At 43.3% G+C, this 117,416-nt stretch overlaps 1 protein-coding gene across 1 annotated transcript; it reads right to left on the bottom strand.

Annotated features, from left to right (window-relative positions):
- Positions 1–4,103: 4,103 nt before the first annotated feature.
- ZNF106 (zinc finger protein 106) lies at positions 4,104–104,859 on the bottom strand. Its single transcript, XM_068254014.1, has 22 exons — positions 104,755–104,859; positions 91,893–91,977; positions 89,052–89,113; positions 80,046–80,240; positions 60,829–62,856; positions 55,434–55,998; positions 54,639–54,708; positions 52,158–52,312; positions 47,948–48,008; positions 45,703–46,038; positions 41,225–41,951; positions 38,675–38,718; positions 34,344–34,489; positions 31,587–31,721; positions 25,907–26,023; positions 24,221–24,412; positions 21,125–21,187; positions 13,300–13,419; positions 10,933–11,004; positions 8,638–8,709; positions 6,213–6,359; positions 4,104–5,341 (listed from the first exon to the last, which is right to left on the bottom strand). The coding sequence occupies exons 2-22, from the start codon at positions 91,944–91,946 to the stop codon at positions 5,288–5,290; spliced, it is 5,415 nt and encodes a 1,804-aa protein (XP_068110115.1). The 5' UTR covers positions 91,947–91,977; positions 104,755–104,859; the 3' UTR covers positions 4,104–5,287.
- Between the last annotated feature and the right edge of the window lie 12,557 nt (positions 104,860–117,416).

Here is a 117,416-nt window from a genome sequence, read left to right as displayed (position 1 = left end):
ATGTGGACAAGAGAGAAAGGTTATAACTCCAGAAAACATATTCCATTAATGATTTCTTGAATATGTTTACTGATCCTAGGTAAAAACAACTTAGGCGAGGGTAACACTTGAGTTTGTAGAAAAATTAGTCTAGGCACACTTCGCTGACAGCAAGGGAGTTGCACGCGATGTGTGAAAAAAGCAACCAGGCAAGTACTTTTTTTCCCGCAGCAGGAAATCGCACATTGCCCCCACTTCTCCATAGGGAAGCATTATGTGCGTTTTTGCACTGGAGGAAACCGCACACTATTCTTGCAATTGTGACCCCTGCCTAAATTTCGTGAAATGTCAAAACCGCAAATGCTGTCAAGTGCTAAAAGGACATTGTCTGTAGTCATAACCGTCCTGAGGTCACAAAAAGTATACCAAAACAAAGGGGGAAAAACGCATCACACATACACAAACCAACACAACACACTTTAAATTGCTGTAATGTGTATCTGGTGGTTATATCATTCAAACGTAACTGGAAAACATTATTTGTGGGTTTTTCTTGTTTTTTGTTTTTTTTTTTCGTTTCACTTGCAGTTTTCCCACAACACACGTTCAACAAATGATTCACAGTAACTCCAAATCAACCATCACAGCAGACATGACACTTTTGTTGTATTTATAAAGCGCCAACATATTACGCAGCGCTGTATTGTATTGTAACGGTATGAGTAATGAAGTTATTTCTATCTGTCTCTATCACACTATAATGTAAAAGAAAAGAGCTGTGTTATGGGTGAGGACATTGTAACAGGCAAGTCAAACAATAAAATATAAATAAACTGCATACCTAAAGTTATGACAGGGCTTATTGCTCACTTTAAGGTACCCACAGATTATAACAGTGGCCATATGCTTATCCATTCTTTGCATCGATAGCCGGCAAATCGATCATTTGATCAAATCTGCTAGAAAATTGATGCCACAAACAATTCCCGATCAACTGGTTATCATCCGAAATCAACTGATTGTGCAGAACGGATCTCTGATCAGATAATGACTGGAGAGGGATCTATCTGTTGTCCATACACACCAGTGCATGGCCATCCTAATAGATTAGTGTTAGATCAGGTAAACTTTCGATACCTTCTAAATACTGATCATTTACCTACTACTTTGCACCATTAGATAATAACTAAAAGTATTGTCTATTCGTCGTTGCAGTACAAAGCTACGGCAAGAGATTCCAATCTATATACAAGCAATATTTTGATTGTAATGCCAATGGAAAGTGCTATAGTTCCAAAATGCCATAGTTTCTAATCTATTGAAACTATCGCACAGAGCAGAGGTGTAGCAAGAGATTATGGGGCCCTATAGCAGAATTTTGATTTGGCCAACAGACCTAGCCACTCGTGAACAATGCCACCTGCCCCTACACTATGAGATATCAATAAACTGGGCAATGTACATTCCAATGCATTGTACACTGCAAACAGTCTATGGGCACTGAGATAAAGCCAGAGGATGGAGAAATACAGGAAAATAAATAGTGAACAGATCAATTACCACTTGGGCCCCCTCTGCCGCAGGGCCCCCTAGCACTTGCTAGGGCTGCTATGGCTATTGCTACACCCTGGCACAGGCTATGGGTACGTTGAAAGCATCAATCAGCCCAGTTGAAACACTAACTTTCCGGATACAGATTGCATACAATGGCCATTTGTGGGGATGCTAAAATATAAACTTATGTGGCTAACAGACTGCCAAACACTCTCACACACAGAAACACTCAGTGCATGCGATCACTCCACACACCGCAACATCTCCACTCTAATACTCAATCTGCTGCGATGTGCTCACGCCATCAAAGAGCACATTTCTGAGAATTCCAAAACATACTTGTCAGGGTTTAATTTGGTGTACATTGTAGTAATAACCTTAACCAATTAATTTCATGAATAGGGTTGGTCAATGAGGTGAAAATAATTCTGAGCTAATGCAGGAATATGCATATTCTGCATACAAATGTGTGAAACTTGAAATGAACCAAATGGAGTTTCACCTTGACAGGACTCAATGGGTCCATTTTTAAGCTGCATACATTTGCATGATCTTGCATTGAATCTGAATTATTTGCATCTGATTGACCATTCCTATGGTAGTCATGAGACTGAAAGAGGTTGTTGCTGTTTATTACCAGGGAGGAGTCCATTGTCAACAGAATTGGGCAGATGATTCATTTTGTATTTTGGTTTCACCCCCTCCCTCCCACTCCCCCCCCCAAAAAAAACAAAGGATTAAAGGTGGTCATATGACTATACTGTAGATGGCCACAAGATTGACCATCACATAGATCCCTCTCCGATCGATTCTGATCAGAGAGGGATCTGTTGGCTGCCCATACACCGTGCACAGATTTTCAAAATATTTCAGTATGAAATTAATTTAAAATCTGTTAAAGCCACCTGCGTGGCTGCCCAGGTCCGCCCACCTGTCCTACCAACTAGCAGCCTCCCATGTCCGGTGTCTTTTCCTCATACCTCGTGGCTTCTCCTCCCTGTGTCATGTGACAAAAGATGTAGTTCAAACACTAGAGGTCCAGCAGCATACACGCCAGACCTCTAGTGTTTGAACTATAGCTTTTGTCACATGACAGGGAGAGAAGACAGAGGGAGGAGGAGCCCCGTGACATAAAGAAAAGGCACTGGGCATGGGAGGACACACGTCTGCTGCCAACACTTAGCTTCTGTTGTCACCAAATAAAATGCCACGCCGGTGATCAAGCAACATTTTCCATCCAGCGCGATTCATCGATCAATTTTGGACATAAATCGTTCGATCGGGCAATGTTTGCAGCATCGATTTCAAGCAGATTTGCAGTGATAGGTTAAATTGTCTAGTATATGGCCACCTTAAATGATAAAGTAAAACTTGGATTTGGTTCATTAATTTAAAAAAAGCATTGTTTATAATAATAAACTGCGACTCTAGCATCCAATAGCGCTATCCTAAACAGGAAAGGTTTGGTTGTAGTTCCAGTTTAAAAACTGAATCCAGCATGCAGGAGGATAAGCTGTTTAGCCCCTGTGACTAGTAGTGGTGTTTCCCATCACCCCTTGCTACTAGGAACAGGTGATTGATGTTAATAAGTAGGCCACTATCACTAATAGTCATCTAAATTCACTCCAGCCAACTGTTTGTCGTTTCCTCCTCCCTGCAGTACGTCATAAAATAAAACCCTTAAAGGGATACTGTAGGGGGGTCGGGGGGAAATGAGCTGAACTTACCCGGGGCTTCTAATGGTCCCCCGCAGACATCCTGTGCCCGCGCAGCCACTCACCGATGCTCCGGCCCCGCCTCCAGTTCACTTCTGGAATTTCTGACTTTAAAGTAAGAAAACCACTGCGCCTGCGTTGCCATGTCCTCACTCCCGCTGATGTCACCAGGAGTGTACTGCGCAGACACAGACCATACTGGGCCTGCGCTGTGCGCTCTTGATGACATCAGCGGGATCGAGGACACGGCAACGCAGGCGCAGTGGTTTTCAGACTTTAAAGTCAGAAATTCCAGAAGTGAACCATAGGCGGGGCCGGAGCATTGGGGAGTGGCTGCGCCAACACAGGATGTCTGCGGGGGACCGTTAGAAGCCCCGGGTAAGTTCAACTAATTTTCCCCTGACCCCCCTACAGTATCCCTTTAATGCGGCAGCATTGTAAAAGCATTAAAGAGAGACAAAGCCACGTCCATGTCACTCATTCATTAACAAATGGAGTACATAAAATATGAGATTCCTAAAACTACAACATGAAAATCAAACTGATCAGGTACTAATGTTTGTCCCAATGCCAAAAGAAAACCAGATGCTGCTTCTGAAAAAAATACTCAGATCTGAGTCAACAATAGCGAATAAATAGAAATAACATAAAATAATCATTTAAAAATCGCTGGGTGCTCATGACATCCAATAAGATGTGTTTCTTCATTTTGTAGCATATAGAAGTGTGGTGAAGTGGGCAACCCAGAACAATTGTAACACACTGTCCAGGAGGCGAATATTTGTGTATTTCACCAACAATTAACAGCGTTGCTTAGAAAATGCCAAGTTTACGTACACATCTTTCTGTTGGGAGTAAAGAAACGTGGAAAAGGCAGATGTTTCCTTTTTTTCGCCACTGAGAAACAAAATTACTTTTTGCCTCTAACATGACATTCCCATGAAAGAGGCCTCCTGCATAGACATTACTTTTCCATGAACAAAAACCCTTGTACTGACATCTTTCCTTCCACTAAAGGGGATGTAAAGTTTTTTTGGGGTTGTTTTGTTTTTTTATGTTTAGCTGTAACATTTGTTTCTTAAATCAAGTACTACAGTAAATGTCACAAACAAATCTTTTCCCTCTTGCAGCTCCAACATCTGGTTTCACTGGCAAGATTTTGAAGTGTCCAAAAAGATCTTGTTTTACTGTGCAATAGTTGAGCTAAAGGTTACATAGCGCGATAAAGCCTAGTTACAGGTCACCAAGTCTGGGGACTTTGCTTTACCAATGTTACAGACTTGCTTACTGCAACAGTAAATCTAAAATCTGTTCTGTTCACATTTTACCCGCAGGTTCAGCTGATAAAAATCTTATTTGTAATATTTTTATCTGTAGTTCTGAATGCAATAAAGTCAAAAAATTCACACTTCTTAAGGTCAAGAAGCTCATATTTTATACTAAAACGTGTCATTGGACAGATCCTTTAAAAAAAAGGTCATCAAGTTTAATTTAAGGTGAATTCAAGTAATATTGAAACAAAGAAAACTATTGCCAAACGAAAAGAGAATATTATATCTGCTTGTTGGGTGTTGGGTTAGAGAGAAAAAAAACATTTTAACCTTTTCTAGAAATTATTAATGCAAGTGCAATTTATAAAGGTTGTTTTCTCTCCATATAAAAATGTAAAAGTGTCTTTTTAGGATCCCTAAAGGCATTTTACAATTATTGAGGAAATGTAGCAGAATCAGCTTCTTCATGCTGTGCCCATGAAGAAAAGGCTGGAAATGGCAAAAAAAAATCTAAACAACACTGACAATTAACACTGAAAAAAACACCATTTAAAATAACAGACGATGTAGGACACTGAGCGATAAATAGAATGGCTCCTGTAGCCATCCTGACTGTTGCTTAGTGCAGTCAGTCATAGTAAGAGAAACAAGGCAGCTCTGGACTCACATCCCCACAGTGTGGAGTGAACAAGCGGCTTAGAGCTGCTGGGTAATCTCTGGGTGTTGCTCAGAAAGGAACTTCCCAATATGGGAGGTAATGTGCTTTTCTCATGTGTTCACTTGACTGTCTTCAGCATGTTGTTCCATGTGTTCTATTGCATCCTGTGAAAACAGACAAAAGCATTAACTTTGAAATATCACCAAAGAAGCCAATGGCTTTGATTTACAGTCTTAGCACACTAAAAATAAAATACTGAAGGTGTGTACACATGCACTTTCAGTGTTGCCTGTAAGGAGCAAGCTCGATCCTTAGGGTGACACTGAAGGGAACAAGCACAGTACATATATGTTGCTCGGGTATATCCAAGCAGTCTTTACTCTTTCTATGGAAAGGGGAAGCGGTACAATGGCTTGGATGAATCAGATCAAGCAAACTTAATCTGGGTTTCTTAAAAACGTTAGTAAATATGGAGTTGTGTCGCGTAAAAATGTGCACACCTACTTCAAGGACTTTTTATTATAAACCTAAGCTATTCTGGATTTAAAGGGTACCCAAGATGAGTTAAGAAAAAAGTTTTATACATACCTGGGGCCTCCTCCAGCCCCCTTTAGGCTGATTGGTCCTTCTCCACCACCTGGAGTCTCCGCTATGCGTTGCAGTAATTTCCCTAGACCACACCAGTCTACACTGTGCAGCTGCGCGCTACTGGGCAGCACATGCACAATATGCCCCGACTTGGGTAATTACCAGGACCCATTGCAGAGGAATGAGATGGTGCTGGAGGATGGCAAAAAACCGTTCAGCCTGAAGAAGGCTGGAGGAAGCCCCAGGTATGCATAAAACTTTTTTTTTTTTTTTACTTATCTCAACTTTACTTTAAGGCCATCATGCACTAAGATATTTTACATTGTGGAGGGCCAGACAGGAAGAGGTGGTGGTGCTAGAATATATTTTATTCTGAATCTACTGGAAATCTGTCTGCAGTGGTCCAGAGAGCACGATGATCAGAATAACCGTCCTTGTGTCACATACCTGCTTGGATCCTCGCCGAGCTGTGAAGAATGCGTCACAGTTTTTCCATCTGCATTTCAGTGTTTGAAAGTTGGGATTTGTGTGATCGTTCAGCAGATGTTGCTTTAGATGGTCCATGACACCAAATATAAGCGAGCATCCATGCCACTGGAACAAAATCATTCAAAAGGAGCTTGCTTTAGCATTAGAAGTGCAAAACAGTCGTTATTTCCTACAATGCAACAAGGTTCACAGAGAGGAAACCATGGTCCTGACATCACACTGTGGGAGGGTTTCACCACAATATCAGCCATACATACCCTCCTGAGGATCAATTTGAGGAAAAGTAATGATTTCTTATGGGAAAGGGGGTATCAGCTACTGATTGGGATGAAGTTCAATCCTTGGTTAAAGTTCCTCTTTAACGGTAAACTTTACTTGTAGTGTAAAATAGGTATAACCCTAAATCTGTGCTGAGCAAACCTTTTTATTTTCTGATGTTATTAAAAATGATCACTCCATTTACATTTGCAGCTGCCAAAAATTGCCAAAATGATTATACTTCTTTGAAATCATGACCAGGGCTGTTGAGACGGAGTTGGAGTTGGGACAATTTTGGGTACCTGGAGTCGGAGTTAGAGGTTTTATAAACGGAGGAGTCGGAGTCGGAAGCCCTGGTAAGCATTAGACTAAAGAGTCGGAGCCATTTTGGGTACCTGGAGTCGGAGTCGGTGGTTTCATAAACTGGGGGTTGGATGATGTTTGTACCGACTCCACAGCCTTGATCATGACAACAGGAATAGTAATCTGTTTTGAGTACAAACTATGGGTCTCACCTAACAGGAGCCACTGCTCAATGCATAGGCTAATAAAATGACTGGCAGCAAATTTGGCACTCCTATTTGCCATTCCTGTTCGACACATGGGGCTTGATGCACTACACTGCGGTAACGTTGCCGAGCGGCAATTTTACCATTATGAACGCAGAGGGATCACCGCACATTAACCCTTTAGCACCATGGGCGTTACCGGGTTAAAAAAAAATATTTCATTATTGCTGTAAAAAAAAATACTTTAAAACCCAAAGTGAAAAAAAAAAATATATAGCAAGATGTTGTATTCAACAAACCTTGTGCTTCTGCCAGGCATAAAACTTAAAAATGGTTATTTAGAAGGAAAGAAAAGTACGGGTTGGAATGCTCAGGCCTCCTCTCTCTGCCAGGCACCTGGCTATCTTCAGCACTAGGACCACGGTGACATTATCAAGTTCCAGCAGTCCTAAATAGGAGTCCAAGAACTGATAAGTCAAGCACAAAGGAATAGATGCACAGTGACAAGGCTGCCCATAGTGACATTATCAGACTGTTACATGATTACGGCCGCCAAGACAACTTTGATCATGGAGCTGCTACAGCACCCTGACTGCAATGCAGAAACAGCAGCAAAAATAGCAACAGCTGTGTGATAATTGCAGAAAGAAGTAGATTAGGGGCCTCCCAGAGCAGGGACCTTACTGGGGGAACTATTACGCTATATTTGGCCATCAAAAAGGGTTAACATGGATACCAATGTGACTGAAATGTGTCCACCTTTACTTGCACTCCTAATATTACTTTAGTTCCACTTCAAGTTATTGTCCCTGTTTTTATTTTTACTTATGTAGAAGGAATATAATGGTTCCATTATGTAACACTATCCAGCTGTTAAAGAAAACCTGTACTGAAAAAAGTTTCCCTGGAGGGTACTTACCTCAGTAGGGGGAAGCTTCTGGACCCTATCAAGGCTTCCCCCCATCCTCCCGTGTCCCACGGCGGTCTCGCTGCAGCCCCCGGAAGGCGACAAATGTGACAGCCTGTTCAATATTTACCTTTCCAAGCTCCAGGGGGGGGGTGCTGTTGCGGGTCTTCTGACAGAGATAAGCGACGGGGGAAGCCTCAATAGGATCCGGAGGCTTCCCCCACCCGAGGTGAGTACTCCCCAGGGGAGTTTTTTCCATTACAGATTTTCTTTAAGTTGTTACTATATAATTTTCTACTTCGGTCATAATATGTTAGCAAAATACCAAGTTGGAAAAACCAAAGTCAGTTTACTTGAAGACCAGGGACCATACGCAATTAACTTTTTCTCCTGAGTTTTCACCTAGGTGATATTTTCACAACCTATCAATAAAATGCATTTTAAACCACCAGCAAGGAAGAAAAATCTCAAAATTTTGAGAGGACCTTTTCACCTACTTTTTGCTATTCAATTGCAAATTTCTGAAAAGTTATTTTAAAGAGAAAATGAAAAATTATCTCCTAGGAGAAAACTTAGGAGAAATAATGATTTGCATATGGGCCCAGGAGTAGGCCGACTCACAAGCTGGTTTCTGAAATCACACAGGAAGGCAAGAATGAGTCTCATGCCACTATTGTGTAGTGTACAAGTAATATAGGAGTATTCTTACCCAGCAACGATAATTTTGCATAAGGTTTAGACGCACAGCTTGAACACTACCATCATAACAGCCAGTGTAAATCTGCAAAGCAAAGGCACAAAGCAAACTTAATAGGGGTGAACCTGCGTGCTTTACTTATTTAAAAAAATATATATATATATTTTTGCTAAGGTCAACGGCATAAGAGGACTAGGACTTTGAAGGCCAATTCCAAACAAAAATTGTTGGGAGATTGGATCATATTGCTATGGACCTTCAGGAAGCTTAAAGGAGAACTGTAAGCTATAAATAATAAAAAAAAGTGTTTAACTTACCTGGGGCTTCTACGGCTTGCGCAGGATGCTCCTGGCGACGTGAGCGCTAGCAAGGACGTGTGCGGACGGAGGCTTGCAGTGGCTAGCAACCTTAAAGTTGCAAAAAATGGAAGTGAGCCGTGATGGGGGACCGGGAGAGGAATTTGTCCCAGCGCAGGCACATGACATCTGCAGTGAGAGGGGGAGGGGGGGGGGAGGCTGGAGAGGGGGGGTGTTAGAAGCCCCAGGTAAGTTAAACACTTTTTTTATAGCATGCAATTCTCCTGTAAAGAGAACCCGAGGCGGGGTTCTGACAATGCAATCCACATACAGAGGCTGGGTCTGCCTATACTGCCCAGCCTCTGTTGCTATGTCAATCCCCCCTAAGTTCCCCCTGCGCTCTGCTATCCCCCATAAATCACAGCCGCGCTGTACGGGCTGTGTTTACATCTGTACTGTCACTCTGCGTGCTCCCCCGCCTCCTGCATAGCTCCGGTCCCGCCAGCGACCCTTCCCGTCAATCAGCGGAGAGGGAAGGGATGCGGGCTGGGACCGGAGCTATGCAGGAGGCGGGGGGAGCGGCAGACTGACAGTACAGAGATAAACACAGCCCGCTGCGACACGCTGTGTGTCAACGACGCGCCTGTGATTTATGGGGGATAGCAGAGCGCAGGGGGGGGGGGGGCTTAGGGGGGGATTTAAATAGCAACAGAGGCTGGGCAGTATAGGCAGACCCAGCCTCTCTATGTGGATTGCATTGTCAGAACCACACCTCGGGTTCTCTTTAAAAAGTCCTCACCGTTACAAATAAGTGCACTCCCAACAGGTAAAGAAAACACCAAACAAACAATTCCTCAAGTCTAATGGTCCTGTAGGATGGCCCCCAACTTTGCAGAGGATTCCAGGGGTTTGGGGGCGGTCTTGTACACCAGAGGATACGGTACTTTCTCCTTCCCTGAAGGCAGCTCTCCATTCTCCCTTTGGTCTTTCTCTTTTCTTATTTATTTCTATGTAAAATTTAATTTTGATTGGCAAATTCTGATTGGCAAACATGATGAGACTTTATAACCAACACCAAGAGCGTGGTGATGAAGCCTATCAATATGGTTGGGCCTTCATAAACTGTGGCTAGACTCTGGGATAATCAGAACAAAAAAAAAAAGTCTAAGGGTCCTTTCACAATGCACTGATTGCGTTCTGTCACAACAGACGATATCGCACCCCAATGTGATGAAATTATATTTCTATGGTGCGTTCACACTGGGTGAGCCGGGTTACGCTGGAGTAAGGCTTGGTTCGCTCATAAAAGGTGTCCTGTCCTGTCAGTTTTCACTGTTGGCATCAGTTTTGTATGAGTTTTCTATGGCTAGGTTCACACACATAAAAAGTGTACAGTTCCAAACCTGTCAGAAAAAACTGATAGACGTTTGATGCAAAACTGACAAGACTGGAAATGTTCACATTTATGCCTAACACTACCAGACACTATGTGCATTTGCTGTGGCCAATGGGGATCAAGAGGAACAAGCACCAAGAAGAAGGTTAGGAACAGGTTAATTAGCCCCCCCCCCCATGGGCTTAATCCACAAATAGATTATTTAAAGGGTACTGCAATAATCAAGCAGTCAGCTGGTATTGCTGGTATTCTGTCTATAAAAGAGTAGCCAGCACGGATCTAAACTCTGTGGAGCTTGTAAGGGAATAGCTTGCCCAAACGTAAGTAAGAAGAATAAGCAGAGCCCATCCACGAGAGTGAGATGCTTCAGGCAGCATGAGGTAAAATCTGATTACCTCAGCAGACTGACAACTAGAACGCACAAGTGCAGCACGGCTGTAATTGCTGCATATGGAAGTCTGAGAATCCTTTCAGGAAGTCAAAAGTTGGAACAATTATTATTTTAATGCAAGTCATTTTTTTTTTACTTTCCTATTCATTTCGCTATATTTCCTGTATGTTTTCATGTTAACAATGAAATAAAGTATTGTGCCTTTATTGGCATTTACAGCTTACCATGCTTTTGTAAATTGACATACACATGATCATGTCTGAATGTCCTCCATAAACTTGCAAGCGGTCATGTGACTAGCAAAGAGAAAACAAAGATACATTTATAAGTAAACAATCAAATGTGTGCGCTATATGAATGTATTTTCAGTGGAAGACATAAACAGAGCTGTTCATTATACATGCTCGTTCTGCTCTCTTCCACCTGCCTCTCCCTCATAGCTATGAGAGTAATCGCATGCCATTAAATGTAAACCTTCCTTGGGTAAAATAAAGAAAGATTCATGCTTCACATGGCATACTTATCACAGATGTGTCTAAATATTTGTAGATACATAATCTTTCCTGCCATTCTGAAAATGTTTTGTCGATCAAATGTTGATCTGTGAGGTAAAGGTCTTGTCATCTCGGCCCTCAGTTTCCAGTGGCTACTCAGCTATCATGTGACTATCCTTACAGCTGCTGCAAGCACCAACCTGTCTGCTTTCAGGTTTGTGTTAACAATTTAGAAAATAAACACACACAAACTAAAATATGAATACACTAGCACAGTGTTCTCCCCAGGCTCTTTTAGCCAGGTCCTCCACCCATTTAACCGCTTGCCGACCGCGTCACGCCAATGGGCGTGGCCGAGGCGGCAGCCCCAGGACCAGCTAACGCCGATCGGCGTAAAGTCCTGGAGCAGCAGTGTGCAGGAGATCGCGCGCACGTTGCGCGCGCATCTCCTGCTTGGTGGGCAAAGCTGAGATCCACCTTCAGTCTCCGAGTCTCCTGCTTGGTGGGCGGAGCTGAGATCCGCCTTCAGTCTCCGAGTCTTCGCCGCTCAGAAGACTGTTACACGGCGAAACCGCCGTGTATTTACATGTACAGCGCTGCGATCAGCAGAAGCGTTGTACTGGGGACAGCCGTGTGACACGTCTGTCTCCCTGGGGGACAAGAGAGCGATCGGCTCTCATAGGCAGAAGCTGGGGTGAGGGAGGGAGGGAATTTAAAGCAACAGGCATACAAAAATATTTGTATAAAAAAAAAATAAACATGGGGGGAGCGATCAGACCCCACCAACAGAAAGCTCTGTTGGTGGGGAGAAAAGGGGGGGGGGGAATCACTTGTGTGCTGTGTTGTGCGGCCCTGCAGCTTGGCCTTAAAGCTGCAGTGGCCTATTTAACTAAAAATGGCCTAGTCACTAGGGGGGTTTAGCACTGCGGTCCTCAAGAGGTTAATTTTGGTGAGCACCCGACTATCATTGGCTCACCTCCTCTTATGCTGTAAGCAGAGTTGCACCGGCCCTGCATTCCCCCCTTGCACCCCACCCGGCTACTTTTACATGCCACCTGGCTGGAAAAAACTTCTAGGGAGAATACTGTAGCAGGACCTAATTTCTAAGGCAGGTGTGTGTGGAAAACTGGTGCTCAGGCAACTGGCAAGCACGTATCCAGAATCAGGCAATCCGGGGTCTTGCTGTATTCAGCTATGCAACCAGCCCACTACAGTGTCTCTCACTTATAAGGAATAAAAGCTTTCCTGGCAGAGAACTGGGCATCTGAGAGCAAGAAATAGATAAAAAGGCCAATAGTTCATATATTTTAGCACTCTGAGACCCGGGAAAGACTGTTTAATTGAGAAAAAACAATAAATCTACTTTTTTATGTTCATAAACATAATATAAAACTGTGGGATAGCGAAAATTCATTTTTTAGGAGTAGGATGATAAATACAATAGTTTATCTCATCAGCTTATTTTCACTTGAAGGAATCTCAGCAGCAAATTCCAAATATCTTAATGGCAATCTGCAGCAGTGCCCTAGATTAATTCATCTTTATTTCCAGCAGTTTCTCATGGTTTAAAATAGCTGTAGGAGCAGCCATATTGGAGATGTTATCACCCCCTCCCCCCTTCTCACTGCCCTTAGCCAGTGTCACTGTGTGAATCTCAGCTGGTGTGACTTCTCTTAACTGTCTGAAGCACAGTGTCCTGTCTCCATACCTGTTGATCTCAGCTACTGTGCAATAAACACTAATTACAACAGTTCTTATCTGCCTGCAATTTGTGCGGGCCCTGTTGACCATAGTAGAAGAATACAGCCTGTACAAACCTCTTAAATGTAAAAAGGTAAGGGTAAAATTGAAGTTGTTTTTTTTTTTAAATAAATAAGACAGTTAGCATCCATTTTTAATGTGCTTTTGGGCTGCCCTGGGCATTAAAAATGCTGCTTGGTACCCTTTAAGTTTCACTTTAAGGCGTTTTTCACACTACTGATACATGGGGCAGTCTCAATGAGGCATAATGTGTTGAAATAACAAGGGGTGCAAGTTGTATCTCAAATATAATGGTCTACTACAAAACAAAGATCATCAAGACAAGATAAATCTTACCTGCAGTTCATAGACACGGACAAATTTATCCAAGCAAGCTGTCACCATGACTTGGCCCAAGATGGAAACCACTGTAACAGCATGATTGTGACCTTTGTAAATGCGAACCAACTCCCCTGTCTAAAAAAGAAAATGAGAACGTCAGATGAGGTATTTTAGACTGACAGAAGCTAAAACAAATGTTCCTGCTACATTCTTACAATAACAAATAGAACATATCTAAAGTCTGTTTCCTCAGTGCTCTAGCAGTCTTACCACCTCTGGTGGATGCAAAGGTTGATGTAGGTTCCGGTGGTCTCTGAGCAGTATACAAGTCCCACAGTACCTTCAGGGAAACAACCGGTTAACGGCACCCTCAGTTCAAAGTGGCAACCGAAATGTTTCAAGTGGCATACTGTGAGAGTATCAGTCTCCTGGACATCATGCAGCCATGTGGTTCTATGCGCAAGCGTTACTCTGTCTTCCCTGTGAGAGTTCTCCAAGAACAGGCCTGCAACACTTCCTAGATGCGGAGTAATAGAGGAGACACAGCAGAGAAGATTGTGCCTAGTGTTGGATCCCGTGCAAGGAAATATGTACTTACTTGAATAAAAGCTTGTTTATTGCATATCGTAAAAAGTTACAATCCCAACCCAGGTTTTCATCCCCTGACAAGAGCAGAAACCTTGGGTTAAGACATTTTTTTGATAATCAATAAAACTTTTATTTCATATTTCCATGCATGGGTTCCAACACCAGGCGCAGGCTTCACTACTGTCTCTCTTCTATCAACCCATATCAGAAAGTGTTTTTGACCTATTCTTAGATTATGCACACTACCGCTGTAATGCTGGGCATACACGGCGTCGAGGGAGGCTTATCAATCGAGCCTGATATTGATAATATTCAAAGTGTCCGATCACAGCGGGGAACGATTCCGTGCCCGATACCCGTGGGCGGACAATAGCGGCGAATCGAGCGGAAGATAAGAAGCGTCGGCGGGGACGGGTGGGAATCGATCCGGCGGCTAATCGAGCTGCCGGATCGACTTGTGCATGCCCAGCATAATGCTGGCTTCCACCAACTAAAATGTGAGGTGCGGTGTCTAGGAAATATCAGCAACATGTATGCAGTATGAGGTCAATCTTGAGGAATCTGTAATCACTTTATACTACAAATCATATACTATATGGTTTGAGGAGAAAAATAACTGAAAAAGGCCTAAAGCTAAGCACACACCATAGTGCTTGTGATCATTTCTGGTGAAAATCTAGACACTGTGCAGTTCCCTCAACTTCTTGCCTGACCACTGTTGTATTTCTATTGTGCCCATGGCAGTGCATATCTGACATGTCCTCCCGTCAGAAGAACATGGCAAGCTGCTTGGCAAAGTCAAGCAGCATATCTGAATAGCGATCATTGGTGAACTGTCACCTAAAACTATCACAAATGATCAATTTGTGTGATAAAAATTAAAGCGCGTATGTAGAGATGGCCCGAACGGTTCGCCAGCAAACGGTTCCCGGCGAATTTCCGTGGTTCGTGTTCGCGGAAAACCGCAAACGTTTCCGGAAGTTCGATTCGCCCCCATAGTGCATCATTAGGATCAACTTTGACCCTCTACCTCACAGTCAGCAGGCACATTGTAGCCAATCAGGCTACACTCCCTCTTGGAGGCCCCCCCCCCCCCTTATAAAAGGCAGGCAGCATCAGGCTTTTCACTCACTCGTGTGCCTGCAGTAATTAGAGAAGGGGGAGCTGCTGTGCAGAGACCTATAGGGAAAGCTTAGTTAGGCTCTTGTAGGCTTGTTAGCTTGCTTTTTGCTGATTCTTATTGCTAAAAAAGCACCCCTCAACAGCTCTTTTGAGAGCTAATCTTGTTCTTATGGTCCATTTTTTTTTTTGTGTGGCCCACTTGCATTATATACAGCCCTGTCAGTCAGTCGCAGCTGGCCTTTGGACCACTGGTGGTATAATTACTACTGTGCCAGATGCACATTATAATACCCATCACTGCATATACCTACATGTTGTTCACTTCAGTGCACCCACGTACCCACCTACGTGAGCGCATGCAGTGTCACTGTGCCTGTCCGGTACTTGTCTGTGTGTGACAGGTGCACATTATAATACCCATCACTGCATATACCTACCTGTTGTTCACTTCAGTGCACCCACCTACCTACGTGAGCGCACGCAGTGCCACTGTGCCTGTCCGGTACCTGTCTGTGTGTGACGTGCACATTATAAAACCCATCACTGCATATACCTACCTGTTCAGTGCACCCACCTACCTACGTGAGCGCATGCAGTGTGATATACCACTCCGGGCATACCTGTTAACTGCATCTGTGTGACTGCACATTGTATTAGTCAAGTCAGTGTATACCTTTCACTTCTCCCCCCCCCCCAATATGGACAAAACAGGTAGAGGCAAAGGAAGACCCAGAGGAAGGCCACCCGGCAGGTCAGTTCGAGGTCGTGCTGATGTAATTTTGTGCGGCCCTGGACCAAAGTACAGTGCTCAGAAGAAGGCACGTCCCATCAACTCCCAAGATTATCAGGACGTGGTTGGCTATTTAACACAGAACACCTCATCTTCCGCAGCCACCAGCACTACTACTAGCACCACATCCGTTCCATTTGACAATTCACAGGAGTTATTTGGTGGGGAATTAACTGATTCATTAACTGATGAAGGCGCTAAGCAAGTTACACCACCTCACATGTCTAAGTGAGGCGACACTATGGACGTAGGGTATCTGGAGGAGGATGATGAAGTTCCTGCTGCTGGTGCAGTTGATGAGGTGTCTGAGGCAAGCAAAGCTGGGCAGGATGATTATGACGAGAACGATGATACTGATGCCACGTAGGTTCCCAATAGAGGAGATGAACAGGGGGACAGTTCAGAGGGGGAGTCAAAGAGGAGTAGGAGGAGCAGAGTTCCTGAAAGAAGCAGGGGGAGCTCGTCGTCAGAAACAGCTGGTGGCAGTGTCCGGCGCCATGTATCGCCACCTATGTACAACCAGCCAACATGCACTTCAACGTCAGCCGCTGATGCCACCATCGTGCCATCATATCAGGAGGGCTCAGCGGTTTGGACATTTTTTAATGTGTCTGCCTCAGATCAGAGCAATGCCATCTGTTCTCTCTGACTCCAAAAATTGAGCTGTGGAAAGGCCAACACCCACGTAGTGACAACTGCCTTATGAAGGCACATGCAGAAAAGGCACAAACTGCAATGGGAAGAGCACCTGAGCAAAAGCAGCACACAAAAGAAAAGCCACCATCCTTCTCCTCTTCCTCCTTCTCCTCTTCCTCCTTCAGGTGCAGCAACTTCAGCCGCTTTCTCCCTTGCACCTTCACAGCCACCCTCCTCCACTCAGTCTCTCACCTTGAGCGGTTCCTGCTCCTCTGCCCACAGCAGCCAGGTGTCTGTGAAGGAAATCTTTGAGTGGAAGATGCCAATTTCTGCCAGTCACCCCCATTGCCCGGCGTCTGACAGCTGGCTTGGCGGAACTGTTAGCTCGCCAGCTGTTACCATACCAGCTGGTGGACTCTGAGGCCTTTCCGTAAATTTGTGGCCATTGGGACACCGCAGTGGAAGATACCAGGCCGCAATTTCTCTATAAAGGCAATACCCAAACTGTACCGTGAAGTTGAGAGGCAAGTGGTGTCATCACTGGCACACAGTGTTGAGACAAGGGTTCAACTGACCACGGATGCCTGGTCTGCCAAGCACGGTCAGGGCAGTTACATTACTTACACAGCCCATTGGGTCAACCGTTGACAAGCAGGGAGTACGTGGCTGTGCAGCGGACCAACCTGTGACACCTCCATGGCTTGCAGGCAGGCAGGCCTCCTGCCACCTCCTCTCCTCCTGCTACATCCTCTTCGCTGTCATCATCCTCCTCCTTGGTCGAGTGGCAGTTCAACTCTGCTGGTGCTGTGATCTCCTCTCCAGCTACACAGCCCCAGCTCCCCAGGGACTATGCTGCATGCCAAGTACGACGGTGTCACGCCATCTTACACATGTCTTGCCTCAAAGCGGAGAGTCACACTGGAGCAGCTCTCTTGGCTGCTCTTAACAAACAGGTGGATCCGGGGCTGACCCCGCACCAGCTGGAGATCGGCAATGTGGTGTGTGACAACGGCAGCAATCTCATTTCCACTTTAAATTTGGGAAAGCTGACACATGTACCCTGCATGGCATATGTGCTGAATCTAGTCATTCAAAGATTTGTGTCAAAGTACGGCATTTCAAAGCCGTCTTACACGGCCATGGCACACTTTGCCGATATTCAGCGGAGAAACAAGTTGCCGGTGAGACTCCTGATTTGCGATAGCCCGACTTGCTGGAATTCGACCCTCCTTATTTTCTCTCGCCTGCTAGAACAGGAGAAAGCCGTCACCCAGTACCTCTTCAACTACAGTAGAAGGACACACTCTGGAGAGATGGAAATGTTCTGGCCCAACAACTGGACACTGATGCGAAATGCATGCAGGCTTATGTGGCCGTTTGAGGAGGTAACCAACCTGGTGAGTCGCAGTGAAGGCGCCATCATCGACTTGATCCTGTACGCTTACTTCCTGGAGCGTGCCGTGCGTAGAGTGGTGGATCAAGCTGTGGAGGAGCGTGAACAGGAACAGTTACAGGAGGAAGCGTTGTGGGATCAATTCTCATCAGAACCAGATGTTTCCTCAACACCTGCGGCAGCACAGAGGGGGGAGGAGGAGGAAGAGTCGTGTGGGGAAGAGGAGTCAGACTCAGATGATGAGGAAGGTGTTTCTTTGGAGGAGGAGGCAGAAGAACAACCGCAGCAGGCGTCGCAGGGGGCTTGTGCTGCTCAACGTTCCCATGGTATTGTTCGTGGCTGGGGGGAGGAGGACTTACCTGACTTCACTGAGGAAGAGCAAGAGGAGATGGATAATACGTCTGGATCCAACTTTGTGCAGATGGAGTCTTTCATGCTGTCTAGCCTGTTGAGGGACCCCCATATAAAAAAACCTTGCCGCGGTGAAGGGGCTTGCGTATCACAATGAAGCAATGACCGACGGCTATATGAGTGTCTCGGGGAGGGTGCACACTCAAGATAATAAGGTCATTGCTTCATTGTGGACAGACCAACTTTGATTAGCTGGACAGTCACTGTTGTTCTATCATTGAGCTACGACAGCCCGGCGACCATATGGGCTTGAAAATCGCCACGGCCTGCACTCTGGCCATGGTGCGCACCAGTCCAGCACGGCCCTTACTACACAAACAGCTGTTTGCGGTGCGTTACACAGTGAGTTTGGTGTGTCAGTGTGAAGCAGTACTCTAATTACACTCCCTGATTGATGTATACACATGCAAGATGTTTTAAGGGGAAGCAGTAGATTTGGGCGCATGAGACAAGTGGACAAAAAGGGCGCCCCATTCACTTCCATTATAAATATCGTTTAATGGGCGCTGAACGGGGAAAATAAGGCGCCGGAGATTTTTAAGGATTTATAACGGCGGCCGGAGATTTTTAAGGATTTATAACTATGTTTGTGATGATTTAAGTTTACAAAATGAGCCAGTGACGAATAACGTTTATGAAGATAATAAATCACTATTTCTAAAACATTTCTAACACATTATTATCCACCCAAAAAAATAATTTACATTTTTTTTCTTTACATTTTTTGATTATTAATGTCTGTAAAATATTATTATCCATAGGGGGTTTTAGGTTTAGGCACCAACTGGGGGGTCTTAGGTTTAGGCACCAACAGGGGGGTCTTAGGTTTAGGCACCAACAGGGGGGTCTTAGGTTTAGGCACCAACAGGGGGGTCTTAGGTTTAGGCACCAACAGGGGGGTCTTAGGTTTAGGCACCAACAGGGGGGTCTTAGGTTTAGGCACCAACAGGGGGGGTCTTAGGTTTAGGCACCAACAGGGGGGTCTTAGGTTTAGGCACCAACAGGGGGGTCTTAGGTTTAGGCACCAACAGGGGGTCTAGGGGTTAGGGATAGGTACAGGGAGGGTTTTTAATAAACGAAAATATAAGTTTCACTTTACAAACAGGGAAGATTAACGTTTTAAGAATTGCCGATCTCATACACATTATTTAGTGATTTATAAATTCTTAAAACACTATTTATAAACGAAATTCTACACAATAATTTCTATAAACGATATTTCCATTTATCGTTTATACCACGCGCCCTTTTTTCCCGACGCCCTTTTTGTACGTACGCGTTTTAAGGCACTTTAGGCCTGCAATTTAGCATCCAATGTGATTTCTGCCCTTAAACCGCTGCTTTGCGTAAAATCCGGATTTTCCCCCGGGACTTTTGGCGTGTATCTCATTCCGCCATGCCCCCCTCCAGGTGTTAGACCCCTTGAAACATCTTCTCCATCACTTTTCTGGCCAGCATAAGTGTCTGTAGTTTTCAAAGTTCGCCTCCCCATTGAAGTCTATTGCGGTTCGCGAAAGTGTGCATGAACCGAACTTTTGCGGAAGTTCGTGTTCAGAGTTCGCGAACCAAAAATCGGAGGTTCAGGCCATCTCTACGCGTATGTAGCTCTGTCTTTTCTATTACCCTCTGCCTATGTTTACCTCACATAAACTACAGTATGTGCAAGGAGACTGACGCAGTTAAATAGATTGCTTAGGAATGTTCTCATAATTATGGACTGTGAAATTATTACCAAGTCATAACAAGGAAAAAAACTCACAACCTCCCACTATCCCATATACACAATCACTTCAAGCATTACCGCGTATGGTAATGCAGAAAAAAGCTGACTTTATGGAGCATTTAGCAAAGTGTCAATTCATCCAGGCTGTTGCCGCATGAAAAGCTGAAATTACCGAGCAGTGAGGTAAATTACCAACTTGTTCGGTAAATACCTCAACAAATGTCAGTAAATGTCGATTCATCAAGGTTACAGCATGCGGTAAAGCCAAGTATCAGGTACGATCATTACCAACAGCTCTGAGGTGGCGAAAACCAGCTTTGAATGACTTCCGTGTGGATATCCCCATGACTGACGGTAGCTGAACCAATAGAAACAGCCCCTGTCTCCTGCAAGTTCCGATGATCAGATACTGATGGGACCCGCCTGCTTCTTTGGCAGGTCTAGCTTTTCTACCCCCCAGGCAGCGGAGCAGAGAGAACTGTTTGGCCACTGTTACTGCTACTGTTTGAAGATGCGGAGGAGCTAGTGAGGAAATCACCCAAGCATGCCATGTGTAATGTCTCCTGAAGTTTTTCTAAGTTTTGGCAATTAAATAAAATGTTAAGACTAATGGACAGATTCAAAGCGAGCAGAGGCAATATAACAACCATGTACATTTAACCATCAACAGGGATATGTGAGGGAGCAGGCTGGAGTTGTACTTTGTACTGGTTGAACTCGATGGACGTATGTCTTTTTTCAACCAAAATAACTATGTAACTATGTAAAGGGATGTCGGGATGCCTCTTACTATTGTAATGCCGCCACTGCATGGAAAACAGCATGTAACAACAGAGAGACTTCTGCTGTTGCAAACAGGTCTTTGTCAATGGGCTTCGGTAAGTTACCGAACTTCTACCGCATCTGTGAAAATCTTGATGAATTAGCCAAAAAAGTCTAAAATACCGAATGTGGTATTTTAAGGACTTCCTTTTGTTTTTTTTATCGAACAGCCTTAGATTAATTGAAGCCTAATTTAACATCATATTTACTATGCGGTAGCAGGTTGAAGCTGGTTGAAAACTGATAAATAGATTGCTTAGGAGCACTCATAATACATAAACTGAAATTCTTACCAATTCTGGATAAAAAGCTAACACCGTCAAAAGTAAAAATGTTTATTTTATCATAAACTTACATGTATGTTGTGTGCATGCACAGACTGGTCACTTGATCCACTGAAAACCAGATCATTGACAACCTGCAAAAAAGAAAAAAAAAAAAAGAAAAAGAAAACTATTTACCTTATCCACTGAATATTTCACACAGAAATGGTAAACACATTGTTTTCCATATGAAGAGGCGGGTAATGCCTCTCCTGAGGTGAGGTTCCAGATGTTTATCTTGCAATGCAGTTAGGAGGACAAAACACACACACGCTTTGCTACTGCCTTCCTAGAATTTTCCAGTAACTTTAAGGGTCCTTTCACACCAAGTACATTGCGCAACCTGGCCGAAAACTTGCACAGTGTGGTAGCATTTCGGTGCAACCATACAATGCAATGAAAGTATGCTCCACTCCCTCTGCAATCGCATATATTGCCTTGTTACCACACAGCATGTGCATGTTACTGTTTCACCGCACTATATGAAAGCTCCATGCAATATCACTGCATTGCAATTATATTGTCCACTTGGTGTAAAACGGGCCCTAATCCTTTCAAAGTACAAGCTGTAGAAGCCTCAAGATTTTTTTGTACGTCACAAAGTTTGGAGTACAACATCCGATTCAGGAAGATTTTAGAAGGATGTAATATATGATGGACTTAGCATCAACGTGAACAATTCTTTCAAGATTCAATTGTTTATTAGTTCCTATCTAGGAGAAATTTCCACCCTAATGGATCTTTTAAATGTGCTTTTAGGGACATTAGTTTATTTTATCTGTGCAGGAAAAAAAATAACACTGGGTGTCCTGTCAAGACAATCACTTCATATAAAAAAAAAATATCCATTAGGCAACCATATTGTTTTACGTGTGACCGACATCATTACAAGGTTTTCACCTTAAAGAGAACCTGAACTAAAAATAAAAAGTCAAATTAACCTTACCCAGGTCATACTTACCTCTTGTGTAGTCTACTACTCAATCGCTTTCTCCGTCCTCCATTTTGAAAATGGCCGATACCCCATAACAGCTTCCTGGTCAGCACACTGTTAAACTGTAATATCACCCACTTGAGCCGTAGGGAAGCATGGACATTACCTTGCAGATTCACTTAACTGACAGCTGCTGATATATAACTGACAGTAACGGGTATATTTCCGTTCTGACAAAATATTGTACCGTATACTGTATAAATACTGTAAGAAGAAAATGGTGAGCTTCTAAGAGGAACTGAAGGTGAGGTTAGTATGTAATATTCATTTGTAGGTATGTCATGTGTTTATTTCAAATAATTTTCCTCGCTTCAGGTTCTCTTTAAAGTGAACCCGAGGTGAAAATAAACTGATGTGATAAACAATTGGATCTGTCCTCTTCTATAAATTACTTTTTAGATACCCCATGGTTTTATTTTATATTTAAACATTTTCAAAGTAGATTAAATGTTTTATTGTCTCTGCTCAATGGCAGTGTATTAAAGTAGACTTCCTGTAATTCCCCCTCATTTGTGACTAATCACAACCGTAATTTGATCTCTCAGCTGCATGGGCACTGGAATCTCAGCAGTTCTCGACAGAGCAGCTAATTTGTAAACACAGGATGTTAACTCTATGTCTGCTTGCATGAAAGCAGGAAGTAGACACAATGCAGATTTATTGTAGGATTTCTATCAGCTGCAACAAATAAATGTTTTTCTGTAAAGGTTATTATGCTGTTGCTTATCTTTTAGAGCAAAGAGGAAATATGGAGTTCACTTCTGCTTTAGGTGTCCCAGAGTTAACCACCCTGGCGTTCTATTGAGATCGCCAGGGCGGCTGCGGGAGGTTTTTTTTTAATTAAAAAAAAAATATTTCATGCAGCCAACTGAAAGTTGGCTGCATGAAAGCCCACTAGAGGGCGCTCCGGCTGCGCAGGGCTCGGGCGGCTGGGGGGGACCCTCTTTCGCCGCTGCTCGCGGCGGATCCCCGCAGAGCGGCGGCGATCAGGCAGCACACGCGGCTGGCAAAGTGCCGGCCGCGTGTGCTGCTTTTTATTTCATCAAAATCGGCCCAGCAGGGCCTGAGCGGCACCCCCTGGCGGTAATGGACGAGCTGAGCTCGTCCATACCGCTAAGGTGGTTAAAATACATGAACTACTGACCTTTTTCTATCTCCCCTGCCCTCAGAAGTTGTATTCTGCCAGGAAAACGTTTATGGCTGAAATCTGCTTATCAGTGAGAACTACAATCACATGTAAGGATAGCAAATATGCAGAGAAAATGTGTTCATGTTCTTTCACCATTGTGTGCAGACAGAGAGAAAATAAGACTGCCTGCAATGCTACAGAGATGCTATTCAGAGACTGCAGAATTTGCCATTTCTCAGAGTACACCACAGCCAGCACTTTTTAAAGAGAATCTGTATTCACAAAATGAAGTATAAACAAACATCCCTGCCTGTTTGGGGTCATTTCCTAGCCCCCTCTGTAATAGTTTTGCTGCTCTCCGCTGCAATAAAGAGGGTAAAAAAACTGTTTTATAAACAGAAAAGATGGCCACCAAAACAGGAAGTACATCAGCAGAGCAGTGAACTCAGTTAATACACAGTGAGTACACAGAGAATTCAGTGAGTTACACATTGAATTCAGTCTCCAGAGGTTATGTGCAAGTTTTGAAAGAGCTCTGTGTCAATAAAGCATGACAAGCTGTGTCTTGACTCTGCACTCGTGTCAGCCTGACAGGCAGCTTTCTCCTCAGCCAGCTATTCTTTGTTCAATTTATCAGTCTGTGTTTATCAGCCTCACAGATAGCAGACAAGCTGACAGTGAGAGCAGGGACATTGTCTATGAGGAATAATCATCACAGGAGCACTGGAGGGGCTTGGAAGGAGTTAACTTGTTCACATTACTGAAGAGTTGGCAGCCTTTCAGACACAGCTGACAAATCCGACAGGGGAAAGATAAGTTGATTTATTACAGAGATCATGCAAGTAGAAAGTGCTGCAGTAAGCCAGAGCACAATGGAACAGCCTTAGGAACTTGTAGGATAGGAGAAATACTGCTGAAATTTTTGTTACGGAGTCTCTTTAAATGTCCTAAAAATAATATATATCCATAAGTAAGCTATTACAGCATTATAAACTGTATTCTCACCTTCATACAGAGAACTGTCTTTGTGTGGCCCTCTAAGGTCCGGAGCAGGAGGCCATTGCTGGCATCTCGGACGGTGATGGTGCAATCATAGGAGCCGACAAGCAGTAGTCGCCGGCCGCCTTCTTGTGCTGTTGCCAGGCAACTGACGGCTCGAGGTCCATGACACTCAAATGTATCAAGATACTTGTTGTTCTAAAAGAAAAGGAATTTAGTTTTTTTTTGCACACAATGTATGAATGCGTAAAAAAAAATTGCAAGACTTTCTATGTTAGTTTTGAAACACGAGAGAAACTGCAACATCTTTTGCCTTTTTATTGCTGTTATGCTTCCCTATTAGAGAGTCTTCCTACTGAACTATGTAGACAGGAAGCAAGAGCCGTAAATCTCTTAAACAAAGATTGAGATAACGATAAAATTGTGCAACATTAAATGGTCCCTGGGTCCAGATTCAGTTCACTTTTCTCTTAAGATTTCTCACAGAGGATGTTTGTGCACCTTATGAATAAAAGAGCATCGCAGCTCCTAAAACACAGAAATACTCAAAATAACTGTGGATACATAGCGGCGGCGTCTGGTGAGTTGGGTGCCAGGTGATGTCGACAGTGAAAATATCAGTAATCTGCTTTTATCCCTCTGTGTGTGTTATTTGTTCAGAGTTTACATAAAAGTGTTGTTCATTCAATTTTACTAATGCCTGCGTGTCTAGATATCTGGCAATGACCCATTCGCTACACAAGATAGTAGAATGCATGTCTGAGTTGATGCTGAGCATGCCATATGCCGTATGTATGAATTGCTTCCACTAGCCAAGTCCCGGCAGGAAATTATTACAATGTCAAAACACTGCAGGTATGCCTATGTAATGCCAATTGTTGAAATATGCAGTGTGGTCATCTAGTGAGGAATGTTCTTAGATGCCAAACAAGGAATACACTTTAACCTTCCTGGTAGTATGATTCTTTCCTGATTTTAGGGTCTAAAATCAGAACATTTTTTTCATTAGCTTTTAGACCCTAAAAGCAAGAGAAAAAAAAATCATACCCCCAGAGAGCCTGCCGCAGGCCCTCCACTAACAACTCCCTGGGATCCAGCACTGCAATTCTCCCTCTGTCCTCCGGGTGGCACTGTAACCCTATAAAATGGCAATCTCACTACAGTGATCCAGAGCCCCAGAGGACCAGAAGGAGAATACCTGCCAGCATCTGAATCCCAAGGGAGGCGAGTTACAAAGCCCGCTGTGCGCAATGCTCTGCATTAACCTGGCTACCACAAATCAGGCTCAGGCTTAACGCTCGGGGTTACTGCTAAGAAGGTTAAAGTAAACCCGAAGCATTTTTATTTCTTGTTGCAAAAGTTAGGCATTTATCTAGGTAGAGGGAAGCCTCTGGATGGCCAGTAGGCTTCCCATCTGCTCCTCGACCCCACCATTGCTGTGCCCTTACCCTCTGAGCATATCTGATAAGAGTTTGTCTGATATGTTCTCATGGTAGTGCTTTACACTGTGTAAGTGCGCGGCTGTACTGGGCCTCTTTGAGTACAGTCACATCTGTGCAGTAAGCCGAAGCCACTAGTCCACAATGATCCAGAGACTTCTCTCTTCTTAGGTAAGTATCCAATGTCTTACATTAAAACCTCCTTGGGTTTGCTTTGAAGCAGTAGTATGAAGTCTGTGAGAATCACACTAACCTTTTTAGAGAAACTGACTACATTTCCATTGGCGAGTCCAGCATATACAATCTTCCTTCCTATGTGCATACATAAGACCCGTTCTCCAACATCTATGGTGTCAAAGCATTCCTTGGTCTACAGTAACATAAGAAAACAAATAAACGTAATTAAAAACAACTGGCACTCTGTTACATAAAAAGAATAAATTTTCACAAAAATAATCACACTCTGTGGAATAGAACATCTTCCTCATCTCGGTTTTGGTAAAGGAGAGTTGAGCAAGATCTCTCCAATGAAAATTCTAGCTCAATTTTAAACAAACAGGATGAGAAGGCTGACAGTTCTTCCCTCTGTTTCTGCAAGTTGTTACCTGTTTGTTTCTAACTGTGTGTTGGCTGTGTGGCCTTACTGACCAGCATGCATTACACAGGTTCTGATTGGGAAAATACTGTAGCTAGCTGGACTCGCAGAGACTACTTGGACTATGCTTATTCCCAGATTTTTTTGTGTCTGTTTTGAAATGAGCCTGAATTTGCAAAATTGACTACTGTAGTTCTAACTCAACTCTAACTTACATCTACTACTAAAATAGCTTTATAAAATACTGCAACCCCAATGCAATTTCAGAGTCATAGGCGTCAATTCATCAAAGACTGTCGATAAAAAAATAAATAAGGTCGGAAAAATACCGCATTCAGTATTTCAGACTTTTATTTTGCTAATTCATCACTATTTTCACAGGTGCAGTAGAAGTTGGGTAATTTACCGAAGCCCATTCACAAAGTAACAGCAGAACAGTGTGAGTTGTCTCTCTTGTTACATGCTGTTTTCTGTGCAGAGACAGCATTAAAATAGTAAGAGGCATCCCCACATCCCTCCAGACGTACATGTTTGTTTTATGCCCTCTGCTCACTCTAAAGCTGTCTATTCGCTTTTCTTAACATTTTATTTAATTGCCACAGCTTAGAAAAACTTCCAGGAGACATTACACATGCCATGCTTAGGCGATTTCCCTACTAGCTACTCTGCATCTTCAAACAGGAACCTAAGGGGTTAAACGATCGAATGGCCACAGGGGAAGCCTATATCGTTCCGGTCTCTGTGCTCGCTGCCTGGGTGGTAGAAAAGCTGGACCCGCTAGAGAAGGCTTCGGATCCAATCACAGGGACTTGCAGAAGACAGAAGCTGTTCCAATTGGCTCTCTGCTCCTGTCAATCATGGGGATATCCACACGGAAGGCATTCAAAATTGTTTTTCGACAGAGGAGAGCAGCCGGTAAATATGGAGTAAGTTACTGTGTTTGATCACGTGCTCTGATCTTCTTGAACTGACATGTGCTGACATGTGTTGGAGGCGTTTACCGCACAAGTCAGTAATTTACCTCACTGCTCAGTAATTTCAGCTTGCCATGCGGTAACAACTTTGATGAATTGACATTTTATGAAATGCTCCGTAAACTCAGCTGTTTTCAGCATTACCGAATGCAGTAATGCTTGATGAATTGTCGCCATAGTCTCCTTTTGTGAGAAACATCTAAAAACCAGACCGGTATTATTATTGATTTATAAAGTGCCAACAAATTCTGTGGTGCTGTACAAACTAAAACACAAACGAGTTACATAACAACACAAACAATGGTGTACATCAATATACAAAATACAGAATTGGTACGAAATAAATAATTGGTAATTACAATGACAAAAGTGACACAATTAGGTAAGGAGTACAACTTGGCAAGAGGTCAAAGGGGAAATGGCCTAAGTTAGAGCATATGGTTGTCGGTAAAAGCGAGTTTTGAGGAAGCATTTAAAGATTTCAAAAGGTCGGAGAATTCCAGATGTGTCGGGGCAGGGGATTCCAAAGGAGGGGTGAAGCATGTGCAAAATTTTGTAAACATGAATGCGAGGAGGTGATTCTAGAGGAGGACAAAAGAAGGTTGTGTGCAGATCTGAGATTGCGGTTGGGTTGGTATCTGAAAACTAGTGAGGAGATGTACAGTAGAGAGAAATTGTGAAGAGCTTTGTAGGTAAGGGTTAAAAGTATGAAATGGATCCTCTCGTTAATTGGTACCCAGTGAAGAGTTTGACAGAGAGGAGCAGCAGAAGAAGAGCGAGATTAAAGATGAATCAAGCAGCCAAGCTCAGTACAGGTTGGAGGGTTGCTAGTCTGTTAGCTGATAGTCCACAAAGCAGTATACTACAAAAGTAATAGACAAGATATTATAAGAGCACGTACTAACATTCGGGTCGGATGCGAGATAGGTTTTTGAGTTGGAGATGACTGGAGCTGGTTAAAATGTGAATGTAGGTAATAAAAGAGAGGGTCAAACATTACCCCTAATCACAGCGCTTTGGGAACTGAAGTTATAGGGGTAGTATTTACATTTATTGTTAGGTCAGGCAGAGAGGTGGACAGAGACGGTGGAAAAATGATTAGTTCTGTTTTGCTCATGAAAGATAATATAGTAGACAAGCAGACAGGAACATGTGTAAGGAAAGCGTTAAGGTCTGGGGCTGAGAAGTACAGTTGTGTATCATCTGCATATAAATGGTATTGAAAACCAAATGAGTTGATTAAGTTGTCAGACCGTGCATGTAGATGGAAAAGAGGAGGGGACCAGGGACAGAGCCTTGAGGTACCCCAACAGACAAAGAATGTGGAGAGGAGATCTGATCAGAGCCGTGAGGTACCACCTGCAGACAAAGGATGTGGAAAAGAGATCTGATCCAAGTATGAGACTGTGAAAGACTTTAGTTAGAGCTGTTTCTGTGGAGTGGTTAGAGCGAAAGCCAGACTGGAACTGTTAAAGCAGGGAGTCAGCAGATAAATATCGGCTTAGTTCAGCATGTATATGACATTTGAGTAATTTGGATGCAAATGGGAGAAGTGACACAGGATGGTAGGTGGCGAGTGCTGTGGAGTCTAGAGATTTTTTAGTGGTGTCACAACAGCCCTTTTGAGTGAGGACGGAAAGATGCCAGTGGAGGGGGATAGGTAAAATAGTGATGTTAGCACAGGTATGAAGGATGAGGACAGCTGTGGAATGAGATAGAAGGGAATAGGATCCAAAGAAAAGGTGGTTAGATAGGATTTGCAGATTAGAGTGGAGTCAGAATGCTCAGAGAGTGGAGAGAATGTAGATAGAGAGCAATTGATGAGAGAGGTGAAAATGGAATTGAGGGCTGCAGGAAAAAACACTTCAGGATTTGTCAATTATATCAGTGAATTATATTGCAAATTCTTCAGCTGATAAGCAAGACAAAGAGGAATGGGATAGTGAAGGGAGTTAAAAGTGCTGAACAAGTGCTTTGGATTGTGGGAGTGGCAGGAAAGAAAAATAGGACTGTTTGGCGGAAAAGACAGCATTTCTTAAGTTGTTTAAGGCTTTTATGTATAAAGTCCTCACTTACAGTATGTTACGTATTCTCCAATGCCGTTCAGCTGCTCTAGAGCAGGGGTCCCCACTGCCGGCCCTCGCCCATCTGACTGCAGAGTGCACGGAAGCTGTGAGTAGCGTCACTGAACTACGAAGTATGCTGGAGATAAGCAAAGCCGTCTGCAACCATTCTTACTGCTGCCACCTTGTGTCTGTGATTTGTAATGCAGCATGCTTTCTGTCTGCACAGACACCGGGTGGCATCAGTGAGAATGACTGGGATGCTCTGGTCTCTTGTCAGGCACAGATTTCCATCTGCATGGATGTAAAGTGAGCATCTGGTGCTGGAAGCAGGGCCGGTTTAAGCAGCATGGGGGCCCTGGGGCAAATGTACCTTGGGGGCCCCCCTACCCCACCCAGCAAAGTCAGCCCACGGGCAGTACTTTCAGAGCATACATTTGAAAATGCAGCGTGTTAACTTGGGCACGGCATTAAACTAATAAAAAAAACCATAAATGAACATTTTATTTTATTAACTGTCCCGCTTTCGAAAGGCACTGACTGAACTTGACAGGTGCTGACTAGCACTTAATGGTGCTTTTGGCAAGTGCTAGTAATTTTCAAAGATGCTGACAGATATTTTCCATTCACTTATTCTGGGGACAAATCACTAGAAAACAATCAGTAATCTCTGCAGTTGGATGTTTAGCAAAGGCACACATGTGCTAGGCAAGAACAAATTGGAAGAAATATTGAGAGCAAAGTCCCCACAAACACAGAGCGGAACCCCTACTAAAGCCACTCACACAGGCGTCCATGCCAGAGTACTAGCTTGTCATAGCCGGGCTGCCAGAAATGCGGCTGCCGCTTCCTGAGAGATAATAGAGATGCAGCATAGAGAGACATGATCGCAGGCAAGTGCACAGGTGGTATTTCCCCGACATGACACAGGTATGTGACGTCATGTCGGGGAGAGTGCCACTGCGGTCCACCAGGCAGGAAGGGAAGCATGGTGCCGGCGGAAGTAGGTAAAGTATGTATCCCTGCCTCCCTCCCCTGCCTGCTTAGCAACCTCCACCGCACCACAGATTCATGCAGACGCAGTACCCAGCGGCATTGAAACACACACATTGAAATTTAAAGGGGCAAAACAAAAGATGCTTGGGGGCCCCTACAGACTCTGGGGCCCGGAGGCAATTGCCCTCTTTGCCTTCATTTTAGAGCCGGCCCTGGCTGTAAGAAGGCTAAAAGTGTAGGCAAGGGCAAAAGTGAATGTGGGGAGGCAGATTAGGGCAGGAAAGGCTGGAGGTGACTGTGCCAGTAGATGGGGAAGCCCAGGCAGTACCCCACCCCACCCCCCTTTTGCAAACGGTCACACCAAATGTATTTTGTGCAGACACATCTGTTTCAAATTGCTGAGTATGGTGGTTGGTTAGTGCTGGTGCTGCCAGGACTTATTTATGCACTGACCCTGCCTGTAGAACAACGCCCAAACCCCCCAACCCCCGCACCCACACACGCATCCCTCTGTGCTTTGAAAAATTGCCGGATACTGAAGCAGTCCTTGGGTCAAAAGAGGTTGGGGACCCCAGCTCTAGAGCACCTTTTCAACCTTTTAGCAGCTTTGGTCAGCCAGGGTTGGTGACTGACACGATGAGGGAGACATTGGTCAGAGGGGCGAAGGCACCCATGACTTTAGTGATTGAGCTGTGGTAGTGTGTAGCTAAGACTGGGTTAGTGAAGGATTGTGTGAGGAGAGGTGCTAGGGCATCAGACACAGATTGCAGGTCTAGGATGCAGTATTTTCTGCGCATAGGAGTGCGTACTTGTGCCAGTTTAGTAAGAAAAGAGGAGAACAGGGAGAAGTTGAGTACAATATGGAGCAGAGCATTAGTAAAATCAGTGATAGAACAGAGACAAGTAAATATAAGGATGAGCATATAGCCATCACTGTGAGTTGGAGCAGTAGACCGCTGAGATAAGCCATAGGAGGAAGTGAGTGACAGAAGTTTGGTGGTACCAGAATTGTTGGTGTCAACAGGAATGTTAAAATCACCAATGATAATAGGAATTTCAGAGGACAGGAACTGGAGTGGAGGAGCCATGCAGAGAAATGATCTAAGAAAATAGAAGCAGGGCCAGAAATGTGGTAGATAACAGCGATTTGGAGGTTAGAGGAAGAGTATAGTCGGACTGTATGGACTTAAAAGGTATGGATTCACAAGCATCAACGCCCAGTGCATATGCGGACCTATGCTAAGTATCTCTTTTGAAACATTTCCATGCACCGTTCCAGCGTGTGTATTGTAAGAAGTAACATACCAGGACATTAAAGCAGCGGATTGTGTGATCACTAGAGCCAGTAAACAGTACGACGTTATTGCCTTGGCAGTGACTGACAAGAAGACAGTTTACTTTTGATGTATGTCCTTCAAAAACACCTGTACATTTCCGAGTCTGGGGAAGAAAAAATAGGATTATTAATTCTTACATTAATATTAATAGCAGAAACAAAATTTATAAATTGGTTCAAAGCTGTGCAGAACGGTTTGAATAAGGACAACAACTTTTTATATTGGTATGGGGCTGATGATATTTGAACTTTCTCAGCCATTCTAGCTGAACTTGTGAACTAAGAATTTACAATACCTCTGGGTCAATCCTAATCCCAGGTCTGTGAGCATCGAGTAAACAAGGATCCTTATCTTACCTAACAACCTCTAACCCCATTGAGATGGTCTGTTTGAATTAAGGCATCTTAATGACATGTATTTATGCTTGAAAAAAACATCTGTTTTCCCTTTTGATGTTGCATGTATAAAGCTGTCTGTACCACCAGCTTGCAAACTAACAGGATATAAGCCTGACGAAGGCTGCAAGGCCGAAAGCTTGCTTATTTTTATTCATTTTTAGTTAGCCAATAAATGGTATCATCCTGATTTAAAACTTCTTGCTAATTCTTACATATGGTCACATTTATTTCACATTGACTGAAACCTAAAACTTAAAGGGAACCTTAACTCACCTGGGGCATCTACCAGTCCCCTGCAGCCATCCTGTGCCCTCGCAGTCACTCTCGGCTCCCCCGGTCCCCCGCCGGCAGCTAGTTTTGTTTTTGCCAACTGAGTCGGCGGGCCATCACGCGTACATTTGCACGCATTCTCGCTGGTGCAGGAAGCTATAGCAGACATTAACATGTACATTTTTATGCATTGCCCTGCAACGCGTTAAAATGTACATGTTAATGCCTGCGATAGCTTCCTGCACCAGTGGGAATCTCTGCCATAGTCAAATGTTTAGACAAGTATCTTTAGTGTATGTTGTGTAGTCTAGGGCCAATTTAGGAGGAAGCCAATTAACTTATCTGTATGTTTTTGAGATGTGGGAGGAAATCGGAGTCCCCAGAGGAAACCCATGCAGACACGGGAGAACATACAAACTCCATGCAGATAGTGACCTGGCTGGGATACGAACCAGGGACCCAGTGCTGCAAGGCGAGAGAACTAACCACTACGTGCTTAGAGCTTAGTGTGATATGCTGCCCTGAAGTTTTGCACAGCAGTGTAGAGGATTATGATGTTGCAAGGTAGGGAGCCATACATTTAGAAGCATTAGGTGCTACTGCTGATTACAATTTTGCTGGAAACTGAGCATGATATTGTAAGCATGATAATGTGACTAGTCAAGCACTGTTCTATTTGGCTTACTGAGGACTCTATGATATGCATCTAACTGACTGGCGGCTTAATCTCTGATGGACTGCCGCTGTGCATGTGCTGCGGTTGTGGCTTGTGGTAATCACTGATGGACTGCCGCTGTGCATGTGCTGCGGTTGTGGCTTGTGGTAATCACTGATGGACTGCCGCTGTGCATGTGCTGCGGTTGTGGCTTGTGGTAATCACTGATGGACTGCCGTTGTGCATGTGCTGCGGTTGTGGCTTGTGGTAATCACTGATGGACTGTCGCTGTCCATGTGCTGCGGTTGTGGCTTGTGGTAATCACTGATGGACTGCCGCTGTGCATGTGCTGCGGTTGTGGCTTGTGGTAATCACTGATGGACTGCCGCTGTGCATGTGCTGCGGTTGTGGCTTGTGGTAATCACTGATGGACTGCCGTTGTGCATGTGCTGCGGTTGTGGCTTGTGGTAATCACTGATGGACTGCCGTTGTGCATGTGCTGCGGTTGTGGCTTGTGGTAATCACTGATGGACTGCCGTTGTGGCTTGTGGTAATCACTGATGGACTGCCGCTGTGCATGTGCTGCGGTTGTGGCTTGTGGTAATCACTGATGGACTGCCGCTGTGCATGTGCTGCGGTTGTGGCTTGTGGTAATCACTGATGGACTGCCGTTGTGCATGTGCTGCGGTTGTGGCTTGTGGTAATCACTGATGGACTGCCGCTGTGCATGTGCTGCGGTTGTGGCTTGTGGTAATCACTGATGGACTGCCGCTGTGCATGTGCTGCGGTTGTGGCTTGTGGTAATCACTGATGGACTGCCGTTGTGCATGTGCTGCGGTTGTGGCTTGTGGTAATCACTGGACTGCCGCTGTCCATGTGCTGCGGTTGTGGCAATCACTGATGGACTGCCGCTGTGCATGTGCTGCGGTTGTGGCTTGTGGTAATCACTGATGGACTGCCGCTGTGCATGTGCTGCGGTTGTGGCTTGTGGTAATCACTGATGGACTGCCGTTGTGCATGTGCTGCGGTTGTGGCTTGTGGTAATCACTGATAGACTGCCACTGTGCATGTGCTGCGGTTGTGGCTTGTGGTAATCACTGATGGACTGCCGTTGTGCATGTGCTGCGGTTGTGGCTTGTGGTAATCACTGATGGACTGCCGTTGTGGCTTGTGGTAATCACTGATGGACTGCCGCTGTGCATGTGCTGCGGTTGTGGCTTGTGGTAATCACTGATGGACTGCCGCTGTGCATGTGCTGCGGTTGTGGCTTCCCATAAGATCATTTTCAATTCGTCATTTTCAAAGTAGCTTGCAAGCTGATCAAATGTGGGCACCTCTGTTGTAGACTTATACAAAGATTAAACCTTGAACTGAAGATAGTTAGGTTTGCCAGAAAACATACCACTAGATTGTATGCCCGCACAGATTTGTCCGCAGAGCAGGTGTACAGCACACCACAATAGACCTGCATGGCATTGACAGATGCTTCATGTTTTTCAAAGCTGCCTTCTGTGGGGCTGTCATCCTCTCTAGGATCCGATGAAACATCTGCAAAATACAAATGGAAGTGATAAGGAATTAATAGCTGGATGGATTAAGTTTACTGCTTCCATCCATTTATACAGTTACAAAGATACTCTCCAGTCCTGCCTGCAGGAAATTTGACGGCAAGAGGAAAGCTTTGCCCTTATACCCTGCCACTGACTCGGGTACTATTCTCTAAGTTTGTGGCAAGAGCTATCTGTCCTGTAAACCCAAGCAGAAGATCGCTCCCTATTACTTGGGTAGTCAGGCCCGGCCGATTGGCCTCTGTGCTGTCAGGTAAGAAGGTGGGATCTACATCTACCTAAAAATTAAGAATGGAGTTTAGGAGTACAATAAAACTCTCTTTTTTCCCCTCCATCATTTACTAGGCTAGGGGATATTCTAGAGCAGCCCCATAAAGTGTAAAGGGTAGAGTGGGGGCAAAAACTTGGCAGAACCCCTTACACTGCCACCCGCAGCACCTTCTGTGCAAAAAGGGGTTCCCTGCCATGTTGATATGGTAAAATAAGGTGTCTTTTCTGAAAAATATGCACTGTTGGGGGTACTTGAGAACTGAGTTGATAAATCCTGCTTTAGGGTGTATGCTTAGCTGACAACCGGCTGAACCCATGGGCTGATTGTTGCCCAAGAAGCCACCTCTCTCCTGTAGGATTAGATAAAGAGGGTCAAAGCATCAGAGTGGAGGTAAGGCTTGAAGATATTTTATTTGGGGGCATAGACCGATCAGTAGTATAAATAGAAATAACTGAAGTGCAGTGTGCTAAATGACTACCAAGTAATTTTAGATTAAAGAATTTCATACAAGTAATCAAGGTACAAAAGAAATGAGACTGCCAGAGTCAGAAAAGTGGGGAGGAAGTGGAGACCTAGCTTAAAGGACCACTATCGCGAAAAAAGTAGTCAGTTAAAATCTGACAGAACTGACATGTTTTGGGCCAGTCATCTCTTCATGGGGGATTCTCAGGGTTTTCTTTGTTTTCAACAGTATTTCCTGAACAGCAGTTGCAAAGCCTAACTGACAAAATAGTGTGCAAGTGAGCAGGGAGGCTTACTATTTTGCCAGTTAAACTGCTGTTCAGGAAATGCTGTTGAAAATAAAGAAAACCCTGAGAATCCCCTATGAGGAGATGGACTAGTTCAAAGCCTGTAGGTCCTGTCAGATTTTAACTGCCTATTTTTTTTCGTGATAGTGGTCCTTTAAAGAGACTCTGTAACAAAATTTTCAGCCTTATTTCTTCTATCCTATACGTTCCTATACCTGTTCTAATGTGGTCTGTCTTACTGCAGCCTTTCCTATTTGCACAGTGGCTGTATTATCTCTGTTATATAATCGAATCTTCTTTCCTCTGACGTCTTTGTCGGGCTCAGGCAATCAGGCAGGAATGTGCTGCTCTGCTTGTAATAGGATAGAAGCTATACACACCCTCTCCACGTCCCCTGCAGGCTCTGTGTGAGTCACAGACTGAGCTCCTCTCAGCCTATCACAAGCTGGTTAGCAGCCATGTCTTTTGTTTGTGTGGCAATTACAAGCCAGGATCGCAGCAGGGAGTGGCAGAAACAGCACAGAGGGGCCCAGGAGAACATAATGAATAGAATGGTATGCTTTTTATTGTAAGAATTTTAGAGTACAGATTATGTTTAAGCTGTATCATAATCCGTGTTGCTTCTTAAAGGGGCACTGTAGTGAACTCTAGGCTACTGGGATTACCCTGGTAGCAAGTTGCAAATAGAAAAAGCAATACATACTAGGTAGTGTTTGTTGAAAAAGGTCATCTGGAAGGATAATTTATAGCACATTTACACATCCTGTTCATCAGTAAATAACAGGCAAGTGACTTGAAGTCGCCTGCTCACTTGCTGGTGAGCGTGCATTACGAAAACAGGCTTTATCTTCATTATCCTCACAGCAAAGAGAGAAGAGACATGAGCTGTAAGCACTTTCCAACTGGACAGCAGGGAACACACGGACAACGAGGCTAGCCTAGCTGATAAACCCATGAATACATGGCGAAAACATATCCCAGACCTGACTCAAAAGGAATGGGTGGAAGCGATTACTAATATGGTATCTACACCAATAGCTGCCAGACACAAATTAGTCTTACTTACATTTTCATACAGGACATATATCACCCCTTACAGACTCTTTAAAAAAGGGGAAGGGAGATTCGAGGAAATGCTGGAGATGTGGAGATGATAAAGTCGATTTTATGCATATATTTTGGACGTGTGCTAGAATTCAAGAATTTTGGACAAATGTACATGATACACTTTCGTCCCTTTTGAACAGCTTAAAGAGAACCAGAGACGAAGAAGCACGCACCCTCATGTATTTTATTACATTTATCAGTGGGAACATGACAGTAAACACCTACCCTGCTTTTAGTTTCATTCTTATCTGCTTAATTAGTCTATTAGCAGCTGTGATAAGAATCCCCAACTGGCTCAGTCTAGGTTTGACCTGGAATCATTATAGCCGAGTCACTCTTCTGTGGAGTCTTTTCTTTCCCAAGCCTGCCACCTCCTGGCTCAGATTTCCTGCTTTGCATACTGAGAGCTGTGATGACATGGGAGGGGCTGCTGCTGCTGAGAAGCTCTGAAACAGACAAGTTTTCAGAGCAATATGCAATATGATCTGTGTGATCTGTGTGCACTCTGTCTGCATACTGTAGATACTGATGATGACTGCAGTTTCATTCCTATGAGAGACACTTCCTACAGGCAGCTGCACATCATACCAAAATGAAAGCACACAGCAGCCTTTCTCATATAGCCTAGATAGCAGCATAGTCTCATATAGCCTAGACAGCACATCCAGAACAACTCATAACCCGGAAGCAGTAGGGATATGAGCCGGCGGCCATATTTGATTTTTCCTTGAGCAATAATGGATGAAAAACACTAAAAAAGGCACACCAGAGTGGCAAAATGATCAGGTAGAGCATTTATTCTTTACAAGCTATCGACTTATATGTTTATTTTGCGTGAAACGTTCATCTCTGGTTCCCTTTAATACCCTACACTATTAGGGCACTACCTTTAGGAATTGTTGGAGATATTGCACTCTCGGACAAAAAAAAATATGTTCTAGCCCGTTTGCTACTCATGTATGCCAAAAGAACGATTGCTATATAATGGAAACAATCATCTCCACCATCATTGGCAGATGTCAAAAGGGAGATTAATATGGATATTCCCATTTACAAATCTGTATATGAAAATAGAGGCTCTCTTAAAATGTTTTATAAAATTTGGAAATGTTGGTTATCACTCTGCAATATTGATATATAATTATTTATATGTCAAGTACTCTGATGTGTTCTGTATGCACATCCGCTGTAAGAGGGGGAAAGTCGGATGGGTGGTGAGGGAAGAAGGGAACCTTGTTTTGTATTGTTTTTTCAATGTTTAAAAAAAAACAAACAATAAAATGTTTTACACAAAAAAGAACAGCAGAAGACACCAGGTCACTTGCCTGTTATTTACTGATGGACAGGATGTGTAAATGTGCTACAAATTATCCTACCAGCTGACCCTTTTCAACAAACACTACCTAATATGTATTGCTCTTTCTATTTGCAACATGCTACCAAGGTTATCCCAGTAGCCTAAATTTCACTATAGTGTTCCTCAAAGAGGCCAATGGAAAAGGCATACAACTGTCAGGTGGAAGAGACAGCTGGGCTATAAATCGTCTTTGCCCTGAACAACCTCCAATAGCTGTCCCAGACACGTCACTGCTAGAGCCTGGTGAAAGGGGTAGGTGACGTGTCTATTGGGATTTGCAAGGGGATTGGGATGTTAAGCAGAAGAGAGCATATACTCATGAAAACCAGGGCTTGAATATCCCTTCTAATGAGCTAGTGTGAGGTCAATGGTTCACAGCCCAATGTCCTCATGATAGGGGTCAAGGATCCAAGCCAGGACAGGAAGTGGCCAGTGTACTGGTCTGATCCTGAATCCATAAGATCAGATCAGACCAGAGAATAACTAAAATAAAAAGATGAAAGAAAAAAAAAAAAGGTTTACAAAAAAGGAGCCAATTCCTATAGATTTTAAGCTGAAGAAAATGTAAAACAAATGGATGAAGCTTTCTTTCTAGTGTCCTGCTTCCAACAGGCAATGTGATGCCCAACTGGTAACACTAAGCCCGGCAATGAACAATACAGAAAGCTGAAGCACACTCACCTGAAAGAGCCTTTGCATCCGGAGTGGAAGCTCTATGCTCCAAGCTGGATAAAGACAAAAAGAGAACACAAGACTAAAATTAAATAGCTCTGCCAATTACAAAGAAAGAAAAATCATACGGAAATTAGTATTACTGTAAAAAGATTCTGTTACTTCTTTGTGCTTTGTACTGAACTAGTGTGCTCACAGCTGACACCTGCCTGGAATTTATTTTGCCAAATTACTACTCACAGCTGTTTCAGACACCTTCAGTTTGGTTCCAGCTAAGTCTGGCAGAGAGTGAATAAACCAAAAAAAGTAGCAATATTTTTATAATACTTGTTGCAATGCAACTGGTAGTGATCATTACGATTTCAGTTTGCAGTCAACTAGGGATTTTCTAAATGGACTGAAGCTAAAGTTGTACTACTTTGGAAATCTGCAATCTGTTCTTAATTTGTGGCGAATAGACAGCTTAGAAACATCTTTTGCTGCTATGAGTAGGTAGCTGCCCAGATTAAGGGCCCATTCACACTTGTGCGTTTTCAGAGCGATTTCAGCTTTGCTGAAAATCGCTAGCGATTTGAAAAACCTGTGCACAATGAAAGTGTATGTAAGTGTTCTCATCTAAGCGTTTAGCGATTTGCTGAAACGCAAACGCGTTGCATGCAGCGTTTTCTGAGCGATTCTGGAGCGATTAGCGTTTCAATAAAAGTATTTGAATTGAACTAGAAATCGCTAAACGCTAATCGCTGGAAAAACGCTCTCTATACAGTGAAAAATCGCTAGGAAAAAACGCCAGAAAAACGCTCAGCGTTTTGCGTTAGCGTTTAGCGTTTTCTAGTGTGAATGGGCCCTAAGGGCCCTTTTCCACTTGCAATCGCTAGCGTTCACGCTGAACGCTAGCGATTGCTGAATCGCAATTACCGGCGATTCCCCGACGTTCGCCGCCGCGATTTTGCTATGCTATGCACTGCATAGCAAAATCGCGGCAAATATCGCTCCGCCGCGCGTTCGCGTTCCTGACAAAAACGAATCGCGGTAGTGGAAATGACCTACCGCGATTCCTATGTTAAAAAGCAAACCGTAGCGATTGTAAAATCGCTAGCGGTTTGCGTTTTTGCGATTCAGCCAGCGCTGGTGGAAAAGGGCCCTATTGGTTACTCAATTTCCACACCTGGACTAATCCACTGGCTGAAAGCAAACTGACACTCCCATATTGCAGTATCTGCTAGAAATCTCACAGTATTAGTGTGACCAAGCAAAATAATATATACCATTTATCCCTGCAACATATAAAGCTAGACTGCAGGGACTGCCTTTTCCCAAATCCTTTAGTGCAATTTCACTATAAATTCTTCTCTACCATTAAAACTCCCACCAATTGAAAAGTAAACCAAAAATATAAGCAGAGCAATAAGAGATTTACTGTAAAAATTCTATTAGTATGTGTACAGGGTCAGGATGATTTCACATGGTAAGATAAGGAATTAAAGCCAGTCTACATTATATGCCTTCCCCACCCCCAAAACCTTCTCAGATATCACTTGATCCACTGGAGGCTCCAGCAATGAAGTCACACTTGGGACTTCTGGCTGGGTTGCTGATGTCTTCTGGATGTGAGCCACTGGGAGGTCGGAAAAGCAGGCCTTCTGCAATCAGTGTCTGGCAGGGTGCATGCCACTGCCAGAGTACCTTCTCTAACCTTCCGTATTTCCTTATCTCTATTTCTTTTCCTTATTTGCCCCACTTCTACCCAATCTCATGTGTTACCCCTTTCAGATAACATCCAGTTCTGTGCCATTCTAGATGCCTGTCCTCTTTTTTTAGAGGCACTTTCCTCTTTGTCCTACTGTAAATTTGTTGAGGCCGTAGATTAGAACTCTGAATTAGCGAGACGCCGACCATCTGTCACATGATATAAAATCACAAAGGAAGTCAGAAATGAAAGACAACCCTTTGGTTTCTGCAGCTGTCATGCTGATTCTGAGGTCTGGGTAACTAGGCATTTTTTTAAGCGCGATGGTAACTTTCAGAGAACATTGCTGGTGGTGATGCTGCTACTTCACTGATCTTACACGTTAACTGTGAAATCCGTTTCTTAACTACTGTATATCTGCAATAACACCTTTGTTAATAATGTTAAAGCGGACCTGAACTCAGAACGTCCTACCTGCTCTAAAAGATAAGCAACAGTATAATAACCTTTAAGCAAAAAACATTTCTTTGTTTCAGCTGATACAAATCCTAAAATAAATCTGCACCATTTCTACTTCTTGATTCATGGAAGCAGACATATTTTTAACATCCCGTTTCAAATGAGCTTATCTCTGCCTTGGCAGTCATGCAACACAGGGGAGAGATCAAATTACAACTTGTGATTAGACACAAATGAGGGGGAATTAGACAGGCTTAACGCTCTAAAATACATACAGGATTACTTTCTGTTTTCCTTCTGCCCTGTGCAAGAATTCAGGTCCACTTTGAGGCAATAGCATATTTCTTAGTCTAAAACTAAACATTTTTTATAGTCTGTATGATCTTCACCATCAAGTCCCCCCAATTGCTCACCTTCCCAAGTTGTCTTCTGTGTAGTTTGTGCCGAGTTCACTGGTTGAAGTTACTTCATCGTTTGTGTCTGTGCGGCTCTGGTTTAAACAGGCAAGTTCTAAAGGGTTGTCTTTGGATGGACTGTCTGGTTTTTCACCATCGGACATGGAATCTATCTCTACCACCTCATAGCGAGGGTTTGGTACCTCCATGACTTCTATGCTGGAATCACTGTCATTGTCTTTATTCATTTCAGCATCATGAGAGCCAGTATCTCCGTCCTGCTCTACAGATGTGGATGTGCTGACTGTGCCTTCCTTTGATAGTCGTCTGCCTTTGATTTTCCTAATAGGCTTACTAACCTCCTGCTCTGTGTCACTGTTTTCAGGAACGTGGGCAGCACGCAAGGTCTTCTTTTTTCGCAACCGCTTCTTTTTCTTGGATACTTTAGCTTCTGCGGTAACCAAGGTTGAATCTACATGCTCGGATGGTGCAGTGGAGCAGTTGTTTTCTTTTGGAGATATGCTAACAGAAAGAGACTGGCTCTGAAGTGTAGTAGTGATAGATGCAGTGACTCTTTCAGAGCTGTGTTTTAGTGCTAAACATGGAGGCTGTGATAAACGTGGAGGTGATGTAGCAGTTGACACGCTTTGCCTATCAATGTGTGCTGGGAATTTGCTTGCAAGCTCGGACAGAGAAATAGTGGCAGTGATAATTGGATACACTGAGGTAACTTGATGGTTTTCACCTGTCAAACACAAAACAATTAACAGATTTCCCAATGAGCCAATTTATTATTATTTGTGTATTAGGCATTACACTCAGGCTGGGTTCACATGCTGTATGACATATCGTGAAAAAGTAGCGTTTTCGGATGGTGAGTTTGTGATTTGCTATTGCGTTTTTACCACGCTTTGCGTTTGCATTTTTTTTTTACGCAGATGCATTTTTCATGTGTTTTGCGGTTTGCTAATGGAAAACGCATATGTGTTTTGTTTGCTTTTTTTTTTATTATTTATGCAAAGCACTAGGAAGACAACAGGAAGCGAAACACATCACAGAACTTTTTAATAAAAAGCGCATTAAAAAAACGCATGAAAAACGCAATGCATTTGCGTTACCATAGACTTTCTTTATGTGCGTTTTGGCAGCCAGCCTGCATATTATGCAACACTGCCAGCGTCTGCAGAACTCTTAGGTGTGTTCAGACAATGCGCGTTTGCAGAACGCATAGAGATGCAAAGAAAACACAAGTTGAAAATTTAATGCGTTTTTGTATGCGTTTTTCTTGCGTTTGAATGCATTTTCTATTGCGTTTTTCACACAAGAAACAGAAAAGAATTATGGGAAACGCAGAGAAAAACGTACGCAAAAAACGCAATAGTACGCGTTTTTGATACTCTTCCATAGACTTTCATTGTGTCCGTTTCTGTGCGTGATGCACAGAACTGCGTACAGCAATGCGGATGAGAAACGTATGTGTGTGAACAAAATGGCTATGAACGCGCATAGTCTGAACAGGGCCTTACAAATCGCAAGTGCAACGCTGGTACTTCTGCGTCCCATAGACTAACATTTCTGGATAAAACCCAGCGTTTCCCGCTCCACAATCGTTTCTGCCATGTGTGCACCCGGCCTAAAAGGAATGCAAAGGTTTTCTTTTAACATTGTGTTAAAGGGACCCTGCATAGTGCCATTAAAAGGAAATCTGGACTTAAACCTGGGGCTTGAATCAACCTCCAGCAGGTGGTGCTACCGTTCTGACCGGACGTTGATTCAACGTCCGCGCTAACGAACCGTCCCGACGTGATCGTGCGCACCGGAGAGGGGAGATTAAGCTGTCATATGACAGCTGGCATCTCCCCTAAGTGATCATCAGCCATCGCTTATGACTGCTGATCACGTGATCACTATGATCGCCGTCGGATCGTAGTCATCAATTTGACAGCTGCGGCGGTAGGGGGGAAAGAAGAGGATCCACTTACCTCCCTGCCGTTCCCGCGACGATCGGCGCCCCCCACCGCTCTTATCGGCATCTCAAGCCACGACCCGGAACTAAGTGGCAGTAGGAGCTGAGATGCCAGCCGGAGCGGAGGGATCCGCTGCGGCTCGTCGCTGGAGCCTGGAAGGTGAGTGAAAGCTGCTGCACACAAGGGGGACACCTGGCCACCATGGGGGGACACTGCCCAGCCAGACCCTGCAGGGATACGGCTGCCTGACCCCCCAAACGCCGCCTCCCCTTCTGCAAAAATGCCTGGTCCTGAAGGGGGGTTAGGCGGCCGGTCCCGAAAGGGTTAACAAGTAAAAAAAAGATACTGTTATCTCCAGTTTGAATGGGGATTTGGAGCTGAATTGCAAAACAAAGTGCTTTGTTTAACCATTTTAGTGATGTTCTGCTAGAATTATTTTCTGGGATAGTAGCTTTCAAGCTGTGAGGAATCTTTTAGAGCGAAGTAGAAATGCTGACTTTTAGACCACTTTAACCTCCTTAGCGGTATGCCCGACACTGTGTCGGGCACACCACTCTGTGGCCCCAGGAGTCCCCCTTAATTAAATAAATATGGCAAATGAATGTAAATCCTCTAGCTAGCACTAGGCTAGCTAGTAAGAGACTCCGGGCACCCCTGGATCCCGCCGATCCCCCAGTTTATACGTTACCCCCCCTGGATCCAGCGATTGTGCAGCCTCCCGGCACAGCTCCGGTCTCTCTACGGGGTGGATCGGGTTTGCACATGACGTCGGCGACGTCATGGCGTCATCTGCGATCCTCCCCATAGTGAACACCGGAGCTGTCCAGTGAGGCTGCGCCGATCGCTGGATCCAGGTGGGGTAACGTATAAACGTGGGAGCAGCGGGGATCGAGGGGTGCTGGAGTCTCTTACTAGCTAGCCTAGTGCTAGCTAGAGGGTTTATAGCCATTTGCCACATTTATTTTAAAATCGGGCAAAAAGTGACAAAACCTCCTGAGCGGCGTAACGCTCAGGAAATTAAGGGACCACTACTGCGAAAATCTTAAAATTTAAAATACATGCAAACACATAGAAATAAGAAGTAAATGTCTTCCAGAGTAAAATGAGCCATAGATTGCTTCTCTCCTAAGTTGCTGTCACTTTTAGTAGGTAGTGAAAATCGGACAGAACCGACAGGTTTTGGACTAGTCCTCTTCACGGGGGATTCTCAGCATGGCCTTTATTCTTTATAAAGACAGTACCTCAAAATAATTTGTAAGAAGTTGCTGACCAATCCTCCCTGCTCACTGCACACTTTTTGGCCAGTTGGACAGAGCAACTGCCATTCACTGAGTGCTTTCGAAAATAAAGAAAACCCTGAGAATCCCCCATGAGGAGATGAGCTAGTCCAAAACCTGTTGGTTCTGTCAGATTTCTACTACCTACTGTAAGTGAAAGCAGCATAGGACAAAAGTAATTTATGTCTCATTTTACTCTGGAAGAAACGTACTTCTTATTCGTATGTAAGTAGGAAGTAAGCAATTTCCTAAGATGAAACTAGCAGGCAAGAAAGATCTGAAAGGATTATTGTTTACAAATTTAAGTACAGGTTTTTTTTAATACCTATTGCTAGTTATTCCTAATCAACTCATTCACTCCCCTGGCCTGCATATTATTGTCTATAATGCTGGGAATACTCGGCTTGATTCTGAGCTGATAAGATGGCTCGATAGATAATTTCCAACATGTCCGATCACCGTTCGATCGTTTTGCCGCTTGAATCCTCATTGAAGTGAATTGAAAAAAGATAAGAAAAACGAGCAGAAGATAAGAGAATTGAGCGGGCAAAACGATTGGGCGCAGAATCGAGCGGCAGAATCGACCCGTGTATTCCCAGCATAAAAGAGGGTAAAGGAAACCGCAAACGCAGTCAATCTCCATTTTGGTGCTGTGGTTAGGTGGGGCTGGGTACACATACAAAAAGATAGTTGTTGCCTGATCTGGCTTTAAAGTGAACCTCCGGACTAAAAATCTACCCAGCAGTACTGAAAAGGCTTGGTGTTTCTTTAACAGTTTCACAGCATCAGAACTTTGTTTTTCTTACCAAAGCATAATTTTTATCTAAGCTCCACCCATCAAAGAAAAAAAAGCCCGGGCTTTTTTCCCCTGATGCTGTGTAGAGCATGATGGGATTTCCTATGTTGTTATTCACTTTGCCTAGCAACTGGGAGAGGCGCTCAGGACACAGGACAGTTGGAACTGTGTCTCATGTTCCTTGTCACCTCCTTTCAACCAAAAAGATGGCTGCCATCATGAAATCAAACATTTGCCTGTTCTTTTAAAACAGGGTGGGTAAGAGATTATATTACCTATCTATTTTAATTAGCATAACTAACGTAACTTAATGACAATATGTTTGTTTAGGCTGGAGTTCCTCTTTAAGAATAGGACAGGGTATTTTGACCCAAACAACACTTTAGTAATTGACAGAGTAAGAATTTGTCATTGTACTAATGGAAGAAAGCCCCAAATGAAAAGCAGCGAACATACCATTAGTTTCCGGTGGTGCAGCTGTCGGTAAAGGTGGAGAAGGAAGCAGTGGTGTAAAGATGCTTTCTGGAGTTTTTGCAGGTGTCACTGGTTCTTGCTTTATAGGCACTGACGAATCAGGGAGAGTGGATGTGGCAGGAGCACAAAGGGCAGCTGCCGGGGTGTAAATGGGGACTGGAGCTGGTAAGAGGGAGCTGGCTGGAGTCTGAGCAGGAAGATAATGTGGCGCTTCTGAGAGGAAAAGAAATGTATTTCTTGTACTGATGGCTGGTGCCTGTGGAGCGGGAGGTAAGCTTGCCCCTCCTCCTTCTGCATCATTGGTTGACTCAAAGGTCCCTGTTTACAAATGTAAAATAGAAAATAAAATACATCCAAATCATCATAAAGTTATCTTAACATGCAAATTTCCACTGACCCAAGAAGTCTGAGAAACTGAGGCAACAAAAGCTTGAAACCGATTATATTTGATGTTGTTAAAGTGGACCTGAACTCTTGCACAGGACATATGGAAATCATATGGGAATGCACCCTGTATGTATTTATAGAGTTTATCCTGCCTAATTCTCCCTCATTTGTGTCTAATCACAAATAATAATTTGATCTCTCCCCTGTCACATGCCTGCCACGGCAGAGATGGCAGATAAGCTCATTTGAAAGCACAGGAGGTTAACAATATTTCTGCTTCCATGAATCAGGAAGTAGAAACAGTGCAGATTTATTTTAGGATTTGTATCAGCCTTAAAGGAATACTATCGATTGAGACGACTTTTTTTTTTTAATACTCTATATTAGTGTACACATTACCACTAGTGCTAGGGGCACTTTATTTATTCACCCAGGTCTCTCTCTCACTATCCCTGCTTAAAAATACATTTCTCACACACTTTTTTCACTGTGTCACTCACAGCTTGCAGGAGACCTGAGGAGAAACAGGCTGATCTGAGGTGGTAACAGGTAACTAAATTAGCTGTAATATTGCTGGAATATAACAAGCTATAACACTAGTCTTTGTTTACACTCAGACGGGCTGCCTGCTTGAGGTGATTCACTCCAGGCTGCATCCACTTTACAAGCTGCTGAGAGGGGCAGACCACTGTCTACAATTAGCATTATTAGTATCTTTATCAGTCAAGAGAAGCAAAGATAATAAACACACATTGCTAGAATCTTTAACCCCTTACCACCATATCAACAAGATTCTTTCAGCAAGGTGATAATTAAACTATAAACTGAAGAGTTGATAGCAACTCCCCTGTGCAGAGACGTGGTCTAGCCCTCTGGGAGCCCAGTATTTAGATACATTTTGTATCCAACACTGACGCCAAAACTGACCCGAAGGATTTTACAGCTGAGAGGAACAGCTGTGTCAGGAATCAAATTCCTCCTAGTACTTGTCCTAATGTGTGCTACAACATACAGCATTTAAGAATAAATGCATACATCGATAGTATTCCTTTAACACAAAAATGTTTTTTTTGTTTAAAGGCTATTATGCTGTTGCAAATCTTTTAGAGCAGAGAGGAAGGTCTGAGTTCAGGTCCACTTTAAAGAGACTATAAAGAGAAGAGGAAAAACGAGAGACGCAGCAACTAATAAATTGATTTTGTATTGTAGAGTGAGAGAATCCCACACACATTTTGATTGCTTTCTCATATGCCCCTGGCACTAACAAGGGGGCGGGGCTAAGCGCTGGAAGACGGCACATACAGGGTTCGGGTGGTGATTTCAAAGAAAAAGACCCAGAGATTCATAACTTTGTTACAAGTGGATCCAGCTAATGTCTAATTTTGACTTTATAGTCTCTTTAACTGGCGGGTAGAGGTGGTGATTGGCTACATTCCAGCGTTCCCCCCCAGATTTTTCTCACAACATAGAGCTTTATGGCTTTAATAATAACAAAGCCTTGTAGTGCCAGGGGCATGTGAGAAAGCAATGAAAACTTGTCTGGGATTCTCTCACTCTACACAATCATTTTATTAGCTGTTGCATCTGTTGTTTTTATAAAGAGATTTCCCCATTTCCTGTCTGGAAAGGAAGCAAAGCAAAGGAAATTCTCACTGAAGGGGAGACTGGACGGCAATAACAACCCAAAATATGAGCTAACTCATTACAAGACTATTTTCTTCACTTGGAGTTGCGCTGTAATCCCTCAGTGGAAATTTGCATGTCAGGATAATGTGTTGCTCATCACTGATATGTGTAGAGTTACTGGATGACCACACGATCTTCATACACATTCTCATACCTTGAAGTCCCTGAAGAATCTGTATTCTCTGCATTCTCAGGCTGCTCATTTCCATTGTGATCTGCATTATAGGAGCACAAATTACAATTACTCTCAATGAAAATAAGAGCGTTCGTTTCGCATCTCAGATATTTCTTTGTTCATAAAAGTGAATAGGAGATTATAAAAATATTCACATATTTTTGCAGTAATTCCAAAGCTATTTCCATTAAAAAAACTCACAGTCACATAGCCCAGAGATTTGTGCACAAAGTATACAGCTGCCAGAAGAGTGGGAGTTGCTTCCTCAGCACCAAGCAAATACCTGACCACACCCACCTACTTCCTCTCCTGCAAATATTTAACTGTTTGAGGCAAATTATGATATATTCCACAGAAGGCTAGATTTACACCTTGGGAGCCTAGCAATAGAAGTTCGGGCACCCTAAACTTCGACCGCTGCCAAACCCACAAATCCTGCCACAAACTTGGTCTTGCCCACTAAACAGAACCACCACTGTGCTGCTTGACCAACTTGGCTGTCATTTCTTACCCCTTGTTGCCTTCCTCTGCGTGCTGTCACTGTCCACAGAGAATATAAAGCTGGATGGGACCAATCAAGCCCTCTATGCTCTCTTAGTGGTGGCAAGTCCTTCTCCAGGCACATAGCATAGAGAGCTGCAAGGGTTAGCTGAATGGCACTTCCTGTCCAGCTCTCTATACTACATGAATGGAGCCAGGCTGGTCACTGCTGAGAGTCCACAGAGAGGTGGAGAAACGGCACCTAGTGTGCCTAATGCAAGGTCCAACCCTGGAGCCTAAGGAGCCGGTGAGATGCTGGAGGATCCTGAGACTTTGTTTTATATGAGCATTTTATACGGCAAATTGTAAGTGCACTACCTTTATATGTGATATTAATAAAACGGAATTACGCTATGGACAACCTTGTTTGAGCCTTAGGTGTATCACTTGGCGGAAGTTTGGAGTGTTGACATACAAATACGCTATACTGCTGGTCTGTTACGGGTCGGCGCCCACATCTGGTGAGAGTCCTGTGTGTAGGAGTGGTGGAGGCATGCTGGGTGATGAGGTTGCTGACTGGGAGCACTGGTGGCAATACGAGTTATATGATAAGGCGGTATCACACTATTACTGTCCGTTTCTCTTCCCTTTTTATATGCATGGATATCTGAGGAGCCTGTTGGGATGCATGCAGGAAAACTACTGGCAAGGCCAAAAACGTTGTTTGCTGATCTGAAAGGGTTGGCCCACTTATCCGGTGAGCTTATGGTGTTACTATATGTTTTAACCTCATGCACGTTTATGAAGAGAACACTGAGTGGAGGAAAACTGCCGGAATCATTGGTGGACTTTTTGGGGGGTCAAAACCCCATACAGTTGATAAAGGGACATTAAATTATAATGTGTATCCTATATGTATTTTTCTAGCTAAAGTTTTAGTGATATCTTGATCTGTTGAGCGCTCTGCAAGGTTATCAAATTTAATATCTATGGGTGTAGCACACACTTTTTTGCAGTTAACGAACCAGAATAATATTTTGGTGTTTTAAAGAAATCTGGGGTGGTTCTGTCAAGCTGGTTGTAAAGTGAGGCGCGCACGGTTATCCCATTATAGTTATTTTATAAGGTCCAACCCTGATTCCACATAGAATACATAAGAAAAACAAAAACTTGAGTCTGAGCTAGGGTTTTAACCATTTGCGGACCGACGCAGTTGAAATCCATGTCCCGCATGTGGCAGTGCGGATCCGACAGGACCTAGATTTTAATCATCCGCCACACAGTCACGCCGCTCCCGACGTTTTCTCCCCGCCGCAATACACTTGCCTTGCTGTCTCTATGACGGCAGAGCTCTATGAGGTCAGGCGCCGTTTTTATTGGTTCCTGGCCCTGTCATCACTGTAAGCCAATCTCATCGGTCAACTGTAAGGATGCCCATATATCACTCGATATTACGGCCCAGTCGACCTTCGATCATGCTGCTGCTGTGTGGCTAAGTGCACGTTTTTGCTTTGCTTACTTTGATAAAGGGGCACCTTGCGGCCCTGAAATGCCAGATATGTATTAAAGGATACCCGAAGTGACATGATGAGATAGACATGTGTATGTACAGTGCCTAGCATACAAATAACTATGATATTTTTTCTTTCTCTGTTTGAAAGAGTTAAATATCAGGTATGTAAGTGGCTGACTCAGTCCTGACTCAGACAGGAAGTGACTAGAGTGTGACCCTCACTGATAAAAAAATTCCAAATATAAAACACTTTCCTAGCAGAAAATGGCTTCTGAGAGCAAGAAAGAGATAAAAAAAGAGGAATTTCTTATCAGTGAGGGGCACACTGTAGTCACTTCCTGTCTGAGTCAGCCCCTTACATACCTGATATTTAACTCTTTCAGGCAGAGAAAGAAAAAAGGAACACAGCATAGTTATTTGTGTGCTAGGCACTGTACATACCCATGTCTATCTCATCATGTCACTTCGGGTATCCTTTAAGCAGCTAAACAAACAGTTTTACAGAAGCTGAAAAGGAAGCAAACGAGAGCGAGGACAAATAGCTATATCTTCAGCGGCCCGCTTCATGGCGCACCTGCCAGGGCACTCAATTCTGCGTTCTGCGTGGGGGGTGAAAGCGGCACATTGTGGGGACTAACAATTAATAAACACTGTGCCACAGTTCAATAAAATATCTATGATTAGTTCACCAGTGCCTGGGATCGCTACAGAAAGTCCAGTTCAGGAAAAATATTGTGCAAAATACTGCTGCGCTCTCCAGACCTGTACTGTCTCCTATTGAGGTGATACACAACCACTTGCTTTATGCTTCAACCTGCAATATAAAAGCTTCACATAGAGCAGTAATGTTCTGCATATTTATTAGTTCTTTTTACTATCAAGCTCAGGCCACACTGTGTGGAAATTCTCATCCCGTGCTCAGTGATATCACTCAGTGCTCAATCAGTGCCAATCCCACATCAATATATGCCAAACCGCTCACCAGATGTTGCCCACCTCAGTTTACAGGTGGAAACTTCACTTACGCTCACTGCCAGTCAATGCCTCAACACTTGTCACTGAATTCTTCTTTTAATCCATAAAAAGCATCTCCATAAAAACATAAAAGGTATACATAGCGTAATATTGTCAACATCAATCTCTGGGCGCTTTAACAATTGCACTTACGCGTCCCGGAGTTTAATCAGCATGTAACAAAATCCTCAGCCAATGCCTATTCACTCTATGCGGGGTGGACGTCCGAGGCGATTCCGCTCCTGATCCTCCCTTCTACCGCAGGGTGTACGTCGCTCGTCCGTGCTCTCAGTCCCGACCGGCCGGGCAGCTCACTTCCTAGCTGACGTGTCGACGTCAGCTAACCGCTAACGGGCGGAGCTAACAGCTGACGTCGACACGTCAGCTAGGAAGTGAGCTGCCCGGCCGGTCGGGACTGAGAGCACGGACGAGCGACGTACACCCTGCGGTAGAAGGGAGGATCAGGAGCGGAATCGCCGCGGACGTCCACCCCGCATAGAGTGAATAGGCATTGGCTGAGGATTTTGTTACATGCTGATTAAACTGCGGGATGCGTAAGTGCAATTGTTAAAGCGCCCAGAGATTGATGTTGACAATATTACGCTATGTATACCTTTTATGTTTTTATGGAGATGCTTTTTATGGATTAAAAGAAGAATTCAGTGACAAGTGTTGAGGCATTGACTGGCAGTGAGCGTAAGTGAAGTTTCCACCTGTAAACTGAGGTGGGCAACATCTGGTGAGCGGTTTGGCATATATTGATGTGGGATTGGCACTGATTGAGCACTGAGTGATATCACTGAGCACGGGATGAGAATTTCCACACAGTGTGGCCTGAGCTTGATAGTAAAAAAAACTAATAAATATGCAGAACGTTACTGCTCTATGTGAAGCTTTTATATTGCAGGCTGAAGCATAAAGCAAGTGGTTGTGTATCACCTCAATAGGAGACAGTACAGGTCTGGAGAGCGCAGCAGTATTTTGCACAACATTGTGGAGACTGCCAATCAGCGCGCTCACAGCTTTTGGCCTATTTTGTTAGGCCACAAGTTGTGGAGGTCACGGTATGTACGTGAGGGTTTATCCATTCACCCATACGCATATAAGGTACTTTCTTTTTTGGGGGCGACATTAAGACCTGGAGATATGAAAACCTTTACAGACATGTAGAAATAATTTTACCTGTTGTTTTAGAACCATTAAACGCTGGACTTCTAAGTAGGCTGCCTGGAGAGCAGTACGGGCATGGTTCAGGTTATCATCAGCACCTTGGAGCGAGTTGCTTAGTTCTTCCTCCTTTAAGGAGATGCTTAACAGTTGGTCCACTTGGTTGCGTTCTACAGAGGCACAGATTGGAGCAAAAGCAAAAAACAAATGCTTAAGAATTTGAATAACCGTCACCCGAGGTGAGAAACATATGGAGGCTGGTACATTTATTTCCTTTTAAACAATGCACATTGCCTGGATTTGCTGCTGATCCACTGCCACTAATACTTTTAGCCATAGACCCTAAACAAGCATGCAGATCAGATGTCTCTGACTCAAGTCTGACTGGATTAGCCGCATGCTTGTTTAAAGTATGTGATTGAGACACTACTGACCAGAAATATGAGCAGGACTACCAGGAACTGATATTGTTTAAAAGGAAATAAATATGGCATTCTCCATATGTCTGTCACCTCAGGTTCCTTCTAAGCTACATCGTCTGCAGGGGGAGTCAAGACCCAATACAGACACCACAAAAACATTGTGATTAAAACATCGGTACTCAAACTTGTGACTGCGCAGTCAAACACACCAAAATAAAGAGAGAGAAACAAATGCAAAACTGTAAAGAACGAGTATACAATTTAATGAATGAAATGTATGTACTCTCTCCCCTGTGTCCAGAGCAAATGTCCTAGAGTGCATATATAAAGTCAGAAGGGGGTAAGTAAGAGAGATGAAAAGAAAGGGACTGACTGGCTCACAGAGAATAGCCACCAGTCCACTGAGGTTCGCCTCATTCACTTTCTGTTCACACTTAAACACTTATCAGTTTAAAGAGGACCTGTCATCTGAAGTGCAACTTGTCTCCAGTCAAGAGCGCTAACCATAGAAGTAAGCAGATGAAATTAAATAAAAAAATCTTCCAGATAACTGAAGCCATATGTATAAGGAAGCTGTACAATGTATGCTAGTGGTGGTGGTGGTGGGTGGGTTTATATATTAGTGAGGGAAGTGCATGGTAAAATACATATGCCATTTACCAGTCACTTGTGACTGGCATGCACTTTCATTACATTTCAGCTACCACGGCTGTTTAAGCTGTATTTTGGTTGCAAAATACCATTGCTAAACATAAAATGTTCTGCACATGTTCCCTGAAGCACTAGAGTCCCAAGTGTAGAACATGCATCAATGTTAATTTCTCTTCACATGCAAGAGGTAGCTGTGGCAGGCAAATCAAAGCTGAAAGTGTGGAAAGAATTTTATAATTAATCTGTTAATCTTTATGTATATCCTGTGTAACCTATGTGGCTATACAGACCACATGCACAAGATTAGATTATTGTGTTAGAGTGACACTTTAAGTAAAAGGATTATTGTTAACCAAGGAGTTATCACGATATCACTGAATATATGTTATATATATGTTTTGAACCATTCACTGTGCACAGCTTTCTATATTCCTTCACAGTAAAAGACCAGAACAACCTTCAAACCTCCCCCCAGTGTCATTCTGTGCCAGGCGCAGAATGAGCAGGTTGAAGGGGCCAGTCTAAACCAGTTTCCTGAAGGTGAGAGCGACTCTGAGAGAAACGAATCAGGAAACTGGTGAACAGAAGATTTCTTGTTCCTGTTGACTTCTAAATTATTTATGAAGGACACAGAGGAGGACCGGACACACCCAGAAGAAGAAACTGGACATTGCTCATTGGACTCATGGGATTACAGACTGTTTGGAGGGAGGAATATATTAGCATGTTAACTGGGGTATAAAGATCAACAGAGGAAGGAAGTCTCCACCCTTTTGTGACTGGCCAGGCTGCAGCTAGCCTGTTTCTCCTTTAATAAATGCTGGTAAATAAAAGGGTCCTCAGCTGAGTGAATAAAGATTTCATTTTCATTGGCACGAATTGAAGAAGTCTCATTGAGTAAGTTATTTTCCTTTAACAAAAGCCACTAACGCTAACACAGTTGTTAAAGGGGCACTATGGCTAAATTATGTTTATATTATCATTTAATATAAAATATGTGCAATTATAGCAATGTGTAAGACTTGTATGGAAATGTGCTGGTTCAGCGTCGCTTAGCTTTCTCTGGCGACGGGACTCCAGCACTGATTTAGGGTAAAGCAATATTGAAACAGAGTTTTATTCAGCCATAATACAAGTCTTACACATTGCTATAATTGCACATATTTTATATTAAATGATAATATAAACATAATTTAGCCATAGTGCCCCTTTAAGTAATTCGTAGCAATCGCCTTTGATTTGTCCATCGCCAGTTCCTTTTCCAAGTGGAAAACTGAATACTGTAGTAAGCAAATTCTGTGCTCAACATTATTCATGAAACAATTTACCAGTACTGAAAAGAATTAAAATGAACAAAGCTAACCTTCCCATGTGTATGTACAAACAAAGACAAAAAAGTAGATTCTTTTTTAAGAAAACACACCTTTTCTTCCTCTGATTTTTCTTCTTTTAGAGTTTCTTTCCAGGTTTGATGTTTCAGGACAGGAACCATCCTTACCAAGGGAAAGGAAGAATGAAATAACAAGTAAATACCATGTGAACATCTGACAGAACTAAACGCATTTAGCGGTATCAGGCAAATCGGGAGCATGCAGTTTCTGGACAAATTGGGCACTGCCATAGACTTCAATTGAAAGCATCGGCAAGCTGGCACCAAACGGGAACCGGACCCTGGTACCCAGTAATTATTTTTGGGGTGTGTGTGTGTGTGGATAGGATTAGGCGGCAGGTAGGGGGTGTCTAAGGCATAGGTACCACTGGGGGAGGGGTCTTAGGGTTAGGGGGTGGGGTTAGGCATTGGTAGTGGAGGGCTATGTGTGAGGGTAGGGTTAGGTTAAGCTATAGTATAATATCAGTAACAATTACCCATATTTTACTAACAAAAATAAACACTTCAAATGGTAGAGTATTGGTACATTCACCCATATTCTGCTATCAGCCATGTGCCAGTGTCTGATTTTCCATGGCGCCCGAAATTCAAGTAACTTATTTAGCAGCTCATGCGATATGAATTATATTGGACCATGGATATTGGGCAGAGTCTATATTGTATAGTGGCTTGAGTTATTGTCACTCTATACTATACAAGGGATGACATTTTGTCATGGTCATCGGGAAAAAAACTTTCTATTGCTTGAAAACAGAAAAATGTCTTTGAATAAACTGCTACCAGTCAAAAAATAAAGAAAAAAATATATAAATATATAGGAGAACTTACCCTGGTGGCTCTTCTTTTCTTCCCAACCCATTGAACATCATTTTGCTCTGTGCCAGATCCACAGCTATCAGTGCCCCCGTCTGCATGTGGTGTTGCTGTGGTAACCACATTTTCACAAACACTCTGGAACATGCGTAAACTGTCTGAGAGTGCACAGGTTCCATCACTTCCTCTCTCAATTCGTGATACTTCACATGATCTTGCATTGGAATCTCTGGTACTAGTAGTAGTAGGGAACATTGCTGAAGAGTCTGTGTCCTCTTCTTTCGGCTTTGTAGATAAGGTGAATGTTGGTGTCACTTTTGGTCCGGATGCTGCTGGTGTTCTTTGCCGTGCAGAGCTCGATTCACCATCTGGGTCTGAGGTATTGTTATTAAACAGATTATGTAAGGAGGCCTTTTCCACTGCTACACTGCTCTCTGAGAGACTCCTCTTCCTCATGGACCCCGGAGGATTCACAGTGATGCCTTCCCATTGATAACCTTCAAACCCCAAATCGGATTCCTCATCAAAGTCAAGGCCTTCTTGTTCACTTTGAACCTGTGCTACCATTTCTATTCCAAATCTTAAATTAAAAAAAATAAATAAATAAAAAAGGAGAAAAAGATTCCCTTAATACACTATAATAGAAAAAAATATATATCATTATATTTCAATAAAGCAGGGCTGTGGAGTCGGAGTCGGAGTCGTGGAGTCGGAGTCGGGTAATTTTGGGTGCCTGGAGTCGGAGTCGGGAAAAAATGCACCGACTCCGACTCCTAATGAATTTGTAACTGTAATTAAAATAGAAAATATGATAAAATGTTCTATTTCTCAGATAATAGTCATTAAAAATAATGTATATATACAGTAATAGCTGTGCTTAGTCCACAAAAATGAAATAAACCAATCAAAATTAGTTACTTGTGCTGCTTTAATAAAGCAGTCCCCGTATTTTTAAGGTCAGATATACACATCTGATTGTGACTGTATATATAATGTGTACACAGGAATCTCTTATATATACTAAATAACATCTATGCTGTAAGAATAAAGCCTGATGTGTAGCTGTGTCACTAATAGAGATGGTCAATGAGATGGAAATAATTCTGCATTGATTCTGATTTATGCAAATGTATGCACTCCCTTTGCTGATGAAATCAAATAATTTGATATGTTGTTAAAATTAGGTTTGGTGACTACAAATTAAAGGGTACCTGAGACGGATGAAAAGTAAAGTGTTATACATACCTGAGGCTTCCTCCAGCCCCCTTCAGGCTAATCAGTCCCTCGCTGTCCTCCACCACCCGGATCTTCTGATATGAGTCCTGGTAATTCAGCCAGTCAGCGCTGTCCGGCCGCATGCCGCTCCCACAGCCAGGAACATTCTGCACCTGCGCAATAGTGCGGCACAGGTGTAGTATGCTCCTGGCGGCGGAGTGTGTGCATGCGCACTACACCTGACTGGCTCAAGTACCTGGACTCATAGCAGAAGATCCAGGTGGTGGAGGACAACGAGGGACTGATTATCCTAAAGGCGGCTGGAGGAAGCCCCAGGTATGTATAAAACTTTAATTTCATCTGTCTCAGGTTTACTTTGTTACACAGTAGTACTATACTCTACATATGCACTCTCCACAGAGCTGCAGGGAATCCACTGAGAATGCTGTGCACATTGAACACAGAGGTGTTGTCTGTCACCCATAAACCTTGTTCAGATTGTGCATGAAGAATGTGTAATAGAGGAAGAATCTCCTCATTCCCCTGCAGAGTACCTGCACATCATTCTTACATGTACCCACACATTGCCTAGAGCCTGATATATGTTCTTTGTTCCGGTTTGTACCTTTTACAAGTACTCTTACCAAGGACTAGTTTTAGTCTAAAGGGAATAAATATAGTAGTCTACATATCCTTCTCACTTCAGTTGTCTTGTAAAATTCCTAAGCGTTGGCAGTTAAGAGACGAATTTCATGTTACATACTTTTAATCAACAAAATTGTAATATGCAAATTAGAGGAGTCGGAGTCGAGGAGTCGGAGTCGGTGGAATCCTAAACTGAGGAGTCGGAGTCGGAGTCGGTGGATTTTTGGACCGACTCCACAGCCCTGCAATAAAGCATAATTCTCAAGACCATATTCATTCAACAGCACAAAATACATACATGGGTACACATGCATGTAAAATTTATTTTCCTCCCAGCATAAATTGCACTATTAGTTACTTTTTTTCCTATGTTGCTGTCACTTACAGAGGTAGTACAAATTTGACCGCTGGCAAGTTTTAGACTAGTCCATCTCCTCATGGGAGATTCTCAATATTTCTTTTATTTCCAAAAGCACTACCTGGAAAGAATCTATACAAAGATGGCAGCTAGCCTCCCAACTCGCTCCTACATTTTTTCTGGCAGATGAACTGAGCAACTGCTATTCAATAAGAAAACCCAGAGAATCCCGTATGAGGAGATGAACTAGTCCATATGTTTACCAGTGATATAGGAAATAAGCAATTTATAGTGTATTTTTATTCTGGAACAAATGTACATTATATATATGGATTTTACAATTTAACGTTTTTTGCATAAATGGTCCTTTCAATACATAATGTTCTTAAATAAATTACATCATTTCCTATAAGAGTAGTCAATAACTTACACAAAAATCTGCAATGTTTACACGTACAAATGTACAGCATGAGGAAAATAAAAACTAAAACCAGCAGCAAACACCGCCACCTTGTGGTAAGATGGAAAATAACATATGCTGACAAGACTAGATTGAAGAATGACTTTATTACAATAATAAATGTGACTCAGACGTGCCCCCCCCCCCCCCCCCCCCCCAAGTACTTGGCCGTCAAGAAGACACTAGTTTAAAATATAACTTCTCATAAAGACCATAAAATACTAAAACAGAGCACACATACACACACATGTGTATGTATATATCGACCCCTCAATCGTAAAAGAGTATGGAGGAGAGTGTGACTATGAGCAGCCTGTATTTCTATGCAGAAATACCTCACTCAGGATAGAATGTACTATCCACACTCTCAACCCCTACCCATTATACTGCTAGCGTGCAAACAATACTCTGTATCTCCTCAGTGGATGAGAGGATGGGGCTAAGGACTAACTATCATATAAAGTGCAGGTGCTATACAACGTGCAACATAACAAGGACCAACAGGTTTTATCTATAGGAGGCTTTGTGAGGGTGCAGACATTAAACACAAAAGACCACAACCAACCATAGCCAGTCAAGAGTCAACACAGTAAACAGCTTGAGCATGCCATAAATATATACTGTTTAATGTGTACACTGGGTGAGGCATTTCTGTATAGGAAACACAGATGGCTCCCCATTCTCCTCCATACTCTAATACAATTGGGGTGCGTGTGTGTGTGTCTTGTTTTAGCATTTTATGGTCTTGTATCCATTCGCTGACACACCCTGGTGCTAGTTTTTGTTCAAATAATAAATGTGAGTTCAACGCCACTTTAAAGAGCAACTCTAAAGAAAGCTAGTACTGTAGTAAGGAAAAAAATAAATCATTGCATAGCAAAGTGAGAAGTTAAAAAATAGAAGAGAGATCAACAAATGATTGATACTCGCCGTGCAATTTGTTTACCGTATGTTGTTTATTCCTCTGTGAGCCTGAAGGTCAGCATCTTTAGTGCTGGCAGGCATAAAAGAAAAAGAAAAAAAATAGCACCAACTGTCCTTATCTATAAACATACCCACTAACAATATGATAGGCCAAAAGTTTTTGATTAATTTATGTACAGAAGGAGGTACTGCTCAAGCATCACACTGTGGGAGGGTTTTCACATCAATAAAAGCCATACAGATGTTCCCAGTGAAACCCCTCCCACAGTGTGATGTTTGAGCCATGGCTATGACAGCTTCCTGTCTGTTAACCTGCTTGCATTATGGGAGATAACGTACTGTTGCCATACATGCAGTACCTCCTTCTGTACATATCCACAGCTGAGAAAAAGAAGGCCCATATGAGTAGCACCATTCAAGAATATAACAATTTATTCGAAAAATATATAAATCACATATAATATAATGACATTAATGAATTTCAATAGATTAAAATCAATTAAAACAGACCACATAGTCCTATGTTATTTCAGCTGCAATCATGCCCATTTTACCAGATAGTATATGCAACAATATGTAAGCACATGTAATTAATACCCAAAAAGATATATATAGCCAGCTTGGTGGGCATCTATGCAGAGCCCACCAGTGGTTGAACCCGGGTTCAGTAATGTGCACCAGTGTAAACATCAATAGTGACAAACTATAAAGTGCAAATGCAATAATGACAGTAAATAATGGACTGCTATACAATAACAAACCGGAGCAGCCTATATAGTAAAGTGCATAAGAGAAAGGAGATACTTAGCCCAGGAGAAACAATGGAGGCAGCGCAGCGCAGCTGAGAATAGGTAGGGGTCCCCTCAAGACAGTCCCACTAGCTCCGCAGGCATCACCCCGCTTTGAAAGGAGGAGAGGACACCGCGCTGCCCTGCCTCCATTGTTTCTCCTGGGCTAAGTATCTCCTTTTTTTTGCCCACTCTCCTTTCTCTTATGCACTTTACTATATAGGCTGCTCCGGTTTGTTATTGTATAGCAGCCCATTATTCACTGTCATTATTGCATTTGCACTTTATATTTTGTCACTATTGATGTTTACACTGGTGCACATTACTGAACCCGGGTTCAACCACTGGTGGGCTCTGCATAGATGCCCACCAAGCTGGCTATATATATCTTTCTGGGTATTAATTAATTACACGTGCTTACATATTGCTGCATATACTATCTGGTAAAATGGGCATGATTGTTTGCAGCTAATATAAGACTATGTGGTCTGTTTATATTGATGTTAATCTATTGAAATTCATTAATGTCATTAATTATATGTGATTTATATATTCTTCGAATAAATTGTTATATTCTTGAGTGGTGCTGCTCATATGGGCCTTCTTTTTCTCAGCTGTGAATGTATCATTTCGGGCTCTTGCACACTCCATTTATATTGCCAAGTGTTGCGGACACACCTTTTGCTCCTTCTGTACATAAAAAACAACAACTTTGGCCTATCATATTGTATGTGTGTATTGCACAAAGGTTAAAGCTTTCTTGTGGAAAAGGGGGTGTCGGCTACTAATTGGCATGAAGTTCAATATTGGGTTAAAGTTGCTTTTTAAGTAGCAGTTTTTAATCTGAATGGGCAGTGATGTGACCACTACAAGTAAATGCTACACACTTGTGTTTTCTGTAATGTAGCACAGTAGGACGTTTTACAGCATACATGTCCCCTTTAAAGTCATTACCAGATGTGAAATGCTTTAATTGCCCCCAATAAATATAAATAAATAGGCAACCATGGAAACACAAACCTTGGCAAACCTTTTCCTAGTTCTTGCCTTTTTTTAATCACTTGTTGCATGACCTGGTCCCAATTTATGTTCCTCCTCGATACATTCAAAATCTGACGAAGGGTTGGTTTAAGTCCTGAATCCTTGTCACAATCACTCTTCCGGTGACTAGTCACATTCCTGATGCGACGTGCGTTGTTGAGATTGGGCTCCACGGGATGGGTTCCAGCTTTGCTTTTAGTACTGATATGCCTAGTTAGATCTCTTTGGAGGGAAACAGGTAGTCCAAGCTTGCTTAGCTCTGGTAAAACTTGATTGGAGGGACTGGTAGCATTTTTCTGAACTTCAGGATCAGAAGTGTTTTCAAAATGATCACAGTCATTATAGTCTTGAGATTGATGTGAATTCATGATATCTCCATGATCAAGAGACTCATTCATCAAACATCTATCTGCAGATTCAAAAGTAAATAAGTTGGTATCAGAAAAGGACCCAGTTTGTCCCGAAGACTGAACGCCGCTATCTAACTTAAGGGTGGCGCTTCTGTCAGCTTTACCCGATGACTCCTCTGAATGGTCCATTTTTGCTGCATTATTAAACAAATCATCATCACTTAGATCTTCTACTTTGGGGTCAATGGAACCACTATTTTGTACGGAATCATTTGTTGCTTCAGTCCTTCCAGTTTTTGGATTGCCAGATACACCACTCATAGAAGGAATGTATGGACTCTGTATGGCCTGGCTGTCCCGTAGCATCTCTTTGGCTTTTCTCAACACCTCACTTAACGTTTCTACTGGCTCTTTATTGCTGCTCTCTTGGGCCTCGGGACTGGTCTTAGTGCATTTAGCTGCACTACGCAATTTGGAAATAGAAGAGCTGGACCTAACTGTTTCTAAGTTAAGAGCACTCAGTCGATTTTGTTTCTCGCCAAAAGGCGGGTACATAATTTTTACACCTTTTAAAGGGTTTTTTTTATCTTTTTTTATGGTCATAGTCAAAGTTTTAGCATCTGGTATGTTACCAAGCGGAGATTTTAAAGAAGGCATACGATTGTTCTTCAGTTCAGCTTTCTTGCCCACAGGCTGTTGGGCACAAACTTCAGGCATGTTTTTATCTTTTGTCACCTTCGGTTTGGCTGAACCCTCTTTTTGGTCTGGTTTTAGATCTTTGCTTTTTGTCTCCTGAGAACATGGTGCACTATTTTTGTCTGCAACTGGTGGAATAGCTTGATCTGAAACTTTTTGTGATGGATATGGTGACCATCGATGCTGTTTGTCTCTTGAAAGGCTATTGTTCTTCTCTATGCAATTTGCAGGATTGGCTTTAAATGATAAATCAGTGTTGGATTTTGTAAAATCTATAAAAGTGTCCTCAATGTTGCTATCACTTGTAAAGTCTGGCGTTTTGGAAGGGTTTGTATTTGAATAAACTGTGGCATTGCTAGTGTTTTTGTCAATTTTTTTCCATATGAATCTTTCTTTGCAGAAAGTGTTGGGTGTGCTGTTTGTGTTGCACCATGCTGAATCCTGGACCTGACCAGAATCACAGTGCCTCTGTGGCCAATTCCTCCCTTGTGGAAAGGTATTTACATTGCCCCCAAAATTCCACTGGTTATCACCGTAACCGCCGGGCTGCCATTTTCCGACACAGTTTCTAGAATTCAGGTTAGGAAAGTTTCCATTTGCCTCTGAGTGCCAGAAACTTCTACCATTGCCTCTTTGGTGCCAACTAGTAGCCCCCCCTGCATTTGAATGCCATGAGCCTTCCATGTTCCCATGGGCAAAGTGCCGATGAGGCTGACTGTTCATATGCCACCCAGCTCGCCCCCTTGGGTTATTAAAATGCGGATTAGAACCGTGGTTTATAGCATTATGCTGAAAATTCGGTCTAGGATTCTTGAAGCATTCATTTTGCCACTGCCAGTTCCTTTCGGATATTCCCTGTTGCCATTGTTGCGGATTTATATCTTGATATGAGAGGCGGTCATCTCTTCTCTGGGGTCTGTCAAGTTCTTGTTCTTTAGATAGGTTGCGGCCTTCATCCTGCCTGATATTGCAGAAAGGAAGTAAAAAGGAAAATGAATGGTTATGGTTGTGTCCGCATACATTTTTAACACCAACAAATAAAATTCACTGTGCTTACAGTAAAACTTCACCTAAAGAATAGTAGCACAGGATATTAAAAGCCAAGTTTAGACACATACTTTTTTTTAAAATTGGCATCTCATAGAATATTTTTTCAAATTAATTTTGCATAAAAAATATCTAAAAAAGAAAACATATAGGGGTTGATTCACTAAGGTAAATAGCGCAAGCAACCTCCTGTTTCTTTTATTAAATCAGCACGACTTAATTTTCTTTCCATGCATGATATGCGCGCTAACGGCAGCGTAGCGTGTATAACTAAACAACTGGCGCTGCTTACAAAAAGCTGTGCGGTAGTGATGTATCGCTGCCGCGATACTTCACTGGCATGGCCGCTACTATGTTAATTACCATAGTTACTATGCTAATTACATAGTAACTATGTTAATTAACATAGTAGTGGCCTCGTTAGTGAAGTATACATCAATACCGCCCAGCTTTTGTAAGCAGCGCTAGTTGTTTAGTTATGCATATTCCTGATTTTTGCCCTATAAACTTCTTATATGCCAAAAATAGGGATATATTAGCCCAGCGGGAGCCATGGAACCCAGTCTTTAAGCACAGTGGCGCCCACAAACAGCATAAGCACTGCACTGATGCCAATTTGGGTGGTTAGTTGAGGCTGCTGGTTAGTTGAGTTTCAGATAACCAGGACTCTAAAGAAGTTTTTGCAAAATGGAATAAATACATTTCATCTTGATTCCTCCTCAGTGTAACATTGCAGTTCCTGCTGAAATCTATTAAAATTGATGTGTGTGGTAGAAATATATGCCTCTCTGATCAGATTCTGATTTGCTAATGACTGACCAATCAGTCCAGTTTTGATTGACCAATGACTGACTAATTTTACCACCTCCATGTAGAATGAAGAGCAACAGATTTTAAATACTATGAACAGGTTGTGTAGGTAAGATCATACCATATGGAAGATAAAAAAAATCGGCCAATCAAAACCAGGCTTTAGAGTACCTCCATATATAATGATCCTTCATCATAGCTTCCCCCTTACATTGCCCCTTAGATTGTGGCCCTCTTAACCACTTGCCGACCGCCTACTTCATATTGGCGGCGGCAAAGTGGCAGCCCCAGGACCACGTAACGCAGATTGGCGTCAGGTCCTGGGGCACTCTCTGGCCGGGGATCGCGCGCTGGGATGCGCGCGCATCCACCGGCAATAGGCTCCGCCCACCCGCGACGTCAACCCGCCGGCCAATCGGAAGCGCCGGCGGGTTGTTAACCCGACGATCCCCGGATAGGAAGCGTATAATACGCTTTGTAATGTTTACAAAGTGTATTATACAGGCTGCCTCCTGCCCTGGTGGTCCCAGTGTCCGAGGGACCACCAGGGCAGGCTGCAGCCACCCTAGTCTGCACCCAAACACACTGATCTGCCCCCCCCTGCCCCCTGATCGCCCACAGTACCCCTCAGACCCCCCCCTGCCCACCCCCCAGACCACCATTTGCACACAATCACCCCCCTAATCACCCATCAATCACTCCCTGTCACTATCTGTCAACGCTATTTTTTTTTTTAGTCCCTAAACTGTCCCCTGCTCCCTCCTGATCACCCCCCCCACCCCTCAGATTCTCCCCAGACCCCCCCCCCCCTGTGTACTGTATGCATCTATCCCCCCTGATCACCTGTCAATCACCCGTCAATCACCCATCAATCACCCGTCAATCACCCGTCAATCACCCCCTGTCACTGCCACCCATCAATCAGCCCCTAACCTGCCCCTTGCGGGCAATCTGATCACCCACCCACACCAATAGATCGCCCGCAGATCCGACATCAGATCACCTCCCAAATCCATCGTTTACATCTATTCTCTCCTCTAAACACCCACTAATTACCCATCAATCACCCATCAATCACCCCCTATCACCACCTGTCACTGTTACCCATCAGATTAGACCCTTGCGGGCACCTAATCGCCCGCCCACACGCTCAGATTGCCCTCAACCCCCCCCTTATCGATTCGCCAGTGCATTATTTACATCCGTTCTTCCCTGTAATAACCCACTGATCACCTGTCAATCACCCCCTGTCACTGCCACCCATCAATCACCCCCTGTCACTGCCACCCATCAATCAGCCCCTAACCTGCCCCTTGCGGGCAATCTGATCACCCACCCACACCAATAGATCGCCCGCAGATCCGACATCAGATCACCTCCCAAATCCATCGTTTACATCTATTCTCTCCTCTAAACACCCACTAATTACCCATCAATCACCCATCAATCACCCCCTATCACCACCTGTCACTGTTACCCATCAGATTAGACCCTTGCGGGCACCCAATCGCCCGCCCACACGCTCAGATTGCCCTCAACCCCCCCCTTATCGATTCGCCAGTGCATTATTTACATCCGTTCTTCCCTGTAATAACCCACTGATCACCTGTCAATCACCCCCTGTCACTGCCACCCATCAATCACCCCCTGTCACTGCCACCCATCAATCAGCCCCTAACCTGCCCCTTGCGGGCAATCTGATCACCCACCCACACCAATAGATCGCCCGCAGATCGGACATCAGATCACCTCCCAAGCGCAGTGTTTACATCTATTCTCTCCTCTAAACACCCACTAATTACCCATCAATCACCTCCTATCACCACCTGTCACTGTTACCCATCAGATTAGACCCTAATCTGCCCCTTGCGGGCACCCAATCACCCGCCCACACGCTCAGATTGCCCTCAGACCCCCCCCTTATCAATTCGCCAGTGCAATATTTACATCTGTTATTCCCTGTAATAACCCACTGATCACCTGTCAATCACCCATCAATCACCCCCTGTCACTGCCACCCATCAATCACCCCCTGTCACTGCCACCCATCAATCAGCCCCTAACCTGCCCCTTGCGGGCAATCTGATCACCCACCCACACCAATAGATCGCCCGCAGATCCGACATCAGATCACCTCCCAAGTGCAGTGTTTACATCTCTTCTCTCCTCTAAACACCCACTAATTACCCATCAATCACCCCCTATCACCACCTGGCACTGTTACCCATCAGATTAGACCCTAATCTGCCCCTTGCGGGCACCCAATCACCCGCCCACACCTCAGAACGCCCTCAGACCCCAGCCCTGATCACCTCGCTAGTGCATTGCTTGCATCTATTTCCCCCCTCTAATCACACCTTGAGACACCCATAAATCACCTCCTGTCACCCCCTAGCACACCTACCCATCAGATCAGGCCCTAATTTGCCCCGTGTGGGCTCCTGATCACTCGGCCAAACCCTCAGATCCCCCTCAGACCCCCTTCCGATCACCTCCCCAGTGCATTGATTGCATCTATTTTCCCCTCTAACCGCCCCCTGAGACACCCATCAATCACCTCCTGTCACCCCCCTAGCACTCCTATCCATCAGATCAGGCCCAATACATCCTGTCATCTAAGAGGCCACCCTGCTTATGACTGTTTCCACAAAATTTGCCCCCTCATAGACCACCTGTCATCAAAATTTGCAGATGCTTATACCCCTGAACAGTCATTTTGAGAAATTTGGTTTCCAGACTACTCACAGTTTTGGGCCCGTAAAATGCCAGGGCAGTATAGGAACCCCACAAGTGACCCCATTTTAGAAAGAAGACACCCCAAGGTATTCTGTTAGGTGTATGATGAGTTCATAGAAGATTTTATTTTTTGTCAAAAGTTAGCGGAAATTGGATTTTTATTGTTTTTTTCACAAAGTGTCATTTTTCACTAACTTGTGACAAAAAATAAAATCTTCTATGAACTCACCATACCCCTAACGGAATACCTTGGGGTGTCGTCTTTCTAAAATGGGGTCACTTGTGGGGTTCCTATACTGCCCTGGCATTTTAGGGGCCCTAAACCGTAGGGAGTAGTCTAGAAAACAAATGCCTCAAAATGACCTGTGAATAGGACGTTGGGCCCCTTAGCGCACCTAGGCTGCAAAAAAGTGTCACACATGTAGTATCGCCATACTCAGGAGAAGTAGTATAATGTGTTTTGTGGTGTATTTTTACACATACCCATGCTGGGTGGGAGAAATCTCTCTGTAAATGGACAATTGTGTGTAAAAAAAATCAAAAATGTGTCATTTACAGAGATATTTCTCCCACCCAGCATGGTTATATGTAAAAATACACCACAAAACACATTATACTACTTCTTCTGAGTACGGCGATACCACATGTGTGACACTTTTTTGCAGCCTAACTGTGCTAAGGGGCCCAAAGTCCAATGAGTACCTTTAGGATTTCACAGGTCATTTTGAGACATTTGGGTTCAAGACTACTCCTCACGGTTTAGGGCCCCTAAAATGCCAGGGCAGTATTGGAACCCCACAAATGACCCCATTCTAGAAAGAAGACACCCCAAGGTATTCCGTTAGGAGTATGGTGAGTTCATAGAAGATTTTATTTTTTGTCACAAGTTAGCGGAAATTGATATGTATTGTTTTTTTTTTTCACAAAGTGTCATTTTCCGCTAACTTGTGACAAAAAAAAAATCTTCTATGAACTCACCATACCCCTAACGGAATACCTTGGGGTGTCTTCTTTCTAAAATGGGGTCACTTGTGGGGTTCCTATACTGCCCTGGCATTTTAGGGGCCCTAAACCGTGAGGAGTAGTCTAGAATCCAAATGCCTCAAAATGACCTGTGAATAGGACGTTAGGCCCCTTAGCGCACCTAGGTTGCAAAAAAGTGTCACACATGTGGTATCGCCGTACTCAGAAGAAGTAGTATAATGTGTTTTGAGGTGTATTTTTATACATACCCATGCTGGGTGGGAGAAATCTCTCTGTAAATGGACAATTGTGTGTAAAAAAAATCTAATAATTGTCATTTACAGAGATATTTCTCCCACCTAGCATCTGTATGTGTAAAAATACACCCCAAAACACATTATACTACTTCTCCTGAGTACGGCGGTACCACATGTGTGGCACTTTTTTGCACCCTAAGTGCGCTAAGGGGCCCAAAGTCCAATGAGTACCTTTAGGATTTCACAGGTCATTTTGCGACATTTGGTTTCAAGACTACTCCTCACGGTTTAGGGCCCCTAAAATGCCAGGGCAGTATAGGAACCCCACAAATGACCCCATTTTAGAAAGAAGACACCCCAAGGTATTCCGTTAGGAGTATGGTGAGTTCATAGAAGATTTTATTTTTGTCACAAGTTAGCAGAAAATGACACTTTGTGAAAAAAAACAATTCAAATCAATTTCCGCTAACTTGTGACAAAAAAAAAAAATCTTCTATGAACTCACCATCCTCCTAATGGAATACCTTGGGGTGTCTTCTTTCTAAAATGGGGTAATTTGTGGGATTCCTATACTGTCCTGGCATTTTAGGGGCCCTAAACCGTGAGGAGCAGTCTTGAAACGAAATTTCTCAAAATGACCTGTGAAATCCTAAAGGTACTCATTGGACTTTGGGCCCCTTAGCGCAGTTAGGGTGCAAAAAAGTGCCACACATGTGGTATCTCCGTACTCAGGAGAAGTAGTATAATGTGTTTTGGGGTGTATTTTTACACATACCCATGCTGAGTGGGAGAAATATCTCTATAAATTGACAATTGTGTGTAAAAAAAATAAAACAATTGTCATTTACGGAGATATTTCTCCCACCCAGCATGGGTATGTGTAAAAATACACCCCAAAACACATTATACTACTTCTTCTGAGTACGGCAATACCACGTGTGGCACTTTTTTGCAGCCTAACTGCGCTAAGGGGCCCAAAGTCCAATGAGCATCTTTAGGCTTTACAGGGGTGCTTACAATTAGGCACCCCCCAAAATGCCAGGACAGTGAACACACCCCACAAATGACCCCATTTTGGAAAGTAGACACTTCAAGGTATTCAGAGAGTAGCATAGTGAGTCCGTGGCAGATTTCATTTTTTTTTGTCGCAAGTTAGAAGAAATGGAAACTTTTTTTTTTTTTTTTTTTGTTACAAAGTGTCATTTTCCGCTAACTTGTGACAAAAAATAAAATCTTCTATGAACTCCCCATGCCTCTCACTGAATACTTTGGGATGTCTTCTTTCCAAAATGGGGTCATTTGGGGGGGATTTGTACTATCCTGGAATTTTAGCCCCTCATGAAACCTGACAGGGGGTCAGAAAAGTCAGAGATGCTTGAAAATGGGAAAATTCACTTTTGGCACCATAGTTTGTAAACGCTATAACTTTTACCCAATCCAATAAATATACACTGAATGTTTTTTTTTTTTATCAAAGACATGTAGCAGAATAACTTTCGCGCTCAAATGTATAGGAAATTTTACTTTATTTGAAAAATGTCAGCACAGAAAGTTAAAAAAGTCATTTTTTTGACAAAATTCATGTCTTTTTTGATGAATATAATAAAAAGTAAAACTCGCAGCAGCAATCAAATAGCACCAAAAGAAAGCTTTATTAGTGACAAGAAAAGGAGGTAAAATTCATTTAGGTGGTAGGTTGTATGACTGAGCAATAAACCGTGAAAGCTGCAGTGGTCCGAATGGAAAAAAAGGCTCTGGTCCTTAAGGGGTTTTATGACTGCAGTCCTTAAGTGGTTAAAGTGCTTCACCATTAGGCTGGATTTACACTTTTTTTGTGTTGCGATGCTTCTGCAACAAATGTCAATCATGTGACCCTGCGGCAGAGTGCACCAACAGGGTCATATGCATAGCGCCCCCCTATGCATTGATATACCGTACTTCCGGCTGGTAAGGAAGTACATCACTAGGGTTTCCGTTGGTCCGTACTGTTGTTTACACAATGTGCGTTGCTCACAGACTTGCATTACAGCAAGCTCGGTGCCCTAGGTGTGGTGCTTGCTGTAACGCGTTGCAGCCCTTGCATTTAATCGCATATGTTCAGCGCACTGCAACGGGCCGCAATACTCTTGCGTCCCCTTGCGGTAGCAAAGGGCAACGCAACCCAGGTTTAACCTGCAAGTGTAAAAGGGGTCTTATAGTGCCTACTATTCATAGTGCCCCTCATTATTGGTGGTCCCCACACTCCTCCCAACCCATGTACTCCATTGCCAGTTTTCTGCCATGCTTCAACTAAGTCTTGCCTGATGAAGTCTAGACTTTACCAAATACAGTATACTGAAAGAAAGGGACAGCTGTCCTGGCGCACAGTGGGGGTGGAGCTGGAAATTTGTTACCAGTCCTTATAGAAAATCTGAACTGAAAATTAAAAGTCAAAATATACATACACAAGTCATACTTACCTCCCCTGTAGTCTACTCCTCAATCTCTTTCTCCTTTCCTGCGTCCTGTTTGTCCACTGTGATGAAGGGAATTCTCTGTCCTCCATTTTGAAAATGGCCATTACCCCATAACAGCTTTGTAGTCGGCACACTGTTACACCGTAACATCGCCCACTTGAGCCATAGGGGAAAATAGACATTACTTGGCACAGCAGTTGTCCTCTCAGCTATAACTGACAGCACCTGATATATTTCAGTTCTGACAAAATGTTGTCAGAACTGGAAGGGATCATTGTCAGAAGAAAATGGTGCGCTTCTGAGAGGAACTGATGGCAAGGTAACTCTGTAATGTTCATTTGAAGTTACCTCATTTGTTTTTTTTTGTAATTTTTGTTAGTTGATGGCGGTTGACTCCCCTGGATGTTGACATACAGAGGGATGCGAAAGTTTGGGCAACCTTGTTAATCATTGTGATTTTCCTGTATACACCGTTGGTTGTTACGATAAAAAATGTCAGTTAACCTGCTGAGCGGTCTGGACGAGCTCAGCTCGTCCAACACCGCCAGAGGCTGCCGCTCAGGCCCTGCTGGGCTGATTTTCGTCAAATAAAAAGCAGCACACGCAGCCGGCACTTTGCCAGCCGCGTGTGCTGCCTGATCGCCGCCGCTCTGCGGCGATCCACCGCGAGCAGCGGCAAAAGAGGGTCCCCCCAGCCGCCTGAGCCCAGCGTAGCCGGAACAAAAAGTTCCGGCCAGCGCTAAGGGCTGGATCGGAGGCGGCTGACGTCAGGACGTCGGCTGACGTCGATGACGTCACTCCGCTCGTCGCTATGGCGACGATGTAAGCAAAACAAGGAAGGCCGCTCATTGCGGCCTTCCTTGTTTATTCTGGGCGCCGGAGGCGATCGGAAGAACGCCTCCGGAGCGCCCTCTAGTGGGCTTCCATGCAGCCAACTTTCAGTTGGCTGCATGAAATAGTTTTTTTTTTATTTTAAAAAAACCCTCCCGCAGCCACCCTGGCAATTTAATCAGAACGCCAGGGTGGTTAACTGACATTTTTATCGTAACAACCAATGATTTATACAGGAAAATCATGACTATAAACAAGGTTGCCCAAACTTTCGCACCCCACTGTATTTAGCAACTGGTCTGCATTTTAGCTGCTATGGGAAAACATGCTGTAAAAACAGTGAAGCGTTCGACAAGTGTGGTAGACACCATCCTTTGTCTCTTCATCTCAGCTTCATATGACTGCAGGCAGTGACAAATGTGTACAGAACTTCTGAGGTCATACAAGGTTACTCATTCATACATGGTCAGATGTTATGTACTAAACTGACTTTTGAAAGCACTTGGTGAGTCTCAATGCTAATTGAAGCTTTTTATGTATTCCCACTTACATTACTTTAGAATATAACTAAATACCATTTTAAGCATTATAATAAAATATAATATTTAAAATAGTATGCAACTCAAAATTAAATTTGTGCTGTAAAACATTAAACACAGCAAAAAAGAAGTATGAAACACGAAAAGACTCATATTCTGTCACTTAAAGGTATGTTTATAAAGCAACTTGATAAGATTGCCCAGTTGCATTGTTCGATGATCACAAGATCATTCATCAGCTAGATCCTTCATTGTTCGATGATCACAAGATCATTCATCAGCTAGATCCTTTTCTGAACAAATATAATCAGAGGGGGATCTATTGCTTTTCCACACACTGCACAGCGATTTCCAATAGATTCCAGCATAAAATTTACTGCAAATAGTCCTAGCGCCTCCCCCCCTCCCCCCAGTGTATGTGTATTCCCATCCCCCAGCTAAAGGCTTAGCTGTCTGCCCGTGTGACTCCTGGCTCCCTCCGGTGTGTGCTGTGACTACAAGCGGTTGTACCAGGTGACTCCGCGCATGTAGTGATGCCTGAACATGCACCAGTGTCACAAGGAACAGGACTTGCAGTGACGTCGGACAACGGAGAACAGGAGTCGTACCAGCAAATAGGTGAGCCTTTAGCACTGCACACGGGCATGGGGGACAAAGACAACCTTTATACTTGGGAGAGGGAGCTGTAGTCTATTGGTCATCACGATATCAAGTGCCGTTACTGCCGCACACCCAATCGCATGCTTGCAAATTCAATTTTGCTAGCATTCCGTTAGTCCTTTTGATCGATTCCGCCCTAAAATCAATGGAAAGATTGATCGGCGGCCCTGTTGTGGGACAGGATTTCCTCCGATTCTATACATTTATCAAATTGGAAGTTTGTTCGGCCCCCAAATCGAGGGCAAATATGGGCAACTTTAGGTGAACACAATCTGATTTTGAAATGAATTTCAGTAGCAGTGCAACAGCACTTGTATCAATCCCATTATGAGCAAAGTAGAGGAATGACTATTAAAGTGAATATATATACTGCAGTATATGAACAATCCACAGTAGTGTCACTTAAATCGCTGAATTAAAAAGTAAAAAAAATAAAAAAAAGTAATTCACATTCGGAACGCAACGCGTATGAACGCACGCCATCTGCATTTGCATGCGTTGCGTGGCAGATTCCCATTCACTGTAGTGAATGGAAAAAATGCATGCAGCATGCGTTCGCGGACCGCACAGGTACAGTCTATGCACTTCTGATGTCGAGCGTGTCTGGCTCCTGAACGGGGCCTAAATGTAAAGTTGCTGATTTCCCACGATCCTTTGCAGTCGTAATCTGCTCTTAATGGCTGCAGTTGGTGGCACTATTGAGAAGAGGAACAGCTGAAATAATTTTGCTGCCTCAGAGATGATCAGAGACAAGGGCTTATCTGACAAAACTCTGCCACATCCTGTTCTGTCTTTCTCATAATTCAACCCCTTGCTGTGTGAAGTGGGGGGAGCATTGACAGGACATGATGCATATGGCAGTCATTATTTCACGGGTCAAATGGGCGGTTGGCAGAAAGCGCCATCAGAGGGTCAGTGCAGCTGAGTCAGACATATCACTCTAAAGTCAAGCCAAAAAAAATTGTTCATCATGCAAAATCGCCTGTGAAAATTGTTTAGGGAGTATGGGCCTTTAGACTGTGAAGTTGGTACTAAAATCATCCGTCTCCGACTCCAGGTACCCAAAATTGCTCCAAATCCGACTCCTTAGTCTAATTTTTACAAAGGCTATGGATCTGTTTCAAAAATCACCCAACTCCTCGGTTTATTAAAATCTCCAACTCCAGGTAGCCAATATTGCTCCGACTCCTCGACTCCGACTCCACAGCCCTGCTTCTGAGGTAATTCTGAGACTAGTGCCAAAAACATATTTTCATTTTTACCAGGAATTGCAATTTAACACTCAGATATACATACATACATAACATCAATGTGAAGCGCAGATATTCTAAGGCAGGGTTCACACTAGCGGAAAACGGAACATTTTTAGACATTAAAATTCATGTTCGTATGCAAATTTTCGCATGCGTTTTCTCATAACGGCTAACGAAAGTCAATGGAAATTCACATGCGATGTGCGAATTTCTGCTGAAAAAAGTATGTTTTTTTCCATGCATGTGAAAAGGCAGATTTTGTCTTTTCACATGCAAGTGCAATTCTCCATTGTCATTGGATGTGTGTCAAATGTGTTATCGCACATTTGCCAAACGCATGTGAATTTTAGTTTCAAACATTTTTATTGAAATAGAAGCAGTAAAATATTGTACAGCTTTGAAGTGTTGCCCCTAAGGGGGCTACAGCTAGAGAAAACAGAACATATTGTGAACAGAGATGTTGGTACTACATATACAGTAGGCTTTTGGTACATTTGTACATAGTAAATAAGGTAACCAGAGCAGAACTGGAAATAGTAAATGATTTGCGAGTTTAAATTGTGAATGCACAGGAACGGAGGCCCAACAGAGTGGAAGCGTTCATCCATGGCTGCCAAGTTTTCATAAAAGTGTCAAAGGTGTCATTGGTAATAGCAAGTAAACGCTCGGAGATTAAAATGTCCAGCAAGATTTTATCTACCATTTGCACTGAGAGTATTGGTTGCTGCCATTGGCGGGCAATATGTGATCTGGCTGCTTTAGCAATATGCTGCGCCAGTCTATGTGAGGGGTGTTTCCATTTCGGGGGCTTGTCCCCAAACAGTAGAAGGGCTGGGTCAGGGCTTAAGGATGTTTGTAACGCAGTGCTAATTATTGAGGTAATTTTGGCCCAGAATTTCTGGACCTTTGGGCAGAACCACCATATGTGCGCCACGTCTCCAACTCTTCCGCAATTTCGGTAGCAGAGATTTGTTTTAGAGGGATCAATTCCATGCAATCTGGAAGGGGTGATGTATGCTCGGTGGAGGAGTTTATAGTTTGTTTCAATGTGAGAATAATAATTGCTTCCCTTGGACAAAGTAGTACAGCATTTAGACCATCTTTCTGGAGTAAGGGTGATTCCCAGGTCTAATTCCCAAGCTATCATAGTTTTAAGCTTCTGGGGTTGGGGGGGCTGTGAGAGAATGGAATATAGTAGAGATATAAGGCCTCCTTCTAAGGGTCTAAGGTCACACCATGCCTCATATGGCGAGCGTTGGGGAACAGAGGACCCCTTTAGTCCTATGGATAGTAGAAAGTGGTATAGCTGCATAGCAGCGAAGTACTCAGACGGAGGCGGTTCAAGTTTGGACTTGAATTGTTCCCATGAGGGAATCCTATCATTTACAATAAGGTGCTTTAGGTGAGTGATTTGTTTCGCTTTCCACCACCCAAAGGCTTTAGGGTCTAGTCCTGGTAAAAACATAGGATTGCCAAACAGTGGGAGAGATAAGGGAATCTTTGTTTGTAGTTCTTTTTTATATCTAGCAGATCGCCATATGGACAGGGAGTGAGCTGATAAGGGAGAATTGTGCTTTATTGAGGTAGGTAGGGGCGTCAGGGACCATTGTAGTGCTGGTAGTGTGAATGGTTCTAAGAGGTCAGTTTCGATTTGTGCCCAAAGTGGTGCGTTAAATTTAGAGTGGATCTGCGCAAGTTGTGCTATCTGGGCAGCCCTATAGTATACTACAAGGTTAGGGACACCAAGCCCACCCTTTGTCCTATTGAGATACATTAGGGTTTGATTTATGCGACTTCTCTTATTATTGTTAATGAATTTGAAAATAGCATTTTGTAGGGCCCTGAGCTTTTGTTGGGTAACTAGGATTGGAAGAGTGCGAAATAGATATAATAGGCGGGGAAGGAGGTTCATGCGAACTGCTTGTATTCTACCTGTCCAAGAGATATTCGGAAGGTTCCATTTTAATAAGTCTCTAAGTAGCTGTGAAATCATAGGCTTATAGTTCAGGTCGTATAGGTCATTTGGGTCTGCAGAGATCTTAATGCCTAGGTATGTGATATATTTGCGTTGTAGGGTGAGGCCTAGTGAGGATGTCAAGCGTTCTGCCTGGGCGTGTGGAAGATTGGCAAAGAGGATTTCTGTTTTGGCTACATTAAGTTGGAGACCAGATATGGTTCCAAAATTTTTTACTAAGGTCAATAAGTTGGGGATTGATGTGTGTGGCGAGGTGAGTGTGAGAAGCAGGTCGTCTGCAAAGAGGCTTGCTTTGTAGGTTTTATTAGCTATTTTTATTCCTTGTATGTCAGGAGATTGTCTGATTTCTTCTGCCAGGGGCTCAATCACCAACGCGAACAGCGCCGGTGAGAGCGGGCATCCCTGTCTCGTGCCTCTTCTAATTGGGATGTTAATGGGAGAAGTAGATGGTAGTTTCAGGTGGGCCGTGGGATAGGAATATAACCCCTGAATTGCCTGTAGGAAGTTTCCGCCAATACCCGCCCTCTGTAAGGTCTGCAGCATGTAGTCCCAGTCTATGGTGTCGAAGGCCTTCTCCATGTCCAGTGCAGCTAGTGCTACAGGCTCTTTTCGCTTTTTAGCGACATGGAGAAGGCCCACCACTTTTCTCACATTATCCGGCGCTTGCCTCAAGGGGATGAACCCCACCTGGTCCTTGTGTATTAGCGGGGATAGGAATTTGTTTAATCTGGTGACAAGGATGGACGTAAAAAGTTTGTAATCTAAATTGAGAAGTGAGATGGGGCGGTAATTCTTCACATCTAGAGGGTCTCTATTGGGTTTAGGGATTACCGCAATCATTGATTGGAGGAATTCAGTTGGGGGGGTGTTGCCCTGGAGGATAGAGTTAAAAAATTTGAGGAGGTGTGGGATGAGATGATTTTTAAATTTCTTATAGTATATGGCAGAGTAGCCATCTGGCCCAGGGGCCTTGCCATTTTTAAGGCGTTTAATTGCGTTTCTTAGCTCATCTTCATTAATAGGGAGACTGAGTTCTTGTGCTTTTTCAGGTCTAAGGCGAGGTAGTGGTAGCTGCTGTAGGTAGGAAGCTGGTGGGGCATGAGGCAAGGCGGGAGGTTTTTGGGCGTATAGGCTAGTGTAATATTCAGCAAATTGTTGATGGATTTTTAGGGGGTCTGAAGAGACATTGCCTTGTTTAGTTCGAATTTGCAGGACTTTGTTAAGGTATTGAGTTTCTCTAAGTTTTTTGGCCAGCCAAGAGTTAGGTTTATTGTATTGGGCGTAGAGTTTAGATCTCGTCCACCTAAGTGCCCTTTCCGTCCGTGAAGATAGGTTAATATTTAATTGGGCTAAAGTCGATTCAATTTGTCTTTGAAGGTATATAGTTGGGGTTTGGGCATGAGCTATTTTTAGTTTGGAGAGCTTGAATTCTAAATTTGACTGCTGTTCGAGTTTATGTCTTTTGTGCTGTGCAGCTAGCCTTATTAATTGTCCTCTAATTGTGGCTTTATGTGCAAACCACATTGTTGAGGGCTTAACTGATGGTAAGTCATTGGTTCTAAAATAGTCTGATATTTTTTCTTCAATGTCTAGCTCGTTTTCAGGGGAGGTTAGTAGACTTTCATTCAGTCTCCACGGTGGTCGTGTCAAGGGCACAGAGGGGGAGGTGCATGCTGTCACCACCATATCGTGATCTGACCATGAGCTTATATGCGTTCTAGAGTATATCAGGTTAGGTATGAGGGATGATGACATGTAAATTACATCTATGCGCGAGTAGGTTTTGTGGGGGTGCGAAAAGAAGGTGTAGGATCTAGATTGGGGGTTGTATTCTCTCCAGGTGTCAACTAAATGGAGCGAGGCCATGAGAGTTTGGAGAGTTTTTGATTGTTGGGTTTGTCTGTGGCTAGAGGAGGAGGTTGACCTGTCTAACACGGGGTTGGGGGCTATGTTGAAGTCTCCTGCCCATATTATTTGAGCTTTAGGGTATTCTTCAAGTTTTTTGAGGATTGTTTTAATAGTGGTGAGAGGTGATTCAGGTGGAGAATATGAGTTAATTATGCAGATTTCGTTATTTTGGATGTAGCCATAAAGGATCATATAGGTCCCATCATCGTCAGTTATTGTTTTGTCTACCCTGAGGGGCAGGGCGTTATGCAAAAGGGTTATAACACCTCTATGCTTGCTAGAGGCCGATGAGGCAAAACAGCGCTGGAAATGATTGTGGAAGTATCTAGGGTGTGAAGTTTTAGTAAAGTGGGTCTCTTGCAGACAGATAATGTCCGGAGAGCATTTTTGATAATCTATAAATGCTTTCCTCCGTTTTATTGGCGAGTTGAGCCCTTTCACATTGTGTGATAGTATTTTAAAGGAGGACATTGGGTTTAGGGTAATCTAGTCTTTTTGGCAGCGCTATTGTACCTCCTCCGCCCCGGCATGTTTGCAAAAGGTATATTAGAGGTGTAAGGCTTGAAAGGTTACCACAGTACATCTGTGTGTCAGTATTATAGGATGTAGTACCATACATATAACAACAACAAATAAGAAAATTAACTAAATAATAACAAAGCGAGAACACTTGGTTCTCGGATTTAGGCAAAACGCCTTCAGGTATGGGTTGCATAGACAGAGTTAATAAGGCTCTGAGTGTGCATTCCATCGAGTGGGGGACAGCACTTTGGGTATTTCAGGCCACCACTCTAATCTATTTACTTATCGTGAGCTCTATGTAAATAACTGTTAATATAACATGTGAAGTGCAACGGCACCACCTAGTGGGCAAAATAACCAATTCTTATAACAGAAGGAAACTACTAATGCAATTAGCTGTTAGGCATATGACATAAAAGTTCTGCACTACTGATTAGTTAGTATTATATAGCTATGAGGAAGTTAGAGAGTTAGGGGGCACCCCTAGCTCAAGTTTGAGGGCAAGAGGCCAATTGGGGTTATATGCATTTGGGTGTGATGCATACAAGCCTCCGCGTACTTGGTAGAAGTGGGAGAAACAGTTCACCCTGGTCTTTTCCTCAAAGGGAGGTCCATTCGGTCTCTGTTGGCAAATGTTCCAGGGGTTATGGTGCTGCTCAGCTTTAAATATGTGAAATCCAGTATGTGTTCTGTTGGGGTGTAAGAGATTGTGGGGTAAAGTTATAAACAATAGGCTGAGCCGCAAAGATAATAATGGCCTGTTGATTTTATCTAGTAGTGCAGAGTGTTCCAGGTGTTATGTGTCATACTCACGCCAGTATGGCACCGGCAACAGCAAGCGTGTAGTCTCCGTTGTAATCAAGCGTCCGAAGTGGAGGCTTGTGATGTTCGCTTTCTCGAGCTGTGAGTGGACCAGACACGAGCGGGTCGCGGGGCCCTTTGCGTAAGTGGTTCTTGAGGGATCGGCTCTATCGGGATCCCAGCAGATTCTAGGTGCCTGCGGGCTTCCTCTAGGTTTCGGGCGGAGTAAAGCTTCTCCCTGTGGGTAAAGCTGAGCGAGAATGGGAATCCCCACCGGTATTTGATGGAGGCCTTCTGGAGCGATGCGGTGATTGGTCTGAGTGCCCTTCGTCGTTGTATGGTAGCGGAGGCCAGGTCCGCATACAGCTGAACCGAGCCGGGGACACCCGGCAAGGCGGTGAGGTTGCGGGCTGCTTCCAGGACTATGTCTCGCACTTCCTCGTATTGAAACTTCAGTATGACATCGCGGGGAAGATCTTTGTTACGCGGTCTAGCCAGCGCTCTATGTATCCTCACCATGCGGAAGGATGATGGATCCATTTGTGGGAGGAGAGCTCCGAAGAGATTCAGGGCAGTCGGCTTCAGGTCCTCTATGGATTCTGGTAGGCCGCGGATTCTTATGTTTGCCCGTCTGCTCCTATTTTCCATATCTTCGAGTTTTAGCTCAAGAGTTTCAATTTTAGATGATTGGTCATCTATGATGTTCTTGTCCTCCTCAAGGGCATCTGAAATGGCGTCTGTTTGTTTCTCGAGATCTGCCACACGTCCTCCTAGCTCTCTAATTTGTATGGTGAAGTCTCGGACAGCCTCTTTCAGCTCCGCTCTGAAGACCCGTGTTATGTCTGCCAGCAAGGTGTCTGTGGAGGGGGTCTGAGCAGGACCCGAGCCGCTTGCCGCCATGGTAGCAGGAGATTGTGGAAGGGCGGCTGTCTTAGGCGAGGATTGCTTGGGAGATGCCGGGGAACCGTCGGCCATGTTGGTTTTTGTGGCGCGCGGCGCCGTCGCCTTTGTTTTAGGTGTGGCTGCCGAGTGAGAGAGATTTTCTTGCTCCTTCTTCGCCTTTCCTCTCCGCGACATACCAGTGAAGCTCTATGCCAGTTTTGGGGTGTCCAGTCGCTGATTAAATGCTGCTATTAGCTGAAGAGTGGCAGCCTGAAAGCGGAGCTACAGGAACTACTTCATGCTCCGTTCGCGCCGCGCATGCGCCCCCACGCATGTGAATTTTAATAAGTGTGAACCCTGCCTAACACATAGATAAGTTGAAGCTAGCAAGCTGGCAGGCAGACATATTGGTGCAGTCAGGAAAAGTTTACTACATAGCATCACATACAAAATTTAGCAGGAGTAGAATTTCAAGAAATCATATAAAATAATAATAAAACATCAACTCACTGGCTCTGTTCTTTTCGCTGGTTGATTAACTGGATGAGCTCCTTGTCAAAGTATTCTTCCTCTTCGTCCTCCTTTTCTGCCTCGTTGTCCTTGGCAACGACATTATCCTTGTGCAGCTTGCTGGATATGTGGTTGGCGTAGGTCGAGAGGCCAACCACAGACACCCTGCAGACCCGGCACTCATGGCTGCAGTCTCTGGGGACAGAGGCAGAAGGGGGGCAATCAATATCTCCAACAGGCATGGCTGACAGGCAGGCAGGCTATGCTGTGTCTCCTCTGTGAGCTTGGTCTCCTTCAACAGTTTCCACAGCTCTAAGTAACTTTCTGGCACAGAGAAAGTTTCTTCAGCATCTGACAAACTGTTTTCTGATTTTTTTTTGTAGTATTCACAGAAATCTTTGCAAACTGTAAGAAGTGGCAGGATAGATTTTTCTCCAACAATTAAGAGGCAAAGCTTTGTAAATATTTAAAACAAAAAGGAAAAAAAAACAAATCTTCTTTAATTGTTGTAGTGAAAATCTTGCCCATAAAAGACACACAGCATAGCAAAAGGCAAAGCGGGCAGGGGAGGGCGGTAGTCTACAGAGCTAGATAGCCCAGCTCTGAGGCCCAGGCATGGTGTCAGCTGCTGTGAGCTGCCTCAGTCACACACTTTACTTTTATTTCTAGTATCACACTCTGCCCACAAGCCTGGAAAGGGGATGAGGGGGATGGGACAGCAGCCAATCACTAGGGAGTAAGAGGAGCTTGGACAGCTGAAACGAAGGTTGAGAATTTAAAAACTCCAACTTCGCAGCACATGAGAGAGGCTTGCCTTGTAACCAACACAAGAAAATGGCGACAACTAACAAAGCATGGGGCTAATCCGGCACACGGCTCCTAGCAGATGGAGGCACACAAATGGGAACATGTGTGCGCAAAGTGACAGGAGTTCAAGATGAAAATTTAGCAAAGGCCTCAACATGAACCCATGATGACAGAAACACAGCCACATATGGACACTGCATAAAGGAAATATTTACAAATGCTATTTAACTGCTCCATAGGTGCCAGTCAGAATACAGTAAATTTGTAACACAGGCCAGTTTTCTCAAACCACAAAACATAATAAAAACTTTCTTACGGTCACCTTTCAGATTTGCTGTTTACACTTAAAGAGGAACTCCAGTGAAAATAATGTAATAAAAAAAAGTGCTCGATTTTTACAATAATTATGTATAAATGATTTAGTCAGTGTTTACCCATTGTAAAATCTTTTAAATCCCTGATTTACATTCTGACATCACATGGTGACATTTTTTCTGCTGGCAGGTGATGTAGCTGCTGCTGCATGCTTTTTAGCAGTTGGAAACAGCTGTAAACAGCTATTTCCCACAATGCAACAAGGTTCACAGACAGGAAACTGCCAGGAGTACGTACTCAGAATTTCCTGTGGGAGGGGTTTCACAACAACATCAGCCATACAGCGCCCCCTGATGATCCGTTTGTGAAAAGGAATAGATTTCTCATGTAAAAGGGGGTATCAGCTACTGATTGGGATGAAGATCAATTCTTGGTCACGGTTTCTGTTTAAGTGGAACAAAGACAACCATTCAAATTACATTTAGGCTCCTTTCACACTAGCACTGAAAACCTGCTTCGCGTTACCCTTTTTTTTTACCACAAAATGCCATGAGTGCAATGAAAGCCAATGGAGCCTTGCACAGTGAATGCGGTATGACGTGACAGCAGCATCAGATCCGACGCAAAGTCTGCAGCACGTTACTACATGATCTGTGCCAGCAGGAGCATCGCACTGCACACACGCACATCAAGTGTAAAAACAGCCTTATAATTTAGGCTAGAGGAAGATGAAAACTTTTCATCAATCAATACATGTGGAGCAATGGATTATAGCGCACTGCACATGGTTTGCGATCTGGAGGGGCATGCAAATGCCAGCAAGTTCGATAATATGGTTCACACTTAATTCATTCAGTGCAGCAGTATGCATTTTTGCGCACAGCACATATTAAAGAGAAACTCCGACAAATAATTGAACTTAATCCCAATCAGTAGCTGATACCCCCTTTTACATGAGAAATCTATTCATTTTAACAAACAGACCATCAGGAGGCTCTGTATGGCTGATATTGTGGTAAAACCCCTCCCACAAGAAACTCTAAGTACCAAGGTACTTCTGGTAGTTTCCTGTCTGTGAACCTTGTTGCCTTGTGGGAAAAAGCTGTTTACAGCTGTTTCCAACTGCCAAAACAGCATACAGCAGCTACACCACTTGCCAGCAGTAAAAATGTCACCATGGCCTTAATTCACGGAGCTTTATCAAACACTTTATCAAACGTTTGATAATTTACCTCATGGGTAAAATCTAATTTTGAATTCACTAAGATGTTATATATTTATCGAATGTTTTACCGATAAAACGTTCAATAAATCTATAACACCATAGTGAATTTAAAATTAGATTTTACCCATGAGGTAAATTATCAAACGTTTGATAAAGTGTTTGATAAAGCTCCGTAAATTGAGGCCGAATCACGTGATAAATGTCAGAATATAAATCAGGGATTTAAAAGATTTTACAATGGGCAAACACTGACTAAATCATTTATAATCCAAATCCAAACATTTATATAGAGCTTTTCTCCTGTCGGACTCAAAGCGCTCAAGAGCTGCAGCCACTGGGACGCACTCAAGAGGCCTCCCTGCAGTGTTAGGGAGTCTTGCCTTGAACACCTTACTGAATAGGTACTGACCCTAGTCAGGATTCGAACCCTGGTCTCCCATGTCAAAGGCAGAGCCCTTAACCAGTACTCTATTAAGCCATTTATACATAATTATTGCAAAAATGAAGCACTTTTTTTTTATTACACTATTTTCACTGGAGTTCCTCTTTAAGGATTTATATCGGAAAACTTATATTAGTGCATATCAATGGCTGTGTGGGTCTCTCCGATTTCCTCCCACATCCTACAAACTTACAGCTAAGTTAACTGGCTTCCCCCCTAAATCGGCCTAAAGGTGGCCACTAATGATACAATTTGATGAACAATTGTTTACGAACGATTCTTTGTATGAATGATCGGAAATGATCGTTTGGGACCACTAATGGACAAAAATCTCCTAACCAATCTGATCAGATTGACAGGATCGATTCAAAAATTGGATCGATTTCATTTTTTGCATAGCCAAAAACTTTTCTTCTGAGCAGAAAAGCATTTGGCATCTGTTGCAGTTGCCTAAACTTGAACACCACAAGATACCATAAACGTGAATGCTGCCGCCTAATAGAGTTGTGCTCACGAGTGCCTAAGGACTCGAATTTGTGATTCAAATGAGGCTTAACTGCCTCAGTTGTGTGGCTGGGAGAGGGGGTTCCTTACCCATAAGTCCGCGGTCCTCTATGCGTCCCAAACGTCTTGCACACGTCCTATGGGACGCGTTGCAAGACTCACTACCGCACTTCCTCCTTCTGGCTTGAAGTAGGAAGTGTGCGGTAGTGAGTCTTTCAACGCGTCCCATAGGACGTGTGCAAGGCGTTCGGGAGGCATAGAAGACAACGGACTTATGGGTAAGTAACCCCCTCTCTCCCAGCCACACAGCTGAGGCAATTAAGCCTCATTTTAATCACAAGTTTGAGTCCTTTGGCACTCGTGAGCACAACTCTGCCGACTATCGCACAGAAAATCGTACCGTGTCTATTAGGCATTATTCAATGGTGTCTATGCAAAAGAGGGATAAATATCACACGGGTCATGTGCGACTGTGCATTGCGGTAAAGTAGAATTTATTATCGTAAACTCTGATATAGTAAACTCAGTCCTCAGGTCCCAGCAAATGCATCTGTATAAATAGACAATGTAGGACCAATTCTAATATACAGTAGTAAACTTCTGATATAGTAAACTACTTTACATGGTCCCTACTTTTCTACTGTATTAATGTAAGGTCAGCTGTATGTTATAATGGGAACAAGTCCATGGAAGTAGTGGTGTTTCAGTTTAACATTATACAGGTTTTAATCCTGTGTGACTGCATGCTTACAAGGTCTCTGTTAAATCCCCAATAGTTGGAAACTACATATCACTTATTTACATGCAACGTTTTCTTATAACTTCAGGAATGTATTTAGTTTCGTTCCTACGCATAGATAGACAATTTATGCTTTAAATGTACATGTCTGTGCTAGTCTCTGGTAGAAGCAAGCAGTCAGACCTTATAAATTCCCTGATACTGGTCCAACTTAAATCCTCTCCACAGCTCCAGCTTCCAAAATAGTGCTTTGGTGTAGTTACATTTAGATCACTATGACAATCTAGTGTATTTGCATAAATAACAGTGCCTTCAGACACTGATCAGCATACTGAACTAACAGCACTGGACTAAAAAGAAACATTGCTCACACTGTTGGAAGAGCTCTCATTATTGTGTGCGTGATTTCGGACACATGCAATCATATGTAGGAGCCTATACATGAAGCGATTTTGCTGTACGATCGACCATTCGATTCGATCATTTTATCGAATCGAGAGGCAATAGAGTGTGTTCCAGTATTGACCAGCTTATTCAATCAAACAAGATGCAAGATATCGGTTGATCACACAGGAATCGGCTACTGTTTATGTATCATTCAATCAACTCTGAATCGATTTTTGCATTCAGAGCATGTAGAGTAGACACTACATCGGCAAAATGATTAGTGAAGGTGAATTGCATAGGAATCGCTTGTAGAGTGTGGGTCACTACTAGCTGATCGACTATCAATCAACTATAATGAAGTCCCCAATAAAGTCGATCGCTTTGTCGACTGAATCAGAATCGCTGGATGTATGACTACCTTTATTCAACACAATGGACAGGAAAATGCATGTACTGGCTGAACAAAAGTGCAGCAAGCCAGCTGTTTCAACTCCAGGGCTGATTGCGTCTGAATGGCAGACCATGGGAGGACGGCGAGGGACTCACACATGCTTATGGGGCTGCAGGAGGCCCCGGTTGAGTATCGATTTTTGCTATGTAGTCAGCTCTGGTACACTTTAAAATGTGAATGAGCCCATTGACTAACACTGGCTGTCAATTCTAATGTGTTTTACAAGTATGTATATATATATATATTTGTTTTTCCAAGGTGAAAAACAGTGGCGCCCCAATTAACTTAGAGTAAGTTGCTGCTGTGTGGGGATGAATCTTCACATCCAAAAGGTCAATAGTATTATGATGACACAGCGCAGATATACTCATCTTAGCAGGTAATGTATCTCTCCACTTCTCCACCTGTATGCACTCAGTGTGCGAACAGAGTTAACATGGATACTTTCAGTAGAGTATACAAGTACTTTTTTTGCTGGATAAAAGGCAATACAGGCAATGCGAGGTAGGGCACTTACTTCCAGAGTGTCCTAATCCACTTAGGACCCTCTCTGGCTGATTGCGCTTCCCACTCAATGTGGTACTCAGGCCCTGCAACTCAATCCTGTATCCGTGCTGCCCGCTCCTGTCCCGACTAGTTTCGGCTATTGCCGTCTTCAGGGGATAAACAGCTGTTTATCCCCTGAAGACGGCAATAGCCGAAACTAGTTGGATACTGTAAAAGACTTGAGACTGGGGCGGATGTTCACCTTCCAGCAGGACAACGACCCTAAACATAAAGCCAGGGCAACAATGGAATGGTTTAAAACAAAACATATCCATGTGTTAGAATGGCCCAGTCAAAGTCCAGATCTAAATCCAATCGAGAATCTGTGGCAAGATCTGAAAACTGCTGTTCATAAATGCTGTCCATCTAATCTGACTGAGCTGGAGCTGTTTTGCAAAGAAGAATGGGCAAGGATTTCAATCTCTAGATGTGCAAAGCTGGTAGAGACATACACTAAAAGACTGGCAGCTGTAATTGCAGCAAAAGATGGTTCTACAAATTATTGACTCAGGGGGCTGAATAATTACGCACACCTCACTTTGCAGTTATTTATTTGTAAAAAATGTTTAGAATCATGTATGACTTTTGATCCACTTCTCACGTGTACACCACTTTGTATAGGTCTTTCACGTGGAATTCCAATAAAATTGATTCAGGTTTGTGGCAGTAATGTGACAAAATGTGGAAAACTTCGAGGGGGCCGAATACTTTTGCAAGCCACTGTATATATATGTACTAAACATGGTGTGTCCATATTTCAGGAGTGTCTTATGTTCTCCCCCAATTGATGTCTTCCTGTGTCCTCATTCTGTCCCCATGTGTACCCTTATGTCTTCCTTTCTGTCCCCAGGTGTCCCCCCTACTGTCCTCAGGTGCCCCTTCTGCATTCCCTGCAGTCCCCAGGTGTCCCCCCTTTTGTCCTCATGTGCCCCTTCTGCATTCCCTGCAGTCCCCAGGTGTCCCCTACTGTCCTCCCTTCTGTCCCCTTTGTATCCTCAAGTGTCCCTTGTTTTTCCCTATGTGTTTCAAGGTGGCCCCCCTTCTGTCCCCTTTGTATCCTCAGGTGTCCCTTGTTTTCCCCTATGTGTTTCCAGGTGTCCCCCCCTTCTGTCCCGTTTGTATCCTCAGGTGTCCCTTGTTTTCCCTATGTGTTTCCAGGTGACCACCCTTCTGTCCCCTTTGTCTCTGCTCCCCAACCTCTCTCCTCTGTTGTCCCCGCTTCCCCCCTCGTTAGTGTCTCTGCTCCCCCTACTTTTTCCCTTTTGTCTCCGCTCTTCCCCTCGCCCTCCCCCTGCGTACTTGTAGTGAGTGCAGTGCAGGCAGAGTATTACCTAATCATCCGCTGCTTGCCGGGAACGCCGACCACTCGACTTCTGTAGTTCTCCCCCTGTTGACCGGCCTATGCCGACGCATCATCATGACGCGAACAACACAAGCCGGTCACCAGGGGGAGAACTACAGAAGTGGAGTGGTCGACATTGCCGTCCATGGAAGATCCCATGCAATAAAGAAAAAAAAAGACAGCAGAAGTCAGCTATGGGAAAAATAATAATGGAAACATACTATAGCCTGTTACTTCAAGTTGCAGAAAATGTCACGTTTGCTTCAACTATGTTTGCTCTATAGTACAATTTTGAGTACAATTTTGAGTATCCCAATGTGAACAGGTTTCCTGATGCATTCGGGAAATACCGGTAATACTTTCCGAGTAACCTACCCCAAACAAGTAGACCTGCAGTACAGGTGCTCTAACTTTACTGGCTGTAAATGTTGCAGTTTTGTGACACAACCTGTTCAAGTGTAAAGATTAGCATGACAGCCAAGCAATGTGATTTTACTGGCAAGGCTTCACTACCAAGCAGGCAGCACTGAGTGCCCAATTAGTAATAATTTGCACTGGCATCTACTAGACACCAGCTAATCCCTGCTCCCAAATGACCTGATCCCCCCTCAAAGGATCTACCTGGCTTGTTCCATGCTATGTTAGTCAAATGTGTCCATAACAAATGCAAACTTTCCTCTTGGCTGTGCTCTTACCTCTTTTACTGCTCTTCTCACTTCAGCTAGAATTTTTAGAGCAACAAACTATCTCCTGCCTATAGTCTGTAAGGATATCATACACTAAGGGCTTGTTCACACTGTAAGCGCTTTGAGCTTTTTCATATTTTACATGTGAGCGATGAGCTTTCTTTTCAATCGCAAGCGCGGCTCCTGAACCATTTCCCGAGCATTTGCAAGGTATAGGAAAATCACTAAGCCCTTGAAAAAGCGCTTGGAAAAGCAATTATGTGAGCGCTTTTAAAAAAAAACAACATTAAAGAGATTCAGTTCCAGGTCAAAAAGAGTTCACTTCCTGATTTTCTGCAGGGGGGGAAAAACGCTTATTGCCACACAAAAGCGCTTACAATAAGCCGCAAATTGCTCTAAAAACGGCAGAAAAAGCGCTTCAAAAAGCACTCAGCACTTGCAATTGCACTGGTGATTTACAGTATAAGGCTTAATAGTGTCCATGCCTCTACCAAGTATATTCTAGGACTGTGTTCCCCAACCCTGTCCTCAAGGCCCACCAACAGTGCATGTTTTGTGGAAAGTCACAGAGGTTGTTAATCAGCTCTGTCGAGACACTAATTAGCCCACCTGTGCATGTTTGTGGTTTCCTTCAAAACATATACTGTTGGTGGTACTTGAGGACAGGGTTGGGGAACACTGTAAATCTAAGACATATTTTGCCTAGGCACCCAAAGGAATACCTTTTGATCCATGAATAAAGGGTACAATCCTTTAGCAAAAAGAAAAACATAATTTGGTATCACAGCCTATTGATTGTTGTACGGTGTGACTTTACCAAAAGGTCTACTGCACTCTGTGAAGCTGAGTAGATACAGCAGGAAATGAAGGGATCAGGAACTCCCAATATGTACTGGTGGCCCTGGAAAGCAATGTGAAGAAACAAATGGCACTGGTGTTCTTAGAAAGTCACAGCTTGCATATCTGGAGAAATTGTGTAGGAAGGGTGATAAAGTAGAGCTGACTAGATATTTCAAGCTGGTTGCCTTCACTGATGAGGATCTTTCCATGGAACAGATGGTGGATGGACTGGCAGCAGCTGCTCTGCATGTGGAGGAATGGCAGGGATTTCAGACGTATAGATCTCAGTTATTTCACGCCTTTTTACAGCGAGTTTAAACAGAGCTATGTCCACACACGCATGGGATGGTGGTGGTGCAGAGAAATTACCTTAATACAGCAAAATATTTCTAAAGGTCTCAATGTTTGCATACATGCAGAAAGGGTGCTGTGACACTAGTATAGAAAATTTCCCAGCGACTTTAATTACTATTTGCCCTCCAGGCCGCCATGCACTCAGGGGTAAGATGCAATTCGGCGGCCAGCTGTTGCTGGCGGCTGAGTTGCCCTGTTTTTTTTTTTTTCAAAATTTGGGCTCCATCTTTTGATGGCGCCCAAATTACCCTCTGTGTGCCGCTATAGCTATAATTCAAATTACAGTCTATGGTGGCGTCCAAATGTCCGGCAGCCTTTTTGCTTGTCTTGATTTCTAAAGGCCTCATTTTTTTTTGCTCATACATTACCTGCCCCTTAGGTTTTCCAGTTCCCTGTGATGAAGCATGCTACGCATGTGCTCATCCATTTCCTGTGTAAAACACAAAATACACACAGGTAAGCTGTATAGTTGGGGAAAGACTTAAAGTAAAGTACATGTGCAAAGCATAAGCCAATTACCGACAATATTTCTCCAGAAACATCTATGTGTAACCCTGAATATAAACAAATTTGAGCATGCATCAAGCCTCCTCCCACCCCCAATTTACATCTGCGTAAATATAAAAAATGGGTGACCAGAGTAAAAAAAGAAAAGGGGGGGGGGGCTTTACTCCCCACAACCAGTCCTGCTGCCACATGGATTCCTCAAGAACACATTACTACGTGGCCTGTCATGTCACCAGTGTGGTCCCCCACCCACATGGTCTCTCTGTAATGCAGAGTACACTCATAATGGTAGCACTAGTTAGATAGATATTCTGTAACTGGGGACATTTTGCATTCATGGTTGTTTCTTCCAGTATGACCCCTAATTAACATCACCATTACATCTACGATTATGTCTCCCACTGAAATGGGCAAAGAATGTACCCACTATGCCTACCTAACATCTTTAAAAGTTCTCCTGTATTAAACCACATTAGTGAGCGCTAAAGTGGAAAAATCCTTTTCGAATGTAAGGAAATATTCCAAATGTGCTTCTCATAGAGAAACAATTCAAAAGATTCTCCTCAAGTGGTACCTAACCCCAGTTAAATTATCTAAGTTCACTCCACATACGTCACAAGAATTTTGGAGACTTTGCTCTCAAACTGGTACCTTTTTGCATTTATTATGGGACTGTCACGGACTTAGACCTTTTTTTAGGGAGGTAGAAAGCTTAATTATACGGATAATAGGACAAAGAACTAAGATCCTTCCTCAATTGGCTCTGTTCTCCATAGCAGTTGATCAGTTCCCAATTAATATTGTGTACAGCACACTATATGATACTATCTAATTGGAGGCAGACTGACAGACCATCTATTTCACAATTAATCCCAATACTAAAATTAAGCCTGCAAATGGAAAAACTCTTCAGAGTTCGCAACTACCAAAATGCCAATCTTGATGAATGGTCCTTTGACTGGTACAATTTAATGTGGCTAGCCTGATAGGTGTACCTCACTAAGTTGAATTCCTCTCAAATGCACATTGAATGGTTCCTATAATTACCCCTTTACCCCATCCCTGAACAACCCATCCTTCCCTTTATTCCATTCTCCCTCTGGTGGTTATGCCTTTTTCTACCTGCAGTCCCAGGTTGTAAAGGTTGAGAACTCGGGCCCCTGCAGTTTGACTCCCTTGAAGTTCAGGAAATCTGTTATTTATGTGATCTACTATAATTGATAGAGTTGTTGACATGGTTATTATGTTTGTTGCTCAATCCTCTTTGTTCTCTGGTCAAATTAGTCTATGTGAATTACTATCTGATATTATACACTGTGTTATAAGTTTCATATATGGAATATTAATGTTCAATGCAAGATATACTTTCTCAAAATTTCAATTAAAAATTATTGATTACAAAAAAAAAAAGTTCTTCTGTGTTAAAGTGTACCCGAGACAACATGTGACATGATAAGATAAACATGTGTATGTACAGAGCAAAGCATATTAGTAATCAGGCTATTTATATTTTTGCTTTATTTATTTTGTTGCCTGAAAGAGTTCCCTTTCAGGCATGCAAGTGACAGCTTATCTCTTGTCTGTACCTTGTCGGAAATATATTACCATCACTGATAAGCAAATTACAGCCATAAAAGTTTTCCTGGCAGAAAACAACTTCTGAGGGCAGGGGAGAGATAGAAAACAGTCAATAGTTCACGTATTTTAAATCTTGGGACTCTTAATAAACTGCCATTGAGCAGAGAGAACAAAACATTCAATCAACTTTGTGAATTTTAAATATAAAATAACACCATGGGATATAGCGAAAAGTAAGTTTTAGGAGAAGAAGGACAGATCCAATTGTTTATCATCAGTTAAATTTCACCTCGAGTTCACTTTAAGTACTGCAGCTGTTTTTCCCCCTGATGTACTTTAAAGAAGCATGGCAGCCACATTCTAGCCTCAACAGCTAACCACCCATCACAACCTCCCACGCAACTGCTTTGACTACCCTCCCACTTAAAGCAAAGCAATGTGGCAGGGCAGCATGGAAATAAACAGTGTCTGTGCTGCTGTGGCAGACACTTACATGGCTCTCTCCTGTCCATCCTTAGCCAACAGAAGGTAGCAAGCTGTGTCAGTGACCCCAGAACCGGACGGTTACAATGTGTATCCCCGTGCTTCCTTCCAAGATTGCTTAACATAATTGGGAGAGCAGCCAGAAGCTTGGGAGTGGGTGAAGAGGAGAGGAGTTGGGGGCTGGTGCCACTAGAATGTGCCTTTAGCCATGTTTCTGTGCTGAAGTGCTGTGCACAAGGGGCAGCTGGCAGAACTTGTGTCAGGGGGTGAAGGCAGGTCCCCACACTCTGTAAAGTTCAAGCCCTGCAATGTGCATAGAGTGCTGTACAGACAATCGTTTTGAAGACTCACAAACCCTGTGTGTGCTTGAAACGATAGTCTGTACAGCACTCTGAGCACATTGCAATACCCTGAATTAAAGCACTTTACAGAGTGCGTGGACCTACATTTGCGTCATGTACTTTACAGGAGGGTAGTACCAAATTTCTAAGGTAAGTACACCTCACACTAGGAGCTGTGCTTATCCTACAACCTTTGTGGACTCTACTAGGAGTGGAGAGGTAGCAACATGTTGCCATTGATCTCTAGTTTAAGTAAATCAACAGAGAGGTAAAACCTAACTGAGTGTATGTCTGAATTACCTTCTTGGAACTGTATACAATCTGACACAAGATGCATTTTCTTTCCCGCGCCATTGTATCTTCTAATGGAAGTCTCAAGCCATAGCTGTGGAAGAGCATACATGTGAATAAGAACAGCAAGAAATCACAATATTCATAACAGGTTAGCCCCAAAAGATATTTGGCAATGTAATCTGACTAGGGCCATTGGTCACAGCAGAACAGAAATCTTTTAGTTACAGTTGGCACTTGCTAGCTGTAGAACTCTACTGCTCACTTTGCGTCATCATTTGGCCCCACATCTTCATCCAGGGCACGGAAGCAGTGTGTGTTTACATTCTGTCTATAGAACGCTCGTATACACAATGCTTAAAGTAATCCTGTAAGGGGAAGTGCCCCTGGGGAGAACTTAGCTTGGTAGGGGGAAGGAAGCCTCTGGATCCTAATGAGGCTTCCCCTGTCCTCTTTAGCCTCAGGGATCCAGCACTGGCAGCCCCTGAACAGCGTACGTCAAAATGTACCCATCTGCGGAGGCGCAGGACAAGCTTCCCCTCGGGCTCTGGCAAGAATAGCCGAGCCCGATCAGGCCCGCTCTAATGCACAGGTGCGTGTCGCCTGAGCCTGCACAGTAGAGTGGACCCATTAGGGCTTGGCTATTCCCTCCTCAGCTCGAGGGGAAGCTTCTACTGCTCCTGCGCAGGAGCCACGAATTGTAAAATATTGCTGCACGCTGAAGCGGTGGATTTTCAGTGGAGCCAGTGCTGGATCCCCAAGGCTGTAGTGGGAAGCCTCATTGGGACCCAGAGGCTTCCCCCTCCTGAGGTATGTACCCCATAGGGGCACTTTTTTTTCTTTACAGGATCACTTTAAAGGGCTACTATTGTGAACAATTGAAAAATGTCAAATACATACAAAATGTCAATTTCTTCTGGAGTAAAATGCACTATAAATGATTGTTTTCTTGTGTTGCTGTCACTTACAGCAGGTCCTAAAATGCCAACACATCTGACAGATTTTGGACTAGTCCATCTTCTCATGGGGGATTCTCAGTATTACCTTTATTCTTTACAAAAGCACTCCCTGGAAAGGATAAACATACAAAAAATGTTGGCCAACCTCCCTACGCATATGCACATAATTTAGGCAGATGGATTGAACAACTGTTGTACAGTAAGAACTTTTGTAAATAAAGAACTAACTGGGATTCCCCCACGTGGAGATAGGCTAGCCCAAAACCAGTCAGATCTTTTAGATTTTCAATATCTACGGTCAGTGACAGCAACTTACGAAAGTAATTTATAGTACATTTTACTCTGGGAGAAATGTACTACTACTACCAATACAGTCCATCAGTTCTTTGACTTGTACAGTACATTTGTCATTGTTTCATATACCAATATGATTGTTAATGCAAAAAATAAGTAATATTAAAGGGAATGTCCAAGCAAGATAAAAAAATGAGTTTCACTTACCTGGGGCTTCTACCAGCCCCATGCAGCCATCCTGTGCCCTCGTAGTCACTCATGGATCCTCTGGTCCCCTACTGGCAGCTTGCCGACCTCGGAGGTCGGCGGGACGCAATGCGTACATTTTTACGCATTCCCGCTAGTGCAGGAACATTAACACATACATTTTTACGCATTACTGGTTCAATGCGTAAAAATTTACGCATTGAACCAGTAACGCGTAAAATGTATGTGTTAATGTTCCTGCACTAGCGGGAATACGTAAAAATGTACGCAATGCGTCCCGTCGACCTCCGAGGTCGGCAAGCTGCCAGTGGGGGACTGGAGCAGCAGTGAGTGACTAGGAGGGCACAGGATGGCTGCATGGGGCTGGTAGAAGCCCCAGGTAAGTGAAACTCATTTTTTTATTTTGCTTGAACCTTCCCTTTAACGCTAATCCAATGGGTAATTAAACTGTGAAAATGTAATACAGCCAACCTGAACGTAGAGCCTATCTTATATTTCACTATGGTATTTACAAGAGTTGTTAGAAGATGGGGTATTCAGATGAACTGAAACATACACACTATAAAAAGAGAATCGCTGCAATATATAGAAAGCAATCTTGCATATAACATTTAAAAGCTCTAAACTATATCTGAAATGGCAGTCAGAGTATAATCTGTATCAGAGTAACAGTACACTACAAAAGGAAGAGCAGCACTTTCCAAAAGGCCTATAAACACTGTACTGCCTGGAAACGGGCACTATACATACTTACACACAATCCGATTGGCTGACAGAGAGCATTAAGGACATAGGATTATGCAGTTCACAGCCTGCATACATTTCTAAAAAATACAATCTATTTTTTTGATGGATTGTAACATTTGAAAAATCTGACCAATTTACCACACACACGTGTTAAATTTTTCCCCCGATTATGAGAAAAAAAATTTGCTTGGGTCTATACATTAAGAAAATGACAATCTACCCTACACCATTCGATTTTCATAAAAATTGATCAGAAAAATCCACCACTCATGATCAACATATCAAAAAAAAATAAAACAGAATTCTTTTAGATTTTCATTCGAATAAAACAAAAAATAAAAAAAAAAGCGCTTGATTTTTCTGTACAATTTATCGTTTTTATCAAATTGGCGTAAAATCAGATGATTATATTGTATCATGTGTGGCCACCTTGATGAGGAGTAAGGGCTCGTTACCACTAGTGCGGCGTGCATCTCGTAGACGCATGCTTTTCTTTTAGGTTGGGTTCACATATGACATAGCGTGAAAGGCTGCATTTTATGTTAAGTTTTATGTTAATGTTGTGTGCGTTTTTACTGAATTTTTGGTGCATTTGCGATGCGTTTTAATGCATTTGCGGTTCACATATACAAAACGCATATGCATTTTCCATGCATTTTTTTGTATTTACATTTATGCAAATCACTTGGAAGACAACAAGAAGTGAAAATACAGCAAAGAAAAAAAAAATCGCATATAAAAACACATGGAAAACGCATACCATTGCGTTCCTATAGACTTTCATTATGTTAGTTTTGGCAGTTTTCCTGCATAATAAGCAACAAAACTAGCGGTTTTGAAAACGCATAATAAATGCATATGCATTTTTATATGCGTTTCTTCCTGCGGCCCATAGACTTCTATTAGCGGCAAAAACGCAGCGTTTCCCGCAACGCTAGCGTTTCTGCTATGTGTGCACCCAGCCTAAAGGTTATTGTGCTGTTGCTTATCTTTTAAGCCCCGTCTACACGAGGAGATGTTGTGGCGATCCGGCGGCTCGATTAGCCGCCGGATCGCCTCTTCCGCGTCCCCGCGCGTGCCCGCCGCGTCCCTGCTCGCGCGCCGCATTTGATTCCCCGCTCATCCCCGCTTATCTTCCGCTCGATTCCCTGCCATTGTCCCCTCGCGGGGAGCGAGCAGGGAATCGGCGGAAGCAAGATCCGTCCTGTCGGATCTTATCAATTGAGCCGCATCAGCGGCTCGATTGACAAGGAGCATCGCGGCCGCATCTACGCGTGTAGATGCAGCTTTAGAGCAAAGAGGAAGTTCTGAGTTCAGGTAGACTTTAAGAATTTGTAGTTGCAGAATTTTAAAGAGAACCCGAGGTGGGTTCTAAGAATCCTAATAGCAGACAGAGGCTGGGTCTGCCTATCCTGCCCAGTCTCTGTTGCTATACAGCTTTCCCGCAGCCCTCCTCTGCGCTCTGCTATGCCCCCATAAATCATCAGCCGAGCTAGCAACAAATAGCGTTATCTTTGTAGTGCCAGTCTTGCCACTCCCCCGCCTCCTCCATAGTGCCGGTCCCCGCACACGTCTCTTCCCTGCCTGGTGATTGGAGGGAAGGGATGCGGGCGGGGACCGGCGCTATGGAGGAGGCGGGGGAGCGGTGAGACTGGCAGTACAAAGGTAAACAGCCGTCTGTCAACACGCTATGTGCCGCTAGCTCAGCTGATGATTTATGGGGGCATAGCAGAGAGCAGAGGGGGGCTGCGGGAAAGCTGTATAGCAACAGAGGCTGGGCAGGATATGCAGACCCAGCCTCTGTCTGCTATTAGGATTCTTAGAACCCACCTCGGGTTCTCTTTAAAGAGGAACAGTAGTCAAAATAACAATGGATACATTGTTTATTATTGTACAATATTCATTTATAAATTATTTAGTCAGTGTTTGCCCATTGTACAATCTTCCTTCTCCCTGAACTACTTTCTGAAATTTATCACAGGCGCCAATATCTTTAGTACTGGCAGGAATGTTCTAAAGTCAGAAAAAATAAATAAATAAATAGATAAAAATAATAATATATATATATATATATATATATATATATATATATATATATATATATATATATACATATATATATATACATATATATATTTGGGGGGGGGGGGGGGGGGAGGATTCCACATAAAAAAATGCATAGGCTAAGCCTCAGTGGGAGGGCTCGGCTAAATACAGCAATACTGTATATAGCTAATGGAAGTGTTTCTAATGCTGAAACCGGGCTAGTTATCATAAAAGTGGGTGTTCTTAAAGAGAAACCGTAACAAAGAATTGAACTTCATCCCAATCAGTAGCTGATACCCCATTTTACACGCGAAATCTATTCCTTTTCATAAACGGATCAGGGGGTGCTGTATGGCTGATACTGTGGTGAAACCCCTACCACAGGAAACTGTGAGGGCCATGGTCCTGGCAGTTTACGGTCTGTGAACTTCGTTGCATTGTGGGAAATAGCTGTTTACAGCTGCTTCCAAATGCCTAAAAAGCAAGCAGCAGCTACTTCCAGTGACATCATCTGCCAGCAGTAAAATTGTCACCATGTGATAAATGTCAGAATGTAATCAGGGAGAGGAATGATTTTACAATGAGCAAACAAGCACTTTTTTTTTTATTACATTATTTTCACTGGAGTTCCTCTTTACTACTTTAGTGCATTCTTCTATATGTTATTACAGTTCCTCTTTACCGTTATAATAATGTATTGCATTAGCCAGCTGAAACGGAAGCAAAGCCCTCTTCTTTCTAGAGGTTGTGTGAGTATAAAAAGGGCATGTGTTGAAACTAATTTTTCCCACACCTCTATGTCTGAAGTGTTCTAACTATATTAGGCAACAGCTGACAGGGGTGAACTATGTGACACAACCAGAGCTGTAGAGTTGCATATAACATCAACACACTTCCACAGCTCACACACAGCTTTCTGTCACAACTGATCCTGGAATCACTTCACAATGAGGACAAGTCTAGAACAGTCATCATTTTATCAGAAATTCTTAAAGCGGATCCGAAATGAAAAACTAACTATAACAAGTAACTTGTCTATATATCTTATCTAAAGTTTAGATAGTTTAAACAACAGCATATCTGGCTGCAAACAGCTTCAAAAGTTTATGATTATTTATTTATGTGATACAATGAGGGCAGCCATGTTCTGCTTGTCACATTGTCACAGGCTGAGGGCTGGAGATGCTATCAGCTTGCCTGTGTGTAAATTCAGTCCCCTCTCCTCCTCCCCTCTGCCTCTGAAATCAATGGCTAGCAACCTCCTCCTCTTCCTCCTGCTGCCCAGACTGAGCTCTCATAAGCCCTTGCTACAGTGCCAAGGCACAAAAGGAGTTGTGGGCGAGGCTTGTTTAGTTTACAGGGAATAAGAGTATTAAAACAAAACAAAATAAATATTTGGCTTGAGGAATGCCCTATAAACCAGTGTTCTCCCCAGGCTCTTTTAGCTGGGTGCTCCACCCGGCTAATTTTGGTGACCATCCGGCAATCATCGGCCCATCTCCTCATCTGCCTGCTATGCTTTCAGCAGAGAAGCGCCGGCCCTGCATTCTCCTGTCGTGCCCCACCCGGCTACTTTTTCATGCCACCCGGCTGGAGAACATATCTGGGGAGAACACTGTAAACTGTATGAAAGGAACACCATTATGCAATGAGTAAAAGTTTATCTCGGATCCAAGAGTCATCTCACGAATAGCAGTGTTATTTTTTCCTAAAGTCAGGGAGTGGTGATAAAAATAAAAAACACAGGAATTTATGAGGTGGCTGTGAAGGGGTCATGACTGTCTGTGAGACCCAATCAATAGTAAGGATCACGTGAATACATTAATATTACAAGGGAAGGCTGCACTAGCCATAGGAGTGATGTTACTATGCCATGGCCTGAACACCATTCCCACTGCTTTACAATATTCATTTAGGGCCAGTGCACACCAAAACCCACTAGAAGATCCGCAAACGCTAGCGATGTTTGAGGCGTTGTTTTTCTGAGTGATTCTAGGCATGTTTAGAGCGATTTTCTAAACATGCCTAGCGTTTGTTGGAGTGTTTTTGTGTAGCAGATATTTTGTTACAGTAGAGCTGTAACAAAAACGCCTGGAAAACCGCTCAGATCTAGCGCTTTCAGATCGATTTTCCACTTTCCTATACTTTACATTGAGGCAGAAATGCCTCAGAAAACCGCAAAAATGCTGCAGGATTTGAGTTTGCGTTTGGGGGGAAAACGAACCACTCTGGTGTGCTCCATCCCATTCATTTTCATTAGCCAAGCGGAGGGGGTTAAAGGACAACTGTAGCGAGAGGTATGTGGAGGCTACCATATTTATTTCCTTTTAAGCAATACCAGTTGCCTCTGCCTCTAATACATTTAGCCATAGACCCTTGAACAAGCATGCAGCATATCAGGCGTTTCTGACATTATTGTCAGATGTGACAAGATTAGCTGCATGCTTGTTTCTGGTGTGATTCAGACTCGACTGCAGTTAAATAGATCAGCAGGGCTGCCAGGCAACTAGTATTGATTAAAAGGAAACAAATATGGAAGCCTCCAAATACTTCTCACTACAGTTGTACTTTATGGGCATCACGGTACTCAGATTCCTTTAAAGTGTACCTGAACTGACATTTGGCATGATGAGGTAAACGTGGGTAGTGTACTACTAGTCCAACTAACCTTGCCTAATTTAACCTATGCAAATAAGGCTGCTATATAGCAGTCAAATGCAGCCCTGGCTCTCCTGAAAAGTAAACAGGAGCAGAAACTCTTCTATTTGCCTATTAGTTTTGGATTTTGGCATACCTAAAGGAGATAAAGGCTACATTTTAGCCTATTTGAAACAAGTGAATGAATAATTAATCACTGAAGAGCAAAATCCTGTTTAGCATTCCCTTTCAGTAAACACTTTAACAGCTCCTGTTTGGCATACACTCTTTAGAACATGTTAAGGGGCCGTGTAGTATTCCATAATAAAATACATGCTTTCATAGCAATCTATACATGAATGCAATCCACAAACAGGAAACAAGCAATTAAAACAGCTATAAACACTTTACAGAGGATCTCCTTTACCTCTGAAGAGCACAGCTCAGCAGCATATGCGGCAAAAACCACCTATACAGTAGGCGAAACACTACACAACCGCTAACAGAAATCCTATGGCTGTTCTGTACCACATGAAGACAGCAGTGTCTGCCAGCGCAGATCAGAGTCACACACACTGTATGCCGCCCTTCACATGCATACCACCAAGATTTCATGCCGGAAGCAGCTGAAATTCTTTACTACTGGCCTCAGATAACTGAAGGGACAACCCGTTAAAATGACAGCATAAGAAAGTTTCTAGAAGAAGCATACTCCCCAACAGGGACTGATATAGCTCACCAATTACATGACCTTGATTGAGAAACTATTCCTGCACAGAGAACTTTAAATAGAGTCACTGATAGCAACTCCACACACCAGCATGCTAGGGCTAGCTGATTTTATATATATATATATATATATATATATATATATATATATATATACACTGTACAATTTTCTGACAGATTTAATGTCAGATCGATTGTTTTCAACAGGTCTAATCTGATTTCTCATCGATTTTCCATAGCTGTGAACAGATAATCGATCGGAAGTCAGATTGGTCGGAAATAACTGATCTGACAGTAAATCTGTCAGAAAATTGTATCGTGTGTACCTGGCATTAGGCTTCTGTAAAGCGCTGCGGAAGATGTCGGCACTATGTAAATAGTACTAAATGAGTATATAAAGGTGCCCACTAATGAGCCAATCATTTTTGTCCAATCTTACCATTTCTATGTTATATAAGGGACTGCCTAAAGTATCCATTCATTGTATCATTAGTGACTCCCATAAAACTAATCAAAACACTAGGAGAGACGGTGGTTACCTCACCTGAAGAATAGCAGCCAGTGTGACTTTGAGGCTGGTTTCACACTTTAAACCAGCGTTAGCAATGCGGTGCATCGCCAGAAACAGGTCTACAGGGAACCCCCCACTAGTACACTGTGTTCCGTGTCTGTCCACCAGCCAAGCAGGAAGTGACGCGCATAAATCACAGCTACGCTGCTGACACACAGTGCGTCGCAGCGGGCTGTGTTTATCTCTGTACTGTCAGTCTGCCGCTCCCCCCGCCTCCTGCATAGCTCCGGTCCCAACCCGCGTCTCTTCCCTCCCCGCTGATTGGAGGGAAGGGACACAGGTGGGACCAGAGCTATGCAGGAGGCAGGGGGAGCACGCAGAGTGACAGTACAGATGTAAACACAGCCCGCAGAGCACGGCTGTGATTTATGGGGGATTGCAGATTGCAGGGTAAACTTAGGGGGGATTGAAATAGCAACAGAGGCTGGGCAGTATAGGCAGACCCAGCCTCTGTACGTGGATTGCATTGTCAGAACCCCGCCTCGGGTTCTCTTTAACTCTTTTATCTGGGGTCATGTAGGTACTCACTTCTTGTATTTGGGGGCACCTACATACTTAAATTCTCTTTATCAGGCAACACAAGGCTAGACAGACTCATGAATTGGTGTATATACACTTTACAGATTTGTGATATCCTTTTTGTCTTGGTATTAACCTCCTGAGCAGTATGGACGAGCTCAGCTCGTCCATCGCCGCCGGAGGCTGCCGCTCAGGCCCTGCTGGGCCGATTTTCCTCAAATAAAAAGCAGCACACGCAGCCGGCACTTTGCCAGCCGCGTGTGCTGCCTGATCGCCGCCGCTCTGCGGCGATCCGCCGCGAGCAGCGGCGAAAGAGGGTCCCCCCAGCCGCCCGAGCCCTGCGCAGCCGGACCAATCAGTTCCGGCCAGCGCTAAGGGCTGGATCGGAGGCGGCTGACGTCAGGACGTCGGCTGACGTCCATGACGTCACTCCGCTCGTCGCCATGGCGACGAGGAAAGCCAAACAAGGAAGGCTGCTCATTGCAGCCTTCCTTGTTACTTATGCTTGCCGGAGGCGATCAGAAGAACGCCTCCGGAGCGCCCTCTAGTGGGCTTTCACACAGCCAACTTTCAGTTGGCTGCATGAAATAGATTTTTTTAATAAAAAAAAAACCCCTCCCGCAGCCTCCCTGGCGATCTCAATAGAACGCCGGGGAGGTTAATGTCCATTATTAAGTATGAGGCACCTATATATTTTTTTGAGAATTATATTTGATTGGGGAGCAGAGTACGTACAGGAGTCCAAATTTCACAGCTACGTCACTGCACATTGCTGGAGCCAGTTTGCTTGAGGTGACCCAGTGTGATGCCCCTATACAGACTCCACTGAGCTCACTTTTATCCCATCCCAAGTAAAATATAAATAAATAATTTGGTAAAATCCAGGGCTGTGGAGTCGGAGTCGTGGAGTCGGGCAATTTTGGGTGCCTGGAGTCGGAGTCGGGAAAAAATGCACCGACTCCGACTCCTAATGAATTTGTAACTGTAATTAAAATAGAAAATATGATAAAATGTTCTATTTATCAGATAATAGTCATTAAAAATAATGTATATATACAGTATATATATATATATATATATATACAGTAATAGCTGTGCTTAGTCCACAAAAATGAAATAAACCAATCAAAATTAGTTACTTGTGCTGCTTCAATAAAGCAGTCCCCGTATTTTTAAGGTTCAGTTATACATATCTGATTGTGACTGTATATATGATGTGTACACAGGAATCTCTTATATATACTAAATAACATCTATGCTGTAAGAATAAAGCCTGATGTGTAGCTGTGTCACTAATAGAGATGGTCAACGAGATGGAAATAATTCTGCATTGATGTGGATTTATGCGAATGTATGCACTCCCTTTGCTGATGAAATCAATTTGATATGTTGTTAAAATTTGGTTTGGTGACTACAAATTAAAGGGTAACTGAGACGGATGAAAAGTAAAGTTTTATACATACCTGTGGCTTCCTCCAGCCCCCTTCAGGCTAATCAGTCCCTCGCTGTCCTCCACCACCGGATCTTCTGCTATGAGTCCTGGTAATTCAGCCAGTCAGCGCTGTCCGGCCGCATGCCACTCCCACAGCCAGGAACATTCTGCACCTGCGCAATAGTGCTGCACAGGTGTAGTATTCTCCTGGCGGCGGAGTGTGTGCATGCGCACTACGCCCGACTGGCTCAAGTACCTGGACTCATAGCAGAAGATCCAGGTGGTGGAGGAGGACAACGAGGGACTGATTATCCTGAAGGCGGCTGGAGGAAGCCCCAGGTATGTATAAAACTTTAATTTCATCTGTCTCAGGTTTACTTTGTTACACAGTAGTACTATACTCTACATATGCACTCTCCACAGAGCTGCAGGGAATCCACTGAGAATGCTGTGCACATTGAACACAGAGGTGTTGTCTGTTTACAATCTCCTCATTCCCCTGCAGAGTACCTGCACATCATTCTTACATGGACCCACACTTGCATTGCCTAGGGCCTGATAGATGTTCTTTGTTCCGGTTTGTACCTTTTACAAGTACTCTTACCAAGGACTAGTTTTAGTCTAAAGGGAATCAATATGGCAGTCTACATATCCTTCTCACTTCAGTTGTCTTGTAAAATTCCTAAGCGTTGGCAGTTAAGAGACGAATTTCATGTTACATACTTTTAATCAACAAAATTGTAATATGCAAATTAGAGGAGTCGAGGAGTCGGTGGAATCCTAAACCGAGGAGTCGGAGTCGGTGGATTTTTGGACCGACTCCACAGCCCTGGTAAAATCAAGAAGCCTGTCACTACATCTCCATTATGAAATAAAAAAAACCCTCAATTGATAGAATGGACTGCTGCCAGGCAGTGATGGGACAGGCAGGCGCACACACACAGGAGTGGCAGGAGGTGTGTCTATTCCATGCCCTCCCCCTCCTCTACTGCCTTGGGTCAGCAGCATGAGGTGTATTTGTTGGAAAGTGATCTGAAGCTGTGAACATGCCTATGCAACAGCTGAAAGAAGCAGTGATTGACAGAAATCTGGCGTGCAGATGTACATAATGTCACGAAGAGTCAGAGTCGACATCAAAAGAGAACACAAAGTGAGAGGGACATGGAGGCTGATAAATGTATTACATTTTCAACAATGCAAATTGCCTGGCTGTACTGCTGATCCTCTGCATCTAATACTTGTAGCCATGGACAAGCATACTTGTAGCCATGGTCCTGACAAGATTAGCTGCATGCTTGTTTCAAGAGTGCGATTCAGGCACTACTGCAGCCAGAAACATCTGGCTGTCTTGCTGATCCTCTGCCTCTAATACTTTTAGCCATAGACCCTGAACAAGCATGCAGCAAATCAGGTGTTTCAGACATTATTGTCAGATCTGACAAGGTAAACTGCATGCTTGGTTCTGGTGTGATATAAACACTACTGCAGCCAAATAGACCAGTGGAGCTACCAGGCAACTGGTATTGCTTAAAAGGAAATACATATGGCAGCCTACACATCCCTCTCACATCAGTTGTCCTTTAAAAATACATTAATATAGCAGCCTCCATATCCATCTTGCTTCAAGTTCCCTCTAATTTGCTTACAGCGACGTTCCGTGGCGTAGATGTGTTTTTTATGTCATAATGCACACAGTGAATTTACTGAATAGTATATTCATATATTTGGTTGGGCAGTGGTAAAAATGAGCTTGGGGGGTCGGGGGCACTTTACAGTGGGGGGACTTTACAGTGGGTCCCCCTTAACAAGTTAATGCAATAACTGCCATTTTTAAATATCCAGTTTTTGCACTTTTTAGTGCACAACAGACATTTTAAAACAATCCGTTTTGCAACAGAAAAGATCAGAATACACCTACAGGTGCCACGCATCCGCTGCCCCTCGTGGGTGGCGGGGAAGTTGTCAAAGGATATCCAGGGCTGAATACAAGTTACTTTACATACTTGGGATTACTTCCCCTATAAATCTATCTGGTCCAACGATGCAGATCCTCTGTCCTCCAGGGTGCTGCTGTACCCTCCATAAGATCATCGACAACAGCTGTGGATTGCGAGTTTCTGCGCATGCACACCTTTTGCATATGTGGTCCTGTGGCTGGGAACATTCTGTGCTTGCACAGTTCTAGTGTTTGTGAACTGCACAACTGCAGAATGCTCCGGGGAAATGCAGCACGATAGTGTGAGGTGTGCAACATGCCCCTACATGGGCAGAAGATCACGACCACAGCTGGATAGGCGATGTTAGAGGGGACAGCAGCACCCTGTAGAGCAGCAGAACTGCAGCGCTGGAATAGATAGACTTCTAGGGTCTGGAAGAAACCCCAGATAACTAAAGCTTAACTTTTTTTTCCAGTTCGGATATACTTTAAACACACTAGTTCCCACGGTCTTGCACAGTATACGTGTACATAATGTCCTGGCTGACTTTAATGCCTATAAAAAGAATGCACTGAACTCTGCTCACAGATGTATGCTGCATGAAGCAGCTTTGGTGGTGTACATTTTACTTGCTGAGTATTTATACACACCGATGGCTGCTGCTCCCCGACACAGATATACACTGGTTGCGGTAGTTAATAGCGCACACATTGTAATCAGGCAGCATGGTGTGTCCCTGCACAGCACAACAGCCATGAAACCACTTCAGACAGTCAACTTTGCTCACACTTACCTATAAGGCAAGTGTCCCCAATACACTGTCCTTTACTCCCCCACTTTATGTACTTCTCTCCCGCCAGGACGATCTGGAAGATTTCACCTACAGGAAAAGCTACTTCCGCTTCCGGTCACAACAGGAAACAGCATGGCGTCGCGCAGTGCCTGAGTTACCATGGTAACCAAGCTTTCTCTGCAGTGCGCCTTTTCCTAGTGATGAACTGTTTGGAACGTGTGATATGTAATAAGGAGGACACCAGGAAAAATATTGCAGAAGGACATTTATCTCTTCTGCAGGGGGAAGTCTGAGGAACTGAATTAGCAGTTTTATATGCTAGTTTTAAAATAATGTCATTACTGTATATTCCATAGCTCACAACTGTCCCTCTTTTGGACTGACAGTCCTTCTTTGGGAGCCCTGTCCCTCATTCTTCCTAATTTGTCCCTCTTTCAGGATTGATGTACTGATTTATGTAAATATATCTGCTGAAAAAAATGTGTTTAATTGACTCTAAAATGTATTCCTGTCATTTAAATTGACATATTTCTTACTTTCTAATGTTAATTATGAAGGAAAATGAAACAGGATAGGAAGGGCCAGTGTGGTTTAAATTATAAAACGCAGGGGCGTAGCAATAGGGGGTGCAGAGGTAGCGACCACATCGGGGCCCTTGGGCCAGAGGGGCCCCGAAAGGCCCTCCCTCAACTACAGTATTAGCTCTCTATTGGTCCTGTGCTCATAATAAGCACTTCTATATATACTTTGAATAGTGGTAATCATTAACAAACTGTTCCCCATCCCCTTCTTGCACCTCTGACACTGTAGTTGCCATTGGCAGCTTTTAGTGCGCCTTATCAATTGCTATGTATAGAGTGCATGGGGGGCCCCATTGTAAAACTTGCATCGGGGCCCACAGCTCCTTAGCTACGCCACTAAGAAAACGTTATCATTTTCTTATGAAATCTATATCTCGTGTGTGATTAGGGGTGTATCAGGGGAGTGGTTAGAGGTGTGGAATGGGTGTGGCTTAAGACTGTCCCTCTTTCTGATCTCAAAAAGTAAGGATGTATGCAACAAAGTGAACTTGAGGTTAGTTTACTCACTTTAGGTTTGATACTTACCTAAGAAGAGGTAAAGCTTTGGATTCTATGGAGCCTTCCTGTTCCTCTGTGCTGGCCATTGTGCCTGCACGGTACCTGGTTAAACTTCTTCGAACTGCAAAATCGAATAGCGCTTCAGTAATCTCAGGCAACCTTTGAAAGTACTCACATCCCCGAATACTTCTGAAGACAACCGGTGTAATGAAAGATTTTGTAACCCATTATATTTTGCAACTTGCCATAGAGGACAGTGAATAACTGCGTAGGCGTGGCTTCTCTCTGTTAACACGCCTGTAATATTTTGCAACCATGGATCCCATTGAGCTAGAAGGGGGATTGTTCCCTCCGGGGGCGTTATTAGTTCAGCAAGATGGGGGGATTGTTCCCTCCAGGGGGTGTTATTAGTTTAGCAAGAGGGAGGATTGTTCCTTCAAAGGGGGGTTATTAGTTGAGCTAGAGGGGAGGGTTCTTTGTGTGAGAATAGGGTTTGGTAGGGTTGCATTTTCTGATACAGATAGGTTGAAGCCAATGGTTAGGAAGCATTTTCTGATAGCTATACCTGTAAATCAGTGCAACCGGTTGCAAAATCTGATAAGGTTGCAAAAAAATTCATTACACCGGATCCATAATGTGCATGAGCGAGTCTTGATACGAGTACTTCCACAGACATACCTCCCAACTTTTTGAGATGAGAAAGATGGACACTTAAGCCGCACCACTGATCATGCCCCCACCACACCCCTAGCCATGCATACCATAAAGATTTCATAAGAAAAATATGTTTTATAATTCACACCACACTGGTCCTTTTTCTATCCTGGTTCATTTTCCTTCATGTTAACATTTCAAAATGAGTAATATATCAATTTAAAGGATGGGAATAATGTTTAGAGTCAATCAAACACATTTTTTAGAAGAGAAATATATATATTTACATAGAGGGACAAAGTCCTGAAAGAGGGACAAATGAGGAGGAGAGAGGGACAGAGGAACAGGGCTCGCAAAGACGGACTGTCCCTCCAAAAGAGGGACAGTTGGGAGCTATGCAAAGACTGCCTGTTGACTTCCGAAGCATTAGCAGAAGGAGCAAATTAATATTATCTTTGAACTGGGTATAATGGAAAAAAGGGACAAATTGTATAATTAGTGCAAAATGTCCACACAACATCTCCAGCCTTGAGCCCCATGTGGAATTCATAAGTAGAAGTGCACTTTGCATACTTCTACAGGCAGTGTCAGGCTGGGAGGTGGAAAAAGAGGAAATCCACCTTCTGGCCAAGCAGCAGTAACCCTGTGTCAGGGGCGTAACAATAGACCCTGCAAGGGATGCATCCGCAGGGGGGCCCAGAAGCCTCAGGGGGCCCGGGGGGGTGGAGTTTGAGAGACTGACAAGCAACTAAGGGCATGGAGAGAAAACGTATTCTACTCTCATACCATTGTTATGTTGACTGCATGTGTCCACTACACAGATAAGGAATCATACACACTTTGGAATTTGTACACTGTCCCTGCTCCCTAGGGTTCGTAAAAAACATCTGTATCATACTGCAGCAGTTCTGATAACTTCTTGTACAACATTACAAACTAAGGAGTCACAGTTGGAAAAAAAGTTGTAGACTGTCCCTCAGAAGAGATTCCTAGATTCTTATCACACACACACACACGCTAGTGACCTTATGGTGTCTGATTACTGGACACAGTGGAATGGGAAAGAACAACGGTGACAACGGTGGGAACCAGGCATGTGGAGACCATCCGTTCACCTTTTTTGCATCGCACAAAGACACAGTGGTTGGAACCAAAAATCTCAAATTTGGACTCATCAGACAAAAACACAGATTTCCACTGGTCTAATGTCCATTCCTTGTGTTCTTTAGCCCAAAAAAGTCTCTTCTGCTTTGTTGCCTGTCCTTAGCAGTGGTTTCACAGAAGATATTCTACCATGAAGGCCTGATTCACACAGTCTCCTCTTAACAGTTGTTCTAGAGATGTGTCTGCTGTGTGGCTTTGACCTGGTCTCTATTCTGAGCTGCTGTTAACCTGCGATTTCTGGGGCTGGTGACTCGGATTAATTTATCCTCCGCAGCAGAGGTGACTCTTGGTCTTCCTTTCCTGGGGTGGTCCGCATGTTAGCCAGTTTCTTTGTAGCGTTTGATGGTTTTTGAGACTGCACTTGGGGACACTTTCAAAGTTTTCCCAATTTTTCGGACTGACTGACCTTAATTTCTTAAAGTAATGATGGCCACTCGTTTTTCTTTACTTAGCTGCTTTTTTCTTGCCATAATACAAATTCTAACAGTCTATTCAGTAGGACTATCAGCTGTGTATCCACCTGACTTCTCCACAATGCAACTGATGGTCCAAACCCTATTTATAAGGCAAGAAATCTCACTTATTAAACCTGACAGGGCACACCTGTGAAGTGAAAACCATTTCAGGTGACTACCTCTTGAAGCTCATCAAGAGAATGCCAAGAGTGTGCAAAGCAGTAATCAAAGCAAAAGGTGGCTACTTTGAAGAACCTAGAATATGACATATTTTCAGTTGTTTCACACTTGTTGGTTATGTACTATACTTCCACATGTGTTAATTCATAGTTTAGATGCCTTCAGTGTGAATCTACAATGCTCATTGGCCTCAATTCACTAAGCTTATCTCCTGTCTTTAATAACTCTTCTAGAGTTGTTACCATGGTGATAAGGCATGTAGTATTCAGGAAACATTTTACCTCAGGCAAACCTAAAGTTAACTCTTCTGTCTTTAAGTTAACTCTTTAATCCTTAAAATAACTCCAGAGTTAAAGACAGGCTGTTCATTAACTGCGTGTGAAAATAACTACAGAGGAGGTAAATTAACTACAGAGGAGTTAAATTAACTACAGAGGAGGTAAATTAACTACAGAAGAGGTAACGTAAGGAATGAAGAGATAAGATAACTCTCTCAATGTGTGGAGGTAAGTTTTCTCTTGCCTTATCTCCAGCATGATCTTAGTGAATTGAGGCCATAGTCATGAAAATAAAGAAAACTTTTTGAATGAGAAGGTGTGTCCAAACTTTTAATCTGTACTGTATATATATATATATATATATATATATATATATATATATATATATATATATACAGTGGAGGAAATAATTATTTGACCCCTCACTGATTTTGTAAGTTTGTCCAATGACAAAGAAATGAAAAGTCTCAGAACAGTATCATTTCAATGGTAGGTTTATTTTAACAGTGGCAGATAGCACATCAAAAGGAAAATCGAAAAAACAACCTTAAATAAAAGATAGCAACTGATTTGCATTTCATTGAGTGGAATAAGTTTTTGAACCCTCTAACAATAAAAGACTTAATACTTAGTGGAAAAACCCTTGTTTGCAAGCACAGAGGTCAAACGTTTCTTGTAATTGATGACCAAGTTTGCACACCTTTTAGGAGGAATGTTGGTCCACTCCTCTTTGCAGATCATCTCTAAATCCCTAATGTTTCGAGGCTGTCTCTGTGCAACTCTGAGCTTGAGCTCCCTCCATAGGTTTTCTATTGGATTAAGGTCCGGAGACTGACTAGGCCACTCCATGACCTTAATGTGCTTCTTCTTGAGCCCCTCCTTTGTTGCCTTTGCTGTATGTTTTGGGTCATTGTCGTGCTGGAACACCTATCCACGACCCATTTTCAGTTTCCTGGCAGAGGGAAGGAGGTTGTCGTTCAGGATTTCACGATACATGGCTCCGTCCATTTTCCCGTTAATGCGATTAAGTTGTCCTGTGCCCTTAGCAGAAAAACACCCCCAAAGAAAAATGTTTCCACCCCCATGCTTGACGGTGGGGACGGTGTTTTGGGGGTCATAGGCAGCATTTTTCTTCCTCCAAACACAGCGAGTTGAGTTAATGCCAAAGAGCTCTATTTTGGTCTCATCAGACCACAGCACCTTCTCCCAGTCACTCACAGAATCATTCAGGTGTTCATTGGCAAACTTCAGACGGGTCTGTACATGTGCCTTCTTGAGCAGGGGGACCTTGTGAGCCCTGCAGGATTTTAATCCATTGCGGTGTAATGTGTTTCCAATGGTTTTCTTGGTGACTGTGGTCCCTGCTAATTTGAGGTCATTCACTAACTCCTCCCGTGTAGTTCTAGGATGCTTTTTCACCTTTCTCAGAACCATTGACACCCCACGAGGTGAGATCTTGCGTGGAGCCCCAGAGCGAGGTCGATTGATGGTCATTTTGTGCTCCTTCCATTTTCGAACAATCGCACCAACAGTTGTCACCTTCTCTCCCAGCTTCTTGCTAATGGTTTTGTAGCCCATTCCAGCCTTGTGCAGGTCTACAATTTTGTCTCTGACATCCTTGGACAGCTCTTTGGTCTTTCCGATGTTGGAGAGTTTAGAGTCTGCTTGATTGATTGATTCTGTGGACAGGTGTCTTTTATACAGGTGACTAGTTAAGACAGGTGTCCTTAATGAGGGTGACTCATTGAGTAGAAGTGTCTAACCACTCTGTGGGAGCCAGAACTCTTAATGGTTGGTAGGGGTTCAAAAACTTATTTCACTCAATGAAATGCAAATCAGTTGCTATCTTTTATTTAAGGTTATTTTTTCGATTTTCCTTTTGATGTGCTATCTGCCACTGTTAAAATAAACCTACCATTGAAATGATACTGTTCTGAGACTTTTCATTTCTTTGTCATTGGACAAACTTACAAAATCAGTGAGGGGTCAAATAATTATTTCCTCTACTATATATATATATATATATATATATATATATATATATATATATATATATATATATATATAGTGAAAATAAAAATAAAAAACAGATACTGGCCTAAAGAGAAAGAAGGCTCTGGGTCATAGTTATTATGGTTGAAAAAAGACATACGTCCATCGAGTTCAACCAGTACAAAGTACAACTCCAGCCTGCTACCTCACATATCCTTGTTGATCCAGAGGAAGGCGAAAAAACCCTTACAAGGCATGGTCCAATTAGCTCCAAAAGGGAAAAATTCCTTCCCGACTCCAGATGGCAATCAGATAAAAATCCCTGGATCAACATCATTAGGCATAACCTAGTAATTGTAGCCATGGATGTCTTTCAACGCAAGGAAAGCATATAAGCCCCCTTTAAATGCAGGTATAGAGTTTGCCATAACGACTTCCTGTGGCAATGCATTCCACATCTTAATCACTCTTACTGTAAAGAACCCTTTACTAAATAAATGGCTAAAACGTTTTTCCTCCATGCGCAGATCATGTCCTCTAGTCCTTTGAGAAGGCCTAGGGACAAAAAGCTCATCTGCCAAGTTATTATATTGCCCTCTGATGTATTTATACATGTTAATTAGATCTCCTCTAAGGCGTCTTTTCTCTAGACTAAATAAACCCAGTTTATCTAACCTTTCTTGGTAAGCGAGACCTTCCATCCCACGTATCAATTTTGTTGCTCGTCTCTGCACCTGCTCTAAAACTGCAATATCTTTTTTGTAATGTGGTGCCCAGAACTGAATTCCATATTCCAGATGTGGCCTTACTAGAGAGTTAAACAGGGGCAATATTATGCTAGCATCTCGAGTTTTATTTCCCTTTTAATGCATCCCAAAATTTTGTTAGCTTTAGCTGTAGCCGCTTGGCATTGAATATGATTATTTAACTTGTTGTCGATGAGTACTCCTAAGTCCTTCTCCAAGTTTGATGTCCCCAACTGAATCCCATTTATTTTGTATGGTGCTAGACCATTGGTACGACCAAAATGCATGACTTTACATTTTTCAACATTGAATTTCATCTGCAATTTATGTGCCCATATAGCCATCCTATCCAGATCCTGTTGCAATATGACACTATCTTCCTGAGAGTTGATGATTCTGCACAATTTTGTATCATCTGCAAAAATAGCAACATTGCTTACTACTGCATCTACTAGGTCATTAATAAATAAATTGAAGAGCACTGGACCCAGTACAGACCCCTGTGGGACCCCACTGCTAACAGTCTCCCATTTTGAGTACGATCCATTGACCACAACTCTTTGTTTTCTGTCCATTAGCCAGTTCCCTATCCATGAACACAGACTCTTCCCCAGTCCTTGCATCCTCAACTTTTGCACCAGACTTTTGTGGGGAACAGTGTCGAAGGCCTGTAGATAGGTCCTATTCCGGTCTCATGGGATTCCCCCGCAGGCTTCCTGTTTCCAAGTGCCAACTGCTGTTTTCCAACTGCCAAGCAACAAGTATCTCCTTCATGTGCACGTTGATTTATTTTTTCCCCCTTAATATTATTTTTGGTAAAGTTATAAGGTAGCCACACACGATAACATTTAAAAGATCCCATAAAATTCCCAATTCAATAAAAATGATCGGTTCTTCAGAAAGAATAATGAAATTGAATTGAGCAAAAAAATCAGATCGAATTTCTCTTTTTTTTTATTTTACTTGATCCGGAGTGGTGGAAATTTCTGTTGAATTTTTCAGAAGATTGAATGGTGTAGGTTAGATTGTCAATTCATTTATAGACCCAAGCAAATTTTTATGAGTTTTCAATCATTCTTTTTCATAAGCGAAGAAAAATTGAAAACATGTAAGATACATTGGTCAAATTTTTCAAATGTTACAATCAATCAGAAAATTGATGGTACGTGAATTGAAAAGAAATATAAACATTGTATGGTGTGTAACCACTTTTATATCAAAATAGGAAATTTGATCAAATTTCTCACTCAAAAAAACAAAACACTTCTGATTTTTTTTTTCTGTACAACCGATTATTTATTGTAAAATCAAATCTTTTTATTGTATCGTGTGTCGCCACCTCTCTCTCCTTGAATTACTGTACTGGGCTTTTTTGTGTCCAGGTCTAGCATAGTGTTACAAAAGTGAGCTGTGCATCATTCGCTGCCACTAGATGGCAGTGCTGATTAATATATAACTTGTATATACCATAGATGTCCCATCAGTGTACAGATTTATGAAGGGAATTTGGAGCAAATCTGGCGCAAAACAGAAGAGTTGTTCAGAATGACTAGTCGCAATCTTTGATCTGGATATGTGCTCCATTTTTGCACCAGTTCTGCTATTATTTTCTTTGTGCTGGTTTTTATAAATTTACTCCACTATGTCAAAAAGGGATGAAAGAACAATCTTGCTCTTTGTTAGGTCTGTTTCATATGGATGTCTGACAGGCAGCATACCTATGAAATAGCCGCCAGGAGATTTGGGCGCAGGATACAGCCGATATATCAGGCAGTCCCTGGTTAACGAACGAGATAGGGACCGTAGGTTTGTTCTTAACCTGAAACTGTTCTTAAGTTGGAACATTGTGTCACCTCTGCCCTCTGTACCTCCTCTGTGCCTCCAGTGTCCCCCTCTGTGTCACCTCTGCCCTCTGTTCCTCCTCTGTGCCTCCAGTGTCCCCCTCTGTGTCACCTCTGCCCTCTGTACCTGGTTATACTAGTTTAAAAGACTTTTTTCTTTGAATTTTTTAACCACTTCACCACTGAGGGGTTTTACCCCTTGAACACCAGAGCAATTTTCACCTTTCAGCGCTCCTTCCATTGATTTGTCTATAACTTTATTATTTCTTATCCCAATGAAATGAACTATATCTTGTTTTTTTCGCCACCAATTAGGCTTTCTTTAGGTGGGACATTATGCCAAGAATTATTTTATTCTAAATGTTTTTTAATGGGAAAATAGAAAAAAATGTGGGAAAAAATTATTACTTTTCAGTTTTCGGCCATTATAGTTTTTAAATAAAGCATGCTACTGTAATTAAAACCCATGAAATGTATTTAACCATTTGTCCCGGTTATAAAACCATTTAAATTATGTCCCTATCACAATGTTTGGCGACAATATTTTATTTGGAAATAAAGGTGCATTTTTTTCAGTTTTGCATCCATCCCTAATTACAAGCCCGCAGTTTATAAAGTAACAGTGTTATACCCTCTTGACATAAATATTTAAAAAGTTCAGTCCCTAAGGTAACTATTTATGTTGTTTTTTTTATTGTATTTTTTTTTTTTAATTACAAAAAAAAAATAAAAAAATTGGGGAGTGTGGGAGGTAATGAGTTAATTTATTGTGTAAATGTAATGTTTGTTTATGTAAAATGCTTTTAGGGTGTAGTTTACTATTTGGCCACAAGATGGCCACAGTGTGTTTGTTTACATGCGACCTGTAAGCGTCCTTCCGGACGCTTACAGGAAGCAGTAGGAGGCTGGGAGAATCACTATGATCGCGCTGTTTCTAATAGAAGCAGCGCGATCATTGCGGGGGCTTAGATCAACGAACGGGAATGGATTTTCCCGTTCATTGATCTCCGTGCGAGCAGGCGGCGGCGTGCACGAGCGGCGGGTGCGCGCGCACGAGTGGCGGGAGCGCGGACAGCAGCGGTAGCACGGAAGGTACGGATTTCTCCGTCCCTGGTTTTTTAGGGGGGAAAAAAAGGACGGAGAAATTCGTACCGCGGGGGTTTAAGTGGTTAAAATCGATTTTCTCAAAAACTACAAGTCCAATTTGAACATTTTTTTTTTACTTGTTCCCATGGAAACAGAAAATTCATGCCGTTTATATCAGCAGGTCATTCGTAAGTTGGGTGTGGGTAAGCTGTACAGCTTACTCTGCTCCCGTACAAGTCCTGGCGGCGTTAATTACTATTCCACCTCCAGGTCCACGTGAATGGTGGGAATTATGTAATTCGACTTCCAGCTATTACTGGAGGCCAAATTACAGTATTTTAAAAGTAATTTAAGTTTCGTCTTTTGATGGGGCCCAAATTTCTCACTAAGCGCCACTATAGTCGTAATTCCTGTTAGGGCCTATGGTGGCGTCAGCTGTGCCCAAATCTCTAGCACTGTTTTAACAGTGCTCGAGCGAGGCAGTGCGCCCCCTCCTGCCAGCTGTTCACCTAGATCTAGCAGCAGTGCGGTAGCATCTGTCCTGTTCATGCAACCACACCTAGACCTTGAGTCAGTTTTCCTGCTGCTGTGTAGTCACACTGTGAGTGAGCCGCTGACACACCTGTCGATCCAGGAAATTGGATCACCACCATAGGTGCCCATTTAAATATCGTCTTTAATTCGGGCGCCCGCAGTGCCCCAAAATTACTTTTTTTTAAAGCTTTTTCGGCAGATTTGTGCACAGGGGAGGGGGGTGGTTAAGGTTAGCCATAAGGGGGAGTTAGTTAAGGGTAGCCATGGGTGGGGGGTTGGTATTTTAAGGTTAGGCATCAGTAGAGGGAGGGTTAGGTAAGGGAAAAGGGTTGTGTACAGCCAGTGAAGCCAAAAAAAAATAGTTTCAGCTTCACCGAGGGCACTTTTTATGCCCTTTTTTCCTCTGGGCCCTTTTTGCATAGACTGGTTACAAATGCTGCCATGGAAGCCAGAAAGGACTCAATAGGCAGCAGATTGGAGGCTGTGCAGCTAGTTGTCCATATGAAAGAGGCTGAAGTGTAGCAGCACGGTGGTGGGGGGCAGCACGGAGGCGTAGTGGTTAGCTCTCTCGCCTTGCAGCGCTGGGTCGGCTGTTTGTATCCCACCAGGGCACTGTTCTCCCCGTGTCTGAGTAGGTGTCTGCGTCGGTTTCTTCCCAAATCCCAAAAACATACAGATAAGTTAATTGGCTTCCCCCTAAATTGGCCTAAAACACAATACATACACTACATAATACATTACATAGACATGTGACTATGGTAGGGATTAGATTTAGAGCCCCTCCAAGTAAACAGTATGATCCTGGGGCACCTCTGGCTATGGGGAGGGGGGCTTATACACGAGTCAATCACTTTTCCCTGGTTTCTGAGGGAAAAGTGGGTACCTCTTCTTATACACGGGTCGGCTTATATGCGAGTATATACGGTAATAATAATAAAATAGTGTGAGCCTCAAGGACTTGTTATAGTGTTTCTCATGGAATATGTAAAAAAATAACTGGGCGAGTTGAGGATATCATGGATATGTAGATTTATTTTATATGCCGTCTTGCTTTTGGAGTGGCAGTACCAATTTTTAGTGGGCATCTGTCCATCTCTTTCTCACTTTTAGAATTTACATAGGTGTATGTAAAATGGGGCCTATTATTAAAGCGTCAAGCTGGCTGGTGGCTGGAAAACTGCCAACAATCCTTTGGAATTATCAACATTTTTCTTATTGGTACATTTATACCATTTCAGACGAACAGCTGCCACTGCCAGTCCTTGTAATTTACCACCAGGATCCGCTGCATGCTGTATTGGGTTGAAGCATTTATCTCAGTATGTTTACCATCGATTGTGCAAGTGGCGTTGTCAATCACATTTTCTGAAGCGCTGCATGTAGCTTCAGGGGTCAGTGGCGTTCGTAGTTCCGTATCCCCCTAGGGGGCGCAAAATGCAACATGACAAAGAATCCATAGGAAACAATGCCAAATGCTTTTCTGATCAGTAGCAGAAAAGTGTTTTAGCACCCCGATACATGCCGATACATGCCAGACAGGTGAACCAGCCCTAAAGGTAAATTTTCGCAGTGATCAGCACTTCCAAAAACACAATTACCTATTGCCACTTTGAAGCCGATTGCCACATTTATAAAATGCTGGGCAGACCTGTTTGCTACTTAGGGATCTGTTTGCTCTAGGGATCTATGCCATTTGAGCATAGTGGTGTTGGTTGCAAACATTAGGCCGCCATTTTTGTTTACTGACACTTTTCTGCCTTCTGTACTCCTGTGCAGGGTTGTGCAGCAGAGCAGAAGCATTTACCTGCTTCAGTCCAGCAGCAGGACCTCTCTCCTCTTCATGGCATTCAGCAGACACATTTATAGTGTGATGCATTCCTTCCTGTGGCTCCTGAGCAGTCCTGTGTCATGTGACCAAGGAACACTCACAAGCATACCGTTTAAGGGGGATGGTACATTATCATTATTATAGCACCAACGTCTTCCGTAGTGCTGTAAATATTACAAAAACAGACAATAGTGGGGTGCAGTTGATTACACTGCGCATTCCTGACATCCAGCAACACAAATACATGTAATTGATGTGTAGATTGAAAACCTCAGCTACACTGGTGCATTTTAATTTGATAAAATACACACATACAGGAAACACTAGTGAGAGGTCCCTGCTCTTTGTGAGCTAACAATGTAGAGTGTAACAGATTTAGCTGCACCAGCTGCACAATCGCAAGAAATTGAGCACACAAAGGTGTTATTCAGAGTATCCCTTTAGGTTCCATCTGACCAGTGATTCTACAAGCCCAGGCTTCTTTTCCATAGGAAATGGGCTTTGGTTATTCCTCCCTGGAGAGGGTGCCATAAAAACTCCCCAACAGATTCAGACCCCTCAAAAAAACAATCTCTACAGCAAACCTTACACATTCTTTGATACCTCTGATGAGAAGAGGCCAGGGGACAAAAAAAACCCAGACCCTTGGCACATGCCTTTCCCATATGCAGGCAGGGGAAGATGAATTCCAATGCCGTATAATTAACCTTGGAATAGATATTATTAATGTCACTATATTAATCAGCATAAATCGGTCTTTCCATAGAGGCCAGCTATGTCAAAATTATCAGATGTGTACTAGATCCGATCTGAAGGTGTTTAAAC

This window comes from Hyperolius riggenbachi, chromosome 9 (assembly GCF_040937935.1).
Source record: "Hyperolius riggenbachi isolate aHypRig1 chromosome 9, aHypRig1.pri, whole genome shotgun sequence".
Classification (NCBI taxonomy): domain Eukaryota; kingdom Metazoa; phylum Chordata; class Amphibia; order Anura; family Hyperoliidae; genus Hyperolius; species Hyperolius riggenbachi.
The sequence above is the reverse complement of the archived record's forward strand: the minus strand, read 5'-3'. Positions and strand labels throughout refer to the sequence as shown.

What these genes read in the sequence shown, in the direction of transcription:
- ZNF106 (XM_068254014.1), bottom strand. Translation starts at nt 91,946, where the DNA reads ATGGCGCGGGAAAGAAAATGCATCTTGTGTCAGATTGTATACAGTTCC. An exon ending in AGAAAAGAAGAGCCACCAGG is followed by an intron (nt 54,709 to 55,433) that starts GTAAGTTCTCCT and finishes TCCCTTGGTAAG; the next exon opens with GATGGTTCCTGTCCTGAAAC. An exon ending in ACAGAAGACAACTTGGGAAG is followed by an intron (nt 38,719 to 41,224) that starts GTGAGCAATTGG and finishes GTCTTTATCCAG; the next exon opens with CTTGGAGCATAGAGCTTCCA.